Source organism: Callorhinus ursinus, unplaced genomic scaffold (assembly GCF_003265705.2).
Source record: "Callorhinus ursinus isolate GAN/ISIS: 27379988/994484 unplaced genomic scaffold, GSC_fseal_2.0 scaffold48, whole genome shotgun sequence".
NCBI lineage: Eukaryota > Metazoa > Chordata > Mammalia > Carnivora > Otariidae > Callorhinus > Callorhinus ursinus.
In genome coordinates this window covers 9,316,613-9,446,738 of record NW_027397110.1, presented here as the reverse complement: position 1 = coordinate 9,446,738, position 130,126 = coordinate 9,316,613, and the positions used below count along the sequence as shown (strand labels likewise).

Here is a 130,126-nt window from a genome sequence, read left to right as displayed (position 1 = left end):
CACACACACACACACACACACACACACACACACACACACACACACACTCACCAGTCATTTGGGGGCTTTCTCATTTATTTAGATTTCCAAATTTGAAAAACTTCTGACTTCAGCACGTAGCTGCCCAGAGAGGCATGCCCCTGACAGGTTGTTTAACCAACATTTACTAAATAACAGCTTGATGGGGCAACTGGGTGGTTCAGGTCATAATCCCAGGGTCCTGGGATCAAGCCCCACATCAGGTTCCCTGCTTAGTGGGGAGTCTGCTTCTCTCCCACTCCTCCTGCTTGTGCTCTCTCTCTCAAATAAATAAAATAAAACCTTTAAAAACAAATAAACACAGCTTGATCCCAGCTCTCTGCTGGATAATGACATGAAGACAGGTCTCTGCCCTTCAGGAGCCATGAGTCTAGTAGGGGAGATAGACACTGAAACATAATCACAGAGGCTTATTTAGGGAACTGCAAGTGGTTCTGCTGGGGTGGAAGATGCTAAGGAGAAAGCAGCTCTCAGAAGTGCAGGAGAGAAGCTAAAGGTAACATCTGATGACAGCCAACAATTATAGCACTTCCTCCTTTCCACAGATTAATGCAACCACTCATCACAAAGACACCATGAGATAGGAACTCTTATTACCACTATTTACAGATGGGGGAACTGAGGGACCACAGGTGAAGTAACTTGCTTGAGGCTCATAGTCTGGCTCCAGCATCCATGCTCTTAACCAATATACTAAACCAGCATATGGCAGACCCTGTATATTCATATGTGATTTTATTTTCCATTTATAGAAGTATGGTTTCAGCACACATAGTGGCAACTAAACCAGGCTTCATAGTACAGTTCAGCCAGTTACTAGCTGTGTTGTCTTGGAGAAATTATTTAACCTCTGTGCCTCAATTTCCTCATCTGGAAACCAATAATAATAGTACTGAGTTGTTGTGAGAATTAAACGGGTTAATACACATGAAGTATTTGGGCTGCTGTGTGAATAATGGGCTGAAGGGGGCAAGAGAGAGACCAAAGAGAATACCTAGGAGAAAATTGTGTTAGTCAAAGCCAGGGGTGGCTTCAGCCAAGAAAGGCCTCTTGAAAGTGGGGAAAATTGTACCTCACTCACAGAGCTATAGTGAGAAGACAATAAAATAATGTGGAAATATGCTTAAACATGTTTAGTTCAGGGGCACCTGGCTGGCTCAGTCGGTGGAGCGAGTGACTCTTGATCTTGGGGGTGTGAGTTCAAGCCCTACCTTGGATGTAGAGATTACTTAAAAATAAAATCTTAAAAAAAGTGTTTAGTTCGTAGTAAAAACCTTGAATTAGTTTATTATGGATAACTTCTAATATATACAAAAGTAATATAATATTTTCAGAACCCAGCTTCAACAACTTTCAACACATGGACAACCTTATTTCACTTATATCTCCATCCACTTACTCCCTCTCCTATTATTTTGAAGCAAATTCCATACATCATATAATTTCTTTTTTTTTTTTTAAAGATTTTATTTATTTATTTGACAGAGAGAGAGAGCACGCACAAGTAGGCAGAACAGCAGGCAGAGGGAGAGGAAGAAGCAGGCTCTCCGCTAAGCAGGGAGCCCGATGCGGGGCTCGATCCCAGGACCCTGGGATCATGACCTGAGCCGAAGGCAGGCGCTTAACCGCCTGAGCCACCCAGGCGCCCCCATCATATAATTTCTTATGTGAATATTTCAGTATGTATCTCTAAAAGATAAGGACTATTTTTAAAAACATAACCACAATGCCATTAGCACACTTAAAAATTAATAACTTTTAAAATCAAATACACAGGCAGCATTCAAATATTCAATTGTCTCATCAATGCCATCTATTTTTTTTTTAAGATTTTATTTATTTGACAGAGAGAGAACACAAGCAGGGGGAGTGGGAGAGAGAGAAGCAGGCTCCCCACTGAGCAGGGAGCCTGACGTGGGGCTCTATCCTAGGACCCTGGGATCATGACCTGAGCCAAAGGCAGACGCTTAACTGACTGACCCACCCAAGGTGCCCCAATGCCATCTGTTTGTTTTTTTTTTTAAGATTTTATTTATTTATTTGACAGAGAGACACAGCGAGAGAGGGAACAGAAGCAGCGGGAGTAGGAGAGAGAGAAGCAGGCTTCCCGCTGAGCAGGGAGCCCGATGCGGGGCTCGATCCCGGACGCTGGGATCATGACCTGAGCCAAAGGCAGACACTTAACGACTGAGCCACCCAGGCGCCCCGCCATCTGTTTTTTTAGTTTGCTTCAACTGGGATCAAAAAATGTCTACATGTAGCAACTGATTGATGCTTTTTGACTCTCTTTTGAAAAACCTATAGATTTCCTTCTTTTTTCCTTGTGACTTATTTGTTTAAAAAAATGGAGTCAGGGGCGCCTGGGTGGCTCAGTCGTTAAGCGTCTGCCTTCGGCTCAGGTCATGATCCCAGGGTCCTGGGATCGAGCCCCGCATAGGGCTCCCTGCTCCGCGGGAAGCTGCTTCTCCCTCTCCCACTCCCCTTGCTTGTGTTCCCTCTCTCGCTGTGTCTCTCTCTGTCAAATAAATAAAATCTTTAAAAAAAAAAAAAGGAGTCATTTTTTAAAATATTTTATTTGTTTATTTGAGAGAGAGAGAGAAAACACGGGGGGGAGGGGAGAGGGGCAGAGGGAGAAGCAGACTCCCCGCTGAGCAGGGAGCCTGACTCCACTCAGGGCTCATCCCAGGACTCTGGGATCATGACCTGAGCCAAAGGCAGATGCTTAACCAACTGAGCCACGCAGGCATCCCAAAAATGAAGTCATTTTTCAAAATGCAGTTCTCCAGAGCCTCGATTTTGCTGACTCCATCCTGGTGTGATATGCTCCTCTGTCCTCTATATTTCCTATTACTGTAGTTGGATGTAAAGTCTAGATCAGATCCAAGTTTGGTTATTTGGTAATGATTATTTTATAGGTGGTCTACCATTAGGAGGCATTTAATGACTTTTTATCTTTTGGGGATGTTAGCAGCTGCTGCTGATCAACCTAGATTAATTCATTAAGGGTCACAAAATAGTAATATTTTAATTCTATTGTTCCTTTTTAATTTATTAAGTGGAATACTTCTAAAAGAGAAACTTCCCCTCATCTACTGTTTGGTTACCTGGTAATAAGGTTTGTATGGAAACGACATGATAAATGCTGACTTTTTTCCCTTTATTTACCAGGTTTCATAATAGTGAATTGGTTCCCTAGTATCTTTCAATGGTGATGAATTAATCTTTTTAAAGCAATAATATGGGCAATCCTCTGGGGTCCCCTCCCTTTTCGGGAGCCTTGTACTATCACTTTACCATCGTTCAATAAACCTTGCTTTGCTGCCCACCAAATAAATAAATAAATAAATGAACAAATAAAGCGATAATATGAATGTATAAGTGAAAATGTATTTGACATGCTTCAATCCATGGCAATTATTATTATTACAATGTTTAAATCATCCCAACCTTTTTTTTTTTTAAGTAAGCTCCACGCCCAATGTGGGGCTTGAACTCATGACCCTGAGATCAAGAGTTGCATACTCTACTGCCTGAGCCAGCCAGGTACCCCTAAAAAAGATGGGAATCTTTAGCCAATGAGATCCCAAGTTGGCTCCTGACTTTTTCTGGCCGGACCCTATCTTGAGCAGCTTCTTTGTTGTCTAGTGTAGCAAGAGCTTGTGTGTTCATCTCATGATTTCCCTGCCCTAGACCAGTAATCAGACATTTCTTCAAGGATCCCTGAATCCTTTTAGTGCAAATAGTATTTCAAGACCACAGTCTGGGGCATTGCTACTGCAGTCTTTATTTCTAGGTCATTTCAATGGATAGAGTTAGGAAATAGGTTTTTTGTTTCTGTTTTAAATAGCTTGAGGTGTAACATACAAGAGAGTTCACGTGCTTAAAATGTGTCTACACCTGAGAACCTTTCAACACAATGAAGACAGTGAACATATCCATCACCCCAAAAGTTTCTTCAGGCTTCTTTGTAACTCCTTCCAGTCTCTCCTCCCCTCCCCTCTCTAGATATCCCTCCTCTCGGTTACTCAGGCAACTGTTTTTTTTTAAACATAAAATACATCCTTAATTCATCATCAGTTCAAAATCAGGACAGTAGGATTTTAACTTCATCTCTTCTAGTTTAATGTCTGAATTTCCTTTCTCCAATGGTGAGGATGCTGGTTCTCAGCAACACGGAGAATGACAGAATTGGAGTGTTACACAATTACTCATTTGTTTTATCCATTACAGTAAATGCTTCTTAAATATTAGTTCCCTGCAATGCTCTACCCCCTTCCCCTTATAAAGGGCAAAATATTCTTCACCATAATTTTCCCTTCTAATATTTACAAAGCACAGAGACAGGTCTTTTCATCTTGAACTCCTGAGAGGCCTATGGTTAGGAGTCCTCAGTAATTTCTAGAAGGGGTCTGTGCAGAGATCTTGGCCCCAAGCTGTGCAAAGGATTGTCCTGAAAGACAGCAATGCAGTTTGTCCTGGGTTCAGAAAACCAGGAGACCTTCTTCTGGGTGGGGGCTAGTAGAAACAGATAGGTTGACAGGCGATTACATCCACTATGATAACTGCTACCATGATGGAGGGGCATGAAAGGCTGTGGGAGTGTATAGAAGGGGTCCATGTGCCAGCTTTGCTGGTGGTGTATCAGGGAAGGCTTCCTGAAGGAGAGGATGTCTATGTGGGGTCCTGAAGGAGGAGCAGGAATGAGTGATGTTGGGATTTTCAGGTACAGAAGCAGCCACAGGTGAAAGGCCCAGAAATAGGAGAGAGTATGGCTCCTTAGAGAAAATAAATAAAGAGCTAACTATAATTTGAATAGTGGGAAGGGAAGGCGTGAGAAAGCTCTGGTTATCTTATATGGCGCCTTGTACATGGCAAGTGCTCCGTATGTCCTGGTTTCAGGAATATATTTATTAACAGCAATGACAACAACAATAGCTGGTAGCAATGACCAAGTGAAATACCCTGTGCCAGGAACTTCACATAAATTACCTCATTTAATGATCACACTACTGCTAGGCAGGCATTCCCTTTCTGCATTCAAGAAAACAAGTTCAGAAAAAGTTCAGCTACTAGGCCTAAAGTCATACATCTATTTTGAGGAAGGGTAGAGACTCAAGCCCTGAATTTTCTGGGGCCAAAGCTTGAACTTTTTCCTTATCACCCTTCCCCCATCCCTTTCCTGGGACTATTCAAGTGAATATACATATCTGTGGGAGACACTGGAGATCCCAAGAATGCACTTATTTTCTTTTTTTGTTTTTTTTTTAAGATTTTATTTATTTGAGAGAGTGAGAAAGAGAGAGAGCACGAGAGGAAAGAGGGTCAGAGGGAGAAGCAGACTCCCTGCTGAGCAGGGAGCCTGATGCGGCACTCGATCCGGGGACTCCAGGATCATGACCTGAGCCGAAGGCAGTCGAAGAATGCACTTATTTTCTTCTTGGTTCAGGCAAATAGCCATCTGCTTATTCTCTTCCCACTTGGCATTGCCAGGCAGACAGCTCTAACACAGACCAGGTCACTCCCTAGTGCCCTGAGGTCCGAGGGATGAAAGCCACACCCATCAGCCCAGCTTCTTCCACTTACTGGCCCCTATACCTCTGAGTCTCAGGGAAGCCGCTTTCCATTTGTTTTTTCTTGGATTCCACACAGATTTCTAGCAAAGCATTAATGTATTTATTGGCATCTACATCCTTTCCCCTCTTCCAGACTGTGAGCCTTAAGGCCAGGGACTGCGGCTTTATTCATCTCTGTATCCTCAGGGACTGCTGCAGGCATGGTAGAAAACAGACTCTATCTAGAAGGCTTGCTCAACCCCTCCAAGCCCCAGTGTCCTCCCAGGAGAAATGGAGGGGACAATACTTACCTTGTGGGGAGACATTAGGAGGGTGAACCAAGATAATGTCTAAGCAGGACTTACCAGAGTACTCAGCACATCTGAAGTACTCAATAAACGTCTCAGAAGTACTCAATAAACATCTCCTATGATTACGATTACTGTGTTATATAATAATATGAAATATTCCATAGTATTACTACTAATAAGCCTATTTAAGGAAGAGAACAGAGTAATGAATCTTATTAAAGTGAAATGAATTAGTTGTTTTCTTCTTCCATTCTGAAATATTAGAATGTCAGAAACAATAGTATTTATAAGCCCCTCTTAACCTGAGAGAGGCCATAGCCCAAACCAGTGGGGTGAAAACCATGCCGCTATATTCCAGTTTCAGTGGCTGTTTCTCTAATCAAAGGAAAAAATAAATTGATAAAGCTTTTCTTCATAATAAGTTTACTTCTTAACACTTCCCTTAAAAGTAGGCTGTAGGGCAGGCCGTAGAGTCTGGCTGCTGGTTTCAAATCCTGGCTTTTCTGTCTGCCAAAGGTGAGAGCTTGGGCAGTGGTCACTAAACCTCTCTGAGCCTCAGCTGCCTCAGTTATAAAATGAGGACAACACCCCATATCTTACAGGAGTGCTATGGGGATTAAAGCATACAAAGACCACGCTTAGAACAGAGTAAGGACCTGGCCAGCACGACTCTGTTGGGTGCCCTTGCTCAAAGTGATAAAATGAATGATAAGTAAAAGTTGTAATGAAGAAAAAAAATTAATCTGTAAAAAGTTGTAATTTCTTAACATATTATATGTTACTTTATAAGATACCAAAGTTTGCAGATATACTGAAGATCCATACTCTACGCTACTCAATAGTCCTTTATTTGGGTTCCAGAATTTAAAGCAGTGATATTTTTATGGGCTTCTGCAAAGAGCACCACAACTTCTGGCTGTCCTGTCCCCAACACATGGGAGAATCAGGGCTCTGAGCTCAGGAAAACGCCTTGCCAGCCTCTTCCTCCACCCCAGAGCAGTAATCCTGTAAAACAATGGCTAGATGGTTTCTCCAAATTGGGTCTGCCCCAAACCTCCCCGTCCAGACTGGTCCAATGTACAGTTGACCCATAAGGAACCTGGGCCTCGACTCAAGTGAGCCTCAGCTGCCTCCTTTTAAAAACAGGAAAAATAAAATTTACCTAGACTTGAATGGGACAATGGAATATTCCTAGCATAGGGCCAAGACAACTTCCCCCAATTCCCCTTCCAGCATTTGTAATAGGAGGAACAGGTCTGCTCTTCTTCAGGCTCTGAAGAGTCTGGGGTCACCAGTCCTTAGTGATGTCTGAAAGAAGTGTCTGGGGAGACATTTTTGGATCCTGGTTGTGCCCTCTCTTAATGTGAAACTCACAGGGACGCCTGGGTGGCTCAGTCGGTTAATCGTCTGCCTTTGGCTCAGGTTATGATCCTGGGGTCCTGGGACGGAGTCCCACATCAGGCTCCCTGTGCAGCGGGGAGTCTGCTTCTCCCTCTGCCCCTCCCCCTGTTTGTGCTCTCTCTCTCTCCCTCTCAATAAATAAAATATTTTTAAAAAAATGTGAAACTCTTGGAGCTTGGAGGCTCTTTCCTGCAGGTAAGAATTTGTGTGTTTTCTGGAGCTTCACCATTTCAGTGCCCGGTGGTGGCTATGTAGGGTAAGGACTGCCCTAAGAGGTAAGAACTCAGCTGGTCCAGGGCCCAGAAAACCCAGGAGTCCTTCTGGGCTGGCCTGGGCTAGGCCAGTGGTCTCAAACAGGCATGCTCAGAGATGTCCTGGTTGAAGGAATGTAAGAAGCTTTATGAAACAATGATACAGTGACTATTATAACTACCAAGTTCTATGCCAGGCTCTTTATATGGGTTAGCTCTTCACACATAACAACCATCCACATTTCTTAGGGATAAGGAAACAGGCTCAGACAACGAAGGTACTTGAGCCGGGGTCACAGAAGGAGCAGAACAAAGATTCAAAACCCCAGATCTTTTTAGAATAAAGTCTACTGTACTTTTAGAGTTGCTGCTTCATCTGCCATCAGGACTTTTAAAATCCACAACTCCCCAAGACTTAGAAAATAAAGTGCTTCATGGATGTCCCTTCCTGATTTGTTCAGGGATCTTCTCTGTGTTCACCTCTCCTGGGACCCCCCTCACACACTTTCTTGATCCCCGCCATGCTAATTCCTGCCTCTGAGCCTTTGCCTTTGCTGCTCCATCCGCCAAGAATGCCAGTGTCTTTCCTCCTCCTCCTCCTTTGTCCTGGCAAACACCTTCTTATCTCTTCCAGATTCAGGTCAAGGAACACCACTTCTGTAAAGTGTTTCTGGGGGCACTGGCTGGCTCAGTCAGAAGAGCGTACAACTCTTGAGCCCGGGGGTTGTGAGTTTGAGCCCCATGTTGGGTGTAGAGATTACTCAAAAAAATCTTAAAAAAAAAAAGTTTCTGCATGGCTCCTGGGGCCCCCTCTGTCTAAAAGCACCTCCAGAGCTTAGGGTGTTTATTTGTTGATACATTTGCCTTCTCTCTACCAGACTTATGAGCTCCTTGAAAATAGGGACTGTGTGTTAACTACAGTATTTTACCCAGTGTCTATTGCAGGGAACTTCTGAAACCTCTTCTTTTCTTCTTCTTTTATTTATTTATTGAGAGAGAGCAGGGGAGGGGCAGAGGGAGAGGGAGAGAGAGAATCTCAAGCAGACTCCGCACTGAGCGCAGAGCGGGACACGTGGCTCCATCTCACAACCCTAAGATCATGACCTGAGCTGAAATCAAGAGTTGGACGCTTAACTGACTGAGCTGCCCAGGCGCCCCTGAAACCTCTTCTAACCTGGGCTTGTTGCTGTGTAAGATGCAGTGGGTAATGTCTACCTCATATGGCTGTTATAAAGGTCAAAATGAGGTGATGTTTCTCATGCGTTCAGCTTACTTGTTTAGTTAACGACTAAAGCCGTTATTATATTATCATTTAATATTGTTAGTTGTAATATTTTAAATAAAATAATGGGTAAAAGAGTAAATTCAGGGTGCCTGGGTGACTCAGTTGGTTAAGCGACTGCCTTCAGCTCAGGTCATGATCCTGGAGTCCTGGGATCGAGTTCCGCATCGGGCTCCCTGCTCAGCGGGGAGTCTGCTTCTCCTTCTGACCCTCTTCCCTCTCGTGCTCTCTATCTCTCATTCTCTCTCTCTCAAATAAATAAATAAAATCTTAAAAAAAAGAGTAAATCCATGAATAAAGGTAGTGACCCAAGCAAAAACTCCCCACTCCTGCTTTTCGCTCAGCCTAGGAAAAACTATGATGGAATATTTCCCCTATCCTGGGAATAGCTATTTCTGTTTCTCAGTCTTTGGCCACAGTTTCCTTTTTCTCCTATTGTTTTACCCTACCTGGTAGAAATATCAGGGCTCCTGCCAGAGCTTCCCAGTCCCAGGGGAGAGAATTAGTCAAGGTCTGAGAGTGACAAGGGAGAGCAGTCCAACTTCATTCTTGCTTCTCTTTCCCTCTCCTTTTCCTTCCTGTGGGGGAAATAAAAAACACTTAACAAAAATTGGCTCAAAAATTCAGTGTGATTTCTTCAAAGGTGTCACTGGAATCTTGACAGATATTGAAAGGAAAAGTTTACAAAGGAACCAATAACAGCGACAGCAAATAACCAGAACAGAATGCTGAACACACTGCATGATCCCCTCATCTGTCTTCTAGGTACTGTTGGATGCCAGGCACTGGACTTGGCCCCGGGAAAACAAGATCACCCAGGGCAAGATTCCTTACGGCCAAATCTTCAATCTAGGGAGATGGACAAACAACTCTATGATTGAGTAGGCTAAGATCTGTGGAGCACGATCAGGAAAGCACAGGGCACATAATGGGTACCCTGAGTAAGCAAGTCAGATGCTTGATGCCTGAGCTGGTTTTTTTTTTTTTTAAAGATTTTATTTATTTATTTGACAGAGAGAGAGATAGCAAGAGCAGGAACACAAGCAGGGGGAGTGGGAGAGGGAGAAGCAGGCTCCCAGGGAGCCCGACGCAGGACTCGATCCCAGGACCCTGGGATCATGACCTGGGCTGAAGGCAGACGCTTAACGACTGAGCCACCCAGGTGCCCCTGAGCTGGGTTTTAAAGGTCAGCAAGGAGTTAGTAAGATTAAAGAGGTATTTGGAAGATAGTAAAGTCTGAGGGAACAACAATAACATTGGTAAATTAAACTGCGTTGGCTTAGATTTCTGAGAATCTCAGGTGGATGTCAGAAAGATTGTTTCTGGGCGCCTGGGTGGCTCAGTTGGTTAAGCAACTGCCTTCGGCTCAGGTCATGATCCTGGAGTCCCGGGATCGAGTCCCACATCGGGCTCCCTGCTCAGCAGGGAGTCTGCTTCTCCCTCTGACCCTCTTCCTTCTCGTGCTTTCTATCTCTCATTCTCTCTCTCAAATAAATAAATAAAATCTTTAAAAAAAAAAAAAAAAGATTGTTTCTGATAGATAATTGAGTCACCACTGATCCTGTAAGACTCCATGGCTCAAACAGGTGGGTCTTAAGCTAAACTGCGATTATCAAAAAATTGTGGTCTTCTCGATCAAAGGAAAATTAAAAGTGGAAGACTTAAGATTGGAAGGTTTCCTTGGGTAAATTTCTCACTCATTAAGTTGGTTTCTTCTTCTCTAAATGGAGACTATAACACCATCTATCTGTGATGAGATGGTTAGTTACCAACCCATCATCCACTCTCCCTTTTTCTTTAGCAATGGAACCAGTTTTTGTTTAAGATGGCAATGTGCCCAGAGTTTTTTTAAATTACATTTCCCAGACTCCTTTGAAACTAACATCACCATGTGACTAATATCTGACCCTTGAAATAAAGTGGCAATATTAAATGGTATTTCCAGGGAGGTTATTAAAAAGGGAGAGGGTAACAGGGATTGACTACAACTGAGCATGAGGGATCTTTCTGGGGTGATGAAAAAGTTCTAAACTGGATTGCAGCAATTCTTGCCAAACTCTGTAAATTTGCTAAAATTAATTGAAATGTATACTTAAAATGAGCAAATTTTATGGTAAATTACACCTCAATAATATTATAAAGTAGTAATAATTATTACAAAACATCATTTAAAATGGGTTTTTTGGGTTTTTTTAAAGGAATGTGTTTATTTTTACTTTTTTAAAAGATTTTATTTATTTATTTGACACAGAGAGAGCATGAGCAGCAGGGAGGACCAAGGGGAGAGGGAGAAGCAGGCTCCCCGCTGAGCAGGGAGCCCGATGTGGGGCTTGATCCCAGGACCCTGGGATTCTGACCTGAGCCAAAGGCAGACACTTAACTGATTGAGCCACCCAGGCACCCCAATAAATATAATCTTTAAAAAAAAAGAGGGTGGCTGGGTGATGGACATTGGGGAGGTATGTGTTGTGGTGAGTGCTGGGTGTTGTATAAGACTGATGATGACAGGGTGCATTGGGCTCCCTGCTCAGTGGGAAGCCTGCTTCTCCCTCTCGCATTCCCCCTGCTTGTGTTCCCACTGTTGCTGTCTCTCTCTCTGTCAAATAAATAAAAATCTTAAAAAAAAAAAAAAGGTTGATGAATCACAGACCTGTGCCCCTGAAACAAATAATACATTATATGTTAATAAAATATAAATTAAGAATTCTGATAGGGGCACCTGCGTGGCTCAGTCAGTTAAGCATCTGACTCTTGATGTCAGCTCAGGTCTTGATCCCAGGGTTGTGAGTTCAAGCCCTATGTTGTGCTCCACACCCAATGTGGAGCCTACTTAAAAAAAAAAAAAAATTCTGACAGTGTTCATATTTCCAGTTTTCCATGGTCTTTGTCAGAACAAACCTTAAAAGAAACACAGTCTCTCTCTCAAGACTTCCTCCAGATTTCTTGTTGGGAGATACCTCAATGAAGGTTGAAGGTGGGATGAACATGTGGTTTGCCTTCTTTTTATCTAATGCTTTTTGATCGATATTCTTGACCTCCCTGTGGAGAAATCACAAAGGCACCTATGGAAAAATACTGAAGAGTCAGCATGATCTTTTCACTCCTATTTTCATATGTAAAGAGAGACAAATATTTACAAACTTATTCATTCAAGAGCAACTGACTGAAGTAGAGAGCTGACTACATAGCAGCAACTCAGTCCCGAGCCCCTGCTGTGTGCTAGGGGGCATATCAGTCCTTGGGGACATAGAGAGGAATAAGATGTGGTCCCTGAATTCAAGGAACATGTACTCAGATTAGGAGGACAGGAGAAGAACTCAACAATCTGAAAGAGGGGCACCTGGGTGGCTCAGTCAGTTCAGCGTCTACCATGACCTAAGCCGAAGGCAGACGCCCCTAGCATTTGATTTCTATCCTGCGTAAAGCCAAGGACCCTCTTGGCTGGTCCTGGGGGAGCCTCCTCTGGATCCTCAGACTCAACCTGCCTGTATCAAAACCAATGGTTATTCCAACAATGGGCAACTTCTCCCAAGTCAAAGGAAGAAATTCTGTTGATACAACGTTCTTACTTTGGGATCTTCTGCCACAACTTTTTCTTAACCCTGGGGAGCCTGCTTCTGCTTGCAACAAAGAGGCAAAGAACAGCAGTAGATTGCATTTGTCCTTGTTATGATCACATTCTCTTTTCTTTTTTTAAAGATTTTATTTATTTGGGGCGCCTGGGTGGCTCGGTCGTTAAGCGTCTGCCTTCGGCTCAGGTCATGATCCCGGGGTTCTGGGATCGAGCCCAGGGCTCGATCGGGCTCTCTGCTCAGCGGGAAGCCTGCTTCTCCCTCTCACACTCCACCGCTTATGTTCCCTCTCTCGCTGTGTCTCCCTCTGTCAAATAAATAAAATCTCTTAAGATTTTATTTATTTATTTATTTGAGAGAGAGGAAGAGTGAGCAAGAGAGAACACAAGCAGGGGGAGGGGCAGAGGGAGAGGGAGAAGTGGGCTCCCCGCCAAGCAGGGAGCCCGATGCAGAGCTCGATCCCAGGACCCTGGGATCACAACCCGAGCTGAAGGCAGATGCCTAACCGACTGAGCCACCCAGGTGCCCCTGGACTGCTTTTTCTAAGGGGGACTGCTCCAGGTCTCCCCAGCTGCAGACTTTCAACTCCGAGTCCTATGCTGCTTTGGACCCTCCAGTTTCCATGGCATGGAGTCACAGGTATCATCTCTGACAGTCAGCATTTACTGAGTACTTCCTTTGAGCCCGGCATGGAGGCTAGACATCTCCATTCATCCACAACTACTCTGTGAGTACTATTAGTGTTCCTGTTTACAGACGGTATCCAAGCCTCGCACAGGCTAAGTGATGGACATAATTCAGATAGAGAGTGAGACAGAGCTTCGGTCTGGCCAACTGCAAAGCCAGTGCTCTTAACTGATATACTCTATTTAGGAAATAAGTTAGTACCTGAGGTCCCAAAGGAGTCCTAGCCCACCTGCAATTAATATTCCATATGGGCATTTGTCACCTTTTGTTCTTTTTTTTTTTTAAAGATTTTGTTTATTTATTTGACAGAGAGAGACACAGCGGGAGAGGGAACACAAGCAGGGGAGTGGGAGAGGGAGAAGCAGGCTTCCCGCCGAGCAGGGAGCCCGATGTGGGGCTCGATCCCAGGACCCTGAGACCATGACCTGAGCTGAAGGCAGACGCTTAATGACTGAGCCACCCAGGCGCCCCTGTCACCTTTTGTTCTTGTTATGGACACCATTAAAAAAAAAAAAGCTTCAAAAATATATAAAAGTAAAGAAAATTACATAATCAACACCATTTAGCCATTATCTAGCTTCAATAGTTACCAACACAGGATTAATCTTGAATCATCCATTACTCCCTTGCGCACACCCCCATCCCCACCCCAAATGGGTGATTTTCAAGCAAATCCTAGATACCATGTCATTTAATCCATAAACATTTCATTAGGTATCTCTTTTAGACATGACTCTTTCATTATTTACTTATTTATTTTTAAAGATTTTATTTATTCATTTGACAGAGAGAGAGAGAGCACAAGCAGGGGGAGCAGCAGGAGAGGGAGAGGGAGAAGCAGGCTCCCCGCTGAGCAGGGAGCCCGATGTGGGACTCGATCCCAGGATCCTGGGATCATGACCTGAGCCAAAGGTAGACGTTCAACGAATTGAGCCACCCAGGCGCTCCAGACATGACTCTTAAAAATACGGTAACTACAAAACCATTATAATCTACAAAGAAAAGGAATACACCAATATAAGGAGTTCCTTAATATGTTCCTTTGGAACATAGATACCAAAGAGTTCATAGACTCTAAATGTGCAGCTCAAGTTTTTGTGGACTGAGCACACCCATGTAACCAGCACCCAGATCAAGAAACGGAACATTGCCAGCTCCCCAGAAGCCCCCTTATCCGTACCCTACTCAAACCCTACTTCCCTGCGGGTAGCCCTGCCCTGATGTCTAACAGCACAGATGTGGGTTTGGGTTTTTTTCGATTATTTATTTGAGAGAGAGAGAGTGAGAGTGCAGGGGGTCGGGGGAGGGGCAGGGGAGAGGGAGAGAGAGAGAATCTCAAGCAGACTTCCCACTGAGCTTGGAGCCCGATGCAGGGCCCCATCCCAGGACGCTGAGATCATGCCCTGAGCCAAAATCAAGAGTCAGATGCTTTACCCACCGAGCTACCCAGGTGCCCCTATCAGCACAGATGTGTTCCAAGGACACCATTTTCTTTTGTAGACAAAATTTTGAGAATCACTCTGTTAACAGAAGGCAGGCTGAGCTTCTTGATAATGCCTTATCCAACAAAAAGTGGATATATTTATTTTTTTATTTTTTTTAAAGATTTTATTCATTTATTTGAGAGAGAGAGAATGAGAGAGAGAGCACATGAGAGGGGGGGAGGGTCAGAGGGAGAAGCAGACTCCCTGCCCAGCAGGGAGCCCGATGCAGGACTCCATCCAGTGACTCCAGGATCATGACCTGAGCCGAAGGCAGTCGCTTAACCAACTGAGCCACCCAGGCGCCCTAAAGTGGATATATTTAGCAATGAGATTGCTAACACATAATTATAGTTTGTACTGACTTAAAATACCTATACTATAATTCACCTGATAAGGATGCCTTTATTAAACACGGATGTCCTTATATATTTCTGAAATATATACGCTGTAGACTTAATCTTGATTAAATTTAATATTAGTTCTAAATTATTTTTGCCTTGCTCATGCCATAGCTAGGTATAACTATGGAGGCTAAGTTCTGGCCAATGGAATGAAAATGGAAGTTTCACTTGTGACTCACAAGAGGTATGCATTTCTTTTTTTTTTTTTTTAAGATTTTATTTTTTTTTTTTGGGGAGGGGGAGAGAATTAAAGATAGAGAGCACGAGAGGGAAAAGGGTCAGAGGGAGAAGCAGACTCCCTGCTGAGTAGGGAGCCCGATGTGGGACTCGATCCCGGGACTCCAGGATCATAACCTGAGCCGAAGGCAGTCACTTAACCAACTGAGCCACCCAGGCGCCCAAGAGGTATGCATTTCTTTGGACTTCATCTTCCTTTCTTTTTTCTTTTTTAAGATTTTTATTTATTTGACAGAAACACAGCAAGAGAGGGAACACAAGCAGAGGGAGAGGGAGAAGCAGGCTTCCTGCCGAGCAGGGAGCCCGATGTGGGGCTTGATCTCAGGACCCTGGGATCATGACCTGAGCTGAAGGTAGACGCTTAACGAGTAAGCCACCCAGGCCCCTTCATCTTCCTTTCTATTGGCTGGAATAGGGACCTGATGGCTGGAGCTTGACCAGCTATCTTAGACCATGAGGCTGAATCATGGGTGAAGGATTATGGAGAAATAAGACAAAAGGGGCTTGGGTCCCTGACACTGTGACCTGCCATATCTGTTGGACTCCTTTTTAAATAATAAAAATAGATTTGTATCTTGTTTTAGCCACTATTTTGAGTTCTTCTGTCACTCGAAGCTAAACCTAATTCTAAGTGATAGAATTACCTACTATGGGCTTGGTCCTATAAACAGGCTTTATGTGCCTTATTTTACTTGATTGATACAACTCTCCAAAGTAGGAAATATTATCTTCATTTAACCAACAAAGAAATGGAAGCTCAGCGATATATGTGACTGGTCCAATGTCACAGAGCCAGTAAGTAAAAAAACCCTAAGCCTCTGCCATTCCAAGGATCCCACCTTCCAAGAATTGCTACAACTTTTGGGAGAGACAGACATTACAAAACATCTATGTTATAAACAGAATATAATACCTGGTGCATAGAAGTTGCTGAAAATATTTGTTGGAACAATGAGTGAAATAGAGAAGAAACAAAGCATAATGAACCACAGTAACAGAGGCAGAAACAAAGAGCCCTAAAGAACAATTCCTGCAAGGGCGCCTGGGTGGCTCAGTCGGGTAAGGGTAAGCATCCACGGTTCGCTCAGGTCATGATCTCAGGGTCCTGGGATTAGGCTCCCCGCGTCAGGCTCCCCGCGTCAGGCTCCCCGCTCAGTGGAGCCCGCTTCTCCCTCTCCCTCTGCCCTTCCCCCTGCTTATGCTCTTTCTCTCTCCCAAATAAATAAATTAAAAAAAGAAAAAGAAAAAGAACGGTTCCTGGGTCCTCTCCCTTCCCCAGTCCTGACCCTCTCCTCCCTCCCCTGCATCTCTCTGACCTCTCCCGCTTCACACAGGCTTGGGTCTTCCACTTTACATTGAAATGGCCCTGTTACTCACCATCCAATCTTGCCTTTTTTAGTGCAGGATTTTGCTCCTTCTGCTTTCTAGTAGTCTCATTCACCCATGGGGAGCCACAGCTTCCCCCCAGTGTTCCAGGCTCTGGTGTCTGGCCTCAGCCCTGTTAAGACCATTCTCTACCAACTCACCAAACCTGTCTCAGCCCCAGGCTTCTGCATCTGGCACCCCTGCTGCTGACCCTTACTTCCCTTTGCCCTTTCTTCCCTCAGCTTCATGGTTGGTGTGCCTTTACGTGCAGGCTCTCCTTTCCTTCTGGCCACTCTTTCTCCTTGGCCCCATGTGTCCTCCCCACATATGTGGTGGCCCTCTAAGTTTCTGTCCTTGACCTTCACTTCGGTAAATGGCATTAAATAACTGTGCTTCTTACACACACTATTTTATACCCTGATTTTTTTTGTTTTGGTCCAATAATATGTTGTGACCACCCCTCCTTATAAAATAAGAATACTAGATCAACATGGCCATTTTTCTTGGCTGCAGAGCATGCACGTACAAGAGCTTATTAAACCAATCATCTTTTTTTTAACATTTAAAAAAAATATTTTATTTATTTATTTGAGAGAGAGAGAATGAGAGATAGAGAGCACGAGAGGGAAGAGGGTCAGAGGGAGAAGCAGACTCCCTGCTGAGCAGGGAGCCCGATGAGGGACTTGATCCCAGGACTCCGGGATCATGACCTGAGCCAGAGGCAGTCGCTTAACCAACTGAGCCACCCAGGTGCTCCTCACTTTTTGATGAACTTTTAGGCTACACTGCATTTTTGTGGGGCTTGTTTTTGTGTGTGTGTATATCATCGTTTGAAAATAACTCAACTGTATCACTTTGCAAAACAAAGCAGCTACCTATGTATTTATTGTTTCCTTTCTCTCTCCTGTGATGGCAGATGCCAATGGCTGTCTAGCCAACAGCAATTCCCCTTTCCTCCCCTGCTAACCGAATCCAGTGCTAGTTTGGGTAATGAAGTGCCCAGCCAGTTCTGCTCTGGTCCAGGCACGGAAATCTCATTTCTCTTTGCCAGATATTTCCCAAGCTCCTTTTGCAGCCCGGATGTCCATGTGAGAGAGTTACGGGAGCAGGCAGAGAAGACATGAGAGAGATGAGGAGCAAAGGAAGAAGGTGAGCTCTTCTCTAGAGAAAAAAAGTGCCAGCTAATAAAGGGAGAAGGGATGATGGAAGTAGAAAATCACGATTTTGCAACCCCAACTATAATCATTGGTTCAGGCAAAGACCATCAGAGGGATGCTAAAACCGCTGGGCAAAGGTTTGGGGACAGCAGATGCATTCAGTCTCAGAGAATCACACCACTTATTACAGACTAACTACATAAAACAGGGGTCTTACAGTAGAGAGGTCTGGCAGAGACCACCTGTCTGGCTGACCTGACACTGAGTGTCTCCTGACGCAGCGCAGTTGTGTACACACAACGTCATCTGTGAGGTGTCCTTGGCAAAGGGATCTTCCCTGAAACTTATCAAGCATCTAGTAGCACCCCAATGTCCAGTTTATGAGAAATATAGGGTATTTTGAAATAAGTTAAATGATACCCTGAAGAAATAATCAGAAAAATCCAGAATGTGGCTTAAGCGTTTCAAAAAAGTCTATGTGATTAAAAAAAAATTAATAATGTGATCATTGCTTCAGGGCATAATAACAAAGGTGGGGGCAGGGCACTGTTATCGATGAAAAGACACCAAAGAGATATAACAACAAAATCTAATTCCCAATCCTTGATTGGATCCTGGGGCAGCAAGTAAAACCAAAAAGGATATTTTGGGCACCACGGGGAAGTATGAATTTGACCTAATTACTAGGGAGAGAAAGAAAATGTGGCAAAATGTGGATAATTGGTAAACGCAGTGCAGGCATATGGTGTTCACTGCACCATCCTTTCAACATTTCTGGAAGGTCTGAAAATTTTCTAAATAAAATAAAAATATTGAAAAAGTCAGAAGGCACAGGAAAATATCCATAATATGCTAAGTAGGAAAACAAAGTCTAAAAACCAGATTGACGTTATGTCTCTACTACTTTTGTTTAAAGATACACCTCCATGGGCCCAGGAGTAAAGACTGGAAGGATTTATAGAAAAATGTTGGCAATGTATGCCTCCAGGTGCTCTTCCAGGTTGGTTTGTTTGTTTTCATTGAACATAAATGTTTTTGTAGTTAGAAAAGAATAACTTTAAAAGAAAGATCTGGTCTCTGTTATTGTGGAGTTTACATTCCGACCACAAGAAAAGTGCTTAAGATAGTCCCAGGGCCAGGCCCCCAATTAAAAATTGTCATGTGCAGGGGCGCCAGGGTGGTGCAGTCCATTAAGTGTCCAACTCTTGGTTTCGGCTCAGGTCCTGATCTCAGGGTCGTGAGACCCGCCCAAATCATCCGGCTCCACACAGCAGGGAGTCTGTTCAAGATTCTCTCTCCCCCTCTCCCTCTGCACCTCCTGCTCCTGCTCTCTCTCTCAAAATAAATACAACTTTAAAATGCATGTAAAGGGGGGCACCTGGGTGGCTCAGTCGTTAAGCATCTGCCTTCGGCTCAGGTCATGATCCCAGGGTCCTGTGATCGAGCCCCTCATCCGGCTCCCTGCTCCGTGGGAAACCTGCTTCTCCCTCTCCCACTCCCCCTGCTTGTGTTCCCTCTCTCGCTCTCTCTCTCTGTCAAATAAATAAAAATCTTTAAATAAATAAATAAATAAAATGCATGTAAAGGGGCGCCTGGGAGGCTCAGTCGTTAAGCGTCTGCCTTCGGCTCAGGTCATGATCCCAGGGTGCTGGGATCGAGCTCCGCATCGGGCTCCCCGCTCAGCGGGAAGCCTGCTTCTCCCTCTCCCACTCCCCCTGCTTGTGTTCCCTCTCTCACTGTGTCTCTCTCTGTCAAATAAATAAATAAAATCTTTAAATAAATAAATAAATAATAAAATGCATGTAAAAATGAAACTATCATGTGCAGGGGCGCCAGGTCAGCCTGGTCAGTGGAGCGTGCAACTTTTTTTTTTAAAGATTTTATTTATTTATTTATTCATAAGAGACAGAGAGAGAGAGAGAGAAGCAGAGGGAGAAGCAGGGTCCCAAGGAGCAGGGAGCCCGATGCGGGACTCGATCCCAGGACCCTAGGATCATGACCTGAGCCGAAGGCAGACGCCCAACCATCTGAACCACCCAGGCGCCCCAAGAAGCATGCAACTCTTGATCTTGAGATTGTGAGTTCGAGCCCCACACTAGGTTTAGAGATTACGTAAAAATCTTTTTAAAAAAATTTTTTTTAATTGTCATGTGCAACAATAGACAGACTCAGCTCAGACAACTCAAACAATGCCCCTTCCCTAATGCCCCTTAAATACCTGAGGAAGTTTTCTTGCAGTCCCTTTAGGTACTCATCGAAATAATTCCGTTCATTCCAGTGGAGCCAGCTCAGTTGGCGGAGGTTATCCCTCCGCTTCTTCATGTTGCTCAGGGTCAGGTTGATGACCTCAGCATACGTCAGGACGGACTCAGTGGCATCAGCCGTCAAGGAAAAGCCCACACTCTCAGTTGGTATTGACTCTGAGCATTACCAGCAGAACAGCCTACTGCATGGGGCGGTGGGGGAGGGAGATGGCAGAGTGGGGGAAATGACCTCTTTCTGGACCAGATCACTGAAATCTGGGCAGGAAAGGACTCCTGCTCTCTGGCCATGGCCTACTGGGGAAGGCAAGGGGCTATCCTCCCCAATGGCCAGGCCATTCCCGGTCTTTTAACAAAGCCCTTTTCTCCTCCTGCTGATGGAAGGGCTAGGAAATGCTCTTTTCAGACTGCTGTCTAAAATTCTCACTCCGGGGTGCCTGGGTGGCTCAGTTGGTTAAGCGACTGCCTTCGGCTCAGGTCGTGATCCTGGAGTCCCGTGATCGAGTCCCGCATCGGGCTCCCTGCTCAGCGGGGAGCCTGCTTCTCCCTCTGACCCTCTTCCCTCTTGTGCTATCCTTCATTCTCTCTCTCTCAAATAAATAAATAAAATCTTTAAAAAAAAATAAAAAAATAAATAAAATTCTCACTCCACTTACCATGGGAAGCACTTCGTAATGTATAGAATTGTCATATCACTGTGTCGTACACCTGAAACTAATAAGTTGTGAGTATATACTTCAATAAAAAAAAACTATACTTCAATAAAAAAAATAAGCAAATAAATACAATTCTTACTCCATTATTACAGTGGTGAAGAGGAATGGATTTCTTTTTTTTTTTTTAAGATTTTATTTATTTATTTGAGAGAGAGAGAATGAGAGAGAGAGAGCACAAGAGGGAAGAGGGTCAGAGGGAGAAGCAGACTCCTCGCTGAGCAGGGAGCCCGATGTGGGACTCGATCCCGGGACTCCAGGATCATGACCTGAGCCAAAGGCAGTTGCTTGACCAACTGAGCCACCCAGGCGCCCAGAGGAATGGATTTCAACTGTCAGTCTCAAGCCTCATTCCCAATATCATGGAAGTTGATAAAAGATATTGAGCTCCGAGGTTAAGCTATGCACATGAGATCTTAAGGTCAGTCGGTTGCTGAGCTGGACTCAAATCTGGAGCTGTGTATTCCCAACCCAGGCTCCTTCCACTACACTACACAGTCTACAGAGCAGTGAGGTGTATACGGGAAAGTGCTTTATATACCGATAAAGTGCTATGAAATGTGAGCTGTTAGGCATATAAATAAGTTTGGGGATATGAGCTCTATAGACAAGTGCTACCTAGTTCATTTGGGAAGCTCCTCCAGGTGGGGAGCTATGTGCAGACAGGTAACGTTTCAAGCACTTGTTACTTGTCAGGCTCTACGCCAAGCCTCTATTGTTACTGTGCCTGAACTCAGTGTAAACAGCCCTAGAAGGCAGCTGTTGCTATCCCATTTTGCAGATGAAAAAAATGAAGCTCAGAGAGAAGCTGAAATTTGTCTAAGATCACTCAGCTGGTCAACAGTTGAGTTGGTTCCTGAGTCCAGGAGGACGTGATTCCATGTTCTGACCCCCTACAGTAAAGTGCTAGGACTTAGGACACCAACATGTCCCATTTGTTTTCTTAAGATCTGAGTTGGTTGCCAAATCTTTAAAATAAATGGCAACAGGGCCAGAGATCTGCTGATGGATCTGGAGGAGGGCTGTGTGTGTGTGAGGAGGATGGTAGAAGAAACACATGTCTGGACCCCAAATCCTGATCAATACATACTCTGGGGTCAGTGAGCATCTGGGAGTCATTACTGAGCTGCAAAATATGTTCGAGTACCTAGTTAGCATTCTCTCTGGTAGACAGGAAGAGATTTTGCACCCAGGGGAATTTGACTTGCCCAAGATCCCACGCAGCCAGTTCATGAGGCCGACTTGGAACTAAAACGCACAAGATTCTGAGCCTTAGGCTCATATCAATGGCTACCCTTGATGGGCACGCACTATGTGCCAGGCACTGGGTTAAGGGCTGGGTACCTTTCCACACCCTTGCTTCTGGGAGGAGGAAGCAGAGGCCTGGAATAATATGTGCCCTGCCCATGGTGGAAAGGATATGGGATGCTCTTGGTTCTTTCCCTCCTGACTATCAACACGTCTTTGCCACACCGCTGCAGACAGGCATAATTCTGGAGGAAGTACACAATCAGAGGGCTCTTCCCATAAAGGTTGAAGAAGTTTGGAATCAGCTCAGGGCTTTTGCAGGCTGGGTGAGACTGAGTAGGAAAGAGAGTGGAAAAAATTACATATTGTCATTGTTACAGCATGGATTAAGAAATGTAAAGGTAATAATGTTCTTTGTCCAGTAACTCCAACTTTAGGATACTACCCTAAAGAAATTACCCAAATTAAAGAAAAAAGATTTAAGTACTAAGATGCTTGCTGCAGAGATACTGACTATAGCAAAAGATTAGAATAACCTGAATGTTCAAGAAGATACAGATATTTCTATACCAAGGAATAGTTATGCTGCTATTAAAATGTTTATGAAGAGGGCGCCTGGGTGGCTCAGTTGGTTAAGCGACTGCCTTCAGCTCAGGTCATGATCCTGGAGTCCTGGGATCGAGTCCCACATCGGACTCCCTGCTCAGCAGGGAGTCTGCTTCTCCCTCTGACCCTCTTCCCTCTTGTGCTCTCTATATCTCATTCTCTCTCTCTCAGATAAATAAATAAAATCTTTAAAAAAAATAAATAAAATGTTTATGAAGAGTTGGTCCTAAGAGATAGCTTCAGATCTAATAGATTTAAAAATTGAGATGCAGGGGCACCTGGGTGGCTCAGTCAGTTAGGCATCTGCCTTCGGCTCTGATCATGATCTCAGGGGCCCAGGATTGAGCCCCATGTCTGCCTCCCCGCTGAGCAATGAGTCTGCTTCTCTCTCTGACCCTCCTCCCCCTCATGCTCTCTCTCTCAAATAAATAAATAAAATCTTAAAAAAAAAAAATAGGGCACCTGAGTGGCTCCGTCAGTTAAGTGTCTTTCTTCTGCTCAGGTCATGATCCCGGAGTCCTGGGATAGAGGCCCGCATCGGGCTCCCCGCTCAGCAGAGAGCCTGCTTCTCCCTCTGCCCCTCCCCCCACTCCTCTCTCACTCTCTCTCTCAAATAAATAAATAAAATCTTAAAAAAAAAGAAAAAATTGAGATGCAAAGTCGGGTAGATAGCATTATATATTCTTTATGAAAGAAATCAGTTAAAAAGAAAGTTAGGAGGGGCGCCTGGGTGGCTCAGTCATTAAGCGTCTGCCTTCTGCTCGGGTCATGATCCCAGGGTCCTGGGATCAAGCCCCGCATCGGGCTCCCTGCTGGGCGGGAGGCCTGCTTCTCCCTCTCCCACTCCCCCTGCTTGTGTTTCCTCTCTCACTGTGTCTCTTTTGTCAAATAAATAAAGAAAATCTTTAAAAAAAGAAAAGAAAAGAAAGAAAGGAGACTGGAAACATAGTTACCAAAATGTTAATGATTCATTCAGCAAATATTTGTTGGGTCACTATCATGTATAAACACCGTTCTAGGTGCTAGAGATTTAACCGAGAAGAGGACAAATTCCAGCCCTCATGGAGCATGCATTACACTGAGACAAAGATAATAAACAATTCAACAAATAAAGGAATAGTGTGACATTATGGAATAATAGGTGCTTAAATAAGAATCAAGCAGGGTGGGGCGCCTGGGTGGCTCAGTTGGTTAAGCGACTGCCTTCGGCTCAGGTCATGATCCCAGGGTCCTGGGATCGAGCCCCCGCATCGGGCTCCCTGCTCGGTGGGAAGCCTGCTTCTCCCTTTCCCACTCCCCCTGCTTGTGTTCCTTCTCTTGCTATCTCTCTCTCTGTCAAATAAATAAATAAAATCTTCAAAAAAAAAAAAAAATCACGCAGGGCAAGGGGTGGGGAGTTGTGGGAAGGGAGACCGGGGAGGAGAGGAACACTTTCCATGGGGTGGTCAGGGAGGGCCATGAGAAGGTAAGGAATGAGGATCTTTTCTAAGTGTGATGGAAGCTACTGGAAGGTTTGAACTGGGGTTCAACAGAATTGGATTAATTTCTCTCCCACTTCCTTTGACTGGTGTGTAGAGAAAGCGGCCGTGAAGAGTGGTCAAGAGGTCTCTGCAGGGGTGGCGGCTGCTGGGCTGGGACTGAGCTGAGCAGTTGCAGAGAGGGTTAGAAGTGATGGAATTGGCAATCTGCTGTGAAAGCAGAATCGGCAGGATTTGCTGGAGGACTTGACGTTGAGTGTGAGGAAAGAAGTCAAGGATGACTCTAAAGATGTAGGTGCCAGTTGTTCGGGTGGGAGGGTCCAGGAAGGAACAGGTTAGTGGGGCAGGAAAATCAAAAAGTCCGCTTCGGTCATGGTATAGTTGAGGGAAGTATCGCAGGAAAGAGAAGGGGCTGGGGCCAAGAGTGACTTGTTTTCCTTGCTTATTATTCCTCTGCCTTTTTCCAACAGTGTCAATAATGAGTATGTACTACTTTTGTATTTAAAGAAACAATACATTTTAAAGAAGCAGATATAATTTAACTAAAAAAGTCTGCCCTGTGAATAAGGGCTGTGGCAACACCTGAGTGCACTCTTCTCTAGTACTTTCCATTTTAATTGCTTCATGAGATTTTTTTTTTCTATCTATAGCACAGTCTCTTAAACCTCATCACTTTGACATGTTGGGCCAGATAATTCTTTGTGGCAGGAGCTGTCCTGCGCATAGTAGGATGTTGATCAGCATCCCTGGTCTCTAGATGCTAGTAGGACTCTCTCCTCCTTCACCCCCAGTTGTGATGACCTGAATTGTCTCTAGGTGTGGCCAAGTCTCCTAGTGGGCAAACTCACCTGCAGTGGAGAACTACTATTTAACAGCAAGATCCCACTGGGTTCACAAAAACTTGAGGCTAGTAAGGAACCTACAGACCACTTAGCCTAATGATTCCTGAAACTCTACCGCCAAACTGGGGGCCAATCTGTGTTCACCGGTCTCCAGTGAAATGCGGGCAACAAGGAAAAAAAATATTGCAATAAATCTGACATAGAGTATGATTATTCACTTTAAGGCCTTTCTTTTATTCTGAGATTACCTTTTCTCCTTTTTTGTGTTAAGTACTTCTTCTTCTTGAAAGATTGAAACAATGGTGATGGTAGATAGCAGTCATTTTGCTTTAATGAATTTTAGTTAAAAATTTTTTTTCAAAGTCTAGAAAATTCCAAAGTGAATCCAGGATCCACTAATTTAGTTCTACATTTATCCTAGAGTTGTTCTTTTGGCTGCCCAGAATCCATCCTCCTTTCCTGACAGGCCCTGATTCTTGTGCTTGGGGGAGTTTACCTGCCCTCTACTGCATTTGGGTTTGAGGGGACTGTGAAGTCAAAAGTCCTGCTCCCCCATGAGGGCACTGGAGGGGTCCTCAGAGGCCTTCACAGGCTCTGCCAGGGCCTGCCTCCACCTACCCAGCTAGAGCCAGGGCTCATGGAATCAGCTTTAGTCAGTCAAAACTCCTGCTCCTGGGATTTTGAATCTTGAGTGGGGTAAAATATAGACTGAAAACACATGGGGGTTCACCCATCCCAGCATGTCACCTTGAAGAGATGGTTCGAGGGTTGAAACTGCCATGATTCTTCTCCTCGTGCCTGGACTCAATTTCAGACTTTCTAGCTACTCAGTGTTCTTCCAGTTTTTGTTCAAGTTGGCCGAGGACAGAGTGGGAAACGTTCAGAGGAGAATCTCTCTTTAGTGCTTTGGAAGAAGGTGGGGGAAAAAAGATACTTCTTTGACAATTCCTTAAACAGGCCTGGTTTAGTGAAAATGAAGAGCAGGAACACATTAAAACTGTGAAGGGATCCAAAGGCGGTCCTGGGTCAGCAGTGAGCCCCTATCTAGCTTCAGTCCATCCTCGGATGTTGCTGCTTTGCATAATGTGGTAACAGTTAAAGGTGTGGATGAAGCAACCATCATTGACATTCTGAGGAACAATGCACAGTCCTTGACAGATCAAAGTAGCATATCTCCAAGAAAAAGGAAAGCCCCTGGTTGAAGCTCTGAAGAAAGCCCTTTCTGGTCACCTCGAGGAAGTTGTTTTGGCTCTATTAAAAACTCCAGCCCAGTTCGATGCTGATGAACTTCATGATGCCACAAAGGGCCTTGGAACTGATGCAGACACTCTGGATGAAATGTGGGGCTCGATCCCAGGACCCTGGGATCATGACCTGAGCCGAAGGCAGACGCTTAACAACTGAGCCACCCAGGTGCCCCTGTTTTCCCCATTTTATAGAATAAGGTCAGAAAAGTTAAACAACCCGCTTAAGTAACACAGCTGATGAGATGCAGCACAGAGATTTGAACCCATGTCTGTCTGTCTTTTTTATCATGTCCTGCTACTTCTCAAAATTTCATTCCTAAATACTGAGGGGAAATAGGCAGCGGTAAAATATGGAGAAATGAGAAGGTTCAAGAACTCTGAAGGTGCCATTGATGTAAACGACCATCTGCAGAGTTGTTTTTTTTTTAAGATTTTATTTATTTATGTATTTATTTATTTATTTGAGAGAAAGAATGAGATAAAGAGAGAGAGGCACATGAGGGTCACAGGGAGAAGCAGACTCCCCGCTGAGCAGGAAGCCTGACGCGGAACTCGATCCTGGGACTCCAGGATCATGACCTGAGGTGAAGGCAGTTGCTTAGCCGACTGAGCCACCCAGGCGCCCTGACCATCTGCAGAGTTTTGTGGGGAAGTGTTAGGGGAGGGGAGGAGGGGAGGAGAAGAGGAGAGAACACACATCAATCCAGGGCCTTTCAAGTCCTGGGGACTTTGCTAATGGCAAAGCTCAGAGATGAAAAGCTCAGGCTCAGAGTCAGACAGATCTGCATGCAAGTCTTGGCTTTATCTATTTATTTGCTTTGTGAATTTGGACAATGCTCTGAGCATCACTTCCCTCACTAATAAACTAAAGAAGAGCGGGAGTAATTATCTCAGAGAACTGTGAAAGTAAAAAAATATACTGCACATACAGATTTGGTTTAATATCTGACATATAGTAAGTGTTCATTCCATGAACACTATCATTACCTCAGGTAAGCCTCATAAGAACACCATGACCTAGGAACTGTCATCCCCATTTTCTAGAGTAGAAAACTGAGGCTCAGTGCTCTCTTTCCATTATGCCAAGGCTCCTGACTTCCAAGCAGGTAACTTAAATCCCTGGAGAAATCCAGATGAAACGCTCACTCAACTAACTGGTACCTACCTCACCCAGGAATTACCCTTGGGAGATTTCCTGACTGTATCACCCTAGTCTATAATCAGAAATACCCCAGTTCTTACCCTGACATCTTCACAGTGCTGGCTTTTCTCACCAGATCTCCTAGCCCCTCTTAAATCATCTCTACTATTAAATTTCCAATCATGTGCTCACCTGCTTGGGAAGCATATTCTCAAGTTCTCTTGCTTCTGATTTCCTCTTGACTAGTTTTGTAGCTTTCCTCAAGACCAGAGTCTGATCATGATGCTCTGTCAATGCAATGTTAACAAGAAGAGGATCATTAGAGCTTTTCAGCTGTGATGAGAAAGCGTGTATTGCAGAAGACGTGGTATATATGTACAATGGAATACTACTCAGCCATCAAAAAAGTGAAATCTTGCCATTTACAACGACATGAATGGAACTAGAGGGTATTGTGCTAAGCGAAATAAGTCAATCAGAGAAAGACAATTATCATATGATCTCACTGATATGTGGGATTTAAGAAACAGAGGGAGGATCATAGGGGAAGAGAGGAAAAAAATAAAACAAGAAGAAATCAGAGAGGGAGACAAACCATAAGAGACTCTTAATATAGGAAACAAACTGAGGGTTGCTGGAGGAGAAAGGGGTGGGGGGATGTGGTAATTGGGTGATGGACGTTAAGGAGGGCACATGATGTAATGACCACTGGGTATTATATAAGACTGATGAATCACTGACCTCTACCTCTGAAACTAATATCATATGTTAATTAATTGAATTGTAACTTAAAAAATTAAAAAAAAAGAAATTATCCAATTTGTGTGGTATTTTCTGATACCACATGTGTGGTTCTTCTATACCAATTCTCCAATTCTCTGATATAAACTGGGTCTCCAACAATTCAGCTGAGTTCCAAATCTACCTAGAGTTAGCCTCAGATCTGACAAGTTAAAGAACTCAGTCTGACAAAACTGTCTCCACTTCAGGCACCAGTCTCAAATGGGATGCCCAGTTACCCACATTTCTATCCAGTCTATTACAAATTTCAGGGTTCATATGACGCACTCTCAAGTTTGATAATTCACTAGGATGACTCACAGAACGCAGGAAAGTGCTATATTTACTATTACAGATTTATTATAAAAAATGCAGCTCAGAGGGATGCCTGGGTGGCTCAGTTGGTTAAGTATCTGCCTTTGGCTCAGGTCATGATCCCGGTGGGGTCCTGGGATCGAGCCCCACGTCAGGCTCCCTGCTCCATAGGGAGCCTGCTTCTCCCTCACCCTCTGCCACTCCCCCTGCTTGTGCTCTCTCTCTCTCTCTCTCTCTCTCTCAAATAAATAAATAAAATCTTTTTTAAAAAAGGCAGCTCAGAAAGATGGAAGAGATACATAGGACAAGGTATGGGTGTGGAAGCTCTATACCTTCTTCAGCATACCACATTCCCAGGACACTGATGTGCCCAGCAACCTGGAAGTTCACCAAACAACACTGTTCAAGAGTTTTTATAACTCAATCTCCAGTCCTTCTCTTTTCCCTGGAGGCTGGAGAGGGTGGGGCTGAAAGTTCCCATCCTCTACTCATGTTTGGTCTTTCTGGTAATGAGAGCCCATCCTGAAGCCCACTGGAGCCCCAACCTGAGTCATTTTATTAGCATAAACTCAGGTGTGGTTGAAAAGACGTTCATTATGAATAACAAAAGACACTCCCATCACTTGGGAAACTCTAAGGGTTTTAGGAACTCTGTGTCAGGAACTGGGGATAAAGACCAGACCTGTTTTTTATTATACCACACGTTCTGAACAATGTGGAGACAAAAGACTGGAAAAAATGAACAGGGCCTCAGGGACCTATGGGACAATATCAACAGGTGTAACATCTGTGTCATCAAAGTCCATAAAGGAAGGACGAAGAGTATGGTACAAAAAAAATTATTCCAAGAAATAATGTCTGAAAACTTTTCCAAATTTGGCAAAAGACAGAAATGTACAGGTTCAAGAAGCTCTACAAACCCCAAACAAGTTAAATCGAAAGAAACCCACGCCCATACACATTGTAATCAACCAGCTGAAAGACCAAGACAAAGAAAGTATCTTGAGGGCAGCCAGAGAAAAATGCATTACACAAAAGGGAGACTGTGTAAATGCCTGGATCTTCCCATCAGACCATTAAGGCCAGATGGCTGTGGAACAATTTAAAGGGCTGAAAGAAAAGAACTGGCGACCCAGAATATCCAGAAAAAACATCCTTCAAGAATGAAGGTGAAGGGAAGCCTGGGTGGCTCAGTCGGTTAAGCGTCTGCCTTCGGCTCAGGTCATGATCCCAGGGCCCTGGGATGGAGATACCCTTGGGGCAGGGAGCTTGCTTCTCCCTCTGCTTGTGCTCACTCTCTCTCTCTGACAAATAAATAAATTTTAAAAAATAATAAAACCTGGGTGCCTGGGTGGCTCAGTTGGTTGGGCGACTGCCTTCGGCTCAGGTCGTGATCCTGGAGTTCCGGGATCGAGTCCCGCATCGGGCTCCCTGCTCAGCAGGGAGTCTGCTCCTCCCTCTGACCCTCTTCCCTCTCGTTCTCTCTCTCTCTCTCAAATAAATAAATAAAATCTTTAAAAATAATAATAATAATAAAACCTTTAAAAAAAAGAATTATGGTGAAATAAAGACATTCTCAGATGAAAGAAAACAAAGGGGATTCACTGCCAACAGGCCTATTGTAAGCGCTTTTGTTTTTTGGGTTTTTTTTTCACATAGAAGGAAAATGGTACCAAAGGAAAACTTGGAACTTCAAGAATAATGAAAAAAATGGGTGCCTGGCTGGCTCAATTGGTAGAGCATGTGACTCCTGATCTCAGGGTTTTGAGTTTGAGCCCCACATTGGGGGTAGAGATTACTTAAAAATAAAAATCTTAAGGAAAAAAAAAGACGAATGGGAAAAAAACAAATTATAAATATCTGGTTACATACAATAAATATATAATATACATAGTAAATATATAACACATATTATATATATATATATGGTTATATACAGTATATATAATAGACTATTTCTCTCCTCTCCTCTGTGTATGATGATCACTCTGGAGGATAGTTTGGCAGTTCCTCAAAATGTCATCATATGACCTGGCAACTGCACCCCTTGGTTCACATATACTCAAGAGAAATGAAAACATATGGCACACAAAATCTTGTACATGGATGCCCACAGCAACATTCTTCGTAATAGCTACAAAGTAGAAACAATCTGAACTGAATAAAAATTAAAAGACCATATCCAAACCGTTTGTGAAATGCCTCAGTGTGCAGAGGGAAAGCTATAGCATTAAATGCTTATGTTAGAAAAAGGGTCTCGTTTTCATTCAGTTCAAAATATTTTCTAAGTCTCTTTGATACTTCCTCTTTGACTCATGGGTCTTCATGAATTGAATATACAATTGGCCTTTGTCGGGGTTTTTTTGTGTTTTTTTAAGTAGGCTCCACATCCAGCATGGAGGCCAATGTGGGGCTTGTACTCACAGCCCTGAGATCAAGACCTGAGCTAAGATTGAGAGTTGGATGCTTAACTGACTGAGCCACACAGGTGCCCCTCCTCATAATCCCCTTAATAGCATTTTCTTTTTTTCTAGCTTACATTATTATGAGAACACAGAATATAATACATGTAACATACAAAATATGTGTTAATCAACTATGTATGTGGTTGGTGAGGCTTCTAGTCAACAGTAAGCTATTAGTGGTTAAGTTTTGCAGGGAATCAAATGTTATACTTGGATTTTTGACTGAGTGGTGGGATCAGCAACCCTAACGCCTGTGTTGTTCAAGAGTCAACTGCATGTTTATGTTTTGCAGAGTCTCCTACGAATATACCTCTGTTTGGAATCTGGCTATATCTCTCCAGGGGTTCCCAAGTTGTTGTTGTTGTTGTTTTAATAACAGTTTGATTGAAATATAACTCACATACTCTGAGCCTTCATTTCTCCATCAAGAAAATGGATTGTTTAATTTTTTGGAATAATGATGACATGTATGCAATTGTCTAGAATGATTTAAGAGTTCCTGTTCTTTGTTTTCTTAGGTTCTGTATTTGCCTATTTGGCATCCAGTAGTTACCGGGCAAAATTAATGACCAGAGTTGTTCACGTTTCCCCTATGACCTAGAGCCCATGCTCTGAGCCACCCACTTCTCTAACTCTCCCACACCAAGGCAGTTTTCCCCCCTGCCCTAAATCACCCCGAGGCCAGGTGCCAGACAACTAGGGACAGCCCCTATGCCCCAGAGCCCACCAGAATCATTCAAACTAGCTAACCCTAACCTCTTTACCCTTACATGCCTAATCTTTTGTAAAGAAATCCCGGTAAAGGCCGAGGCCCATGCCTTCCCCTTGCTCCTTCGTTCTGCCTCCTGACAGACCCTGGTGCTTCCTCCCATGGCCCTGCATGACGCACTGGGCCTCTGTTTCTAGGAGAACTGTGATTAGCAAACCTTTATTTCAAAGGCATTGGCCTCTCTGTGTAGTCATTCAGTCTCCTTCATAAATTAACACCTAGACAGAAATCAATTCCTACCTCAATAAATGCTGGTTTCTGATGGGGCCGCAGGGGGTGGGGTGGAGCAGGCCATAATCATGTCTTAGTTTTTTCTTCCATTGCTAACAATCTCTCTTCCCCACAGATATTAGCACTGTGCTGAACTCATCATCATCAAAGTGGAACTTAATCAGGGCTTGTTGAGCTGAAAAATAATTCTTTTTTTTTTTTTTTAAGATTTTATTTATTGGGCGCCTGGGTGGCTCAGTCGGTTAAGCGACTGCCTTCGGCTAGGGTCATGATCCTGGAGTCCCGGGATTGAGTCCCGCATCGGGCTCCCTGCTCAGCAGGGAGTCTGCTTCTCCCTCAGACCCTCCCCCCTCTCATGCTCTCTCTATCTCATTCTCTCTCTCAAATAAATAAATAAAATCTTTAAAAAATAAGAGATTTTATTTATTTACCTATTCGTGAGAGACAGAGCGGCAGGCAGAGGCAGAGGGAGAAGGCTCCCCGCAGAGCACAGAGCCCCGACGTGGGACTCGATCCCAGGACTCTGGGATCAGGACCTGAGCCAAAGGCAGATGCTCAACTGACTGAGCCACGCAGATGCCTCCTGAAAAACAATTCTGTCCTCTCTTCAGATATTACTTGTTGCCAAGGCCCAGGCTAGAACTACAGGTGTAAACTAGGGTGGCAAATTATGTTTGAACAAACCCAATCACCTAGAGCTTGGGAGATCATAATGAAGTCAAACACCCACATTTCCCTTTTAGGTAGTTAATGTACCTTTTGTGGCATTCTGTGTTTGTGATCTATCTGCTGAATTCTTCTTGGCCGAAGAGTCTCTCTCAGTGGTTGAATTTATACCAGGAGACTCCAGGGGAGGAAAAAAAAAAAAAGAATAAATTTAGTAAAACTGGTTGTGAGAGGAATACAGACAGCGTACATGACATCCCCTAGACATTTCTCATTGTTCTTAGAGACAGAACATGTGGAGGGAGACCGTTCAGTACGGCCTGAGCATGCAGCCCTCCAACCCGGGAGCATGGCCGAGAGGTGGCAGAAGTGGAAAATGCAGGTGCCGGGGATGGAGCAGGCCAGGGTGCCAGTCCCAGTCCAGTCCCTCAAAATAGCCGCTAATCTTGGACAAGTCCCTGAACCTCTCGGTGGTCTTGGTTTCCTCCTAGGTCCTTAGGAGGATTAAGTCAGCGCATGCGTGCAAAACGCAGGAGTGGCAACTCATGGAAAGTGTTCTGTGAGCATCACTGCCATTGTTCACACACTCACTCACCACACCCCTCTTAGGGGACATCCTACTGAACAGCTACCTCCGTGTCTGCCAGTGGGCACACCCTGGAACCTATAGGCCCTAACCAGAGGAGCTCCCATTCAAGCTCCGGGAGAGAGCAGGAAATAGACAGTTACGCTAAGGGGTGGAAAGTCTCACCTATTTCTTAGAGGGGTAATGTAAGTTGGGGTGAGTGACAGAGACTCAGAATGACAGTGGTTCCAATTAGGTAGAAATTTCCCTCCCACATAACAGTCTGAAGTTGGGCACTCCAGGGCTAATATGGTATTTCTGCTGTGAGAAATCCTTAGGGACTCTGACTTCTTCCATCTCGTGATTACAACATTCCTAAGATAGGAGCCTTGTTCTTAGGGTCCAAGATGGCAGCTAGAGTTCTCAGATATTGGGGGACAACTACTAGTCTGCCGCAAGCCATGCGAGCAGAGTAGCATCGGAAGCCAGGGTGGGGAACGCCTGATTCTGTCTGGGGGAGAGCTGGAGAGCTTCCAAGGAGAGAAGACACTTCTGTTCTCTCTTTAAGGATGAGGAGGAGTTGGGCAATGTTGAACAGATGGCCCACCACACGGCAGACAAGCAGTCCACCAGCCGCAACAACCACTTCGCTTTTATATAAATACGATACTGGAATGGGAAGCGCACTGAAAGGACTTCTCGTGTCCTGTGCAGCTGGCTGTCCAACAGCTACTGATTTTTATAGCATTGAAATGGGTCCTGGGATGTGTCAGAGAGAAAACGCTCCCGGCTCGATGAAGCATCACAGCTCCTTGTTAACAGGCCTCAGAGAGATCTGTAGTCCAGCAGAGAATAAATGCACTTCACTAGACTCCAATCCTGGGTGTAAGTCCTGGGCGGTGTAGAAGGAGCTCAGACTGACCATGTCCGGATGTCAGCTGAGGTCAGCTGTGTGGCCTGGGTTACGTTGTTCGCCTCTTAGTCTATTGCTTCCTTTGTCAAATAAAGATAGTAATTACCTGCCTTGCAAGGGTGTTGGAAGGCCTAGAGAGGACACGTCCCCATCTAGTCTCTTGGGTTGTGACCAGTGACCACGTCTGAGCTGAGAGGCAAGGCAACCGTCGTGCAGGTGGGAGGTAAGCTAAGACGGGTCTGGGATCCCCTCCCCACCATGGCCCAGAGGAGATGGAACCCTTCTGCCCCACGTGCTCACCCTGCTGCTCAGATTCCCCATGCTGAGGGTTCAGCTGTGATGGGACAGGGCAGCCAGGGAGGCCAGGGAGCCTTTTTTGAGCCAATGTAGGATGCAATCTGGGGCTGCCCAGAAGTGTCTGGGAGGGCACTGGGCTTTACAGACCTGGTATTAGCAGGTATGGGCATTAGCTAGAGGAGTTGGGGTCATTACTGTTAATGACCCTTACTGTACCCATGCTCTGGAACTTGGGAAATCTCTGGTTAAAATCAGTAGATATTCCAATAGGACCTGACTGAACAATCTCGGGCATTTCCTGTCCTTGGACTGAATCTGCAAGAATGAGTAACAGTTGTGAAGTTCGTTTTGCAGGTAAGAACAGAGAGGCTCAGTTTTTTTTTTTTTAAGATTTTATTTATTTATTTGAGAGAGAGAAAGAGTACATGAGAGGGGGAAGGTCAGAGGGAGAAGCAGACTCCCCGCTGAGCAGAGAGCCCGATGCAGGACTCGATCCCGGGACTCCAGGATCATGACCTGAGCCGAAGGCAGTCGCTCAACCAACTGAGCCACCCAGGCGCCCCTGGAGAGGCTCAGTTTTGATGAAAGCTGTGCAATTGAGAGGTGGCATCACCTGGAGGGAACTTTAGATCTTCCTGCACCAAGCTAGTGTGTTTTCCTGCCTTTACCTAGGGCTCCATGGTGGTCTTTCACTCCTAGATCCCATATTGTGTCACAAATATGGACACCTTGGGTAGGACTTGTCCTTACTTTAACCCAGACCTCTTCTCCAAAGCCTAGTCCTGTAGATGGAACTACCTAGGTGACATCTGCATCCATACTTCTCACAGGTGTGTTTAAGGTAACAAGTTCAAAGCTGAACTCTTGGTGTCTTTCCCCTACCTCAAAAGGCTCCACTCTTCCTCTGAATAAACGGTACCATTCAGATGCTTAAGCCACACAGCTGGCAAGCCTCCTTGGCCCCTTCCTTTACTTTCCCTACCCCCTTCCCCACTCCCAAAGCCAATCGGTTAGCACCTGTTGAAAGATCTGGCTCCAGGGCGCCTGGGTGGCTCAGTTGGTTAAGCGACTGCCTTCGGCTCAGGTCATGATCCTGGAGTCCTGGGATCGAGTCCCGCATCGGGCTCCCTGCTCAGCAGGGAGAGGGAGCCCGCTTCTCCCTCTGACCCTCTTCCCTCTCGTGCTTTCTATCTCTCATTCTCTCTCTCTCTCTCAAACAAATAAATAAAATCTTAAAAAAAAAAAAAAAGAAAGAAAGATCTGGCTCCAAAACACACCTCAGGTCTCCACCTCTCACCACCTGCTGTCACTTTCTCTTCCTGAGACAACCACAAAAGCCTCCTAACTGGTCGTCTGTCCCCTGGTCGTCTGTCCCCTTCTATTACATTCTCCATATTCAGAAGACAGTGGGATCTTGTAAAATATAAATCAGAGGGTGTCATCTCCCTGTTTTAATGGATTCCCGCAGCACTTAAATTATATCCATATTCCTTACTGTGACCCTCCCAACTGTACAGGAACTGGTGGCCCCTGCTACTTCCTCAGCCTTGACTCTTGCCACTCTTTCCACATGGGCTGGGTGACAGTATCATTGGCCTTCTCCCTGTTCCTTGAATATCTCAAGGTTTTTTTGTTTTTGTTTTTGCCTCAGGGCCTTTGCACACACTGTTCCCTTTTTCTGGAAGGTTCTTCCGTTCACTCTTTTAATGGCTGATTCCTCAGCCTTTGGTTCTCAGCCCAAATGGCTCTTTCTGGTGGTGTTATCTGTCACACGTGTACCCTTCCTTCTCCGTATACACAAGACCCATGCCCCAACGTGAAAGACTTAAGCTGTTCCCCCCAGCTTCTTCTGTGGCTGGGATGCAGACATTTCACCTACAGTCTACCCTTTAGATGCGCTGCACCTGCCCAACACTTCGAAGTATAAATGACCAACATGATGAGGCAGCGCCACGCAGACTCCAGTTTCAGGAAGACTGCTGACAGGAAAAGCAAAGCGGTGCTTTGAACTCCCAGTCCCCAGGAACGCTGGTCGGGGCACAGCTGTGTCCCTTTGCAGAGGAGGGATGGCCTGGGCGTCGTTCTTGGTGGCATGGCCTCTGAAACTAACACGCCGACCCTCCCTGGGGAGCGGTGCACCACTGTTTTCCCTGAATACGTTTCTTCCTGGAGCAGATTCCATTGTTTGCAGGTAAGAATTCTGATGATGATTCATATATATGTATATATTCTTTTTTAAAGATTTTATTTATGTGAGAGAGAGCACAAGAAGTGGGAGGGGCAGAGGGAGAGGGAGACACAGACTCCTCACTGAGCAGGGAGCCCGAAGCGGGGCTCGATCCCAGGACCCTGAGGTGGGGACCTGAGCCAAAGGCGGACGCTCAACTGACTGAGCCACCCAGGTGCCCCAACGATTCCTCCTTATAAAGACGTTCTTGGATAATCTTCTCTACTATTTGTTAAATGAATGAAGGACCCCGCCTTTAAAAGGTAGGAGCCCTTATTTATAGCTGAACCTCAAAGCAGAAGCAGATATACCGTTAGATGCTTTTTCATTCCCACTGGGGCAAACCCCTAACACTAGGGAAGAGAAGGGCAGACCACAGGTCAGACTTAAAGCCACTTAACTGCCGACTCTTAAGACAGATTGTTGCCATTGAAAAACATATTTTGAACACAGACAGCTATTTTTGTGAGCAGATGGGAAAGTGCGTCTGCTAAAGACAAGGGAGAGGCTCTGTCCGCACCGTGGAATTCCACCAGTGCATCCTGGTTCACCCAGTAGACTTCAGCTCCTTTCACTGTTGGAAAGCATTTGATTTTTTCTATTTCTGGGGCAGAAAATGGAATCTTTAGCTGCGTTTCGGAAATAACTGTCAGAAGATTTTATGTATTTCGGTACAAAGAAAATACATTTTGTTTTACACAGTGGTGACAGGCAGTGCAGAAACATTAAATAACGTGATCTTGGCCTCCCAGGGACCGCTAGCCGTCTACAGGGCCCGCTTGTCTCCGCTTCTTGGGGACGGACACTTGCAGAGAGAGCACCGTTATTTGCTAAGCGCGGGACCAAGACTTCACACAGATGGCCCCGTTCCTAGGAGCTGGAGAGAGAAGAGTGAGAAAATGGGCCCTGGCCTCCTGGAGTTGACATTCTAATAGAGGGAGCCAGACAGTGAACAATCCTAAGTCCCCAGGGCAGAGAGCAGCCTGTGACAAGCGCCATGCAGAGCGTTAAAGCAGCCCCGTGATGACAGAGTAGCTGGGCGGTCAGGACCCGCCTCACCGGGCTGAGGTCTGGCGCCGACGGAGTGAAAGGATGCGAGGCGTCTGGGCAGAGAGGGGGCGGCCGGACTCTGCAGGGCAGTCCGCGGCAGGCTAAGGGGGCGGGAGCGCCTGCCAAGGGCACTGGAGAGGCTGCCGGAGGCTTTAAGCGGAGAAGCATCTCATCCGCGGCACGTGTGTGACAAGGTCGCTCTGGGCTGGGGCCAAGGGTAAAAGGAAGGAGCCCGGGCGGAGGCCGCAGCCCTCACGCTGGTTGCTGGGAATCGGCAAACTCCTCCTCCCCACCCCCCACCCCCCAGCCATGCTGAGGATAAGGGAGAAGGCTAGCTGAGGACAAAGCACAAGCTGACACCCTGTAAACCAACGCCCCCAACTCCTGGGTGGGACATGTGTGACATTCCTCCAGGAAACTTCCGACTACCTTAAGGTTAATGCCTTGCTAGAGGGGAAAACAACCTTAACTTGACAATGGCAAAGCCTCCAGGATCTGGTAGGTCCTTGTTAGCATATGAAAGTTCTTTTGAAAACCTCCCTTAACCCTTACCTCCCCCAACCCCATAGTATATAACCAATTGCTCCTCACAACCCCGGAGCAGCTCTTTCTGCCCCCCGGGGCCTGTCCCCTGCTTTAACAAAACCACCTTTTTGCACCAAAGACATCTCAAGAATTCTTTCTTGGCCGGAGGCTCCGCACCCCACCCCACCCCACCGAGCCTCACCAACATTCCAAAACTTCATCATTGAGATAGCCCTCCGGTGAGGCCCAGGGGGCAGTTGGATACACGAGGGTGGGGAGGGCGATCTGGGTGTTACTGGCATATGGGTGGCATTTAAAGTCAGAGTGATGAGGGAGCAGAAGGCTCGCTGAAGGCAAAGCACAAGCTGACACCCTGCAACCTCCCCCCACCCCCACTCCTGGGTGGGACATGTGTAACATTTTTCCAGGAAGCTCCCACCTATCTTAATGTTAATGCCTTGCTAGGAGGTGTAAACATCCTTGACTTGACAATGGCAAGGCCTCCATTATCCCGTAGGTCCTCTTTAGCATATGAAAGTAATTTTGAGACCCCCCTTTTCCTCACTTCCCCACTTCCCCCAACTCCCCAGTACATAATCAGCCCCTCCTCAAGACCCCGGGCAGCAGTCTTTCTGCCCACGGGTCCTGTCCTGTGCTTTGCACCAAAGACGTCTCAATTGGTCATTGGCACCAAACCTCACCTATGTTCCTGAACCACAAAAGAGGACCAGATGAGACCACTTGGGAAGAATATGTAGGTAGAGGGGAAGGGGCCAGGATGGAAGGAAGGCACTCGCAAAACTCTGGCAACATAGACAAGAGAAGCCAAGAGAAAAAAGCGTCTCAAGAAGGTGGGAGCAGCCAACCACGTGACGTGGACTAGAGTGTGAGCCGATGAGGGTTGGGGCCCCGGAGGCAGGAGCCGCTGCTAGGCCACACTGAAGGCAGGATCCGTGGGTGCGGATGAGGCTTTGGGAAGGGTGGCAGGAAATGGTGCAGAGGCAAAGGTTTGAGGTGCCGGAGCAGGACTGTTCCACGATGGCAGCGACCCAACAGAGCAGGAGAAGACTGATGATGCAAGACACGGGGGCGGGGGGGGGGGGGGGCCGCCGCAGGGGGCGAGGTCCAGACCCAAGTGCGGCAGGGCCCTTCCTCCATAGGCACAGGGGGCTGGCGGACAGTGAGGGTACAGATGGGGGCAGTCGCCTCGGGGTAGGAAGGTGAGGGCTTTCCAGCTGGCTGCTCCTAGCAGAGGGCCAGGGGAAAAGCCTGCTCGCGGTGCAAGACTTCTGGAAAGGGAGACCAAGTGAAATAAGGGTTGGGGGGAGGGGAGCCTGGACGTGCCGAGGGCCCAGCTGGGACGTGTGGCCACGGAGTGACAGGGAGCCCGGCCACACCGTCTCGAGGGCTGCAGTCTTCAGCAGCTCAGGGAGAAGGCCCTACTGCAGCCATACTCACTTCACACCTGTAGAAAGCAAGTCTTCTCCTTTACTGCTTACTATTGTCCTCACCTATGCATGGATTTCCCTTTTCTTTCTGTTTCTATTAGATTTTTATAATATCAGTAAAGTGTTTTTTTCCCCCTTTGAAACTGAAGAGGACGGGGTATGCCATGAATCTTTTCTTCAGAACAGAGAGCAGGGTTTTAACCAGAGACCTTCAACCCCTCTGGGGCCACAAGAGACTTTCCAAGGAATACTGGGATGGCCAGTTGGAAGAACATCCATTTCCAGATCCCCAAGTGTCCTCACATCCTGTTTTCTTCAAAGTGGTCATCCTGCAGCCTTTTTCCCACAAAGCACAACTTTCACCCATTCCAAACACTGGGTGAACATTTCAGGGTGGAAACACCCCCAACTCTGCACCAAACAGAGGGGAAAGGCTGGTCTGACAATGAATCAAACCTCATAGGTACTTAGTAAGGACGAAACAGGGTATTAGAAATGAGGACGGCGGTCTACAGCTTAGTTAGGGGGAGAGACAACCATGATCAGTGAATGACCCAGTAATTCCCTAGCTCGGAAGGAGAGGACTGAGTGGGTAGAACAAGAATGCTGACCTGGGTGGAGACTGCGGACCCTGAGGGCCTCAGCGGAGATAGAAGGATGAAGCCCGCTCCCTGAGGGCCTCAGCGGAGATAGAAGGATGAACCCCGCTCCCTGAGGGCCTCAGCGGAGATAGAAGGATGAACCCCGCTCCTTCTACAAAGAGCCAGAGGGTAAATGTTTTCAGCTTTGCAGGCCTTAAAGTCTGCATCACAACTACTCAACTCTACAAAGATAGTCAAAGGCAGTAGTCAACGAGTGACCTCGGCTGGGTGCCAGTGATGTATTACTTATAAAAACGGGCAGCAGAAGTCCTCATTCATGGTTTTCCCAGGCATTTTTTTTTTTTCCAGCTCTCCGGAAAAAGTACGCCTTGCTGGTGAGTGTTTGGCAGGTTTCATGTTACCAGTGGGAGGAGATGCTGACCATGTGGGTGGCAGTGGGGGGAGGGAGCTTACTTGGGACCAGAGGGGTGGTAGGTACAGAGGCCAAGGTGAAGTTTGGGAGGTATTTTTCATTTGGGCTGGGGGAGGGTGTTTGGGATGGGGGAGTAGGCTGGGGCCCGGGGGTGACCTTATAACTAGATCTGCATTTTGAAAAGATAGCAGGGGTTCTGGGGAGCCCGAGGGAGCCAGGAGCCTACTGCATTGGTGAAGGGGCTCAAACTGGACTGTAGGGAGGGGAGGGAAGGGGAGGGGGGGGAGAGGTGAGTGGGGTGGTGTTGGAGCTACCTAGGAGGAACATCACAGGGCAAGGCAGAGAGGGGCAAGCTGGTGTGAGAGTGATGTGGGAAACAAAGGCAGAAAAAATTAAATTTCCTGACTACCTACAGCCCACTGACTTGAAACAGGCAGTTGGCCTTCCTCCATGTTAATACTTTGCGAAGGGCAAAAGGCAATCTTAGCCCGACCCCCAGGATCCTATGAGTCTACTTTAACATATAAAAATTTATTTGGAAACTTCCTTTATCTCTACTCCTCCAAGATACATGTCGGCAATCATCCCCCAAGCATAACACCCACTGATACACCTCTGAAGGGCCTTGTGACTTAAGGTTTTACTAGACTGTAAAATGACCTTTTCCCAACAATAGCCAGCCCTCTCAAGGTCCTGGAAACCTTGCTTCCAAAATTCCTCAGAGACTTATGCTATCCCTAACCCTCCCAACTTGGAAGTATATCATGGGCCACTCCTCACGACCCCTCCTCTTTCTGCCCACGGGTCCTGGCCCTGTGTCTTTTTGCACCAAAACGTCTCAAGAATTCTTTCACAAGAAAGCCGGCGGCTTTGAACCCTAACATCATTCCTGCTTCAGACATGCCAGCCAGGTGTGGGTTTATGATGAGTGATAGGAAAAGCTACGAAAACACTTTGGAGCTGAGCCTCCACTTAGAAACTGCTTCCATCCCCTCTACCCCCCAATCACTGCATTTCTGTTGTGACCCTTTGGTGCTCTGCTCATGCATGCAGATCTAGAGGACCACCAGGACCCCTCCCAAGATGATGGACAGGGAGTGCAGCGATGTGGAACCAACTAGAAGTCATTGAAGCTTCTGGGGATGCAAGGGGGTCTGGGTCTGTGCCCCTCTACTCACCTTAGGGCAGGGAACTTTCTTGTTCTGGAGACGCCCCTGGGAGATACATCTCTTAGACGTGAACAAAGAAAACTCTCTTTCTAGGGAAAAGAAAAAATGTGTTTCAGTCCCTCAGTCCCTTTTTGTCCGGAGGTGACGCTGCAGACCAGGAGTTCTGACACAGCCCCCTCCCTGGAGGCAACAGCAACAGTAGAACAATGGACCTCAGGCAAACCAGAGCCCCTCTGTCATTACCTCTGCTGAGTGACCTTGGGCAAGTTACCTAACCTCTCTGATCCCGTTAAAGGTTTGAATATTAAACTACCTCGTGGGGCTGGTGAACCAATTAAAGTAAATAATGTATGCAGAGGCCAGTATCCAGGGCAAGCACTCAACCCATATAAAAAAAAAAGTACTGGCTTCAAAAGAAAAACAAAAAACTGAAAACCCTGAAACATCAAAATGAATAAATGTTGGATTAAACACTTAAAGTAACAATCTCTCAGCCTCAGGGAGTGTCATTAAAGTTGAAGGTTTACAGTTTACAGGTTATATTTTTTTTCACTTTGAAACTTCTGTGTGTCCATGGTGATTTCTAGGAAAGCAAACGTATTGAGTGCGTCAGTGAACGTAAATGCTTAGAAAAGCAGCAATGAAAGTGCCTGGCTCTGAGGAAGTATGGCCATGAGCATTTCCACCCAGTAAGTACAGCCATGCTCTTCTCTGAGGACTGCCTTCCCTATGCCGTGGACCAGTGCTTTGCAAACTGGACGGCGCTCATAGATCATGGCGTGGTCAGCCCATCCAGAGATGCTGACACTGCTTGTCCTAGGCCAGCATGTGGGAGGCTCTGCCAGCGCCCCTCCAGGGTCAGGAAGCTCTCACCATGGTGTGGACTGTACCGCCTCTCGGGAGGCCCCCCACCTGCTGAGTGGCCTCACTTTCCCTAAGGGAGGTAGACTGAGGGGGGAGACCACGGTCACTGGCCAGAGAGACCACCAGCTAACAAGAGCAGGAGGTTGATTAGCCCGTCTGGGCAAAATCCTGGCCCCCAACTGTGCCGGGAAACCCTGGGCACAGGAACCTCTCTGCACCTTAAATCCTGCTATAAGATCAGGGTAACAGCCTCGCTCATAAGGTTCGGGTGGGAGGACACAAAAGAACCCAAACTGTGGCTGGTGCAAAGAATGGAGTCAGTGTGCAATAGCTTTATTTTTATTGCTAACCAGGGTAGAGCTTTGTGCTCAGACTCATTCTTCGCAGCCCGGGCTGTTTTCAGGATATTTAAGAGAAAAATTATTTTCTCACTCCTGTCTTCCACTTCCAAAGGGTCCTGGGTTGTTAAAGGACTTCATTAGTGGATGTTGTTTGCCCCCTGGGTCCTATTGACCTATTAAAGATAGGGCTTCGCTGCATCCCTGGGGGGCCCCATGAAAAGGGTAGACATCACCCCCTGGAGCAAACATCCACCTAACCCAGCATTGTGTCTGTCTGGCTTTGCAGTCCTGAGTTTGATCCTGGCTTGGTCACCCACAGGCTGGTTACCCTTTAGAGTCCTCTCACGGCTGCCATGAGGAATGCCTCTGGGTCTTACCACATTCTGTTCCCTCCACCTGGAACAGTAATTCTTCCCTTCACTTGCCTAAAATACACATCCTTCCAATCTCAGCTTACGTGCCACTTATTGACCCTCTCAGGGCTGGGCTGAGTACCTCCCGCCGCGCCGCCTCAGCCTGTACGCCCCACCGCCGGGCCTAATCCACGGGAGCGTGGCTGCCTGGCGCACAGAGCCCTTTACGCGTCTGTTGCGGCAATAAGAAAGTAGGCCTTGGGCAACTTGCTTCTCTGAACTCTACTGTCCTTGACTGTGAAATGGATTTAGTGTGTCTTTGAGCTGGTTGTTGTAAGGATTAACTAAAAGGTTAAAGAGGCCAGCATGGCGCCTGGCCCAGAGCAGAAGATACCTAGTCTCTGACATCCATGGGTATAATACCGGGTTCCACCCCTACATCCCAGCAATTAGGTTGTGCTGACTATAATTTCTTTTTTTTTTTTTTAAGGTTTTATTTATTCATTTGCGAGAGAGACAGAGAGAGAACAAGCAGGGGGAGAGGCAGAGGGAGAGGGAGAAGGAGACTTCCCGCTGAGCAAGGAGCCCGAGGCGAGACTCCATCTCAGGACCCTGGGATCATGACCTGAGCCGAAGGCAGACGCTTAACCATCTGAGCCACCCAGGCGCCCCTGACTATAATTTCTAAGCAATAGCATTTCAGTCATTTTGGTGGCTAGTGTGGGGGAGTGTGAGAGGGAAACTGGCCTGAGTACTTCAATACCAAGGCTCTGCCCTGTCCCAACTGGATGGCAGCTGGGTGGGGCAGGGGCACAGGGGGCCAAGTGCACAAGGGGTAGCTTACTCTTTAACATTCTTCTCTGCAAAATTAATTTTTCTCTCCAGTATCTCTCTGGATCCAGTTCTGAATAGTCCCAGCTGTTATAGCTCTGTAGGCAAGGGTAGATACCTAACAGAGAATGAAGAGTGATCATGAAAACTTCCATAAAAGAGAAAGGAGGCAGAAAACAGAAGACAGAGCCCCCCCCCCCCCCGCCGCTGGTCCTGGGGAGGGGAGAGCTTCTAGCATTAGCCTCACCCTACAGTGGCCCTGTGGCCTTGAGGGAGCCACTTCCCCTGTGGGAGGCTTTGGTGCCTTCCTCTGGAGAATAGATGGTGAGGTTCGCCCTGCCCCCCAACAGCGTGGGTCTGACGACTGGATCACACCAGGGCACCTGACCCTGTGCTGTACAGATAGGAAGGCATTGTAATCATTCCTTTCCTGCTTATCTCCTCTGTTCTTGCTGAACTATGAGCTCCCTGAGCGCAGGACCTGGATCATACTCACTTTTGCACCTCGGGGGCTTTACACCGCACCCAGCATGTGATAAATAGGAGCTTAGTAAGTATTTGCTCAACATATTATCACACTTGGCTAACCAGAAACTGGCTCTCCCTAAATATTTGATGGTGATGTTAATGGCGCTAATGTTTTTCTTATAAAGCAAACCATGTGTTTCAGAGTCCTGGCTTCTTGGAACCTGGACCCTCAGATGTTAGAAGGACTCCACTGTCTCCCTCAGTTCTTTGGTTTAGAAAGGAAAAGACCAAGGATTACTTGAGAAATTAACTCTTATGCAAAGATGCTGTCTCCATTGGACAAAGTAAGGTAAGTGGACAGGAAGTTTAGGGAAGGAGGTACAGCCCTGGACAAAAAGGGGAATAGGAAGGAGAAACAGAAATAAAAGTGTCAGAGAATGAGAGGCAGGATGGCATAGTGGTCAAAGACCTAGTTTTGCAGTGGGACAGCCTGGATCTGAATGCCTGCTCCCCCATTTGTTTGCTGCTAGACCTCTTTGATTCTGCATATGTTAAGAGGATTAAATGGGTGTGCCAAAAAGACTTAGCAGGCCCAGGCTGCTTATCCTTGGAAAATCTCGCTTGCAAGATTGGCCTTTGGCCAGCATCTGCAAGTTGGCTGGTAAACATTTCCTTACACTGATACCACTTTCCCTAATACCTAGAAGAAGTGGATACATTCCTAGAAGTATACAAACTACCAAGACCGAATCATGAAGACATATAAAATCTCAACAGACCAATAATGAGTTAGGAGGTTGAATCAGTGATCAAAAACCTCCCAAAGGACAGCTCAGGACCAGATGGCTTCACAGGCAAATTTTACCAAATATTTAAAGAATGAACTCCAATCTTTCTCAAACTCTTTCAGAACATTGAAGAGGAGGGAACACTTCCAAACTCATGAGGCCAGGTTTACCCTGATACCAAAGCCAGATAAGGACACTACAAGAAAAGAGAACTACAGGCCAATATCCTGGCCTGTAGACATAAAAATTCTCAGGAAAATACTAGCGAACTGATTTCAAGAGCACATTAGGAGGATCAGACACCATGATCAAGTGGGATGGATCCCTGGGATGCAAAGATGGTTGAACATCCACAAATCAATGTGATACACCATATTAATAAAAGGAAAGATAAAAATCACATGATCATCTCAGTAGACGTAGGAAAAGCATTTGACACAATTCAACATCCTTTCATGGTAAAAACTCTCAACAAAGTGAGCACAAAGGGAACACACTTCAATGTAATAAGGGCCACATATAACAAGCCCACAGCTAATAACATACTCAGTGATGAAAAAAGTTTTTCTTCTAAGACCAAGAATGAGACAAGAATATCCACTCTAACCACTCTCACCACCCAGAATAATTAGACGGAAAAAAAAAATAAGAGAGAGAGGGAGAGAAAGGAAAAGAAAAAAAGAGAGAGAGAGAGAAAGAAAAGAAAAAAGAAAGAAAAAAAATGGCATCCAAATCAGAATGGAGGAAGTAAATTTGTCTCCGTTTGCCGATGACATGATCTTGTATATAGAAAAACCTAGAGTCCACCAAAAAAACTGTTAGAATTAATAAACAAATTCAGGAAATTGTCAGGATACAAAATCAACATATGAAAGTCAGTTGGGTTTCTATACACTGACAAAGAGCTATATGAAAAAAAAATAAAACAACCGACTCACAATAACATCGAAAACAATAAAATACTTGGGAATAAATTTAACCAAGGAAGTGGAAAACCTATACATTGAAAACTATAAGACACTGATGAAAGAAATCGAGGAAGGCACAAATCAATGGAAAGATATGCTGTGTAATGGATCAAAAGAATTAACATTGTGAAAATATCCATATTACCCAAAGCCACCTATAGATTCAATGCAATCTCTATCAAAATTCAAAAAAAAAAAAAAAAGGAAAAATTCCAGTGGTATTTTTCACAGAAGTAGAGAAAACCATCTCAAAATTTGTGTGGATCCACAAAAGACCCTGAAAGCCAAAGCAATCTTGAAAATAAGCAAAGCTTATTGAGAGTAGACCTTAAGTCTTTTTTTTTTTTTTTAAGATTTTATTTATTCATCTGAGACAAAGAGATACAGAGAGAAAGAGAGAGCATTAGCAGGGGGAGAGGCAGAAGGAAAGGGAGAAGCAGGCTCCCTGCTTCCAGCCACGAGCCCGATGTGGGGCCTGATCCCAGGACCCTGGGATCATGACCTGAGCTGAAGGCAGACGCTTAACCATCTGAGCCACGCAGGTGCCCCGACCTTAAGTCTTCTCACCATAACAACAAAATGGTAATTATGTGTGAAGGATGTGCTAACTAACCTTATTATGGTTAACATTCCCCAATACGTACATGCATCGAATCCTCACTTTGTGCATCTTAGACTTACACAATGTTATATGTCAATTATAACAATACAGCTGGGAGGAAATTCTTCCCTAACTGATTAGAATGGCTCACTGGGCCTAGACTATCTGTAAAACGGTGTGGCTTCGGCTGAACACCTGCTTTCCTGGAATTTTGGTATATGATAGACAGAGGTGTCTACGTGACTGGCCCCCAATATAAACCTTGGGTGCTGTGTCTCTAGTAGGCTTCCCTGGGCAGAAATATCACACGTGTTCCTACATCTTTGCTGCAGAGGGATGAGAGTGCTCTGCCCAAGTCCTCATAGAAGGGAGAGAGCAGAAGGAAGCCTGCGCACGAGTTCCTCCAGACTCTGTCTTTTCCCCTAAGAGTATTCCCTGGCTGCGTATCCTCACTACACTGCTATAATCTTAGCCGTGAATATAACTACACGCTGAGACTCTGAGTTCTCCCAGCAAATATCCTAATGTGGGACTGAACTTGGAGACCCCCAAGACAGTAGGAAATGTAAAGAAGTGCTTACTTAGCACAATACTTAGTACACAGGAACCTCTCAATAGGTAGTAGATGTTAAGAACCTTAGAAAAAAGCTAGGTCGAGAGGAGGGGAGTAGGGAACGGGAGTGAAAAGTAGTTAAAAGCAAACATCAGCCTGGCATGGTGTGTGGCAGGGACAAGGGGACCTCGGTTAGGCCACATGGGGTCACTGGGGAGTGGAAGGGGGGAATCGTCCAACCAGCATCTGCTTTGGGGCTCCTGAGCCTCCAATCCATCAGTCCACAGCACATGGCCAACTAACCTCTGCTGAAACCTGCTGCCTGCAGATCACTGGGCACTAGGAATGTCTCATAACTGTTTTGGGGTGTGTGTGTGTGTGTGTGTGTGTGTGTGTGTGTGTGTGTGTGTAAGCAGGGAAATCAGTACTCCTGGAGGCTCTAACCACACCCCTTCCCTCCTTTGATGTCAGCAAGAAAAAAGGACAAATGCCTCAGTGAAGGATGTGATGGCAAACCACACACCTAGGCTCAGGCAGAAAAGTGTTTCCAGAATCGCTTTCCCCAGAACGAAGCAGCCCCCTCTTACCTGAAATCCACAGGCTCATCGTGTTACAGATGCTCGATTTGAAGTCGTGCGTGTTGAACCAGGATTGCGGGAAGCAGCAACAGAAGCTGGTGTACACGGCTTTACTCAGCAGCGATGGCAACTTCTGGGGGCGGGGGAGCGGGGGAGCAGAGCTCAGGCAACATCCTGGCCATCTCCACACCCAGAAAAGAGCTCCTGACTGCAGAAAGGATCTGTGATAAAACTCTCTTACCTGATGTCGCACTGCCTTCCATTCATGGGGGCACGCAATTTCCATCTGCTGCTGGCCCACATCTTGGAGGACTCCTTACCCTACCTGAGGACCACACCTCAAACCTCATGAGATGCTTGACCAGCAACCTCCCCCCCACCCCCAGCTCCTCTGCTCGTGGTCGGTGGCTCGGCCCCTTCTGCCACCTGGCCAAAGAGTAGCCCAGAGGACAAGATACATTTGACCTGCCCATCTTGCTTCCTCCCAGAGATAACAGGTGGTACTACTGCTGTTATTTTTTTCCCTGTGCATAGGTGGTACTGTTGGTCCTTCTTAACCATGGTTGATCGCAAATTATACATTTATAATCCGGCCTTATTCATTTAACAATATATAGTATAAGCATTTCCTCGGGTTGTTATCAACTCTTGGGAATTTTTTTTCCCCAAGAATGACCTTCATAATATTGGGCTGAGTAAGCATACCAAAATTTACTTCTACATCCCCCATCAGTGGATGTTGTCTCGTTTCTAAGACTTTACATTACAAATTATGTGGAATAATTTTTATTTGTTAACCTACCTCTGTGGCACATAGCAGGCAGTCAAAAATTTGTGTAAAGCCTAAGGGAAAGCAGCTTTTCCTGAGTATTCAATTATGACCTCCAGAAGATGGCATCATGATAGTAATTACAGTGGCTATGATGCACTGGGGGCTTCTCAGGTGCTGGGGATATGTCAGGTGCCTTACAAACATCATCTCATTTAATCCTTAGGACAACCCAGTGAGCGAGGCAGTATTATCCCCATTTTATGGATGATGAAACTGAGGCACAGAAAATCTAATTGACTTGGTAGGCGGGCACTTAATTAGTGTAAGCACCTGGTAGCAAAAATGTATCAAGTCACTTCTCAGACTGTCAGAGTGCCATTTCCCTAGATCCTTCACAACCCTGGGAATCACTTTTTAATCCATGCAATCTAGCAGGTAAAAAGGGGTAGCAAATGATTATTGTTTTAATTGGTACGTTTGACTATTGTTAAGGGTGAACTTTTTCCCCCCATCTGTATTTCTTCCCTGGTGAATTTCTGGTTTATGTACTTTGTCAATTGGTCTATGGGGTGTTGCATTTTTTTCTAATTGATTTGTATAAGTTCTTTTTTTTTTTCTTAAGTTTTTATTTACTTAAGTAATCTCCACACCCAACATGGGGCTCGAACTCACATCCCCGAGATCAAGAGTCGAATGCACCGCTGACTGAGCCAGCCAGGCGCACCAATTTGTAAGAGTTCTTTACATTGTGTGATGTATGTGCCACGTGGTTTCTGCGGTTTCTCCTTGGCCTTTTAAGTCTGACTGTGGTAATTTAAATAATTTATGTAGTTAAATCGGTCTTTGTGAATATATATATATTCATACTTTTAAAATTACATGCTTATTTAAATACCAAAGAAATACATAAAATAGAAAAGGAAGTCTCTTACAACCTCATTCCCCAGAGATAACCATCGCTAAGAGTTTGGTACGTATTTTTCCAGATTTTTTTTTCTATTCATAGGCACACATATATACATACACATACACATTTTTAAACACAGAGTTCTATAAATTGCTCTGCTTTTCACTTAAAATATACCATATATAGATCCACTTTATTTATTGTAACTGCTGCATTACAAGTCAGGGTATGGATATAGCACAACCTACTACTTACTGCCTCACAGAAAGAACGTTAAGGGCATTCTATTGGCATTAGAAACGAAGAGATAGCTAGTGTGATTTTTTTTTCCTCCAAATGGTGCCTGATGCTCACTTTTAAGAGCGCCTCTTCGTAGTGGGACTTGGATTCATACAACAAGAGAAAGGCGTAGTTTTGGGCTATCCGGTCAAACAGCTCATTCTGGATCTCCTTGTTGGGCTACCAGGAATACAAGTGAAGAAGGAGTTACTAGAGCCCCTGGTTTTTTGTTTTTTGTTTTTTTTAAGATTTTATTTATTTATTTGAGAGAGAGAGAATGAGAGATAGAGAGCACGAGAGGGGGGAGGGTCAGAGGGAGAAGCAGACTCCCTGCTGAGCAGGGAGCCCAATGTGGGACTCGATCCCGGGACTCCAGGATCATGACCCGAGCCGAAGGCAGTCGCTTAACCAACTGAGCCACCCAGGCGCCCCTAGAGCCCCTGGTTTTAACGGGCAACGGCTGAGATGCTGAAATAGCTACTTCTCTCGTGTTTAGGAATATTATTCTTGAGATGTTTAACCTCATGTTATTTATGAAATAGTACACTCATTTTTAGAAGATTTATGAAATAGATTTATGCGTAGAGCAGACTGTTGAAGCAAGCGCCCAAACTCTGGGCAGGGAGGTCCTGACTCTGCTCCCCGCCTTGTGGTAGACCAGCCACGTGACTGGGACCAGTTCCTAATGCTCTGGGGCTACAAAACGTTGTGCAGTGGCTGAAGCACAGGATGTACGGGCCAGGCGGGGGAGGGGGGGCAGATGGGGCTCCAGTGGCGGGGGGGTGGTCCACAGAACCAGAGAGGCTTCCAGCCCACGTTAAAGAGGTTAGGGTTTGTTCCACAGAAAAATAACTTGAGCAAGGGAGAGAAGCGATCAGATTTGCATTTACCTGGTACCTCTCATGAAAGATCCACCAGAAGCTATCCAGCCATATGGTTCTTGGAGAAGGAGAAGACAGAAACTTCTCTAATTCTCTATCTGAACAGAAAGACTTGAAGAAAAACAACTCACATTATCATTGCTGTTGTTTTTGAAAACAAAACAAAACAAAACCAACATTTTTCACCTGGAGCCCCAGGCCGATTCATAATCCTTTCCGTCCAAGACCCTCCTTTCCTCCTACGTTCCACAGCTTACTATTACTAATCACACCATCTTCCCTCCAGTCACCTCTGGAATTAACAGACTTTGGCGTCAACTTAAAAACAACACTTACCCTTTAAAGAGAGTGCAGACTATTTGCCTTTCCAGCTCTTTTTACATGCTCTCATTTAACCACTATGATAATCTCCATTTTACAGATGAGGATACTGAGGACCAAAGAGCTGAAGTCACTTGCCCAAAGTAATACAGGCAGCAAGTGGCAGAGCGAGGACTGAAATCTCTAACTCCAGGTCCCTGCCCCAAGCTCTCATCTACTTCAATCAGCAGTGATCAGCAAACACAGATACTATACAAATGCAAATCACTGGACCAAGAGATTCTGCTGGGTTCCTAGTAAGCCTAAAATCAGAATAGAATTATCGGTGAACTCAGAGGGGCAGAAAATTCAGACTTTATTGTGATGCAACATGGTCTTGAACCTTACTCTGATTCCAAAGCTACTACCTTAATAACATAATAATATGTCAGGGCGCCTGAGTGGCTCAGTCGGTTAAGCGGCTGCTTTCGGCTCAGGTGATGATCCCAGGGTCCTGGGATGGAGCCCCACATCGGGCTGCCTGCTCAGCAGGGAGTCTGCTTCTCCCTCTGACCCTCTTCCCTCTCGTGCTCTCTATCTCATTCTCTCTCTCTCAAATAAATAAATGAAATCTTTAAAATATATATATATATATGATGAGGGAACAGAAGGCAAGCTGAGGACAAAGCAGAAGCTGACACCTCACTCCCCCCATGGGGTATCTGTGACATTCCTCAGGCACTCCTGGCTGCCCTAAAGCTAAGGAAAGGAAAAACAACTTACAGAGATCAGAATCCTGCAAGACTTGAGCCTCCCTCAGTTTACAAATGGCTTAGCGATCTACAAGAACAAAGCATTTCTATCAATAACCTAGCTTCCAGAAGGAAATGTAGATACAATTAAATGCCGTTATAACGTGCAACCCACTGATGGCAAAATGTAATGTTCCTCCGGGAAGTTCCCAACTATCTTAATGTTAATGCCTTAACTTGACAATAGCAAGGCCTCCAGTATCTTGTAGGTCCTCCTTAACATATGAAAATCCTTTTGAAAACCTCCCTTTTCCTTACCTCCCCCAACTCCTGAGTATATATAATCAGCTACCCCTCACAGCCCTGTGCAGCAGCTCTTTCCGCCCACGGGCCCTGTCTCCGTGCTTTAATAAACCACCAAGGAACTGGTAAAGAAACCATCAAGAATTCCTTCTTGGTCTTCGGCTCCAGACCTTACCTCACTGCTATCCCAAAACCACATCATTCATATATATATGAATATATATATATATGAATTATATATGAATGAACATATATATATTCATATATTTGTTGAATGCTTACCGTGTGTTTGGCACTGGGCTATGCACATTCCCTCCTTATCTCACTTCATTTTCCACAATCTTTGTGGTAGATACCACAGGTATCCCCGGTTTACAGAAGAGGGATTTTAGATCGAAAGGTTAGGATTCTTGCCTAAGCTCACATGGCCCGGGAGGCTCTGAGGCAGGCAGCCTGACCCCAGCCAGAAACACCACACAGGCTGCCCTTAGCATTATGAAGAGCAAAGAGATCCCACTCCTGCCCCCCTCCTGGATGCAAAGGGAGACCCCTGGTCTCCCTTCGGGCCCACGGAAACGGAGGGCATGGTGCATTGATAAGCAAGCCTCCCTCACGAGCAGGGAGCTCTCTGAGCCCTGCTCTTTGCTTTGTCTTTTTCACCATTCCTCCCGTTTCCTCAGAGAAAAAGTAGAGTTGGAGCAGTTAAGAGGACCGACTCTGGTACCAGACTGCCTGGGTTCAAATCCAGCTCTTACACTTATAAGCTGTGTGACCTTGAGCAACGTTCTTGAACCTGTATGTGCTCAGTTTCCCCATCCAGATGAGATAGGGAAACTGAAAGACTCCATAGAAAATCTGCTTTTTGCTCCTTTTCCTGTTTCTATTCTTGCTAGGACCTGCACTGCCCACTTCACACAAGCCTCATAACGCAAATAGTGTCCTCCCTGCAAAGGACAAGGAGTTGATGATTTCTCTAGAACAGATGACATCTAAGGAAGGACCAGGTAAGAATGACTGGACATGCCATTATATGCGTGTTCCAGACCACTGGAATTTCTGGCTCCAAGGAATAACATCTGCGCCTTTGTCATTGTTCAAACCAGTTCCTGGCTGCCTGCGAGGACACATACACCAGACCGCCACCCTCAACAAAAACCCCAGACCCTGAACATAGACAACACTCATACCCTCTTTCCTTTCTGAGTCTCCCAGGCACTCTGTCTCCACCTGCCCTCTCTCAATACCTTCAACAAACTCTCCTTTCACTTCCTGCTGGCTTGGGTTTGATTTCTAGCCTGTGAGCAGCCAGGGCCCCTCTTGGCTGGACCCATGGGACCCCCTCCGGGTCCTGGGAGGCAGCCTGCCGACATCACAGGGAATGGAGAGTGACAGTCCCCACCTCAAGGACTGGTAAGATGATTCAATGAGCAAGTGACACATACAAAGTGCTTGGAACAGGGCCAGGCACGGAAACACTCATTAAGGGCATGCTAGTTCTTATTTATTTATTTACTCATACTCCTGTTTCCTTTTTTTTTTTTTAAAGATTTTATTTATTTATTTGACAGAGAGAGACACAGCGAGAGAGGGAACACAAGCAGGGGGAGTGGGAGAGGGAGAAGCAGGCTTCCCGCTGAGCAGGGAGCCCGATGTGGGGCTCGATCCCAGGACCCTGGGATCATGACCTGAGCCGAAGGCGGATGCTTAATGACTGAGCCAGTCAGGCGCCCCTCCTGTTTCCTTTCCAAAAAGGATTTCATTTCAGCCCTTCAGCAGTTATTTACTGAACACCTACTAGGTGCTTGGATGGTGATGGAGAGTCCCTGCCTTGGGGATGTTCCCAGATGAGCAGACATTTATAATTTAGTGTGATGAGTGCCCTGAGAGAAGGAATCCAGGGGGATATGGAGCCCAGAGGGGCAGCTAATCTGTGCTTGGGGTATCGGCAGAGGCTCGGAGAGTAAAAATGACTGCTGAAGAAGGGAGAGCTGAGAGCTGCACAGACAGGAGGAAGCATGTGCTGAGTTGGGAAATAGCAGGACACATTTGGGGAACTTCAAGGGGTTTCTGTGCCGTGGAAGGCACCGGGTGTGGGAGCTGGGAGGCCAGGCAGGAGTCAGGCTATGAGGCACCTGGGGGCTGGGACCAAGGGTTTGTTCTGCCACTGGACAGGGGGCAGGGGGACAGCCAGCACTGAAGAATTTTCAACAGGGCATGACACCATGAAATTGTTGTTCTAGAAAGATCCCTGGAGGCAGCACAGAAGGTGCATCAGAGGGGATTGAGATGGTAGGGCTGACGGCATGCTGGGTGCCTGGGTGGCTCAGATGGTTAAGCGTCTGCCTTCAGCTCAGGTCATGATCCCAGAGTCCTGGGATCAAGTCCCACATGGGGCTCCCTGCTCCTTGGGAGCCTGCTTCTCCCTCTGCCTCTCTCTCTCTCTGTCTCTCATGAATAAGTAAATAAAAATCTTAAAAAAAAATTAAAAAAAGGAAATGACATTTAAAAAAAAAAAAAAAAAAGGCTGACGGCATGCTGTGCAGCAGGTGCAGTGATCCAGACAGGAAAGTGTGGGGCCTGAACTTGGCAGTGGCAGTGGGAAGGAGGAGGAGGTACAGTAAAGATAGTAACTGAGTCTCAGTGACGGATCGGATGCAGGGGTGAGGGCCAGGGAGGAGACTGGCTGATGCTTGGGCGGAAGGCTGTGGTTTTCAACAAGACAGGAGGAGAAGCAGGTCTGATGAGTCTGAGAAGTCAGAGCCAGCGGGGCCGGTGGTGGAGGAATATGAGAGTCGGGAGCACAGCTCAGAATATGGGAGTTGGGAGCACGGTGGGGAGCCTTGTGTGGGGAGAAGATGATTCCTGTCCACCCTCTGCCATCCCCAGGAGTCTGTGCGGAGGGAGAAGACAGAGCAGAGCCAGGGGTCCTAAAGAACGTGGGCTTGGAAGACCCAAGTGTGCTGCTTGAGTAGATGGAGAAGCTACCACAGAAACCAAGGAAGGACAGAACTTCTGAGTGCAGGGAGTCATCCTCTGGGTCAGTCAGTTCCACAGAGAGGTCGTCTAAGGTAATGACAGAACACACCCTTTGGACTTGGCGCCGTGAGAACGAAGGGTGGATGGACTCGGGCCACGTTCAGGGACAGGAACGGGGCAAGCTACAGCAGCACTGAAAGAGGGCGGCCGTGAGAAGCGGGGGCAGCAAGCGTGGGCAGCTCTTCGCGTCCCAGGCGAGGCTCGGTGCCAGGGTGGCGCCCACCACTGAACGAGGGAGACAGGCCTTTGATCCTCATGGAGCTCATGATCTAGTGATGGCCTCCAGATTCTCTAAAGCAGAGGCAACTTGGGCTGCCAAGAGACGGGGAGAAGTGACGGAGGAGAGGGTGTGAAGAGGCAGGGAAGGGCTTGTGATGGCCCTGAGCAGGACGGAAGAGGGTCCTTTTAAAGGTACGACACAGGGGCGCCCGGCCGGCTCATTCGGTGGAGCGTAAGACTCTTGGTCTCGGGGTTGTGAGTTGGAGCCCCCATGTTGGGCGTAGAGATTCCTTCAATAAATAAAACTTTAAAGAACCAATAAAATAAAATCTTTAAAAAAAATAAAATAAAAATAACTGTAAGACACAAATTGCCTTGAGTTTCCTGGGAGCTGAAGAAAAGCATTAGTTAAAAGCATTAGTTATAAGATGAAAAGCATGCCAGGAGATGCACAAGTTTTCTGGGGATTAAGGTCTAAGGAGAACATTCCCCATGGGCCCTCCAAAATGGGACATTAAATAACAGTGGTCACTGTCCTTGGGGCTAGCCACCTTGCAGATGGAACAGGAGTGCGTGTGGTTGTGCCAGGGGGCAGGAAGGTCATGCAGGGACAGCAGATCCATGAAACATACAATCTATTTGTTCTCAAGTTTTTCTTCTATTTATTTCTTTATTTTAAAAGTTTGTTATTTATTTAAGTAATCTCTACGCCCCTTGTGGGAATTGAACTCATGACCCCAAGATCAAGACTCACATGCTCTTCTGACTGAGCCAGCCGGGCACCCCTTTCTTCTTTTTAAAGTACAGAAAAAGGAGGAAGACAAAGCTATAGCCTTATCACTCAGCGAACATTGGCAATATCTATGTATGGTTTCATCCCTAGATTTTCCTGTGTGTGTACATATGGAACATCATATTGTAGAGTTTTATATACTGATATTTTTCATTTAGCATCACAGCATAGCAAAATGCACTCTTTATAAACACTTGTTTCAATGGCTAAGTAGTCCACGATATATGTACCCAAAATGACTGAGCTGGCCTTCTACTAATCATCCTTAAACTATTTCTAAAAATGCTGATAATAGACACTAGCATTTTTTGAGAACTCATGACTTACTAAGCACTGTGCCAAGTGCTTTTCATTTTTTAAAAGATTTATTTATTTATTTTAGAGAGAGAGAGTGTGTGTGCTTGTGAGCAGGGTGGGGGGTGAGGCACGCAGAGGGACAAGCAGACTCCCGCTGAGCGTGGAGCCCGACAAGGGGCTCCATCCCAGGACCCGGAGATCAAGACCTGAGCCAAAACCAAGAGTTGGACGATTAATCGACTGAGCCAGCCTGGCGCCCACCAAGTGCTTTTTATACACTTAAATAAGATCCTTATCGTATTTAATTTTACAATAACACCTCTAGGTAGAGATTGCTCATATCCGTATTTTATAGAAGAAACTAGAGCCCAGGTCCTTGCTATCATACATGACCATGCAGGGAACATCTTTTTACATTGTCCGGGGCAAATGTGACACTCTGAGTGCCAGCCACTCCTCCACCTCCACGCTGAGGGCAGCAGGGGATCAGGTACCCGACCCCAGAGCCACCGCTGCCTGGTCAAAGGTAGCTGTCCACTTGCTGACTGCAGCCCATGCTGGAACCGGGCACTGGAACTCCAGCAAACTCCATCACCATGCTCCGCAGTGACTGGCCTGAACAGATCATCAGTCTTAGGAAGCCTGAATGCCAGACGCCAAGGAAGGAGACAGATGGGGCTGACTTAGAAGCAGCGCTGGAGAGAAGGCAGCAGGGAGAACGGGTGAAGAAGAAAGGAGGGGGTGAAGGAAGGCGGGGGTGGGGGGAGGGGAGAGAGAAGGAGAGAGGGAGAGAGACAGAGGGACAAAGGGAGGGAGAGAAGGAGAGAGGGAGAGAGATGGGGGAGTGAGGGGTTTGAAGCAGCAGTGGGAAGCGCAGGTAGTTAAGACTAAGAAGCTGGGTCCCGGGAACAGTGGCCTGACTAGTTAGGAGCCAAGGGGACACGCCAGTTAGTGAACAATTGTGAAGGGCACTGAGGCACAGCTGTAGGGCGACAGATACCGTTTCCTGGGCTTCCTCCCCTCCCCACACCTCCCTACACTTGTCTCCCCAGTGGCCAGTGCTGTCTCACACCTGTTCTGGGCCTTGGAATGCCTCCATCCTGCTTCCTAAGGAACCCAGTGCACCGTGCTCCCAGTGGTAATTCACCCCAAGGGGTACCAAGGGGTGTGGGAGGAAAATATTCTAATTAATGTCTATTTTTTCTTTTTTTAAAAAAAGATTTTATTTATTTATTTGACACACAGAGAGATAGAGAACACAAGCAGAGGGGAGCGGCAAGCAGAGGGAGAGGGAGAAGCAGGCTCCCTGCTGATCAGGGAGCCTGATGCGGGGCTTGATCCCAGGACCCTGGAATCATCACCTGAGCCGAAGGCAGATGCTTAACGACTGAGCCACCCAGGTGCCCCTAATTAATGTCTAATTTAAAAAAACCAAGAAATTAAGATTACTAACATACAACATAGCTATTGACAACAGAGCGTGTATATCATATATAAAGAAACATACATCCTCAGGGCGCATGCTCAAAATTTCTTGCTGATAGGATACCTGATCTAGACAGTCTGGAAACCAGTCCTCTGGGAGGAAGAATCTAGGTTTCGGAGGGAACATGTGGGCTTGGGTTCTGATCTCGGTTCAGTCACGTGCAAACTGTGTGGCGTTGGGTGACGTACTTAGTGACGCTGACTCCGTTTCTTGGGGTATAAAACAGGGACAGTGCGTGTGCCTGCCACATGGGTTGCTGTAAGGCTGGGCCCACAGCGGGCCTCACGGAGCTGGGCGTACCAGTGAACTGCCCACTGTCTTTCCTTACCTTGCCACTAAGGGAGTTTCTCTCAGCCCGGACCACATTGCCCACCATGTCACAGAAGTTCACCCCATTTGGAAGCCTGTTTGGTGCAGTGCTGTTAAACGGCGGGTACTGGAACAGCTCTACCAGCAGATTTTTATGGGCTATTTTCTGAAACAAAAAGCAGAGTATGGAAGTGAGGTCCGTCATTTGACAGTTTAAAACTAATACTAGGATATTTTCCCTTTTCCATCATGAAGACGATATAACCATCTTCGAAAACACCAAAGAAAAAAAATGGGGGCGCATTCATGACCACAGCACCTCTTCCCAAATTCCTGTTTGTGTTATTTCTGTCTTCCCTTTTAGGCTTTGAGCACCTGTATACAAATATGTATGTGTAACTTCACTCACTTTACAAAACATAAACACACACACACACACACACACTCTTGATGTCCTGCCTTCTCCACTTTAGATTTTCCACATTGCTACACTGTCTTCAAATTTATCACTTCAGATAATAGAGCCTATTAAGGAGATGTGCTATCATTTAATTAACTACTCACTGATGACCTCCAAATAATATTACCATTATTAATGATTTGGAGCATATAGTTTCTTCCCTTTTGGGCTTATTTATTTAGAAATAATTTCAGAAAGAGGCAATATAATAACTATCAAAAATGTGAAAATACAGAAAATTGGAAAGAGGAAACCAATCACCATCACCCAAAGCACCTACTGGAAAGGTTCTGAGGGACTGAGTGACTTTCTAACAGGGCTATGGCCTTGGCATCGGCAGAACTCCTTGATGAACTGCTCTGACCCTGACTCAGACAACCTGGGCCAGAGGTCAGTGCCACCACTGACTAGCTGTGCCACCTTGGGCAGGGCATTCACATCTGTTCGGCCCCCATCAGAGGTAGTCTGGCAATTTTGACCCACTCTTGAGCATCGGGCTTTCTGCCGCGTGGATATTTCCTAGGCTGAGAAGTGAAAACGTAACAATAACAGATGGTTTTGTGTGCTCTGGCATTTAAAGTTTTGAATATATATGACCTGGGTAGTTGAAAGAGCCAGCTTGGGAGAATCTTCACTGGGGTGGCTTCGAGGTGGGGCCAGATTGCTGCTGCAGAGGCAGAGGCCAGCCTGGCCATGGGCGGGTTGGCAGGGGCTCTGCCCATCAGCCAGGTGCATGATGCTGGACAGGCCACTGACCTACTCCTGACTGTCAGCTTCCTGCGGCATCCAAGTGACAGACCGCAGTGTGAACGGGTCTCTTGGAGCGGGGCAGCACCAGGGCTCACATGAACCCACACTAAACTTACTGTTTCTAAGAGGAACCATCTTTGAAGCTCTACAAATAAACAGACAAATGCCTCTGGAACACCCCTCATTCTACCCCTTCGAGGGTGGTATGAGAAATTCCTGCGTTATTAAGATACCTTAAGATGCTCTAAAAAGGGGCACCCTGCTGTTTTCCTGCACCATCACCAGGCAGGTGCCAAACGTGCCCTCCCCAAGACTAAAATATAATTTCGTGCCCAGCAGAAACCAGTCAGAAAGAGATCCAGCAATAAATCCCTTACCCTTTTAAAAAGGAAAGATCTGACATTCCTGGATTCTGAGCCTCTGCAAGTATACTGTGATTTGCTTTGACTCTTGTCTGCAGAAGAATGGAAGAGAAACAGGATGTGAGTAACCATGGGGTCTGTCCCCTGCTGTGCGGTAATCATAGCTGTGATTTTTCACTGGGCCTGAGCTGCCAGATGCCCGGCCACACTGGTAGGCTCACTGGACCCCACCTGCGCTGCTGACTCACTAAGATTCCCCTCCTGATGGGTTAGACTCCCTGCCCCAGGAGGAGCAGACAGAGCATGGGCTGTGAAGGCAGGCTGGGACCCGAATCCAGGACCCACTGCAGACAAGCTGTTCCCTCGCCCCCGAGCCTGTTCCCTCATCTGTAAACTGGGTTCAGTGGCACCTACCCCACAGGTGGGGACATTAGGAAGATTTAACAAGGGAGTCCGAGTAAGAGCTGTGGAGCAGTGCACCACATGGCAGGCCATCTCTAAGTGCGCTGGCCTTTCCTCCTAATTTGCCCAATGCTAGCAACTCAGACGTGAGGCTCCTTCAGAGGAGGACAAAAACATCCCCAGCTGAAACGCTGGATTCCTGCTTAACTGCATTTGAGATACTAACGAAAGCCGAACCCCACAAAACACCAGCAAGGCTATGAGAAAGGATTTTTGCCTCTGTCTCCCGGGCCGTCGTGACTTTTCTCTCTCAAAGCCTTCTTCTCCAACTCGAATCTCTCAATTGCCTTCAAAAACCAAAAAGAAAAGGGGCATTAAGGATTCATTAGATCTTGGAGGGGGATGGGGGTCAGAGACCAGGCCATTTCTCCTGTTGGTGTGCAAAAGGCCTGGAGAAAAGTGGGTGGCACATCCTGCTGTCTTTCCCCCAGGTGCTAGGACCTCAGTGATCGTTGGTGTCACTGACCTCACCCCCCCCAAGTGTCACCACCAATACATCCCCCCACTCCTGCCCTCTCACGCTGCCCCCCCTCCTGGCTCTGCCCCCTCTTGTCTACACCTCTGAGGGGTACAGGATTTGGAATGGGGTTCCAATCAAGCTCCACAGGTTAAAAGCTATTGTTTAAACTCTCTGTAGGGGGGCAATGATACCTACCTTCTTGGGTCCTTGTAAGGATCAGATATAAAGTGCTGAATGCATCTTAAAACACTAGCAAGAGGCTACTGTGTCAGATAGGAGCTGCTCAATAAAGGGTAATTATTATTATTATTAATCACCATACCCTTGACTTCTCAAGAGATTTCTCGTGATCTCTGACTCCCCCCACCCCTAATCCCTTCTTGAGGAAAGACAAGGAAAGAAAAAATGAATGTCAGTAACCCAACAAGTTATACTGATTGTCAACCATGAGCCCAGCACTGTTCTTGGATAATAAAGTTAATGAAGAATTAGGACTCTGTGCTCTTGCCCTTAGGAATTTACAATCTATCTGGACAGTCACATCAGCATACGTGGGCCAATTAAGTCCTAAACTGCCGCGTTTGGGATTCGAACAAATGAGAGTAGTGTAAGTTGGAGCAGTCACAGAGGACTGCCCAGAAGAGATGGGACATGAGTGTTGGGGGACATGATGAGACATCTGTCTGTTGCACTTGATACACTGTGAAATGCCCCTCCAGCTTCCCATCACCTTATCCGAAATCGGCATGTGTGCTGGTGTATGTAGATGGGGAAAGGGGTCACTTTGGTAAGGCTGTCAACGCTGTTACTCCAAAAAAAATAGTCCAAGAGAAAGCATGATGAATGAATTGGATGGATATACGCCAATGTAGCAAAACAGCAATGTCTCTGAGCCTTATCAGGATGCCACTGTAGCCAATATTGTGCGGGCCTTGGAAGGATGGACAAGATTTGCACACAGAGCAGGCAGGATAGATGAACACCAAAAGAAAAGCAAGTTTTAGGGGGAAATGAGGGGACCAGCACGGGGCTGTTTGCGTTTGCGATGACAGCAGGACCTACAAGTGGGAAGTCAACTCCCAAACCTGGCTGATGACCAGCATGGCTGGGGAATTATTCAGATAGACCAGTTCATTAGAGAAGCCCATTCCTGACATCTGCCCTGGGTCATGAACTGTTTATTTACGGAGGCTCCTGCATAGTTCTCTCTTTAAATTTTAAAAACAAGTAAATATTTTACAAGGTACAAAATCAAATAGTGGAGTCAAAAGTCTCCCGCCTAACCCCCGCGGCCCCCCAACACCCTTAGTTCTTGCATAGCCTTCCAGAGAAATCCTGTTCAAATGAGAGCACACAAAACACATAGTCCTGTGTGATGCTCTTTTCACTTTTAGTTTTTTTTTTAAGATTTTATTTATTTGAGAGAGTGAGAGAGAAAGAGAGGGAGCATGAGTAGGGGGGAGGGGCAGAGGAAGAGGGAGAAGCAGACTCCCTGCTGAGCAGGGAGTCCAACGCAGGACTCGATCCCAGGACCCCCAGATCATGACCCGAGCTAAAGGCAGATGCTTAACCGACTGAGCCACCCAGGCGCCCCTCACTTTTAGTTTTTTTTAAGAACCTCCCAGGGGAGTCTGAGGATCAGTTAGGTCTCGGTGTCATTGCTCCAGGGAGCTGGGAATATGAGGCTGAAGTACAGGAGAGAAGCTAGAATTTGCAACCATTATCATTTATTCCACAGATATTTCCGGAGCACCTGCTAAAGGCCAATGCCATGCCCACGTCAAGGATGCAGCGGTGAGCAGGGAATGCCATCCCTGCCTTCCAAGGGCTCGAGGATTAGTGGGGAGAAGCCAGTGATTATGAGGTGATGGGTGCTGCCATGGGGGGGCAGGATGCCAGACGTGTGCCCAGGAGGAGCACCTACGCTAGTCCTGGGGTGGAGGAGGCAGGGAAGGCCTTTCCAGAGTAATGAGCTACAGGCAGAGAGCGGAAGGGAGGAAGGCTGGAAAGGAGAGCTAAGCAAGGTTCGTGGCCAGAGACGAGGGAAACCCACACTTAGGGCATGGAAGAGGGAACAGAAACAGGACCTGGTCATTGGGATGTGGGGAGGAGGATCTGGGGCTTACTCATGTATTAGTATGCATCTATAAAGCACTTCTTCTTCTTCTTCTTCTTTGAGATTTTATCCATTCATTTGAAACGCAGAGATAGAGAGAGCGAGAGCATGAGCAGGGGAGAGGCAAAGGGCGGGGGAGAAGCAGGCTCCCTGCCGAGTCAGGAGCCAGACGTGGGGCTCCATCCCAGGACCTGGGCTCACGACCTGAGCGGAAGGCAGACGCTTAACCATCTGAGCCACCCGGGCGCCCCTCTATAAAGCACTTCTTACGCACCAGGCTCCGTGCTAGATGCCAGCCGGCAGGGTAGCATGGAGGCTGGAGAAACCAGTCTGGCCAAGGTGCTGACTCAGGGGAAGTGGTCACGCCTGGGGAATAGAGGGCAGGGTGAACCACAGCCAACAGAGGTTGGGCAGGGTAGCCTGGGATGGGCTCCGGGGGCAGAAGGCAGACCTGACAGAGCTGACCAGTTGCTTGGGCAGAGGACAGGAAGGACAGGCAAGGGGTCCCTTCCTCCAGGTCATAGCAGGGCCCGAGGCTGCTCGGGCCGGCCCCTTCCTGGTTCTGATTGGCAACGGAGAGCACCTGAGGAGATACGCCAAGGCTGGACAATCTTGAAAAGCCACCGGATCCTGCTTCTGGGAGGAAAACATTCTTTTTCCTGCTTTTTAAAATTACCATTAAGGGGCACCTGGGTGGCTCAGTCGGTTAAGCATCTGCCTTTAGCTCAGGTCGTGATCCCAGGCCTGGGATGGAGCCCTGCAACGTGCTCCCTGCTCGGCAGGAAGCCTGCTCCTCCCTCTGCCCCTCACCCTGCTTGTGTTCCCTCTCTCGCTGTCTCTCTCTGTCAATTAAATAAATGAATAAAATCTTTAAATAAATAAAAAATAAATAAAATTATCATTAAAAAAACACAAAAAATACAGAACTGACCTACAAATACATTTCTGTTGTAAAATACCCAAACACTACAGAAGTATTTAGAGTAAAAAACAGTTTTACTTGCCTTCCATCCCACTCCCCTTTCCAGAACTGACCCCATTGACTGTGTGTATCCTTCCAGACTTTTCTCCTACACATTTGTACATATAGAATGTCCCTCCTGTGAGCCAGGCACTCTTCTCTGCCCTGATTTAAGGGTCTTTGTGAGTTTGAACTCCTCTAATTCTTGCAACAGCCCCGTGAGGGAGATACTTTATGACTGTTATCCTCATTTTCTAGAAAACAGAGATTCACAAAGGTTAAATAATTTGCCTAATGTCACAAGGTGAGAAAACAACCGAGCAGGAATTTAAAGTTGGACAGTCTCACTCTGGAGCCTGTGCCTCTAGGGCTCTGCCCTCTCCCACAGATACGTGCACACGCACACACAAGGTTGCTTAACGTCCAAGCAATCACTCCAAATAGCGTGTGTGTGTGTGTGTGTGTGTGTGTGTGTGTGTGTGTGTGTGTGTGTTTTGCCTTTACTCACAATTCAATTGCTGGGGGAGGGGCGACTGAAACTAGTGGTCTCATTGCTGCATGAGTAAACAACAGCTTAACCTCTGTGAAAGACAATTTGACTATTTACCAAAATCTGAAATTTCAATTCTAGGACTCTACCTGCAGAAATACTTGCAAATGAACCCCAAGATACATATACAGAAATATTCACATGTTCACTCTGATGAAAATACCACTCAAATATTTACCAAGATCAATAGTTGAATTAATTATGCCACATCTAACCTATAGAATATTATGCAGCCATAAAAAGAATGGGGCAGGTCAACAGTACTGACTTTGAAGAATCTCCAAGAGATATTTATGCTAAAAATAAATGAATAAGAAAAAAAAACCAAAGCAGGTTAAAAAACAGTATTTATGGTATGACCTTACTCACATTAAAAAAAGAAAACAATAACTCTAAATATATGTGTTCTACATTTCTAAATGTATAAAAAAAGTTCTGGAAGGATACACACCAAACAATTAATGATGGTCACTTCTAAGGAAGAAAATAGGGCTGGGAGTGAAGTGACTTTCACAGTTTACTTATATACTCGTAGATGGTTTGAGTTATTTATTTATCTATTTATTTATTTAAAAAGTATCTATTTTTTGGGGGGGGGTGCCTGGATGGCTCAGTCGTTAAGCGTCTGCCTTCGGCTCGGGTCATGATCCCAGGATCCTGGGATCGAGCCCCGCATCGGGCTCAATGCTCAGTGGGAAGCGTGCTTCTCCTCTCACACTCTCCCTGCTTGTGTTCCCTCTCTCGCTGTATCTCTCTCTGTCAAATAAATAAATAAAAATCTTTAAAAATAAATAAATAAAAATAAAAAGTATTTATTTTTTAGAGAAAGAGAGTGTGTGAGCAGGGGGTAGGGGTGCAGGAGGAGGGAGAGAGAGAGAGAATCCTAAACAGACTCCACGCTGAGCGCCAAGCTCAATGTGGGGCTCAATCGCACAACCCTGAGATCATGACCTGGACCTTGGACATTCAACCGACTGAGCCATCCAGGTGCTCCAGTTTGAGTATTTTAGAATAAACATGCATCCCTTGCCATTTAAATTAAAACAAAACAAAAAGATGGACTCAAGAGATGAACTGACCCCTAAAGTCAGCACTAGAAAAGTTGGGGGAGAGGGTGAAGCTGAAACCTGTGGAGACAATGATCAGCTCAGGGCCCTGGGGACAGAGGAACTTGGTGGAAAGCAAGCTGCCAAGGGGGATGGGGTTAGGAAATTTAATTGGAGTGAACTGGCAGAAAATATTTGCAAAAGACACATCTGGTAAAGGGCTGTTCCCCCAAATATGCAAAGAATCCTTAAAACCCAACCATAAGAAAACAAACAACTCAATCAAAAAATGGGGCAAAGACTTGAACAGACACCCCACCTAAGAAGATTGACAGATGGCAAGCAGGCATATGAAAAGATGTTCAATAGCCTATGTCATTAGAGAATTGCAAATTCAAACGACAAGGAGATATCGCTATATACTGATTAGAATGGCCAAGATCCAGCATGCTGACAACACCAAATGCTGGTGAGGATGGGGAGCAACAGGAGCTCTTATTCGTGGCTGCTGGGAATGCAAAATGGTGCAGCCACTTTGGGAGACAGTTTGGTGGTTTCTTACAAAACTCAACATACTCTTACCAGATGGTCCGGGAATCGTGCTCCTCATTATTTACCCAAATGAACTGAAAATATATGTCCACACAAAACCCTGAACATAGATGTTCACAGCAGCCTTGTGTATAACTGCCAAAACTTGGAAGCAAACAAAAGGTGAACAGGTAAATAAACTGTGGTGCATCCAGAGAAAGGAATATTATTCAGTGCCAAAAAGAAAGGAGCTATCAAGCCATGAAAAGACATGGCGGAACCTTAAATGCCTATTACTAAGTGAAAGAAGCCAGCGTACTGTAGGGTTCTGACTCTAGGTCATTCTGAAGAGGTAAAACTATGGAGACAGCAGAAAGTTCAGGTGTGGTGAGGAGTCAGCGGGGGTGAAGAGGAGCAGCACAGAGGATTTTTAGGGCAGTGAGACTCTTCTGTACGATACTACAAAGGTGAATATATGTCATTACACATTTCTTCACACAGAATGTACAGCATCAAGAGAGAACCCTAATGTAAACGACGACTTTGGGGTGATAATGATGTGTCCATGCAGGTTCATCAATTGTAACAAATGTACCACTGTGGTGATGGGGACCTTGCCCATATGTTGGGACAGGGGTATGTGGGAACTCTGTACTTTCAGCTCAGTTTTGCTGTGGACCTAAAACTGCTCCAAAAAAATTAAGTTTACTACGTAATAAAATATTATCTTTGAGATCTCTATTGTGCAAATGTGCTTTCAAATAAATGCGGGAGCCCCCAGAGCCCTTCCTGCCGGGAAGCCTCGTCTCAGCACCCATAACTCACCAGGCTGTTGGCCAACAGGCTGGGACTCAGATCGAGCTCAGCAATCCTTTGGTTCACCCGGTGTATGGAGCCAATAAGGCAGGCTGGGAGGGGGGTCTGCTAAGGAAACACTCTGGGTACTGATCACACAGGCACGGGGCAGGCTAGCCTAGCTCACTCTCTTTCTGAGCTGTCTCTCTACTTAACTATTTTCTTTACAAACATTCACACTTCTTTTATTGTTTTAAATGAGTTGCTTTATGAATTCTAAATGAAAATTTGCCATATCCTAGACACCTTAGAAAATATAAAAGGAATCATCCGTTATGCTATCACACTAACAACTTCTGTTAGGATTTGGGTAGATTTCCTTCCAGCATTTTTTATATACATACCTTTTTACATAATTATCATCTCAGTGAATATCTATTTTAGGACTCTGACTTCTCTTCCACTCGTTATTATGATCATTTTCCATAAAGATAAATAATCCTCATAATATTTTATATATATATATATTTTTAAGATTTTATTTATTTATTTGACAGAGAGAGACACACGAGAGAGGGAACATAAGCAGGGGGAGTGGAAGAGGGAGAAGCAGATCTCCTGCCCAGCAGGGAGCCCGATGCAGGGCTCGATCCCAGGACCCTGGGATCATGACCTGAGCCAAAGGCAGACGCTTAACAACTGAGCCACCCAGGCGCCCCAATCCTCATAATATTTTAAATGGCATTATGAATCCATTTAGAGAATGCACCTTAACGCACTCAACTGTTCATGGCTATTGAATATTTAAGTTGTTCGTAATTTCTTGCAATTAAAAATAATGCCATGATGCACATAGTCAGAATACAGAAACAGCTGTTTCCGTATCGTGGATTATTCCTTCAAGGGAGATTTTCAGGTGAGGGATGGCTGGGTCAGAGGGTATCTCGACCTTGTTTATCACTGTTGAAATCTCTGCTCAGCTCAAGGGCCCCTCTTGTTACCCTCTCTGCGCTGGCGTTTCTTTCTGTCTTGGCCTCAGTTGGTCTAGGATGTATCTTCTGTAGAAGCCCCAGCATCCTATCACTCCTCACTGCCTCCACTAAAGCAGGGTTCACTCTTATTTCCATTACCCTCAAGGGTTCTTACAGATGGAGGACACTTGACAAATGAAGATGCCAAGGAGGGACATGACAAATCACAGGAAGTGAAATGGGTTAGTTAGGTTGAGATGAGTGCAGGATTAAGGAGAAAGGGGGGACATTAGAAAAAGGCCCGGGAAAGTGAGTCCCTGAAGCAGACCCTGATGGGATCGCTTGTGCTCATCTCGAGAAGGGTCCCTGAGACGTGCAGAAGGGGAGGGGATGTAGAGGGAAACATGCAGCAGCTGGACTCGAAGGTCAATGAGCTCTTGATGAGACGAGAGGACCTGGGGTTATTTATAACCCGAGAGGGTTATTTGCCGGATAAGCTCTAAGGTCCTCCAGAAATGGGCTTCTAAGGGTCCCTGGCAGAGCGTTCGGAGTCAGAAGTGAGATGTGGATCAATGAAGGCAGGGCTAGAGAAGTCAGATGCTGGAAGAGCCCCGGGGAGGGGGGATGCCAGAAAGGGCAAAGTCGGAGCCCAAGCAGAAGGTGGGACAGGTGATGAGAAGAGGCGATGTCAACTGCAGTGAGAACACCAACAGAGTTGGGTCTTCAGCTCACTTATCTGGGGGCAGAGGGCTACCCCGGGACTTCTTAGTTGCTATCTATAATTCTTTGGAAGACAGAAGAGGAAGAATGAGACAATGGAAAAAAAAATGAGCTTTTTTTTCCCATCTTCTTCCCCATTCTTTCAACAAATATTTCCAGTACTTCTTCCTCTGGGGCCCTGATTATCCTAGAAAAATAAACTCAAATCAAACAATCCGTCACAGTCTCACAGGTTCTTTTAGAGGACAGGTAGGGCTTAACTAACTGAAAAAAATTAACGAGCACAGAAGGAAAGGAGCTGATTGTGCGTGTCACAGACACAGGCACTGGTTACCCCTCTGTGGCAGGTGCATTTGGCCTGGGTTGTAGATGGCACCATTGAAGGATACAGGGTGGGTTGTCCTCCGGGCTCTTCTTCAGGTCATTTTTCACCGCATCCCGTGTCACAAGGGAGACAGTCAGGTGCTCATCCACGGGCACAATTGGCAAGGCAGTGACATTGACGACATCCATGTTCCTGAAATAAGCCATTGTCCAGTTTCTTGTAAAAGGATAAAACAGTAAGTTTCCACTTAAGAGCCTCCCATTTCCTACTCCATTCTTGTTCTCTGTTCCACCAGCCTCCTGGAAATCACAGATAAGATAGAACCATCTTAGAAAACACAACCACGTTCATCTGGTAAAGCGGGGCTGATGGCAAGGCATGTGCTCCGTGCCCCGTGGGGAACGGAGGCCATTGTCTGACAAGCCCTTCTGAGGGATTTCAGACATATACACTTTTCCTTTCCTTTCGATGCTCCCCCTGCTCCGCGCTGTTTCCCATGAAAATTGTTCTAGTTTTATTTATTTATTTATTTATTTATTTATTTATTTATTTATTTATGTTCTAGTTTTTATTTTTTATTTTTTAAGATTTTATTTATTTATTCGACAGAGAGAGACACAGAGAGAGAGGGAACACAAGCAGGGGGAGTGGGAGAGGGAGAGGCAAGCTTCCCGCCAAGCAGGGAGCCTGATGCAGGGCTCGATCCCAGGACCCTGGGATCATGACCTGAGCCGAAGGCAGACGCTTAACGACTGAGCCAGCCAGGTGCCCCTCTAGTTTTTGAAATAAGGAGACGAGAGCGATGAAAAGGCCAGGGCTCCAGGCCGCCCAGCAAACCAGTTTCCAAGTTAGAAAGGAAACCAAATCCCCATCTCTCTGAGACTCATCTGCCAAGTCAGAGATCTGGATTAGATTCCTAACACCCTTTTCAGCTCTCAGACACTAGGACTCTGTGACTCTGGGTCTATCTCCTCAGCATGAGGCTCCTGATCTACCTGAAGCTTCCTGCTGCCTCCCAGAAAACTGGCCCCATCACTACTCTTCCTCCTGGCTTTGGAACACTCTGGCTGGACTGCTCTCCTGGGTCCTTGCTTATTGGCCAGGAGTTCATACTACCATCTGTGGCTCTTCCAAAGCTGGAGCCCGGGGGCATAGGCCTGGTTCTAATGAAGTAAGACTCAGATCGGCCCTCAATAAGCTCATATGTAATGGAAGGAGAGGGAAAAGGTAGTTCAGTGGGAAAATTACCCCAGGGGCTCACCACATTGTCTTTTCCTCTCCTTGTGCTCGTGGCCTTCTGCTCTGGCTCTTCTCCGCAGCCATACATCCTATAGGCCTGCCCGACTGAACTTCCTCCTGGTCCTTGCTCTGCTATGCTCTTGGTGCCTCTATGCCTTTTCACATGCTGTTCCCTCTATTCCACGCTCATCCCACATGATATATCTTTTGGGGAAAACCTTCTCTTATAAACAGTTTTTTTGTTTTTAAGTAGGTACCACACCTAGCATGGAACCCAATCCAGGGCTTGAACTCATGACCCTGAGATCAAGACCTAAGCTGAGATCAAGAGTGAGACGCTTAACCAACTGAGCCACCCAAATGCCCCTCTTTTGGAAAACCTTCTTTTTTTAAAAAATTATTTTATGTATTTATTTGACAGAGAAGAGACAGAGAGAGAGGGAACACAAGCAGGGGGAGTGGGAGAGGGAGAAGCAGGCTTCCCGCAGAGCAGGGAGCCCAATGCGGGGCTCATACACAGGACTCCGGGATCATGACCTGAGCCGAAGGCAGACGCTTAACCGACTGAGCCACCCAGGCGCCCCTGGAAAACCTTCTTGAATTACTCCAGGCCATTAGTTACTGCCCCTCCTCCGGGAAGCTCGGGATTCTGCTTTCACCTCTCCATTACTGCACTTACAATTCTGAACTGGAATTATTTGCTTCCACATCTTTCTCCATTAGGCAAGTTAATTCGCAGGGATTAGGTACACTCACTAATATTTGACTCCCTCTTAGACTCACTCACCGTACTTCTTTCTAGTCCGAAGAAGCTTGGGGCTGTCCCAAGTCAGCTGGATTGCAGGAAAGGCTGTCCCAGGCCCAGGTCAGTACTATTTCCTCCTTCTAGCTCCTAGCCTTTCGCTATGTAGGCAAGAGGGAGACGGTAAGGAGGAGGCAGGTGCATTGCAGGGCTTCTCACTTTCCTCCCACCAACTCCCCAGCATGACTACGGCATGTTCTCTGAGAAGCAGGCTTAGGGCGACTCTGTCAAGAAGCCTCTTTTTTATTTTTATTTTTTTTAAAGATTTTTATTTATTTATTTATTTATTTGACAGAGAGAGACACAGAGAGAGAGGGAACACAAGCAGAGGGAATGAGAGAAGGAGAAGCAGGCTTCCCGCCGAGCAGGGAGCCCGAGGAACCCGGGACCATGACCTGAGCCGAAGGCAGACGCTTAACGACTGAGCCACCCAGGTGCCCCTGTCAAGAAGCCTCTCGCTTTAGCTTTACATTCTTACTCATGCCGAATGGAAGAATTGGCTATTATTATGGTTCTTAAAAGAAATGTTTAAAATACACACTCTGTTCTCTTCGGAATTTTTCATCATACCCTTTTAGGTATTCTCTGAAATATGATAAGCCTTTACTGTCACTCCTTGGGAAGGAAAAAAGGATCGGGGACAAAACGAACTTCACTGACTATCTACCCTGTGGGCCTCACTGTGCTGTGTTGGGGGCAGACAAACATTCCGCCCTCGTGTTGCGCATATCCTGACACCTGGGATTTAAACGTCCTCTGTTTAAAGTTAACACGTTAAACAATTTTAATGTTTAAATAAGTTAAAATGATGCTGATTTTGGAATCAGACTTTTGTTCAGTTTAAACTTCAGCTACTCAATGACGATTTACTGAGTGCCCAACACAAGCCAGCAGTGTGCTCTTACTGGGGACAGGGTGGTGAGCAAGCTAGACTTGATCCCTTCCTTAATGAAGCTTATGTCTACCAGGGGAGACATGCAATAGTCAAATGATTACATAAATAATTGTGAATTATAACTGCAACCAGTGCTTTGAAGGGAAGCATGCAGTACTGTGAGATAAGCTGATATTAGGTACGGATCTAGTCAAGGTTTGAAGGAAGATCAGGAGTTAATTAAAGGGGGACGGGGGAAATACCATCCAAGAAGAGGGGAGAAAGTGTAGACAAGTAGGAAAAGGCTAGATCTGTGTGTCACAGTAGCCACTAACCACATGTGAAATTGAGCCCTTGGAATCTGGTTAGTGTGCTTGAAGAACTGAAATTTTAATTTTAATTAATTTAAACTTAAAAACTGAAGCAGTTGATTATATGTTGAAATGATTATATGTTAACATTGATTATATGTTGAAATGATAATATTTGGGACATAGGAGTTAAATAAAAGGCTCAAATTAATATAACCTGATTTATTTTTTATTTTATTTTATATTTTTTAAAGATTTTATTTATTTATTTGACAGAGAGAGACACAGCGAGAGAGGGAACACAAGCAGGGGGAGTGGGAGAGGGAGAAGCAGGCTTCCTACCGAGCAGGGAGCCCGATGCGGGGCTCGATCCCAGGACCCTGGGATGGTGACCTGAGCCGAAGGCGGCCGCTCAACGACTGAGCCACCCAGGCGCCCCTAACCTGATTTTTTTTTTTAATCTTTAAAATATGGCTACTAGAAAATTCTAAACGACACATGTGGCCCCCGTATGTTTCCATTGGATAGTTCTGGGTTAGACCGTGCAGTTTGGTTCTAGGACATAGAACTCTCCCCTTTTCAACGCACTGGGGTGTAGTTGGAAGAAAATTGCACTTGGGGCCAGAGACCCATGGGATCTGGCTCTCATTGGATGGATGACCTGGTGCACTCACTAGGCACCCAATAAACATCCCTTCAACGGCTCTGGGTTTATTTCTTCAAATGGAACCAATAATACACAGGACTTCAGGAGATCTGGCGTTGATCCTCGAGTAGTTCCCTGCCCTTGCTCACTGTGCCACCTTGAAGTGGTCCCTGGGCCTCAGTTTCTCCTGCTCGTAAAAGCCGATCAGTGTCGGGACGTGGGGAGGTGGCAGCGTGCGGAAGAGGGCAGGGCGGGTCATCGTCTGTCTGTACGTCTTACCTGAAGACATAGGCGGAATGTGACGAACTTGGGGCCGTTTCCGCCACGGGTCCTTCAGCGGACCCCGCAAAGTTCTGGATGGGACATCCGACACCTGTTGCCCCCACATGCACCAGGAAGGGGTGCCCTTTGCTTTGCGGTCGGGGAGGAGGAAGAAGAGGAGGAGGGGCGTCGGGGAGAGGCCCATTTTGCTACTGTGAGTCCTGGCGTTCTCAAGGCAACGCCAGGCGCTGTCACCACTTCCACCTTTCCCACAACAATGGAACCGTGGTGAGCCACCGCGGCGCCCGCGACACGCCGTTACCACGGTGACGGCCCCAGGTGGCTGGGGAGACCAGACCAATGGGTTTGTGGTTCCTCTTCCCAGTCTCTAGCACGGGGAATGTAAGTGACTCCAGGAGACATCCCCTCCGGAGTCTCTTTAATATACCGAGGGCAGTCCTCAAGCGTTTCTGGTGCCTCGCGTAGGCTCCCGTTGTGCCCCGCACCGCGCCGGGCACCCCCACCTCCCGCGATGGTAGAGTCCGGGGGCGGGGATGCGCATGCGCACACAGGTGGCGGGGGGCGGAACAGCGCCGGAGCCGTGGTCTAGGCGGGTGACGCGAACCCTGCAGGCGGTTGCCGGCAAGTATCGGAATGCATTTGGACCCGGGCTTCTGGGATGCGCTAGGTCTAAGCACAGCGTCGCCCCTGGGCCCGAGGACGGGGGGGACGCCCGGGTGTTTCCCAGGGGACCCAGGGCTTCCCAGCCGCTGGAGTGGCCCGAGGGCGCGGGACAGGGGGCGGAGGCTGGGTTCACCCTAGGCCCGTCACCGCCCTTCTCGCCTCGATTATAAACTGGGTTGGTAATTCCTCCGGGTAAATCGGCTGCGAAGAGGATTAAAGGACGTGCGTGTGAACGTTTGTTCTCTACCGTTAGTTGAGTCCAGCGCCCGGGGTGGCAGAGTATCTGCGCGGCACGTACTGGGCTAGCTCTGAACTCTTTTGAGAATCCAGTGAAAGCCAAAAACTACTCCCTCACCTTCTTGTTAGATTAAAATAGGATAATGTATTTTATGGCCCATTGCAAACTAAAGCATTGCGCAGTGATGAAGTGATTATTACTAGCCCAAGGGAGTAGAAGCCCAATCGCACTACTTTCCCACCGTGTGACTGGGGACAAGTTGCCTGGGACATACTTACCTCGATCTATTTTTCAGGGTTGTTGTGAGCATCAAATGCCACCGTTTTTTGTTTTTTTTTTTAAGATTTTGTTTATTTGACAGGGACACAGCGAGAGAGGGAACACAAGCTGGTAGAGCAAGAGGGCGAAGCAGGCTTCCCCCTAGGCAGGGAGCCCGATGTGGGGCTCGAACCCAGGACCCTGGGATCATGACCTCAACCGAAGGCAGACGCTTAACGACTGAGCCACCCAGGCGCCCCCAAATGCCACTGATTTTTATTAACACTATAACAACCTGTAAGTGGGTACTGTTGTTATCCTTGTTTATAAATAAGCCTGAGGCCCAGAGAAGATTAAGTTCTGGGGTACCAGTGGGGCTGCGCGGCAGAGCCATGATTGGAACCCAGACGCTCTCCCTTTTCTTTCTTAGAGCTGAGCCCTCTCACTCCAGGGAGTTTAACTAGACAGACAGCTGCCTTGGATCAAGGGGCTCAGCTGGGACCTCAGGGTCCACACTAATGTTCCAGGATCTTAGGATCTCAGTCAAAGTTGTTTGTGCATTATTGGGTATGACTTAAAAGGCATCTCGTCCAGACACTTCCTTTTCCTCGCCTGTAATATACTGGTGATAGTTCTCTGCTTAAGGGTTAGGAGAATTAATGAGGTCACAAGGGAAGTGCCCCTGTTAAAACCCTGAGAAAGAAAGTAATTTAGCCAGGGTTTAGCATGCAGTTGAGGGGCAGAGCCAGACCTGGTACTTGGTCTGTTGTGTCCAAGTGATAGGCTTAGGCGTAGTACTCTTTGCACAATTGCAGGCTTTGCAAGAACACCTTGGCCAAGTATTTTTCCTTCTTCAGATGTCTCCAGGTTTTTGGAAGGAGAGAGGCTGCTTTTTAGTTGTTTTTTGTTCATTTGTTTTGTTTTTTCATAATTATACTATCATTGTAGTAATTTATTAAATCCAAAAGTGTATTTCTTTTTGTTAATTTTTTAAATGCCTTTATTTATTTGAGAGAGAGAGCACAAACCGGGGGTGGGGTGGGGGGAGGGCAACAGGCAGAGGGAGAAGCGGGCTCCCTGCTGAGGAAGGAGCCCAATGTGGGGCTTGATCTCAGGACCCTCCCAGGACCTGGAGATCATGACCAGAATGGAAGGCAACCGCTTAACCGACTGAGCCATCCAGGCGTCCCAGTATATTTAAAAAAAATTTTTTTTTTAATTTTATTTATTTGAGAGAGAAAGAGAGCGCGCGCGCGCGCGCGCACACACACACACACACACACACACACACACACACACTCTCTCTCTCTGCACGAGTAGGGGGAGGGGCAGAGGGAGAAGCCGGCTCCCTGCTGAGCAGGGAGCCTGACGTGGGGCTTGATCCCAGCACCCAGAGATCATGACCAAAGCCAAAGGCAACGGTTTAATCGACTGAGCCACCCAGGCGCCCCCAGAAGTATATTTATTTAATATAATTCGATATTATTATAACATATGAAATTGCTACCTCTTGACCACTTTTTACCTATAAAAGGATTTCACTAAAGCCACCATCCTACTCCCCTTCCCACATTTAACCACAGTAAGCAGTTTGGTGTATCTTTCCAGATTTTTTTTTTCTATTTTTTAATTTACACACCTATATTCTTACCTTTTTTTTCTTTCTGTCTTGTGGCGTTATAGTATACACATTGTTCTGCATCTTGCTTTCTTAGTGCTTAAAGTGTGTTGGAGGTCTTTCCAGGGCAGTCCATACACAGCTGCCTCATTGTTTTTACTTGTCCTGTTGCATTCCATTATAATAATGTGCTACAATGTATTTGGCTATACCAACCATTGGTAGACATTTTGGATTGTTTTTTATTTTTCACTTTTACCAACAGTAGGGAACATATGTCTGTACATGTCCAGTTCTTTCTGGAGGATAAATTTTTAGAAGATGTGGTGGTCAAAAAGAATGCACATTTATTTTATTTTTTTAAAGATTTTATTTATTTATCTGAGAGAGAGAGAATGAGAGATAGAGAGCACGAGAGGGAAGAGGGTCAGAGGGAGAAGCAGACTCCCTGCTGAGCAGGGAGCCCCATGTGGGACTCGATCCCAGGACTCCAGGATCATGACCTGAGCTGAAGGCAGTCACTTAACCAACTGAGCCACCCAGGCGCCCTATTTTATTTTATTTTTTTTAAGATTTTATTTATTTTTTTTGACAGACAGAGAGAGAGAGACAGCGAGAGAGGGAACACAAGCAGGGGGAGCTGGTGGGGGAGAAGCAGGCTTCCCACCGAGCAGGGAGCCCGATGCAGGGCTCAGTCCCAGGACCCCGGGATCATGACCTGAGCGGAAGGCAGACGCTTAATGACTGAGCCACCCAGGTGCCCCAAGTATGCACGTTTAAAATTTTGCTAGGTTTTGCCTAACTGGGAAAATCACAGCATCTTATGTTTCCACCTAAAGAAAACTAAAGTGTCTTTTTATCCACACCCTCACGAGCATTGGATATTTTTCATCTTTTAAGTTTTGCCAATATGGTGGATGAAAATGCTTCTTTTTATGATGTACCCCACTAGTTATTAATATGAGAGTAATTTGATATATACCTTTAGCCAGCTGACCATGACTGTGGACCCTGGGAAAATTTGGCTAACTTCTCCACGCCCTAGTCTTCTCACCTCTGATATGGATAGGAAAACACCTACCTAATGGGGTTGCTGCAAGGAATAAAAGAAATCTATGAAGTGTGCTCAGCATTGGGCCCAACCGATGGTGGCTAGGCAGAAAGTGATACTAGTTTGTGTTTACTGTGCTCTTTTCTTTTTGGGGTTAAACAATTTCTTCCCAGATATTCTCCTTTCATTCTTGTTCTGCCCTCTACAGACATCAGATTACTTGTCTTCCCTCTTCCACCCTTTTACTTTTCTCCAGAGAAACAATACCAGAGCCTTCCACTGTTTTGGATGACACGGTAGCGCAGCTTCAATCTCTCTCAGCATCTTGGTCCCCACTGCTGTCCCATCCACTACCAAGCTGGAAGCATTCTGCTTTGTCCAAGTACTCATATTGTGCCCAGGCTCAAATGCCATCCCCTAGGTTGTGGATCTACTGCTGTTTTTAATTACAAATACACACCTACCAATGAAACTCTCATGAGTACACCTGCTCCAAATATCTTTATTTTTATTTATTTATAGATCATACAGACATGAACTTCTGTATTATATATTGTAATACCTCCAAAGAACCTTCTAGACTTTTATCATTAATCTTAGTGACATTAATTTCTACATCACTGAAAATAGCACAGTTTTTCATCACGTTCTCATTGAGGGCATGTCTTCGTAATTGTGATGGGTTCAAACAATGAGTTATCTTTTAATGATAGTTGATATAAACCTTGTTTCACATGGTCTTGAGAAATTCTCTCTTTTTATGGCCTGCTTTTTGTCAGATGTGATTAATTCATTACTGTTTTGGTTTTTTTTTTTTTTAGGGTTTTATTTATTTGAGAGAGAAAGAGAGAGTGTGCGCACGCACGCGTAAGTAGGGGGAGGGGCAGAGGCAGAGGGAGAAGCAGACTCCCCCCTGAGCAGGGAGCCTGATGCCAGGCTTGATCCCCGGACCCTGAGTCATGACCTGAGCTGAAGGCAGATGCTTAACTGACTGGGCCACCCAGGCACTCAATTCATTACTGTTTTTATCTCATAATGTGGCAGAGGAAGATTTTATACATAGGAGTAGGAAAATCAAGAGCTCTGTTTCCTTCTGTTCATTTGTCCTTTTTTTTTAGATTTTTTTATTTATCTATTTGACAGAGAGAGACACAGAGAGAGAGGGAACGCAAGCAGGGTGAGTGGGAGAGGGAGAAGCAGGCTTCCCGCCGAGCAGGGAGCCCGATGTGGGGCTCGATCCCAGGACCCTGGGATCATGACCTGAGCTGAAGGCAGACGCTGAACAACTGAGCCACTCAGGCGCCCCCATTTGTGCTTTTGTTATGGTTATTTTCAGTCTACAGTTTCTTAGAAGGAATCTTTTTAAACTACTTGTGTATTATAAGTTAAAATTGGGTAATGTCTGGGAAGAAATGAACCTTGACCTCTGTCTCACACCTTGTACAAAAATTAATTCCAGATGAATCATAGTCCTAAATGTGAAAGCTAAAACAATAAAATTTGCAGAAGGTTATATATATGAAAATATGACCTTGGAATGGTAAAATAAAAATAAAAAAAATATGACCTTGGAGTAGGCAAAAATTTCTTAAATAGGATACAAAACACTAATCATTAAATAAAATTGATAGAGGGGCGCCTGGGTGGCTCAGTTGTTAAGCGTCTGCCTTCAGCTCAGGTCATGATCCTCGGGTCCTGGGATCCAGCCCCGCATCAGGCTCCTTGCTCGACGGGAAGAAGCCTGCTTCTCCCTCTCCCACTCCCCCTGCTTGTGTTCCCTCTCTCACTGTGTCTCTCTCTGTCAAATAAATAAATAAAATCTTTAAAAAATATAAATAAATAACAAAATAAAATTGATAGATTCCATTAAAATTAAGAACTTCTTTAATCAAGAAGAAGCCAATAAGCAGGAAGACAAGTCCCAGATTGGGAGAAGATATTTTCAGTATTCTCTGTACAATAAAGGACTTATAGTCAGCATATATATAGAGCCCTTACAAATCAATAAGAAAATGGTAGAAAGGCCAGAAGAAAAGTGGCAAAAGATGGGCGCCTGGGTGGCTCAGTCGTTAAGCGTCTTCCTTTGGCTCAGGTCATGATCCCAGGGTCCTGGGGTCGAGTCCCACATCGGGCTCCCTGCTCAGCGGGAAGCCTGCTTCTCCCTCTCCCACTCCCCCTGCTTGTGTTCCTGCTCTCACTGTCTCTCTCTGTCAAATAAATAAATAAAATCTTTAAAAAAAAAAAAGAAAGAAAAGTGGCAAAAGACTTGAACAAGCATGTCACAAAAGAGGGTATCTAAATGTCCGATGAGTATATGAAAAGGTGCTCCATTTAATTACTTATTGGGGAAAAGCAATTTAAGCACTCAATGTGGTACTACCAAAATAGATAAAATGAAAAAGATAGGAAATGCCCAAAGTTCAAAAGTTCATACACTGTTGGTAGGACATATAAATTGGCTCAACCACTTTGGAAAACCATTTAGCAGTATCTACTACAGCTGAATATATGAACACCCTACAACTCCACAGTTCCACCTCCGGGTATAGAATCAGAGAAGTGTACTTAGGTGTACAGAAGTACATGTCCACATATGTTCTTAGCATTACTGTTTCTAATTGACAAAAACTGAAAACAGTCCAAATGTCCACTTACTCAGAATATTTTACTGCAATGTGAATAAACAAACTCTTAACTACACAGAACACAGACAAGTCTCACAAACGATATCGAGTGAAAAAAAACCAAATACAGAAGAAGACATAGTGCATGAATCCATGGATATAAGGCTGCTCGGCGAGGTAGGCAGGGTGATGAAATGTTCTGTATCCTGATCTGGAGGGTGGCTACATAGGAGTCGGGGTGGTGTGTGTGTGCAGTAAAAATTCATGAAGCCATACACTTACAATCTGTATACTTTTCTGTGTTATACATAAATATACAAAAATATTTACCCCACCTCCCCACCCCCAAAAGGGCAGTGTCAGTAAATCTACTTCACTGCGCCTGTGTGAATTGCAGTAGGTTGTAATGTGCTGAAAGCAAATGTGTGGTGTTGTCAGCCCTGCCATGTGGTGGGCCTCCTCCTTCCACTGGACACCTCACCTGCCACACAGGACAGGTGGCCTTCTGACATAGGACTGACTGAGGGGCACCATTGTCATGGAGTCTTTGGGGCGCCTGGATGGCTCAGTTGTTAAGCGTCTGCCTTCGGCTCAGGTCATGATCCCAGGGTCCTGGGATCGAGCCCCACGTTGGGCTCCCTGCTCCGCGGGAAGCCTGCTTCTCCCTCTCCTGCTCCCCCTGCTTGTGTTCCCTCTCTCGCTGTGTCTCTCTCTGTCAAATAAATAAAATCTTTAGGGCGCCTGGGTGGCTCAGTTGGTTGGACAACTGCCTTCGGCTCGGGTCATGATCCTGGAGTCCCTTGGATCGAGTCCCGCATCGGGCTTCCTGCTCAGCGGGGAGTCTGCTTCTCCCTCTGACCCTCTTCCCTCCCATGCTTTCTATCTCTCATTCTCTCTCTCTCTCAAATAAATAAATAAAATCTTTAAAAAAATAAATAAATAAAATCTTAAAAAAAAATAAAATAAAAAATAAGATGGAGTCTGTGCAGGGGCTCTTGCCCTACATGTGATTCTCACCAGCGTCCAGGAACGAGCAGGATTGCATTCTTTGTGCTAGACTGTAAATCTGGTGATGTCACCTCATGACAAAACTTGAAACGGGCAAGTTAGGCATTTGCCCGTGGTGACTAAACTGTAGAGCCCTACGGTCCTGCACTGAAATTCTAGTGACCACTTAGGACCTTAGTCTTTCTAAACTTCATCTGTTCAATGGGGATAACAAGGGGAATAAACAAAGCATGGTTGTGAGAGTTGAGGTGTTTCATGCAAGGGGTTCATTGAGCATTCTTCCTAGTGAGCTCTCAACACATGTGCGCCATCACCAGGATTGTTAAGAGCCACGTGGTAAGATGTATGTTTTCATGATTTGAGGATGGTGGCGTAAGGTCATTAACCCATCTGTTTGTATCTGTGACTTTTTCTGACGGTAGGAGAAGGGAGCATCGACCTCTCCTTCATCAGGCCCAAGATGCCTCTCTTTGGGAATACGTTCAGTCCCAAGAAGACACCCCCTCGGAAGTCCGCTTCTCTCTCCAACCTGCATAATGTGAGTATTACTGCTGGGGCCCATCCCAGTGCGCAGGGACTGGAGCATCAAGCCTGGTCTCTGATGGAAAGTGTGGTTCTCTAGAGGCATCCTTGTAAGGAGGACATCCTTCTAATTCATATTATTGCTATTGCTAAAAACATTTTTTTTTTTTAAAGATTTTATTTATTTATTTGAGAGAGAGAATGAGAGATAGAAAGCACGAGAAGGAAGAGGGTCAGAGGGAGAAGCAGACTCCCCGCCGAGCAGGAAGCCCGATGTGGGACTCGATCCTGGGACTCCAGGATCATGACCTGAGCCGAAGGCAGTCGCTTAACCAACTGAGCCACCCAGGCGCCCGCTAAAAACATTTTTAACTCCTGGGGCACCTGGCTGGCTCAGTCAGAAAAGCACGCAACTCTTGATTTTGCGGTCATGAGTTTGAGCCCCATGTTGGGTATAGAGATTACTTAAATAAGTAAACTTAAAAAAAATTTGTTTTTAAAGATTTTATTTATTTGAGAGAGTGAGCAAGAGAGAGAGAGAGAGAGTACACGAGCAGGGGCAGAGGCAGAGGGAGAAGCAGACTGCCCCGCTGAGCAGGGAGCCTGACGTGGGACTCGATCCCAGGACCCTGGGATCATGACCTGAGCTGAAGGCAGACACTTAACCCACTGAGCCACCCAGGCACCCCCCCAAAAAAAAAACCATTTTTAACTCCTGTTTGGAAATCATCATCAGAGCATGTTCAGGAACCTGGTAAGATGGTCAGTGGCAGGATGGTTTTTGGCTCCAAATGGTATCATCCAGCTAGCTTTCACTTTATTCCCAAGACCTGGCCAGGGATTGATTTTAATTGTGTCTGAGAATCAAATTCATTCTCAAAGGATGATGTTTTGCCACCGTTAATGGCATTCAAGGGTGTGTTGAAGCTCCAGATGCGGCTCCTGGAGCACAGGGCTGGTTGCACTCATCCCAGAATGCCCAGTCCTAGTCCCGGTGCCTCATGGCTGCGGAGTGAGTTGTAGAAGCTCTGAAAACCACATTACAGCCCAGCTACAACTACAGACCGGGAGTTAGCGTTTCACGAAGCCTTTTCCATGACCTGTAGAGCTCCATGGTAAGCAACGGATAACATAGGAGCTTATTACCTCTAGAAAGGATTTTCTACTTTATTAAAAATTTATAGTAAGATTTCTTAAACTGGGGGCGCCTGGGTGGCTCAGTCGTTAAGCGTCTACCTTCGGCTCAGGTCATGATCCCGGGGTCCTGGGCTCGAGCCCCGCATCGGGCTCCCTGCTCCGCGGGAGGCCTGCTTCTCCCTCTCCCGCTCCCCCTGCTTGTGTTCCCTCTCTCGCTGTGTCTCTCTCTGTCAAATAAATAAAATCTTAAAAAAAAAAAAAGATTTCTTAAACTGTGAAGTGCCCAGCAGATGTCATATAATTCAAATTTCAGCATATATAGTTTTTCTGGAAAACATGTATCGTATAATAAAGTGGGAGGTTTCTTCTTACAGTGTAAAAGTTTTTGTTGTACCTTATTTGATTTTCTGACTTTGAACAAAAGCGAGAAAATGTGCCCGGTGATGATTAGAGGAAAGAAATGATTTGCCGGGGTCACACAGTTAGTGGGACTGTCTCGTCCACAGCTGGATCGGTCAACCCGGGAGGTGGAGCTGGGCCTCGACTACGGAACCCCCACCATGAACCTGGCGGGGCAAAGCCTGAAGTTTGAAAATGGCCAGTGGATAGCAGGTGGGCTGATCTCCTGCCGTGGTGTCCACGGAGAGCGTGGAAGCAAAAGCCCCCATGTAACTGCCCATTCTGTCCTTCCCCCAGAGACGGGGATTAGTGGCGGTGTGGACAGGAGGGAGGCCCAGCGCCTCCGCAGGCGGAACCAGCAGTTGGAGGAAGAGAACAATCTCTTGCGGCTAAAGGTGGACATCCTACTGGACATGGTGAGGAGGGCGATGGGAAGGGACGTCTAGGCTTTTTTTTTTTTTTTAAACATTTTATTTATTTATTTGACAGAGAGACAGCAAGAGAGAACACAAGCAGGGGGAGCGGGAGAGGGAGAAGCAGGCCTCCCGCTGAGCAGGGAGCCCGATGCGGGGCTCGATCCCAGGACCCCGGGATCATGACCCGAGCTGAAGGCAGACGCTTAACCGACTGAGCCACCCAGGTGCCCCTGCCTAGGCTTTTCTGGTGGGAGGCTCCACCACGAGTCATTCCATCCAAGCCCGGGTACAGTGCTTTGAATCTAAAGATCCAGATCATACAGCGCCCCTGCTCTCAAGGGCTCACAGTCTAGCAGGGAGGTGGGCAGTAGGCACACACAGTGACAGGGCCTCATGGTGAGGGCAACGGTTGGAGTCTGCGTTGGGCCGGGTGTCAGCACAGGACGGGGAACAAGTCATTCTGTCGAGTCCGGAGGGTGTTGGAGGAAGGGATATTTGAGCTGAATGTGGAAGGATAAAGGGAGGAATGAAGGCTTTCCAGGAAGAAGGACCGTCTGCCCATGGCTTGGAGGTGTCCCATATCAAGCGGGCCCAGACCTGCCGAGGAGCACGCTCTCTCAGTTCCTTGTGGCTGCAAAAGACCCAGTGGGCCGCTGGGCCTGGGGCTGCAGGTGAGAGGTGACTAGGACACAGGAGAGCCCTTGCTGTCATGCGTTCTGGACCAACCCGCCTGGTTCCTTGTGCAGCGCCGCCACTGGCTTTGTGACTTGAGCAAATTACTTCACGGCTGCAGGTGTCGAAACTTAGTGTCTTCATCAGCGAAACAGGCACCATGAGAGGATCTGCCTCATACTGAGTTAATAATCCAAGTAAAGCACTTGGAAAAGAGAATTGCTCAGAAGTGTAGCTTTTCTCCCCCCGCAGTAAGCTGACCTCTACTTTGGAGAGTAAAGTTTCTGTCCCTGTCCTGAATATCTTCCACTTTCTACTCTAAAGTCCATTGAAAGATCCTAATGAGGAAAGTGGCATTCTTTTTCAAGCATTTTTTTCCCCTAATCACCATTATGTGAGCTACGGCTCAGAAACAACTCAGACCCTAATTCTTTAGCCTTAGGAAGGCCCATTGTCTGCCTTTTTCATCCTGAGGCCTGCTCTCTTTAAGGCAGTGCATGCTGAGCAATCCTAGGTGACCAGAATGTTGCGAGGGTGGATTGTGGCTGTTCTTTATGTACTGGAGGCCCTGGGGTTCCCCAAGGAGTTCCCACGGTGGACGGCATCGGCGGTGTGAGAGAGAGGCCGGCGGCGGGGGGGGGGGCCCTTTCCCTAGTGCACACAGCTGCCCTTGCGAACGTGACTCAGCGCAGAAGGGTCCTGCTTTCTTACAGTCTCCTGCCTTCATTTCAGCTGTCCGAGACCACCGCCGAGTCCCACTTAATGGAGAAAGAATTGAAGGAGCTGAAGAGCGTCAGCCGCAGGAGGAAATGAGCCCCTGAAGATACTCGTTAGGAGAAAAGGACATTTGTTAGGAGAAAGTCCACCGACCAGAGGAGTGGGGATGTGGCTGAGGGTTTTTTTGTAGCCGAACTAGGGGATTAGGTACTGGGAGAGAGGTATAATGGGGTGAAAGGCCCCCCTCAGGTTGGCAGCAGGAAGGTACAACATTGCTGGCAGAAACCAGGACCCCAGGCCAGGGCGGTGAGCAGGAATGAGCCCTGGCGTACTGCCGGTAGTCACTTCACGTACGAATGTGCCTCCCCAGGTTCTCCTCGCCGGACTGATGCAGCTGGCTGAAGCAGCTGGACTTCATTGCCTCACCGCTCATTGCTGGTATTTGGGGTGTGGCACGAGCACTTCTAAACGGCTTGTGTTGGGGGCCTCCGATGAGCAGCCCTCCTGGTTCTCTGCACCGTCCCTTCCCCGCCCCGGGGCTGCTTTCTCTGTCCTTTAAAGAATACTTGTTCGTGGACTCCATCCCCCTCTTCTGGCTTCAGCTTCTCGGTGGCGAGCCCCAGCGTTCCACGGCAACACTATTTTTGTGCTACTTTCCTGTTTACTTTCTCAAAATTAAATGATGGTATATAATCTGTCTGTGGCCAAAGTGACTGAGAAATGAAAGTAGCAGTTCTTAAAGAAGTCAGTGGACCCTGGAGTCTAAGCTTCTGTTTGGCTGTCCAGAGACAGAGTTTTTAAGTTGTGGGGAAATGTCACCCCTGCAGGAGAAGCATTCCAGCTTCCCGGGCATCCGCCGAGGCTGACTGGAAACAGAACAGTCTCTCTGCCCAGATTCCTCTGCTGTCCTTCAGAGATCTGGGACTAGCCTGGACCTGACAGGGACCGAGTCGTCGAGCGGTCTGGTCGAGTGGTCGGGGTGGGGGCCTGCTTTCCTGGAGAGGGAATTTGCACCTCAGTCTGTGTGAGCTGAGCTGCTGTGGCTGGAGGAGGGAGTCAGTGAGGGAACCCAGCTCCCAAAGTTAAGGGGGAGGGCACTGAGATGGGGACAGGGGACAGAGCCCAGAGCTGTAGCCTGGCAATGGCTATGATGGTCAGCAGTTTCTGAAAGCCTGTGACTTGTGTGGAACCGACCTCAGCACCTTCTCCTCCTACTCTTGTCTCCCTCAGCTCAGCCCTGTGAATGGGGGACTGGCAGCAGTTGTCCTCAGAGGTAAGGAACCAGGTTCCAGGAGGTTCAGAAGCTGGTCCAGGATCATACAGAAGTGTGAGAGTCTGCTGACTCCCAGCTCCTGGTGAAAGGGAGGAGCTGGTAGGGGACGGCCTCCAGTGGACCAGCTCTAGGGGAGATGGATAGAGGCTCCACCCCATAAGCTCACCTTCTGATATAGGAGAGAATAACTCAGAAGAAATCGGAGGATACAAAAGTAAACAGGATGTAAATGCTCCAGCTCATGGCAGCCGTTGAGAGTTGGCTTGTTCCTGGCCCTGCATCAGGAGCAACCATTTATTGAGTGCCTTCCAATGCCAGACACCTATTGCTGAATCTCATAGAATTCAGGTTTGTTATCGTCCCCTGCTTTTAGATGAAGAAACGAGCTCCCTCAAGGTGACACAGCTGGAAGGGGTGGAGCCTGGACCGAAACCCTGGGAATCATGAGGGGCAGGTTTGGTTGTCACAGTGATGTGGGTCCCCGCGTCGCCCTGCCACCAGAGAGCCCTGGAGCCATTACGTGGGACAGTTCTGCAGTAAAGAAGGACTTCTATTTTGAGTGATAAGGGAAATAAGCTGTCGGTGAGTTTGAGCAGAGGAGTGCTATGATCAATTTTTTTAAAAGACTTATTTATTTTAGAGAGTGTACGGCAGGGAGGGGCAGAGGGAGAGGCGAGAGAACCTCTAACAGACTCCCAACGCGGGACTTGATGTCATGACCCTGAGATCATTACTTGAGCTGAAATCAAGAAATCAGAGGCTCAACTGACAACCACCCAAGTGTCCCAGTCAATTTGTGTTTCCTGATGGATATGAGGAAAAGAGGAAGGTGGCTACCTCCCACCACCACAGCCTTTGTATTTTTCCCAGGAAGATGCTATCTACTTTCAAGTTCTTTTTTTTTTTTTTTAAGATTTTATTTATTTGACAGAGAGAGACATAGCAAGAGAGAGAACACAAGCAGGGGGAGTGGGGGAGGGAGAAGCAGGCTTCCCATGGAGCAGGGAGCCCGACGTGGGGCTCGATCCCAGGACCCTGGGACCCTGGGATCATGATCTGAGCCGAAGGCAGATGCTTAACAACTGAGCCACCCAGGCGCCCCTACTTTCAAGTTCTTAACCTTTCTAGTCAGATACATCCTTCAGGTTCTGGTTAAAATTCTTCCTCCTTCAAAGACTTTATGAGCCAAATCTGCTACGGATGGGCCACCCAAGTAAATAGTGCTGTCTACTTGACATTATCTCTTGTGATACTACAACAATTTTGGGAATTTCTGAGCCGCGCATCAAGTTACGGGGCGCTGTTATGGGGGAGCTGCATGGAAACTCTGGGGGTGTCAGGGAGTGAGTGAAATTAGAGGCAGTTGGAGGGAGTCCTACAGGCCTTGCAAGGGGATCCACCTGCACAATTGTGCAGATACAGGCTAATGTGTGTTTTTTTATGGGAGGGGCTTACAGCTTTTCTAAGATTCTCAAAGGGATCTGTGCCTGCCCACTGACCCACATCAAGAACTGCTGTATCACCAATTTCAAATTCTGACAGGACAGAAACAGGAGAGGTGAAATCATGGACTCACAGGATAGGGTAGGAGAGGAGCCAGAGGCTGGGGTTCCAGAACGCCCCATCTCCATCCAAATGGCAAAGTTAGCCGTGCACCTGCCTGGGGCATTCACATTCACTTGTTAGCACCTTTATTTGTCTCCTTAGCCTTCCATAGTGCCCCCTGGCCGAACATCATTCTTGCCTTGCGCCTTCTTTGCTTGGCATTTCTCCCTGAAACCTTCAGTGAAGCCACTCTTCTCCCGATTTCCCTTCTTCCTCTCCAGCAGCTCCTCCTTGAACCTCTTGAGGCTCCTCTTCCCCCCCTTTTCCCCCAAGAGTTTTGATTTTCTGTTTTTTTTTTTTTAATTTTTTTTAAAGATTTTTTATTTATTTATTAGAATGAGAGAGAGAGAGAGCACGAGAGGGAAGAGGGTCAGAGGGAGAAGCAGACTCCCCGCCGAGCAGGGAGCCCGATGTGGGACTCGATCCCGGGACTCCAGGACCATGACCTGAGCCGAAGGCAGTGGCTTAACCAACTGAGCCACCCAGGCGCCCTTCTGTTTGTTTTTAATTTAAATTTTTTTCTATGTGGCAGATTACATACAACATAAAATTTACCATCTTCACCATTTATAATTAGTTCAGTGGTACCAAATACATTCATAATGATTGCACCCATCACCACCATCCATCTCCAGATGCTTCATCTTGTAAAGCTGAAACTCTGTACCCATCAAACAGTAACTCCCCATTTTGTAACCAAATCCAAGTTCAAGTGCCTGACGTGCAGTAAAGCTGATCACTGAAACAGACTTCAAGTGTGCAGCAAGGCAAAAGTTTATTCTTGCAGCCAAATGAGGAGCCGGGAAGACAAGCTTCAAGTCGGCCTCCCTGAAGCAGGAGAGCCAGGGATTTTTAACAAGTGGAAAAGGGTCTGAGTAAAGGGGAGAGGAGTTACGTGACTCAAAATCAGATAAAGGAAGTTATGAAGTAAGGGAGGGTTCACTGCATTTTGTTGGGCCCTAAGGGGCGCAGTGTCCGGAGTGGTTCCAGTTGGCTTCAGGAGGAAACCTTAAGTTCCTGCAAAACAATTAAATTAACACTTAGCATCTCTCCCAGGGCTTTTAATACTCTGTACTGCATGATGTCCCCCCTCTTTTTTTTATCCCTTCTCAGTGATAGAATTATTGAAAGTTCTTTTATTTTTTTTAAGATTTTATTTATGTATGTATGTATGTATGTATGTATTTATTTATTTATTTGACAGAGAGAGAGAGAGAGATGGTGAGAGAGGGAACACAAGCAGGGGGAGTGGGAGAGGGAGAAGGAGGCTTCCCGCTGAGCAGGGATCCCAATGCGGGTCTCGATCCCAGGACATGACCCGAGCCGAAGGTAGACGCTTAACGACTGAGCCACCCAGGCGCCCCAAAAGTTCTTTTATTCAGGGTTTTTGTTTTGTTTTAGATCATGTATTGCTCTTGTGACTATAAACAAAATTAGTTGGTTAAAGTTTTCCTAAAACTTCCCCACATTAGTATTGTGACTTTCCACTTGGAGGCATTAAAGCCTGTACCTTCCACATAAGATTGCCTTTCTAGGCACACCTGGCTGGCTCACTTGGTAGAGCATTCAACTCTTGATCTCAGGATCGTGAATTCAAGCCCCAGGTTGGGTGTGGAGCCTACTTAAAAAAAGAGGGGAAAAAAAAGATTGCCTTCTCTCCCTCAAACACTTCCAGCATTTCCTAAAAGCCCACAAAAGAATTGAAAGCCACTGGTACTGGGCTCTTAAGCTGCCCACTTTATATAGTGCTAGCCAACATAAATAATTTTTTTTTTTTTAAAGATTTTTATTTATTTGACAGAGAGAGACACAGCGAGAGAGGGAACACAAGCAGGGGGAGTGGGAGAGGGAGAAGCAGGCTCCCCGCCGAGTAGGGAGCCCGATGTGGGGCTCGATCCCAGGACCCTGGGATCACGACCTGAGCCGAAGGCAGCTGCTTAACCAACTGAGCCACCCAGGCGCCCCATAAATAATTTTAACAAATGCAAAAAGGCATAATAAGTGTGCAGCCTGATAGATTATCCAAAATGAACATACCCAGGTAAACACTACCCAGGTCAAGAAATAGAACTTTACCAGCACCCCAGAAGCCAGTCTCCTGCCCCTTACCAAATATTATCCCCTCCGAGGTATTCAAAGGGAATCACTAATCCACACAATAGATTGGTTTTACCGGTTTTTGAACTTTATGTAATGGAATAAAACAGTAAGCACCCTTTTGAGACATAAAAACTTTTTTTTTTTTAAGATTTTATTTATTTGTCAGAGAGAGAGCACAAGTGTGTACAAGCAAGGGGAGCAGCAGGCAGAGGGAGAAGCGGATTCCCTGCTGAGCAAGAAGCCCGATGCGGGCCTTGATCCCAGGACCCTGGGATCGTGACCTGAGCCAAAGGCAGCCGCCCAACCAACTGAGCCATCCAGTTGTCCCGACATAAAAACTGTCTATGGTCAGTGCTGCCCTGTTTGGAGCTGAAAAGAACCAAGGACTGTTACAGGAGGAAGTGCAAACATACCTGCCCCTCCATATGTAAGCACAGGATGAAGGACATGGTCCTGCATCAGATAGAGACGTGGACTGTTCAGTCCTGAAATTCTCTGATTCCATGGTCAGCTGGCCAAAGTGTTTATCAAATCACCCTTGTATTAAGAATTTGTGTGAGGGGTGCCTGGGTGGCTCAGTCGGTTGGGCGTCTGCCTTCCGCTCAGGTCACCATCTCAGGGTCCTGGGGCGCCTGGGTGGCTCAGTCGTTAGGTGTCTGCCTTTGGCTCAGGTCATGATCGCAGGTCCTGGGATCGAGTCCCGCACAGGGCTCCCTGCTCCACGGAAGCCTGCTTCTCCCTCTCCAGCTCCCCCTGCTTGTGTTCCCTCTCTCGCTGTGTCTCTGTCAAATAAATAAATAAAATCTTTAGAAAAATGATCTCAGGGTCCTGGGGTAGAGCCCTGTGACATGCTCCCTGCTCAGTGAGGAGCCTGCTTCTCCCTCTCCCTCTGCCCCCACCCCAGCTTGTGCGCTCTCTCTCTCTCAAATAAAATAAAAAAAGAACTTGTGTGGCACATTATAAAAAGCATTTGATCCATCAAGGCAAAAAATTAAAATATGGATAATACCTAATGCTGGGGACAGTGTGGGGAAAAGGACACTTCCATTTACAATCATTAAAGTATATGATATATTGTGGGAAGCCTGCTTCTCCCACTCCCCCTGTGTTCCCTCTCTTGCTGTCTCTCTGTCAAATAAATAAATAAAACCTTTAAAAAAAAAGTATATAATTTCGAGGGCAATTATCTAATATCGAGCAAAGTACTAAATGTTCATACTTTCTGGCCGGCAAACTTGCTTCTAGAAATATATCCTCCATGAGAGACTCTGGACTCCGGGAGCCAAACTGAGGGTTATAGGAGGGAGGGGGTGGGGGATAGGGTAACCAACTGGGTGATGGGTATTAAGGAGGGCACATGATGGCATGAGCACTGGGTGTTATACGCAACTAATGAGTCGTTGAACACTACATCAAAAACTAATGATGTACTGCATGTTGGCTAACTGAACATAATAAAAAAATTACAAAATAAAATAAAAAATAAATAAATTTAAAAAAAAAGAACTATATCCTCCAGAAGGATTTGCCACGCACCCCTGTACTGTGCCTCAACTTCCTTATTTCTAAACCAGGGATAATAGTACATACCTCAGTGGGTTGCTGTGACGATTAAATGAGTACACACACACACACAATGCCTGGTACTCAAGTATGTAAGTGCTAATTCTTGCCTTTGTCTTAGTATATTGGCACTGTTCACCGGACCTTTTCCCAAAAGACCAATAAACCTCCAAATATCTAACTCTTACCAAATAACACACCCCGCCGGGAAATGAGACTGGATTACTGTTTGTCTCAGTGTGGCCCCTGGGAGCTAATTAAAATGCAGATTTCTGGGCCCACCCTAAACCGGAGAGAATTACTACGGCGGAAGCACCGCGGCTCTGTACCTGGATCAAATTTCCCAGGTGTTTCTTACTTGGCCGAAAGCCGAAGTCCGCCGGCCAGAAGGCGTCGTTCTTCCGCAGCACTTCAGCCTCCGGCTCCCGGAAGAGCACCTCTGTCCGCCGGGGGGGGGCGGGGTGTGCTGCACTTGCCTCCTCTTTTCCGCTTCCGGTGTCTCCCTGCAGCCATGGCCGCCGCCGCCGCCGCTGGCGGTCCTGCGGCGCCTCTGTCCCCGGACGAATTGCTTCCGAAAGGCGATTCCGAGAAGACTGAAGAGGAGCTGGAGGAGGAAGACGACGAGGAGGTACTGGGGCCCTGCGATGTGGGGCGGGGTGCGAAGTTACGGGCGGGGAGCGACCGGCTCGGGGGTGTGAGCTCCGCGTGCTGCGGGATTCGGACGAAGGCGCGTCGCGGAGCCCGGAGAGGTCGGGGGGAGGTGTCTTCTCCGGGAGGCGGGGTTAGGGCCCCCCACTGGGCCGGGGCAGGGTGCCCTAGCCCCAGGGGATGGTAGCCGTTGCTTCGGTCAAGACCCGCGCCGCATCCACCACAGCTAGATGAGACCCTGTCGGAGAGACTGTGGGGTCTGACGGAGATGTTCCCAGAGAGGGTCCGGTCCGCGGCTGGAGCGACTTTTGATCTCTCCCTCTTTGTGGCTCAGAAAATGTACAGGTAAGGGACGAGGGCAGAGACATTGGGGCGTGCCTGGGGTGACTGAAGTGCCGCGAATGAGCGTGGGATTTGGAAGTAGCAGACGGGGGTTGGAGACCAGCCCGCCACCTAGACCACTTGAGTGACCTTGGGCTGGTGGGTACCTTAACCTTTCTTGGTCTCCATTTCCTTTCCCTAAAGTGGCAGTTCTTACGGGTCGGGGTTGTTGGGAGGATCGTTTCACATTATGTGAGGTAATTAATGTGCTGTATAAGTAGCTTTGTAAGAACTCAGGAGAACGTTGGAACTGCTGGCAGGAGATAAACGGCCGGCAGAAGTGCTTGTCCTGTTTCTGGTAGGAGGATGGTGCAAGGGTTGGGTAGAAACACGCCTGTCAAAAACATGGGAGCGTGAGAGGTTTGGTTACTGGTTCCTTGGTGAAGCGGGCCCGTTTTTGTGTCTCACTTTCATGCTCACACTCCCTCTGCAGGTTTTCCAGGGCAGCCTTGTGGATTGGGACCACTTCCTTCATGATCCTGGTTCTTCCTGTCGTCTTTGAGACTGAGAAGTTGCAAATGGAGCAGCAACAGCAACTGCAGCAGCGGCAGGTGAGCCCAGCCCCTGGGCCTGTTGCCAGTGGTGGAGAGGCAAGTTGTTGATTTCCCAGCACCTGCGGAGACCAGCAGTTACTTGTGGGTAGAGATTGGGCTCCAGCCCATGCTTTTTTGGGTACCTGTGCTCAGCAGTTTGTGTAGACCTTGTCTGCCCTGTCAGTTAAGTGGAAATGCGATCCCTAGGCTTGTGTGATGCCTTATACCCCTCCTTTTCTTTTCCAGATACTTCTAGGGCCTAACACAGGGCTCTCAGGAGGAATGCCAGGGGCTCTACCTTCACTTCCTGGAAAGATCTAGATTGCTACTGCTATATGACTTGTCTCAGTGGGACAAGTTTGAAAATTCAATAGTGTTTGAACTGCTGATTATTTGGATTTTTTTTTCTTTTTTTTAACTTTGGCACATTGATCTATCTAAACCTGGTGGGGAGAATTCTCCCCAGTGTCTCACGGAGACTCCCAACTTGCAACTGTGCCCTCCACGCTGTCCCATTTCTTCTGTTCTCACTCTGATACGAGTTCAGGAATGCAGACGGTTACTCCAGCTCTGGCCATCCCACCCCTTTCACTAAGTCACTCATGACCGGAAGATCTCACTATCCCATTGTGGCAGAGGAACTGATGCCACTGGGAAGGATGTACCCCTGACCATTTTTGTTTTTAAGCATGAGATGTTGGGAAGGGACATGCACACGACATGAAATACACAATGCATTACAGCCGTAGTGTAACACAGCCACTGTGAATTCCTATGTTGGAAAGGAGGGAGGGCCGGGCAGCAGTTTCAACCATAGGATGGACAGAGTAGGAGCTCATTTCCTCTGCCCATTTTGGCTATCAAGAGACCTGTATGTCTGTCTAAAAAAGAAAAAAAAGTAAGTGCTCACTTTTTGTATTTAAATATTAAAAATGATTCCAATGGAAAGTGTCATCTATGTACTTGTGATACACATCTCGAAATCACTTCAGACTGCCCCTCACATTTCCTCTCAGCTCAGCTAGCCATCACCATTTAACAGTTTGACCCCTCAGGTGCAAGTTAGTTAAACTTCCAAAAGTGAAAAAGATGTTTATTTCTGGCCAAGAACCTCTTAATAGTAATCTCTGCCCTGAATTCAGACAATCATTTTCAGATCCACCAACAAAGGACTAGGTCCATGTACTTGTACAATCTACAGTGACATAAAGGATTTGTAGGTGATGACACAGTACTGATTTCTGGTCTAGGGAGGGAAGGGTGGCAAATAGAACTTTTTTGGTTCTTTTAAAAATAATTGCTGAGATGAGCTGATTATGAATCCAAGTACCCTTGTCTTTGAACTTTGCAGTTTTTCATGTAACAAATTTTTATTAGCACTGTGCTGTTAACAGTACTGAGCCTTTTATGTGTATCATATTTATCAGAATACAACTATACAATTTAGGGTGTAGTACTATTCCTATTTTACAGAGGAAACGGTCACAGAAAGGTTAAGTAATCTACCAGACTGCATAGGAAATGCTGGATCTGAATTCAAATCCAGTACGCCCTCTGCTATGTGATCTTGACCTTGTTAACCAGAGAAAAACACTGGTCACCTGTCAGTGCTGGTAAAGAAAACTTGTACTTAAGATTCAGATTCCTCAGATTGTTGAGCCTAGTTTTTGTGAACTGAAAAATGTCTCAGGCTTTTGAACCAAATCCTACTTAGTGAATATCTTGTCTGGATTTTTGAGGCTTGAGAGGTTTGACCAAAACACAAAATAGGTCTAAAAGATGGTTTATGATGGTAGTGAGTTTTTCTTCTAAAGCACTGTTACACTAAAGTTTACTTTTTTCCCCCTCCACATACGTAATTACAGAATTCAGGCAGACAGGTGAGATTTATGTATGGAGTTTTCCATTTTTAATATTTGGTTAAACAAAATACATCTTTTGTAAACAAACCCAGCACAAGGCCAACAAAAAAAAAAAGGAATAAAAGCAAGAAAAACAAAAAGCCTAGGGTTGCCCCTTATTGGGCATCAGGGTCAGGCCTGCCCCCTTCCTTAAAGGAAGTGGGGCTTTTTGCCCTTGGGCATCAGCATGGGTCCCTGTTCCTAAGCACCAAAATTGGATATGAACAGAGAAACCAGCCCTGAAATGTTTAAGCGTCTTTGCATATCCCATTGGCTCATGGACTCCAAGTGCACGGGGACTCCTCTAAAGTGCCATTTGCACAGGCCCAAGCAGATTGGAGAAGAGTGCCCCGTCCTCCCAGAAGATGGCTTACTATCACTGACAGTGCCCATGGACCCAAGGTCCTGCTTGTGACAATCAGGTTGGCTGTAACTTCTGGCTGGTGGTGGTTGGAATGTCATTGTGCAGGGGTAAAGAGCTCCCTGTGGTGCCAAGCAGGTCTGGTGTGGAAAATGGTGCAGAAGAGACTGCAGCCAGTTGCCAAGAGGGTGTGATGCAGTAGCCGCTTGGTGGCCTCTGTTACTCAGCATAAAAAACGGCCTTGTTGGATTGAAGATACATGTGCAGAAAAAGTGCTGGTGTAAACATGCACTCCAGTCACAGTGGGGAGAAAGCCTCAGCTTAATCCTGTTAAGCTTGCTCAGGCTTGACATGCAAGCCCCAGGCTGGCTTTGCTGCTGGAGAGACGTCTGGCCAGTGGGGCAGCTCTCAGACCCGCCAAGACCACCGAACTGTAAGGGGTAGACAGGCCATCCCTGTCTGCCCACCTGTCTTGAGGCAACCACGACCACTTGGGTGACACACAGTGTGGTAGGATACTTCCCCTCCTTCTCTTTTGTTTTCCAAAGTTACAGGAGAAAAGTGGCCTACAACTATTTAAAGAGGTAGGGGATCGATCAATTCTCGTTGATTTGTAAAGGAAACTAAAGAAAGATGACAAATCCAGGTCCTATAACATAATGCACGTAAACACCCAACTTGAGGGTTCTGATTCTTGTCACTATAGTGACTCCGAGCCTAGGACTTCTACCAATTCTAGCTGCTCTTACTCTCTGAGTAGCTTATCTTCACAATTCTTTTCCTCACTCAACTGTTTCTCAAACTAGTGGAATTTGATATCGAAAGCAGACTTAATTGTTTCCTGATTTCTGCTGGAGTGTGTCAACCGGAAAAACTGCCCTCTGGCCTATCTTGTGCCCCAGAACCTCCGAAATCAACGTAGTGAAGTGGCAGGGACAATGCTGGAGTGAGGCCGACAGGCCATCTGTGCCGGCCCCAGTCTGCCTTCTGCCATGTCTTCTTAGGTATCTAGCTCACCCTGTCACACTAGAATATTGCAGGAGTCAACCACCCGGCATGGAATACTAAATGTTTCATTAGAAAACTCCCAAGGATGGCCATAAACCACCCTCAAAACGGGGGTAATGGGTGGCATTAAGGGTTGGAGATGGCATGCTGTACCACTGCTGGGGTTTTGGAGATGGTTTCCTGAGAGGCCCTTATGCTCTGGGTCCGTCAAGCCAGTCACATGGACTGTGCATGTACTATGTCTTCAGACCCACTGGTTGCCAGGAAAGGGGAAGTGGAGGCAGCATCTCCAGGTGAGTCACAGCAGCAGTGTCCTCCAGCAGAGCCTCTGTCAAGTCCTCGTAGGGATGGGGAAAGTAAGATTGGACCCACCTTTCTTCCTCCTCAAAGAAAACAAGGGTCTTCCACAGCTCCGCCCTAAGCACAAAGAGCTCCTACCTTCCTGTCCCAGGAATGAGTAACGCTGGGTGGTGGTTCTTGTAACCGTCCACACATCCGTCTGTCCTATTGCACTGTCAAATCGGAGGGGAAACCCAATGAGATGTTTGGGGGAGTGGCAAGGGCAGACCCACTGGATAGGCCACAACACATGACAGAGGACTTGGGGGGCCGAGGGGAGGGAAGGCTGGGTAGAACTGCATTACACGTCAGCCCTCCAACTCTGACGGGCCTCCACCTCTTCTGGCACCACCAGCAGGAGTTCACAGTTCTTTCCTCGCAAGTGATGTTTGAGAAATTTCCTATGGGAACAAAGGGTAGATGAGAGAAAATGAAATGCTGGTAAAACTGCAAACTCCAGCCTCGGGGCCGCATGCTCCCCAGTGACCTCATTATCTACGCCCTTGGCAGTCCTAAAGACACTCTTGGAGGGATCTGTTCTTGCAGGGTTCCACATCTGGCTACCCCTTCAACCTGTCCAGCTCATTGCCAACCTGAATTTTCATTCATCCTCAGTTATGTGAGGAACAGAGCCAGCCCGAAGCCCTATTCATTGTTTAAAAAAAAAAAAGTTTCTTCTTTGGTCTCAGGGAAATTTAGCTCTTTCTGGTCTAAATGTCTGTCTGCCTTCTGAACTGGCAGCTGTACCATCCCATTTTTCTAAGCATAGAGAATGTTACGATGCCGGTCCTACCAGACCAGAAGGCCAGCATTCTGGCTGTGGGAACTTCTCTACCAAAGGGACTTCACATCCTCAGGGGCCATCAAAGATACAGGTCTTTCAAGTCTGAGACCATGATTCTAAGGGCAGGGAGAGGATCCAAGTCGCTAGGGATTTCGTCTCCTTCGTCAAATAACCAAAGATGGGCTCAACTTCCCCAACGCACCAAAGGAAGGAGCCCGGCCCATTCACAACAGGTACCTGAGCTCGCTCTCGCCTCCAATCCACTCGGGCATCTTCAGTTTGGAGTCGAGGTTGTAATAGGCACCTCCCACCTCTCGAACACAGATCCAGTGCTGCCTTTTGAGAGGCAACTTCAGTGGACCCCAGCACAGGCTGGAGGGCAGATTCATGATGAAGCCCATGACATTCGTGAGAGCAATGGCACTGACATCCCTGCAGAAGAGAAAAGGCATCAACTCCCCAAGGTTCCCAGCAGGAACACCTCCCCACTCGGGCCCGAGTGCCTGTTCTCATCAAGTCAAGCCTGGTTCAGATTACCTGCGCTTGTCCCACCAGACAGCTTCATAGCCTTTGGTTTGAAGTGCCGCCATAATGACGTTCACATCGTAGTTCCCATTTCCTAGCATGCTCTTCTTGTGGGGGGTCACCATGGTGTTTGGAGACAACCTACAAATGTGAAAGGAGGAGGGCTGAGATGTGTGGGCTGTCCAACTCCTCCTGCCCGGCACCCCACAGACACCTTCCACCACTGCCCCCGGAAGCTTCTTTCCCCCATCCAGTACAAGGTAACCACTTTTTACCCAAGTATTTTATAGTTTGGACTCCTACTGCCCTAGGGATTACCACCTCTCTTTTTATGCAAAACATTAATTCCGTAGTGGTGGGGCCTACTTGGCTGTCATTCAGAAAGTCAATGGACCCAAACCATGTTCCACAAGAGGGCTCATTTGTGAAACCCTCAGCCTACCTATTTCTGCAGTCTTCTTCCTTGCTGATCTTCCTGCCTTAATATAGCCATTTTTCTTAAACATTACCATTGGTAGTATTTGTTGCTACTCTTGTTTTCTTTTATAGTTTTTAAATTTTTATTTAAATTCAACTAATTAACACATAACATTATTACTGTCAGAGGTAGAGTTCAGTGATTCATTGGTCTTATATAATACCCAGTGTTCATTAAAATCATGTGCCCTCCTTAATGCCCATCACCCAGGTACCCCATCCCCCAACCCCCTCCCCTCCAGCAACCCTCAGTCCACTTCCCATGATCAAGAGTCTCTTATGGTTTGTCTCCCTCTCTGATTTCATCGTTTCATTTTTCCCTCTCTTCCCCTATGATCCTCCCTTTTGTTTCTTAAATCCCACATGAGGGAGATCATATAACTGTCTTTCTCTGATTGACTTATTTTGCTTAGCATAATACCCTCTAGTTCCAACCATGTCATTGCAAATGGCAAGACTTCTTTTTTTTTGATGGCTGAGTAGTATTCCATGATACACAGAAACCACATCTTCTTTATCCATTCATCTGTTGATAAGACACCTGGGCTCTTTCCATAGTTTGGCTATTGTGGACATTGCTGCTATAAACATTGGGGTGCAGGTACCCCTTCAGATCACTACATTTGTATCTTTGTGGTAAAAACCCAAGCAGTGCAATTGCTGAGTTGTAGGGTAGCTCTACTTTCAACTTTTTGAGGAATGTCCATACTGTTTTCCAGAGTGGCGGCACCAGCTTGCATTCCCACCAACAGTGTAGGAGGGTTCACCTTTCTCCGCATCCTTGCCAACATCTCTCATTTCCTGACTTGTTAATTTTAGCCATTCTGACTGGTGTGAGGTGGTATCTCATTGAGGTTTTCATTGTATTTCCCTGGTGCCGAATGATGTTGAGCATTTTTTCATGTGTCTGTTGGCCACTTGTATGTCTTCTTTGGAGAAATGTCTGTTCATGTCTTCTGCCCATTTCTTGGATTATCTGTTCTTTGGGTGTTGAGTTTGTAAGTTCTTTATAGATTTTGGATACTAGCCCTTTATCTGATAAGACATTTTCTTTTCCCATTCTGTCGGTTGCCTTTTGGTTTTGTCAACTGTTTCCCTTGCTGTGCAAAAAGCTTTTTACCTTGAAGAAGTCCCAATAGTCATTTCTGCCTTTGTTTTCCTTGCCTTTGGAGACGTATCTAGCAAGAAGTTGCTGTGGCCAAGGTCACAGGGTTTGCTGCCTGTGTTCTCCTCTAGGATTTTGAGGGACTCCTGTCTCACATTTAGGTCTTTCATCCATTCTGAGTCTATTTTTGTGTGTGGTGTAAGGAGATGGTCCAGTTTCATTCTTCTGCATGTGGCTGTCCAATTTTCCCAACACCATTTGTTGAAGAGACTTTTTTCCATTGGATATTCTTTCCTGCTTTGTCGAAGATTAGTTGACCATAGAGTTGAGGGTCCATTTCTGGGTTCTCTATTCTGTTCCATTGATCTATGTGTGTTTTTCTGTGCCAGTACCATACTGTCTTGATGATTACAGCTTTGTTATAGAGTTTGAAGTCTGGCGTTGTGAAGCCACCAGCTTTGGTTTTCTTTTTCAACATTCCTTTGGCTATGCGGGGTCTTTTCTGGTTCCATACAAATTTTAGGATTATTTGTTCCAGCTCTGTGAAAAAAGTTGATGGTATTTTGATAGGGATTGCATTGAATGTATAGATGGCTCTAGGTAGCATAGCCATTTTAATATTTGTTCTCCCAACCCATGAGCATGGAACGTTTTTCCATTTCTTTGTGTCTTCCTCAATTTCTTTCATGAGTGTTTATAGTTTTCTGAGTACAGCTCCTTTGCCTATTTGGTTAGGTTTATTCCTAGGTATCTTATGGTTTTGGATGCAGTTGTAAATGGGATCAACTCCTTAATTTCTCTCTTCTGTCTCATTGTTGGTGTATAGAAATGCAACTGATTTCTGTGCACTGATTTTATATCCTGCCACTTTGCTTCATTCCTGTATGAGTTCTAGCAATTTTGGGGTTGAGTCTTTCGGGTTTTCCACACATCATGTCATCTGCAAAGAGTGAGAGTTTGACTTCTTCCCTGTCGATTCAGATGCCTTTTCTTTCTTTTTGTTGTCTGATTGCCGAGGCTAGGATTCTACCACTATGTTGAACAGCAGTGGTGATGGTGGACATCCCTGCTGTGTTCCTGACCTTAGGCGAAAAGCTCTGTTTTTCCCCACTGAGAATGATATTTGTTGTGGGTTTTTCATAGATGGCTTTTATGATATTGAGGTATGTACCCTCTATCCCTATACTGTGAAGAGTTTGAATCAAGAAAGGTTGCTGTGCTTTGTCAAATGCTTTTTCTGCATCTATTCAGAGTATCATATGGTTCTTGTTCTTTCTTTTATTTATGTAGTGTATCACATTGATTTGTGGATGTTGAACCAAACTTGTAGCCCAGGAATAAATCCCACCTGGTCATGGTGACTAATCCTTTTAATTTACTGTTGGATCCTATTGGCTAGTATTTTGGTGAGAATTTTTTGCATCCATGTTCATCAGGGATATTGGTCTGTAATTCTTTTTGGTGGGGTCCTCATCTGGTTTTGGGATCAAGGTAATGCTGGCCTCACAGAAAGAGTTTGGAAGTTTTCCTTCCATTTTGATTTTTTGAAACAGCTTCAGAAGAATAGGTATTTTTTTTTTAAGATTTTATTTATTTATTTGACAGAGAGAGACACAGCGAGAGAGGGAACATAAGCAGGGGGAGTGGGAAGGGGAGAAGCAGGCTTCCTGCCTAGCAGGGAGCCTGATGTGGGGCTTGATCCCAGGACCCTGAGATCATGACCTGAGCTGAAGGCAGTTGCTCAACCAACTGAGCCACCCAGGCGCCCCCAGAAGAATAGGTATTAATGCTTCTTTAAATGTTTGGTAGAATTCCCCTGGGAAGCCATCTGACCCTGGGCTCTTGTTTGTTGGGAGATTTTGACTACTGCTTCAACTTCCTTGCTGGTTATGGGTCTGTTCAGGTTTTCTACTTCATCCTGGTTCAGTTTTGATACTTTATACATCTCTAGGAATGCATCCATTTCTTCCAGATTGCCTAATTTGTTGGTATATAGTTGCTCATAATATGTTCTTATAATTGTTTGTATTCCTTCAGTGTTAGTTGTGATCTCTCCTTTTTCATTCATGGTTTTATTTGGGTCCTTTCTCTTTTTGATAAGTCTGGCCAGGGGGTTATCAATCTTATTATTTCAGAAAACAAGCTCCTAGTTTTGCTGATCTGTTCCACTGTTCTTTTGGTTTCTATTTCATCGATTTCTGCTCTAATCTTTATTCACTTATCCTGCTGGGTTTAGGCTTTATTTACTGTTCTTTCTCCAATTACTTTAGGTGTAAGGTTAGGTTGTGTCTTTGAGACCTTTCTTGTTTCTTGAGAAAGGCTTGTGTTGCTGTATACCTCCCTCCTAGGACTGCCTTTGCTGCATCCCAAAGGTTTTGAACAGCTGTGTTTTCATTTTCATTTATTTCCGTGAATTTTTAAAATTCTTTAATTTCCTGGTTGACCCATTTATTCTTTAGTACGATGCTCTTTAGCCTTCATGTATTTGAGTTCTTTCCAAATTTCCTCTTGTGTTTGAGTTTGAGTTTCAAAGCATTGGGGTCCAAAAATATGCAGGGAATGATCCCAATCTTTTGGTACCAGTTGAGACCTGATTTGTGACCCAGTATGTGATCTGCTCTGGAGAATGTTCCACGTACACTCTTGAAGAATGTGTATTCTGTTGTTTTAGGATGGAATGCTCTGAATATACCTGTGAAGTTCATCTGGTCCAGTGTGTCATTCAAAGCCCTTGTTTCCTTGTTGATCTTCTGCTTAGATGATCTCTCTCTTGCAGTGAGTGGAGTGTTAATTATTGTATTATTATCAATGTGTTTCTTTAATTTTGTTATTAATTGGTTTATATAATTGGCTGCTCCCATGTTAGGGGCATAAATATTTACAATTGTTAGATCTTCTTGTTGGATAGACCCTTTAAGTAGGATACAGTGTTCTTTCTCATCTCTTATTACAGTCTCTGGTTTAAATCTAATTTGTCTGATATAAGGATTGCCACCCCAGCTTTCTTTTGATGTCCATTAGCATGATAAATGGATTTCTACCCCCTCACTTTCAATCTGGAGTTGTGTGGGTCTAAAATGAGTCTCTTTAAGACAGCATATTGATGAGTCTTGCTTTTTTATCCAATGTGATATCCTTTGTCTTTTGATTGGAGCATTTAGCCCATTTATATTCAGAGTAACTACTGAAAGATGAATTTTGTGTGGTTGTATTACCTGTAAAGTCACTGTTTCTGTATTATTGCCTCTGTTCCTTTCTGGTCTATGTTACCTTTGGGCTCTCCCTTCACTTAAGGGATCCCCTTTAATATTTCCTGCAGGGCTGGTTTAGTGATCACAAATTCTTTTAGTTTCTGTTTGTCCTGAAAGCTTTTTATCTCTCCTTCTATTTGAATGATAGCCATTCTATTTTGAATGAATGGAGTAAGTATTCTTGGCTGCATATTTAGCACCCTGAATATATCATGCCAGTCCTTTCAGGCCTGCCAGGTCTCTGAAGATAGGTCTGCTGCCAGGCTATGTTTCTACTCTTTTAGGTTACAGACCTCTTGTCCCGAGCTTTCAGGATTTTCTCTTTGTCTCTGAGATTTGCAAGTTTCACTATTATATGTCAGGGTGTTGACCTATTTTTATTGATTTTGAGAGGGGTTCTCTGTGCCTCCTGGACTTGAATGCCCGTTTCCTTCCCCAGATTAGGGAAGTTCTCCAGTATAATTTGCTCCGATATACTTTCTGCTCCCCCCTTTCCTCTTCTTCTGGGATCCCAATTATTCTAATATTGTTTCACTTTATGGTATCACTTATCTCTCGAATTCTACCCTCGTGATCCAGTAGTTATGGTTTTTTTTTAGCTTCTTTATTCTCCATCATTTTGTCTTCTATATCACTAATTCTCTCTTCTGCCTCATTTATCCTAGCAGTTAGAGCCTCCATATTTGATTGCATCTCATTAATAGCATTTTGATTTTGACTTGATTAGAGTTCTTTTATTTCTCCAGAAAGGGGTTCTGTAATATCTTCTATGCTTTTTTCAAGCCCAGCTAGTATCTTTATAATCGTTGTTCTAACTCTAGTTCCCACATCTTACTTATATCCACACTGATTAGGTCCCTGGCAGACGGTACTGCCTCTTGTTCTCTTTTTTGAGATGAGTTTTTCTGTCTTTGTCATTCTGTCTAGAGAAGAAAAGATGAATGAGAGAACAAAATACTAAAACGGCAACAATGACAGCAGAGAAATATACACTAAACAAATCAGAAGAGACTAGAAACCAAAAAAATAAAATAAAATAAAATAAAAAAGAGATAGAATATAATCATACAGGTGAACTGAACAGAGCAATACACAGGATCCTGTGTGTATTTTGGTCTGTTAGAAAACTAGATCCCAAAATTATAAAAAAAAAAACAACTTATATATGTACAATATGTATAAAAATAAAGTTAAATATAATGAAAGAATAAAATATAACCATAAAAATGAAAATTAAAGAACAAAAGAAAAAAAAGGAATATAAACAGACAGGTGAACAGAACAGAGCAATATATTATGTCCTGAGTATATTTTGGTCAGTTTGTTGGAAAAACTACATCTCAAAATTGTAAAGAAAAAAAATATATATATATAATTAAATACATTGAAAAGATGGAATGCAACTGTAAAGATCAAAATTTAAAAAGCCTAAGCAAAAGAAGAAAAAAAAGAACATGATCAGATAGGTTAAGAGAACAGAGCCATACACTAGATTCTGGGTGCAATTTGGTCTGTTTGTTAGAAGAAACTGTATCCCAAAATTGTAAAGAACGAAAAACATATATATACAAAAATAAATACAATAAAAGGACAGAATGTAACTCTAAAAATGATAGTGAAAAAAGATTAAAAAAGATTTTATAAAAGAGTTGATAAAATAAGAAACTGGTTGAAAAAGGAAAGGGAAAAAATATTAAAATTGAAAGACTAAAGAATCATGAGAAAAACCCATGAATTCTATATACTATTTTCCCCTAGCACTGGAGTTTTGCAGTTCAGTGTGATCAGTAAACTTGGTCTTAGCCAGATGTTCTTGCTGATTTTCTCGGGGAGGGACCAGTTGCACTGATTCTCAGGTGTCTACCCCCGGCAGAACTGCACCACCCTTGCCTGGGGCCAGGCTAAGTAAGCGGCTCTGAATTGCTCTTTTATTCCCTGAAGGCTTTCCACATGGCTTTAGATGATGAGAATGAAATTGGTGGCCTCCCAATCTTCAGCCCCAGCTGAGAGCTCGGGGCCTCACTCCTCAGTGAGCCCTCAGAGAAAAGCAGTCAATCACTCCTGTCTCCCTGGTCTCTGCACTGCATGCTCACCCAGTCTGTGACCAGACATTTCTGTCTCAGGTACACAACCCGTTTTGAGTCTCTAAACCCTGCAGACTCCTGCAGTGCGCACCTGCACCGCTCCTCCCCCAGGGGAGGGAGGAGGGTCTCGCTGAGGTTCTGTTGCTTGCTGGGCCCCTGCTCAAAGAGCGGTCAGCCAACTGTACTGTGGTTCATGGTATATGGCAACCCCATGCTGAGAGTCCACTCCGAGCTTGCTGACTGCAGCCACGGTGCATGGTTTATGGCATCCCTGAGCTAAGAGTCCCTGGGCTCGCTGATTGCAGCCAGCTTCCCCGCTCCAATGTCTGGGAGCTCTGCCATACTCAGACACTCCCGGTCTTCCTGTGACCCCTCAGATCCTGAGACCACACTGTCCCACCTAGGATTCTACCTCGCCTTGCCACCTGAGCACCCTTCAGGCAGGGACATCCCTCATCGGAGCAGACTTCTCAAAGTTCTGATTCTGTGCTCTGCTGCTCACTTTCCCGGGCCGGCTTACAGAGGCTCCCACCCCTTGCAGTTTATCTTCTGATATATCACCTCGGATTCACTTCTCCGCACCTCCTAACTTGCAGAACATGGTCGCTTTTCTATTTGTAGAGTTGCAGCTACTCTTTTCTTAGATCTTCAGTTAAGTTTGCAGGTGTTCAGGATCATTTGATAGCTATCTAACTGAATTCCTGGGACCAGACGAAACTCAGGTCTCCTACTCCTCCACCACCTTGGACTCTACTCTCTCCTTTTTTCTTTTCCTTTTACAGTTGAAACGCTTTCTATTTAACGCTTGCACACTTGGTAATCATTAATCATTAAATACTCCAAGGCATACAGACGCTCAGACGGGTAACATAAATGTATGAACCTGGGGCCAAATGTAAAGCAATAAGAAGTAGTAAGGCCTACGTTGAACTGGAATGCATGAGCCACCTAAAGTATTTCAAATATACGTGTGTGTGTAAAATAATTGAATAAAAAATAAAAAAATTAAAACACAATGAATCAACTGAAAAAAATGAATGTGCCAGACAAACTTGCCCACCGAGCTTTAAGTCATTTTTGGCCAGGCCTTATTAGCTACTCCTTCATCCAAGGCAAGGACAGCAGCTCTAAAGGCGTTTCCAGTCCTACGATTTTGCTTTCACAGGCTTGTCAGGCCAGGACCTGAGGAAAGGCCGTCTTGAGGGAAGGGATAGATTACTTCCACCTTGTTGTGAAGGGGAAGAAGGGAAATGGGGTGAGTTTCTCAGGAATAAAATCAGAGGGCAGATGTCCAGGAGGCTGCTAAGGGCCACCTCTAGAAGAGAATCATGACTTTAGGTCAACTCCAAACACTCAAGAAATCTTACAAAAAGTTGTTTTGTTTTTTTTTTAAACTTCTCTGTACACAGCAACTATACTAATATTTTTTGAACACAAAACATTCCTTCCACTACTTAAACCCTCCAATGGCTTCCAAAGCACTTAAATACAGTCTAAATTACTTCCTCTCCCTGCAAAGCCCTCAGAACACTGCTGACCTCATCCCTACTTCTTTTAACACACACACCTGCTCCCTACTACTTAAACACACAAAACTCCTTCTCACCCGAAGGCCTTTGCACACACTGTTTCAGCCATCTGTAAAGTTGGCTGAAACTTGGTTTGCTCCTTATTATTTGGGTCTCAAGTGTTAGTGCCTTAGAGGCCTTTTCTGAGCACCCAATCTTCAGTTTCTTCCAGGCACCAGCTCTTACTCCACCTGCTTTAATTACAGCCCTTGTTACAACCAGCCATGTCTGTTTTCCACACTAGAATGACAGCAGGGGCCTTCTCTATCCTGTTAGGACTACATCACCAGGACCCAAAGAGTGCCTGGCACATGACAGGTGCTCCAGAAATATTTACTGACATGTTCGCCATGTTTATTTTGCTACCCTATCTCTTTCTTTGTAAACATTGGTGGCAGACCCTTAAAAAGAGGTTGTGTGCTTGTCCCCAGAGCTGGCAAAGAAGGGGATCAGAGGACACAAAACTTCACTCTGCCACCAAATTGCATTTTACTGTAACAATAACTACCATTTATTGAAAAATTCCATGCCACACTCAATGCAAGATGCTTTTATGTGTATCTCATTTAATTTCCACAATAAACCTATGAAGCTATAAACTGTTTCCATTTTATAGGCTTAAAAAACTGAAGTTTGGTGATTTAAAATGGTGACTTGCCTGTGATCACTTATCTCACAAATGACAGAACTAGGATTCATACTCAGGTTTGTCTGACTCCAATGTTGTGCTTACTGTCTTATGGTGAGGACCCAAGAACCAGAATGGGTGATGGTAGTTGGGTGAGAAGAGGAAAGGCCAGTGGAATCCCTGGGGCCTGGACCTAAAATACAGCTTCAAAGGACAAAGGCTCTCAGTGGGCTCTTGTATTAAATAAGAAAGTATATGAAAGCAAGCCTAGCTCAAGGTGTATCAAGTTCCTTCCCCTTCACCAACTTTTCAATAGCTTCTCCGTACTTTCAGGGAAGTCTCTAGGAGATGCATGAGGGCTGCAACAAAGAAACTTCTGGGTCTTCTACCTTGTTCACTATTTAACTCCTTACCAAGCTCAAAACTTGGAGCCGCGCAGGGCACCTGGGTGGCTCAGTCAGTTAAGCATCTGCCTTCAGCTCAGGTCATGATCCCGGGGTCCTGGGATCGAGCCCCACATCAGGCTCCCTGCTCGGTGGGAAGCCTGCTTCTCCCTCTCCCACTCCCCCTGCTTGTGTTCCCTCTCTCACTGTGTCGCTGTCTGTCAAATAAATAAATAAAATCTTAAAAAAAAAACAACAAAAAACTTGGAGCCTCACTTTCCTGAGTGTGTTCCCAGATGATCACAGAAGGTGTTCAACACATTAATGGCTGAATAAATCGAATAAAAGGGTTTCCTGCGGGAATTTGTGGAGCCCCTAATATGCTAATATTCACCTCGAGTCTTGAGGAGACAGGGTAGACTTCAGATCCCAAACATATACAACCAAACCTTTTTTTGAGGTGCACCTTACAGGAGTGTTCCCAGGGTCTCCTCTCCATGTCCCACAGCTTCTATCTCAGGCTCCAACCCTCTTCCGTCTGTTCCCATTTGCTCTCCCCTAGCTGGAGCTTCCTTGCCCCATATCTGGGCTTTTGAAACAGGTTGCTAAAGTGATCTCCTTGGGGCGCCTGGGTGGCTCAGTCATTCAGCGTCTGCCTTCAGCTCAGGTCATGATCTCAGGGTCCTGGGATCGAGCCCCGCATCGGGCTCCCTGCTTGGCGGGAAGCCTGCTTCTCCCTCTCCCACTCTCCCTGCTTGTTCCCTCTCTCGCTCTGTCAAATAAATAAAATCTTTAAAAAATAAATAAAATAAAGTGATCTTGTTCCCAAACTCTCCTTCCACCAAGTCACCTAAATGTTCCTGCCACATTCACCAAGTTATCATTTCACTCTCTCACGTGAGAACTGCCACTGGAGCCAACTGCCCACTGGCTAACTTCAACCCTCCTGGCCCTACTGAGCCTGCCGTTCCCCTCTCCTTGGGCTTTTAGTGCACTTCATTTTTTTTTTTTTTAAGATTTTATTTATTTATTTGACAGAGAGAGACACAGCGAGAGAGGGAACACAAGCAGGGGGAATGGGAGAGGGAGAAGCAGGCTTCCCGTGGAGCAGGGAGCCTGATGTGGGGCTCGATCCCAGGACCCTGGGACCATGACCTGAGCCGAAGGCAGACGCTTAACGACTGAGCCACCCAGGCGCCCCTTTTAGTGCACTTCAGACACCACGACCATGTGGCCTCTATTCTTTCATCCTGTTTCCTGTTCCAAGCCAAATCCTAAAGCTTCTTCAAGGTCAATGTCACATCCTACTTCTTCCATGGAATCTTTCCTGGCTTCTGCGTAGAAAATACAGGGAGATGGGGAGGACCACACAGTATCCTAGCAAGCAGCACCAATACTAACTGTGTGATTTAATCTCCGTGCCTGTTGGCTTATCTGCAACAATGGGAATAATCCCCATCTTACAAGACCATTGAAGAATCCATTATCTTTTTTTTAAAAGATTTTTTTATTTATTTGAGAGAGAGAATGAAAGAGAGAGAGAGCGCGTGTGCATGGCGGGGGGAGGGTCAGAGGGCGAAGAAGACCCCCCCGCCAAGCAGGGAGCCCGACGTGGGACTCGATCCCGGGACTCCAGGATCATGACCTGAGCCGAAGGCAGTCACTTAACCAACTGAACCACCCAGGCGCCCAAGAATTCCATTATCTTATACGTGTCCAACCAAATAGCAAATTCCCGAAGCACAGGGGATGGCTCTTCTACTCTGCAGCCCTCACGGCAAAGCAGTGGCAACTGAGTAAACACGGGCTGGCCTAGATGATATCACTACAGGGAATGCAGAGAATGGCCTCCATCTCATTCCTAGAGTGGTCATTTGAATAAGTGGGGTCTGCCCAGTGGGCCATTATACCAGTACTTGTTTCTATTTAACCATAACCAGGTGCCCACTGTGTTAGCTACTCTTACGAGCTTTATCTTTTAATCCTTCCAACAGTCTTAAGACAGAACTTAATCCCACAGTGTTAATAAGGAAGCTGAGATGCAGCGTGGCTACAGTGACTTGCACAGCCCTATGCAGCTGGTGAGGGCTACGGAGCTAGGATCCAACCCCTACACCTAATACACTCAATGGTCTCCCGGATAGTTTGACACACGCGTCCCAGTGAACTCCGTGGCATCCTGTTCTGTGATTCTTTTCTTGAGACTCCTTGGCAAACTCCTGTTCAGGATGGTCTTCATGATTTGGGTAGAAGGTCTGGACTAGAAAGCAAGCCTCTCACTTCTGTTGTCACAGCCACAGGTTAGAGCCATGGGATTTGAAGCGATGATCTCCAAGTGAGAAAATGGGCTCTAGCCAGGTCTCACTAATGCCTATGCCCTCAGGTGAGTTCCTGGTCCTCCCTTGTGGTTATTCCTGTGTCCGGCTACGATGAGGATTTCAGATTTTAACAAAAAGGAGATGTGGAGACATTCACCAAGATTCCTTTTCTCAGGGCGCCTGGGTGGCTCAGTTGTTAAGCATCTGCCTTTGGCTCAGGTCATGATCCCGGGGTCCTGAGATTGAGCCCCACGTCGGGCTCCCTGCTCAGTGGAAAGCCTGTTTCTCCCTCTCCCACTCCCCCTACTTGTGTTCCTTCTCTCGCTATATCTCTCTGTCAAATAAATAAATAAAATCTTAAAAAAAAAAGATTCCTTTTCTCTCCTAATTATTATTTCCCTTTTTATCAGATCTGAAGAAATGTGACCTTAGAAAATATGTCTCAGAACTTGATGATGGATCTTTAAATTATTAAATATATAAAGCACAGATCACAGGGCCAGGCACATCGATGTACTCTTTAAGTACTGGCAATGATGATGATGTGTTTGCCTGGCCCTTGGACAAAATGATTTCAATCTCTAGAGGTTAACACTCTATACTTAGCAATTTACCAACACCACACCTTTAAATGTGGCTCCTTTCACTTGCTCAGGGACCTTTTAATGGGGAGGGTTAGACTTCTCTTGGTAAAAGAATGCTGGTTGTTCACCAATATCTAAAATTCTTTGTCCCGTCCAGCTTGCATTAGAGTTTTTGAATGGTACCAACCTAGTTTTCATCTATTTAGATTTTAACAGCTACTTTTTTTTTTGCAGGGGGTGAGGTGCATACCCAGCTGCAAGAACATTTAATCACTGAACAATTGAGATGAGTCTGGTGAAAATGGTTTGAAACTGAGAATTTTCCAAACAACTCAGCAAAGCTGCTACTACATCATTTGACTTCTAAATTCTTCCTTTTTCAAAGCACAGGCTCATATATGATGAGATGTACAAGATCAGATATCCACATCTGTATATGTGCACGATGACAGCTGCCAAGTTTCCGAGCTTTTCTCTAATTTCACACACATGTTGAAAACAGATCCTTTTCAAACCAGTGACCTCTTCTGCCATCACTGTGGTTCTCAGCACTATGTTCAAATCCTGGACTGAGACTCTGCCACCTTGACTCCTCTATTCCCTATCCCCATGCTGCTGGGCCACTGGCTTTAGTTTTTTCTTAGTTCCTACTCATTTCTGTTCCAAACATGAGTCATCTCATATCCACAACTACTGAAACTCCACCCTGCTTTTGTATTTCTCCTTTTTTATCTGGCTAAAATTCAACTGCTAGGATGAACTTCCTCTCAACAAAGAGCATTCATCAAAATTTTTCTCCCATTTCTCCCATTCATCAGCCCCATCTTCAAAAGAGCATAAAACTTTGTATCTGGGAATTTAAAATTATCTAGTTTAACCTGCCAACATTACTATTCTTTCCATTAAGATCCAAACAGATCATCTTTTCCCTTTCAAATGGTTCTAAATTCCAGGGTTCTAACTTCACCTAAGTTTATTCTCAAGGTCTGGTCAATGTAGAGCCTGGGATGTACTTAGCAGCTGAGTCCTGTTCAACTTTTCTCTACAGTGCCTAGCAGTGCTTGGCACACAGCAGGCCGCTAGTAAATGTTTGTTTATAAAATTCCCTCTTCTCCTCACCTCTTCTCCCTTTTCTCTGATCCCTTTCATGCTTCTTTGTTTCTATCCACATTGAATCTTTCCATACAATATGCCCTACATAGAATTCTGCCTCTGGAGTGGAAGCTGAGTATACTTGCTATTGCTATTACTTTGAGATGGATCTTTACCTTGTGCTGGTAGGAAACTGGGGAGCGTAGTACAAATTTTCTAGAGCTTTAGTAGCCAGGAATAGAACTCTGGTTCCATGTTGAGTGTTTAGCAAATATTTAGCATTCTTTCATTCAGGGAAAACACAACTAACTGAAAGAGTTATCCGCAAACAGCAATTATCCACAAACAGCTTATAATCACAGTCCGTATCTTTAGACCCAGGCCCAACTTACTAGCAGGGTGAACGGGTACGGATCATACCATTGCTCTGACATGCCTTTTCCAATACTCAGGAAGTAGCAGAGCAGAGGAGTTGCTGTGTCCATCCAGACACTAGAGAACCAACTCTCAAACCCTCTGATAAAAAGAATTTTAGAACATCAAAGTAGAGAGAGAAAAGGCTGAACTTCTATCAACCTGTCAGGCAGCACTTAGCAAAGTGGGTATAAAAGGCCATAGAGAATGAAGCAGAACGGGGAAGAGAGCTAGAGTCAGCTTCAAATCACAGCTTTGCTATTCAGAAGCTATTTGGGCAAACTACCTGACCTTTCCGCCTGTTGCTCTATCAGTAAAAGAGAGACAGTAAAATAACTGCTGGGGAGGGCTATACAAAGCAACTTATGAAAAGCACCACGGCCAGCACATGGCTGCATAGACAAACTGAGCACTGTGTATAGCTGAGCACCTTCCTTATAAAACCCACAGCATTCCACCTCTGAGGAGAGGTGACTTAGTGTGTACAGCTCCCGTCCCCCTTCGGGACTGTAACCGCTCGGGGGCAGGACTTGAGAGGCATTACAACATAGCGATCAACCGCACAGATACAAACCTGAATTCAAACTCGGCTCCATCTCTTGTCATGTTACCTCAGGCAAATTACTGAACTTCTCTGAGCCCTGTCTATGTCCATAAAATGGAAATAACACATAGTCCATGGGATTGTTGAGGGGATCACACAACTGAGGCTTTTAGCACTGTGCCTTGTCGATATAGTAAGTGCTCAATCAACGAGGGTGATTATTTTTCCCATCTGTGTCCCTTATAACTGCTAACATCTAGCTAATAATACCTGTTGGTTTGAAGGTTTATGTAGCTGAGACACTGCCCCACCCACAGAAATTCATAAATAGCAAACAGTGTAAAAATGCCAAGGAGAAGGTCCCCTACCTCTGGAAAATCTCTTGCAGCGTTTCCCGGGTGAAAGCATTGCTGTCCTGGAAGACGTTATTGAGGGCATGCAGGGCACAAAGCTCCCTGCGCTGTTTCTCATGGTAGATTTGTGGGGGTGCTGCCTGAGGCAGCTCCAAAGATTCAGATTTGGCCTTGTCTCCTTTCCATGGCACGCAACTCATGTTTTCGTTTTAGGTTCCAGAGAGGGCTAAAAACACCCCACCCTTCCCTCCAGAGGAAGAATGTAAGCTTCTCAGTCTTTTCAGGATTCCTGAGGTCCACCTTATTTTCTGGTCTCCATGATTTATGCTTTGTCACGGGGAGAAAGGTTGGAATCAAAAGGAAAAAAAAAATCCACCTCCATCAACAGAAATATCACTTTTGGATTAGTGTATTTCGCCACTACTGTCAAAGTGCAGATTTTTTTAAAAAAATCATAGACGATCTAAGACCTTGTTTCCCTTCTCCCACCCTCCCCTCCAAAAAAAAAAAAAACCCAACAAAAAACAAAAAACCCACGATTTTCTTGCCGTATTTTCCTGTCTGCAAATGCCAACCAGACCTCAACGCAGGAGGACCGAACGGAATTGGTCACATCGCTCCTTTTCTTCCATTTCTTTCAAACCGCAACGCCACTGACTCAGGAGACAAGGCCTAGGTGGTGGGTAAAATGCAAAATTCGAGCCGCTAGCGAGGGCCGGCCACCGTGGGATCGCGGGCCGAGCCGGGGCCTCGGGGGCGGCTCTCCATCCCCTCTGGTGCGGTGGGGCCCCGCAGGGCACGGGCCGAGGCGGGGGCGGCTCCCTCGGAACGCGCGGACTTTCACCCTCTCGCCGCGGCCCTGCAGAGGAAACAACCCCGGTCAGCTCCCGCGGTCAAGCGGACCGCCGCGGAGAACCAGGCTGGCGGGGGAGGGGGGGCGGGGGGGGGGGGGCGGGCCCGGCCCCAGCCCGAGGGAAGGTCCTGCGCAGCGACTGGCAGGCCCGCGAGGGGTGGGGTCGAGCCCACCCGGCTCGCCTCACCGCCCACACCCCAACCTCCCCGCCCATCACGTGAGTGCAAGCCGACACGCCCTCCCGCCGCTGCCCCCACCCACGCCGCGGGTCAACCCCCTCACCGCTGCAGGCCACCACCTGGCGCTGCGGGCCGCCACCTGGGCCGCGCTCGGGCGGGCGGGCAAGCGCGCGCACCTGAGCCCGACGTCAGCCGCCCTCGCCGGGCGCGTGCTCCGGAAACGCCCTCTTGCGCCGTCCCCGCTCCCGCCCGCCGCGGCGTCACGTATGACGTCAGCCTGTCGTCAGGCGGCGCCGGCTTTAAGGCCCGGGCTGCCAGCCGTCGGTTGAGTGGGTGTGGGTGGCCTTGAGGTGAGGCGGCTGGGGGTTGTGGGCCGTGAGCCGTAGAGCGTGGCGGCGGCAGCCGGAGCTCATGCCCGACTCCTGGGTTCGGTTCTTTGCGGGCTGGGTAGGGCGGGGCGGCCGGCGGGAGTCTCGCCTCGACGCCCGCCGCTCCCCACCCCTCCCCGGGCATCGGCGCCGTTCCGGGGCGGCGACCCGGCCTGCAGCTGCACTTCGCCTTCTTCCCCTCCCTTTTCCCTCTGTGGGCGGGCTTCTCGAGCGGAGTGCTTTCGAGAACCTGGACTAGCTACTCCTTCGTTGACCGTTTTCTGTCTGTCTGGCGCGCTGTTCACCAGGTGACCTGATGCGGCCGGGAGTGAATTGTCTTGGTTAGTGGGCCCGGCCGCTTCGCACTTCCCTGGGAGCGCTGAGGGTAAGTGCCTCAGATTTCAGGCGGAATGGAGAGTCCCGTTTCAGGGCTGTCGAATTCTGTGCACTACACACTGACCACTGGCCTCTTGCGCTCGGGCTCCCACCTGGTCGCACGGTGGCTGACACAGAACTACTCCCTGGATATTTTCAAGGTGTTTCGAGTGTCAGGAAGGTAAACACCCAGTTCCGTGTAGACGTTTTTCCCTTTACCTCTAGGTCGTGTGGAAAGCATTATCTACCCTAGCTGCCCTTCTTTGGGATTTCTGTGCAGAGAATTGAAAAAACAGGTTACACAATTCAGGCATTTCTTTAACCTTGCTATACAACACGACTCTCCTAACACCAGGACACTCACCACAGTTACCACTTTAACACACGCCTGAGTGCTTACCGTATGGTTGGGAGTCCTGCCCTAATCCAGACAACTTTTGACTTACCTTAAATTTTTGTAATTTGTAAGCCACCTAAGGGTTGCAGGTATATTTTCATAACATTAGGCTTGCAAGCACTGTTCATTTATTTATAGCTAACTATGCAGCTGCTTTTTTTTTTTTTTTTAAGAGGCGACAACTGAATCTCAGAGTTAATTGTTTCAGGTCACACAGTTAGTAAGCAGTGGACCCGGAATTGGAACCTGAACTCTAGAACGTCTTCAGAAAGAGGATGTAAAAATGGGTAGGCAGTTCCCTTCCCAAAATGTACTTTTAAAATTCTCTGTTCAAGAAGCATCTACTCTTGAGAGTGTTTTTTTATGGGCAAGCCCTATAGTGAGAAGGACATGTTTTTTTTTTTAGTCTACCAATAGATGTCAGCACATTCTGAACTTAAGCTCTTTTTGGAAGAGCCAGTCGGTAAGATGGTAAATACCAATTACTACTCTAGAGTACTAAGGCTTGATATTTGGCTTTTCTGCCAAATCAAGATTTTAATGTTTTTAACTACCTCATAGAGGCATATATAGGATAATGGTGAGCAGATTAGGCAGAAAAAGAAAAAAAAAAGCATTTGAAGAGCTATTATCAAGACCTTTGGAGTTGAATGACTTGTCCCAGATTCCCAGCTGTGTTTGTGCACATAAAACTTGATTGTTAAAAAAAAAAAAATTTGTTGAAAACAGGAGCAAGCAGAGGTTGCCTTTTTTTTTTTTTTTTCAGGTGTATCCCTGAAACAATGTCATTTTGAACCCTGACTCTTACTAAATCCTGTGTTCCAAACCCTAAATCTTGGCTATGTTACCATCTCAATGGCTGCTCTTTCTTGATTGCTGCCTGAGAGGAGTGGCCAAGGCCAGCCTTATGCGAATGTTGGCTAATCCCTCATTTTATCAAGCTTTTCACTTTATTTTTTTAAGATTATTTATTTATTTGACACAGAGAGAGAGCACAAGTAGGCAGAGTGAGAAGGAGAAGCAGGCTCCTCACTAAGCAAGGAGCCTAGCGTGGGACTCAATCCCCAGGACCCTGGAGTCATGACCTGAGCCAAAGGCAGACGCTCAACCGACTGAGCCACCCAGGCGTCCCGCTTTTCAGACTTTTGAAACAGGGAAAGACACCTAAAACTTGTGCTGATGGTATTGCGGATTGGGACTTTCCACAACTGATGATACTCTGGAAAAATCATCCATGGGAAACTACCCTAACAGACCCTAGATCTCAGCTTCACAGTTCACAAATGTGGCGAGGTACTTTGGGCTTGTGTTTTAGCTGGTTGCCTCTTTTTGGCCCTGTAATTGCTCTCTCCGCAGAGGCAGTGAATGGAGAATTCTCCCTAAGGTCAGCGTTTAATTAATTGCCTCGCTTTGGCTGCTATAGTATTCCAAGCATCGATCCTTCTATTAAAATTGGAGGTTGCCAACACGTCCGACCTCGATCTTCCAGGGACTGCCCGGAGTCACTGAGAGGAGGGAGGTGCCTTGTGCAGTTTACTATCTCGGTGGGCGGTGGCCCGAGGCGCGGAACCCATCGGGTGACTAGATTGGGCCTTGCCCCTGTCCATCATCGGAAGGCTGTCCCGCGGCGACTGTTTTACAGTAAGATTTGGAAACTGAACACCGCCTATGGAAAAGAGGGAGGTGAGGGTAAACTTGTGCGTATTTCCCCATTCATTGGGTGGCTGCTGTGTCAGTCATACTCTGCCCAGTCTCGTTGGCTGGAAGGCTCCAGGCAGGTAGCCTGGACGCGGTGCTGCCCCCTCCTGAGCTGCGAACTAGGCGCGTGACGTCTCAGACATTTGTTGTTGGGGTTTGGACCTCATTAATTATTCATTAGGTACTTGAAAGGGCTGCAGTGATTGGTGGCTGAGAGGCCTGGTCGATTGTTTCTTAGCTAGAGATACGTGTCACCCTCTACTCGGCCGGAGAAGTTTCGCATAAATTATCCGATGAGGGGCGGGGCGGGGCCCACGCATACATTAGGCAAATACGCCGAGGAGGGAGGGGAGGCCGGCTACGAATTAGCCTAAGTTATTAAAGATGGCGGCGGAGCGGAGTCGCTCCCCCATGGACTCGCCGGTCCCGGCCTCTATGTTCGCCCCCGAGCCCAGCTCCCCGGGGGCGGCCAGGGCCGCGGCGGTTGCCGCCCGACTCCACGGCGGCTTCGACTCGGACTGCAGCGAAGACGGCGAGGCGCTCAACGGCGAGCCGGAGCTGGACCTCACCAGCAAGGTAGGCCCGGGCGCCGGCGGCGGCGCTGAGGGGACCGGGCGGGCGCTGAGGGGACCGGGCGGCGCGCCGAGCCGTCTCCGGGGCGACGGCGATGGCGCCGGTGGGGGCGGGAGGGGCCGCGCCGAGCCCGCCCACCTCCCGGTGCGGGAAGCGTCTGGGGCTCCCGGGCGAGGGGCGGCCCCCGAGGGCCGCGCACCGCCGTCCTCTCCCGGCGGCGCCTATCCGGCCTCCCGCCGTCCGGCTCCCGCCGAGATCACAACCCCTCGGCTCCGCCACGTGGAACGGGGGCGCCCGACGCTCGGAGCGCCCCGCGCGGTCGCCGTCCCCGAGCAGTGCCGACTCCCCCGAGACCGAGGGGGTGGTCCTCTCCCTGCACCGGCCACGCCGAGAGTCGGAGGTGGCTGAGGCAGGGAGAGCGGAGGCGCGGGAGGATCAGGCAACCCCGCGGGGAGCACGAAGGCCGCCGGGGCTCTTCCTGGCCTCGGAATAGGAGACGGAAAGTAGTTGCTCAGTCGCGGAGAGGGTTGTCTGAGGAATTCCTTCCCAAACCAAAACTGAAAGATGGGCAGGACCCATACTCTCGCCATACTGGGAGTGGAACCTCATCTTGTATGAATGGAATAATGAAGGACCTTTTAAATCGGGGCTTCTGAGCTTGTGAGAAGGTAGGCAGGAATTAAGGGCTCAGCTTCTGCTTGGCATTGTGAGGATGAAAAAGTAAGTATAAGATGTGACTGGTGTTTTGAAGGTGCTTAAACATCGCTAAAGGAAAGAACGCCAACTTGGGAGTCAGACTGGGCTGGGTTCCCTTTCCTGCCCTGCCACTTAAAAAGGCTCTGTGACCTTGGGAAAGTTTCTTAACCTCTCGGTTTTCCAGCTCCATTTTTTTTTAAGTACAGATGTGTTGTAAAAATTGAGAAATGTATATGACATTTAAAAAAACCAAAACAAAAAACAACAGGCCCAAGATGGGGTCATTTGCCCTCTGGACTACAGACCAGTACTTAGTTGCAGCATCACCCTCTCCCAGGAGTGAAATTTCCTGGTCAGCACTAGTGAGGTAATCTGCCGGATAAAACCCCCTGCCTTTCCTAGAGGGAATATAACCGTGCCTGAAATGACCCCTTCTTTTCTTTCCCTAATAACCTTGTCTCACCCCCTTTCTGCCTATAAAATCTTTGGTTTTGGTACAGCTACTTGGAACTCTTTTCTCCTTGCTCAGTAGGGTGCTGCCTGATTCATGAATTTAGAACAAAGCCAATTAGATCTCGAAATGTACTGGATTGAATTTTGTTTTCTGATGGACACCTAGTGCAGTGCCTGATACATACTACTGAGTAAATGTTTAAAGTGAACCAAATAACTGGTAATTCCCTGTGCAATTTAAATAGGAGCCGAGGAAGGGAGAACACCAACGCCGCCTCCTACCTGTTGTTGGAGAGTTACAATAAAAAGACGTTTATAGAGCACTGAAAACATTTGCGAGTGTTCAAAGTCTGTTGTGGCAAAACTGCATGAAACTTGACCCAAACTGGAGAGAACTTCCCTTGCAACCTAGGCAGCCAAATTTCAACTCTTCTCTCTCCCTCTAGTCTCAGTTGCCTACTAAGAAACCAGCTATCTGCCTTATTACAATTTTCCTGTCTGATGTCTCTACTGCCACAATGAGAATGGGCAAGCTCAGAGAGGGGGATGATCAGAGGAAGTGTGTGAGGTGATGTGACATGATGCAAAAGACCCAGACAGCACCCAGGTTACAAGTACAGGCCCTAATGAGTCAGCTCAGGAAACTGTAAGAAATGCACTTGATTCAAAAGCGGATGAGTTGGATGTCAATTCATGGTCAAGGTGCTGAAGAATTCTGAAAACACAGTGGGAAATTGCAAGGCAGAGTTGCAAAGAGAGTAGTACCTTCATCTCCGGACCAACTTATTTCGCGTTCTGGGATAGGGAAGTGTTACTTCATCACAGGGCTGGGGGAGTCCTCCTCACTGTTTTAAAGTTGAGAAGCTATATGCATATAAATTTTGATGATATTGAAAAGAAAAACTGAGAATGTGGAGGGGGAGAAGTGATGTGTTGAATAGATTGATTCCTGAGGAAAAGACTAGAAGCTATAAGTTTATACACTTGCTACAATTAGCTGTGGAGACCGAAAGTTCTGAGAGCTTTCAAAGGGAAAAACAATTAGAGGACTGTAGCGGCTAGTTTCATCCAGGAAGGTTTTTCTAGGAAAGATTGGGCGAAGGAAACTAATTACCACTTATTGAGGTGTGGACTAGATGCTTTGCATGTTAATCTTACTTGGTCTGTATAGTGTGTTTAGGATGTAGGTAGTATAATCTCTATTTGTAGATTGAAAAACTGAGACTCAGAGAGGTTAAGTTCTTTGTCCAAGGTCACACACAAGTAGTCAGAAGATGGAATTGGCCTCCCCAAATAAGTAGTTCATATTTTAATGTTATTGGCAGAAATTTGCAAAATGATGGTACTAATACCCATCTTAGTGGTAATGGTGTTTTGTTGATGAAGATGAGTCTTGCAGCAGTTTTAACTGTTGATTCCTAAATAATCAAGTTAGCCAAGGCAAGATGGAACAGAATTCTTTCGTTACTGTAAGAACCATTGGCCTTGAGGGGAGAGCATGGCAGTGTATGAGATCTCTGTCCTGTGAACTGCAAGCTGCAGGTGGAAGACTTTGACATGTAGGTAATAAAGCACTGCTCATCAGTTTCTGCCCACAGTCCAGATTCTCAGTCATTGTGGGTCCTGCCCCTCCTGTTAAGCAGCAGGAAGCCGGCTCCTCTCACCCTCTTTTCTGCGGGTTGTGGTTCAGACATACTCATTTTAGTATATCATGTAACTTAACTCAGAGAGTGCTTAGTCTCAAAGTCTATTTCAAGAGAGACAGAGAGGGCATGAGGGAGCTGCGTAGCTATTAGATCAGGGTGCTGTGGGGGTTCAGTCAGGGTCTTTGGTCAGGCTATTGATCTGCTTTGGCTGTGGTGCTCTTCTAGTAAGTGTGGTCTTAAGGCTGTTGGTTTCTCTTCTAGCTGGTTCTAGTGAGCCCTACATCAGAGCAGTATGACAGCCTACTTCGGCAGATGTGGGAGAGGATGGACGAGGGATGCGGAGAGACCATATATGTCATTGGGCAGGGATCAGGTGAGCATAGTTTTCCTTTCGCTTTATTTTTAAAAAATTATTTAGAGCACATTTTCCCTCTTTTATTGACTTCCTGTTCGTGTGTCTCAGTTGCAGTGATTCTTTAGTATCTGCAGAACTGTTTGGGAGGACATTAAAGTACAAAATTATAATGCTAATTCCCACGTTAGTGGTCATAATATGCTTGACTTCAAAGATTCACTTTCCAGGCGGTTTTACAGATGCTTCTTTTCTACCTCCAGTATTCTCAATTTGCATAAAGGGAAAGCACAAAGCAAGGAAACTTCTTATCTCAGGTAATAGAGCAAATCACAGTTAGGTCTACAAAGAAGCCTTCCTTGGGAAGCTCTAGGTCTTCCCTCTGCAGGCCCGGTTTACAGATCCCATTGCTACTTATTGCCTGCTTCACAAGAGAACCTTTGTTATTCTTCTTGATGTCCGCAAGAAAGGCACATCCAGAATTCCTCTCTTCAGCAAGGCTACCTTGCCTCAGACCCCAGTGACCATTCAGTGTGGATAGTTGTGATAACAGAAGTCCTCTTTTCCTCTCTATGAGATCCTGTCAGACATGCAGCCTTGTTACATGTTCTGGAAGGGGCCGATTAATGTCCTCCAGCCTACTTATTCCATTGTAATGAGGTCCACTGTTTTAGAGGAAGGCAGTCCTCATTGCAGATTGTATCTTGGGCTTTTGTTTTTTTGGGCTTGGGGTTTTTTTTTGGTTGGTCCTAGTTTATAACCTTGATACAAGCCCTACTTACCCTTACTTCATTACGACATTATCTTTGCTGAAATGGCAGCTGGGCTTGTTAACAAATGAATTTAGCTTGTACCAGAACTTGTCTCTGTCATCTTTGCAGGATGCAGGAAGCCTTGGTGGGCCTTGATGCATCAGTAAAGGAACAGTTCTTTGCTGAATGTAGGCTTTGTGAAGGCAGGTAATAATTCCTTTTAGTCTAAGATGGAGAAAAATCTCAAAATCATTCTTCAACTATTTGACAGGTATCTATTAAGTATCTTCCAAGGGCTTGATACTGTTGCAAAGTATTTTTGGATACTTATAATCTGGTCTCTGTCCCAGAAAGATGGCATATACATAGATAACTTCAGTAGAAAATAATATTTGGAAATGCTGCAAGATTGACACATGGAAGAAGGGTTTGATCTCCAAATACTGCTGTGCCTTCCTTTGAAATGTCTCTCCTATCTATCCCTTTCATTCCATCCTTGCTGCCACCTTCCTGTTTGGGTCTTATCACTTTAAAGAAAGCATGGTCAGAGAGATAGGCAAACTGAGAGGTTGCCTGTCAAGAAAGGGAGGAAATTGGTCAGCATTGTCAAGTGCTAGAGACAGCAAGGAGAGTCAGGTTCAGAAAAAGCCATTCTGTTTGGTGGCTAGGGCATTGTTGGTAGCCTTTTGAAAGCTTTTGTTCAGGTGTACATCTGGCCCGCTGGTAATAGGATGAACCACTCCAAGTCCACTTCATGTTTGTAGAATTGAAGAAACCACATCTAGATCAATTTTGACAAGTGTTGGGACTGTTCTTTGATGATTTAAATTCTTAAGGCCCCACCTATTCCCACTTATTCTTTAATGTGGACTCTTAGTGAATTTTATCATGCCTTGGCAACTCACAACTAATTAACCGTCCAACGGCAAAGCATAAGAAAATGTCAGATATTCATTATCACATCTCCTGTATACCTAAGCATTATCTTTGCATCTACCAATTGGATGCTATTACATTCACAGTGACTCCTTCCTGCTGGAATTCTTTAGAGGGAGAAAGAGATCATAACTAGTTAAACAAGTTGAACATCAGAGGACTAAACCAGGTGCAAGGCCCCCAGGGGTCAGCTTCATTACTGACTTCCTGTGCTTGGTGCTTCACCTCTGTTTGTCTCTTCCTTCATCTGTAAAATGGGGATAATGACATACCCACCCTACCTCAGAGAGATTTTGTATGGATAAGTTAGGTGTTAAAAAATTCTAAGCAGAGTAATGTGCTCTTTAAGTATACATTCCTAATTTTAAAAAGAGGCAGTCTGGCCTGATAGTTCAGGGTCTGGAGCCTGGTAGGTCTGCATTTGCCTATTGGCTCTTTCCCTTGTCTTAAAATGGGGTTAATAATAGAATCTATCCCATGGTGTCATGGTGAAGATTAATACTTGACATACAGTAAGCATTATATAAATGTTACTTAATAATTGCAGTAATAATTTTTTTTAAGATTTTTTTTTTTTTTTGACAGACAGCAAGAGAGGGAACACAGGCAGGGGGAGTGGGAGAGGGAGAAGCAGTCTTCCCGCTAAGTAGGAGCCCGATGCAGGGCTTGATCCCAGGACCCTGGGATCATGACCTGAGCCAAAGGCAGACGCTTAACGACTGAGCCACCCAGGCACCCTGCGGTACTAATTTTTTAAGGATTCTGGGTTATAGTTGATTTACCATGAGAGTTTTTTCAAGAACCACTTTGTTCATTTTTCATTTTAAGACATGGCTTACAAGAGCCAGCTACTGTATTAAAAGTTCAGGGAACATAGGAGGAGTGTTAGGTCTTTGTGGGGGAGTCAGGAAGGGCTTCAAAAGAGGAGGTGCCCCTTGAATTGATACTAAAGGGTGAATAGGAGTTTTCCAGGTAAATAGAGGCAGTAGTGAGTGAGCAGAGAAAGCCACATGCACAAAGGCACAGAGACATTGGTGATTGTGGAATATTTGGTGGACCAAAGGTGATTCTGTTAAAAATTTATCTTAGAGTGTGTGCTTGCATGGGAGTGGGTTGGGGCAGAGGCAGAGGGAGAGGGAGAAAGAGAATCTCAAGCAGACTCCCTGTGCTGAGTGCAGAGCCCAGTGCAGGGTTCGATCTCATGACCCTGAGATCATGACCTGAGCCGAAATCAAGAGTTGGACACTTAACCGACTGAGCCACCCAAGTGCCCCCAAAAGTGATTCTGTAAAGTGGGAGTATAGAATGTGAGGTTTGGAGTGTCAGGAGAGTAGGCTGGACAGGTCGCAGGGCCCAGATCTTGATGGTTTCTGAATACATATTAAAGAGTTAAGACTTTTATCCTAAAAGCATGTTGAGCAGGAGAGTACGTACAGAAAAGGTAAGTCAGATGGCAGGACAGAAATCTGATTAGGTTTGGACATGGCTGAATATGTGACCTTGGGTAATTGGACCTCTGCAGCTTTTCTCCTTGACCTTTGTCTCCACTCATACAGAGTGAGGAATGCAGTGCATGCTGGAGAAGGGTAATGTGACTGGGAGCATTTTCTGGGAGCTCTAGATAGACAAGGTAACACTCATGATTGCCCCCTGGCAAGGAACAGGACCTGAAAGCATTTTGTTGTACCAAAAACAGGGAAGTTGGATAGAATTTGGGGATCTGGCAAGAATGGCAAGATTAGTAGACTTCCTCTTAGGAACACTTTTTTTTTTTTTTTTAAGATTTTATTTATTTATTTGACAGAGAGAGACACAGCAAGAGCAGGAACACAAGCAGGGGGAGTGGGAGAGGGAGAAGCAGGCTTCCCGCGGAGCAAGGAGCCCAGTGTGGGGCTCGATCCCAGGATCCTGGGACCATGTCCTGGGCCGAAGGCAGATGCTTAATAACTGATCCACCCAGGCGCCCCTTAGGAACACTTTCAACAAGCCCTTCTCTAATCTAGAAGATTTCCAGAGCTCAGTTGGCCATGTATTCCTCAGCCCAACTGCTCCCACTTTGTTCATTTGTTTTGCATTTTGCAAACATTAGAGGACTTGATGGAGGACAAGCACCCTCATGGGGCATCCAGGGGATGTTTGAGATATACCCTATCCTCAAGATGCCTATGTATAGTGGGGGAGTACATGCATCTAAAACACTGTTCCACAAGGGGTAGTCTGTGGTGCACTGATGGGCTTTCTAGGATAGGAAATACCTAAGCAAAGGTATAGAGCTGAAGAAGTGCAGGGAACATGGGGGCTGGCGACTGGGCCACTTGCATTGGGACAAAACTGAGGAGGGGCTGTGGGATAAATGGGGGAGGGCTTTAAGGAATTGGAACTGGCTGCTGCTGGGCTGGGGGAGCCATTCCAAGGCTTTGAGTTAGAAGTGAAAACGTCAGAGCTGTGCCTGGATTAGGAGCTTAAGCTTGTGTGTATGTAGGATGGACTGCAGGGAATAGAGCCCGGGTATGCTAAGACCAGCTAGGGGTGTTGCAGTGATTGAGGTAGAACAGGGCCTGAATCAGGCTGGTGGCGCTGGATTGGCAACAAGAGAGCAGGGACAAGGACAGAAGGGCAAGGTCTAAAGCTAGAATCAGCAGGACTGGAGGGATGAGTGTTGAGCTTGGGTGACTGGGAGGGTGGTGGTGTCATTAGAAGTAAGGAAGGCAAGGGAGGAACTAGTTGGGCACAAAGAGGAACCCTTGCCAGAGGAAAAGGCTCTAGGTTTGGAATCAGAAGACTCAAGCTCACACAGCCCCTTGGCTCTTTACCAACTCTGAGACCTCTCTGGGTTCTCTTTATCCCACTGCTAAATGGGAACAGTAATGCTTACTCCTTAGGATTGCAGGGAGGTCTAAAATGCTTTGTTAGTGGTGTTAGTTTTTGTGTTGTTGTTTAAAAGGCGGGTGGAGTGGTTGAGTGTAGATGCTTCTAAGAGTTATCAAACGGGCAATTGGAAATTCAGTCTGGAGCTCTGCAAAGAGGACAGTGCTAGAAATGAATGTTTCTGTAATTTACAAAACTACAGTTTGAACCATAGAATGAGATGGCCAAGGGAAATGTTTAGAGGCTAGAGAAAAGGGCCACTGACTGATTACTGGAAAAGACTGGCATATAGGGGACAGGAGCAGGAAGAGCCAGCAGAGGGAACAGAGAAGAAGGAACCAGAGGGTAGAGAGATGAATCAGGAGAGTTCAGGCAATAGGCAAGCAGAGTGGGAGGGGGAGGTACTTCAAGAAGCAAAGGTAGGATAGCCAGCAGTGTCATATGCTGTAGGGGGCAAGAAAAGGGCATTAGATGAGTGGTTGAAGTCCATTAATGCCTTGAAAACTAGTTTCTTCTGCAGTCATCAGAAATGTAGTCAGCAGGTACAATCACTTTTTTGAGATGCTTGGTGGTGAAAGGAGGAACAGGGGAGATGGTAGCTTAGTAAGTAAGCAGGGGCAAAGGAAGACGGGGTGGGTTTCCTTTTTGTGGTTTAAGAATGAGCTCCTTTGTAAGGGGAAGCATGGAAGGAGGGAAGAGAAGGTGAGAAAAGGTACTGCAAGGTCTTTGGGAGGCAGTAAAAGAGAAGAAAAGTTGGGCGCATACTGGGGGATCAGCCTAGGGAGGGAGCGGAGCTGTTCTGTGAGACCCAGAGGCTGGAGGGAAAGCTGAGGGAGCTGTTGTGGGCATTGAATGACACCATGTGGAAGGCACCTTGCAGGGATTGCCTTACATTAAGCACTCAAGTGATTGGTTGACTGGTCCGTTGTCTTTCCTTTGGACACCCTTCCTCATCCTGAGTTCAGACTCATTTTTTTTCAGCTACTTGCTGGATATTTCACCTGAGCCACCTCAGTTGAAAAATCTATCCCTGAAATCATTCTGGAATTCTCTCCCCATTTTCCTTTGACTCCCGTCCTCATTATCTCTTGCCTGGATTATTAGAATTGTTTCCTAACTGGGCTCCCCCTTTCTGGTCTCTCGCTTGCCAGTGCACACTTTATATTGCTGCTCAAGACATCTTTCTAACCTGCAGCGATCTGATCATGTTACTCCCCTGCCTAAACCCCCAAGGCTTCCCACCGCCTGGTACATAATTGTGTTTTGCTGCTCTCTGACGTCTCTGCTTAACAGCTCCCACCTCTTGTGTGGTCTCTCACCACTTGACATCCTGCTCCCCAGCATACCGAGCTGCTTACTGGTCCCTGAATTGCCATGATCTGCCATGCTCCATGCTTTGTTCCTCCGCCTAGGATGTTTTTACTCCTTTCTCTGTAGGTCCATTTTCCATACTTGGAGACCCAGCTTGGAGTCAACACCCTGCAAAGCTGTCCTCAGCTTCCCCAGGCAATGCCAGTTGCTCACGCTTAACATTCTTTTTGTACAGTAATATAGTAAAGCACTCAAGCTGTATTACAATTAATTAATTTTCTGTCTCTCCCGCTGGGCTGTGACCTCACCAAGGACACCTGTATTCCCAGTACCCAGCATGAGGCTTGGCATAAAAGCTCGGAGAGTCTTAGTGATTACTGTTGAATGAATTAATGAATACCCTGCTTAAAGGGGAAGCCCGTGGCACTATTATTTATTAACTCCGTGTGTGCTCAAGTTTTTGAAAAGTGTCAGGTGGAGAGAGTGGTGTTCTTCTCCAGTGCCTAGGGTGGGGCCTTCGGTAGGGGTGGTTGACCGGCTGGCTTGTTGGCTGGCTGATGTCTGGGCTCTTGTCACCAGATGGGACTGAGTATGGGCTGAGTGAAGCTGACATGGAGGCCTCCTACGCTACAGTGAAGAGCATGGCGGAACAGATAGAGGCTGATGTCATCCTCCTGCGGGAACGTCAAGAAGCTGGGGGCCGTGTGCGTGATTACCTGGTCCGGAAACGAGTAGGAGACAATGACTTCCTGGAGGTCAGGTGAGGAGGCCTCAGAACAGTTCAAGGGTTCTCTGCAGCATGACCTTGTGGTCTAGGGCTTCACAGAGAATGGTGATTGAGCCTTTGGCACCTGGCATGTCAACTTCACTCCTTCCCTTTCTGAGGCATGGGAAGAGTGTCCAGAGATATGATAGCTTCATTTTCTATTTCTGTACTTCCCTATCCCTAAATATTTCCATTTGGTAAGAGGGGGAGGCTAGCCATACATTTGTGGCCATTGTGTGGGCCGTGTTTTCTTACCTGTCAGCCTGTGAGGCTAAAAACCAGGGTCTTAGAGGAGAGCATTTTGTGCCTCTCGGTTTTCGGGCTCCTATCTGGCAGCTTTGAGGAGGCTTATGGAAGTTAAGAGAGAAAGCCATCATGACAGGAGCCTAGCTCCTCCTGAATAATTCTTTCTATTCTTGGGTGTACCTCCAGGGTCATTTCCAATGTGCTCAGCCATGAATGGGAGGAGCGGTAAGCTAGAGAGGCTCAGGGGCAAGTCTGTCCTTACAGTTCGTTACTTGCACTTTGCTTCCCTGCTGTCTCTCACAAGGATGTTTGGGTTCATGTACACGCAGGGTAGCAGTAGTAGGCAACGTGGATGCTGGCAAAAGCACGCTCCTGGGGGTCCTGACACATGGGGAGCTGGACAATGGCCGAGGCTTTGCCCGTCAGAAGCTCTTCCGCCACAAACACGAGATTGAATCTGGTCGCACCAGCAGCGTGGGCAACGACATTCTGGGGTTTGACAGTGAAGGCAATGTGGTAAACAAGCCGGACAGCCATGGTGGCAGCCTGGAATGGACAAAGATTTGTGAGAAATCCACTAAGGTGATTACCTTCATTGACTTGGCTGGCCATGAAAAATACCTGAAGACCACTGTCTTTGGCATGACAGGTCATTTGCCTGACTTCTGCATGCTCATGGTAAGTGTGAGGCACTCCTGAGGAGGGGAGGCTTCAGCTGGGCTGTTTCGGGGGGGGGGGGTTGCTTATGTGCAAGTGTTAGAAATTGTTCTGCAACAGAGGCTTGTTGGTTTGGGGCTTTGAGGGTTTCAGAGGGTAAGGATGACACATTTTACAGGGATACCTAGTCCTCTGAGTGCTATCACCTTCTCGAGGGCTGTACCTTGATCTCTCTCCCTGGTACCATTTGTGGACCTCTTTTATTTTTCAGAGAGGCACAGAGGAGGGTTTCTCCTGGGGCTTACTTACTGCCTTCAGAAATGTTTCTCCTGGGGTTAGGCTACTCTGCAGAGGTGGCACCAGGTGGCACCCCCAGAGATGGGGAGGCCTGGGAAGAAATGGTGGAGAGCACAGACAGCAATCAAGAGGGGCCTGGGAGGTGGCCTCTCTCAAAGCCTGGGAGGAGTGTCAGCCAGTCCAAGGTACTTGTGGAGCGGCTGCTGTGTGCCTAGCACCATGCTGGACCTGAAGATACAGCAGTTGAGTCTAGTGAGAGGAGACTTTTCAGCAGCTAATCCTGTAGATCACCTGAGAACGGAAGGGAGCAGGGGCTTCTGTGTTGGTCATGTTGCAAAGCTTCCATTTGGGTCCCACTGATCTTCTCTGGACAGAGAATGGGAGTCTGTGGGATCCACAGCCTCGCACACAGCTTCACAGCTTTCACAGCACAAGTGAGCAAGTTTTCCTTTGGCAGGTTCTTCTCTAAGCCCTTCCCCATTTCCCAGTTCCTCCAGCTGTCTGTATTAATAAGTGTAGTAAACACAGGCATCTGTTGAGAGCATAATTGATTAAGTTGCCCCACAAACACAGGTTCTCAGGCAAATTCTCCCCAAACTGGAGAGTAAAGAGGCAGAGCATATGTGTGAACACTGTTGTCGGCTCTCTGCCCAAGGTTCTTGGGATCTCAGCATGATTTCATCTCCCATATCCTTGAGCATTTCAAGGGGCCATCACCAACTCAACTGGGCTAAGAAAAGCTGTTCTACAAGAAGGGATTTCAGAGGAGGAGCCATAGGGCATATCTGGGGGCAGTTGTTGGGTTTATATTAAGAAAGGTATAGAAACCAGTCTAAAATGAGCATTTTTTTCAGCTAAGCTATAGTGAACAAGGCCAATTAAAGGAAATACCTTCACCCTAGATGAAATGTTATATATTATCTGATTTTTAGGTTATAAATATTATTTTAATATTTTATTAAATACTCAAATTTTTCTGTAGAAAACACTGAAATCATTATTGCCCCATGACAATAAATTTCCAGGAGAAAAAAACTTTAAAATATATAGACAGCAGAGTGATAGAGCATTCTCTTATCCCAGTTGGGAAGAACAAAAGCAAGTCTGGGTTGGATAGGAAAGGTGGTTGGAAGAAATGGGAAGAATCAGAAGGCAGAAAGAGGAGGTTTCTTGGTGTGGGCAGAAGGGAATATGCAGGGGACGTCGGTATTGGGGGGATGGCAGCTCACCTGTGACCTGGGATCAAATGAGAACATCGTTTGAAAACCTTCTGGAATGTATTAAACACTATATAAATGTGTCGTGGCAACTTTAATTTTGTTTTTGTAAGTAATGCATTCATGTGGTACAAAAACAAAAAGATAACCAAAGGGCTTATAGTGAAAAGTTTTCTTCCTCCTCTGTCCAGTTTCCTCTCAGGGGCAACCAGTATTTCCAGTTTCTTAGTTATTCTCAGAGAGATTTTGTAATCATACCAGCAAATGGGGATATATTCTCTCCCTCCAGTTTCACAACAGTCAGAAAAGTTGAAAGAATAATACGATGGATCCCATAGACCCACCACTCAGATTCAACAATCATTAACGTTTGCTCTGTTCATCTTTATGTGTCATGGATGAGTATGTGTATTTTTGTTGTTGTTGTCTTGGCTGAATCATTTTTTTTTTTAAGATTTTATTTGTTTATTTGACAGAGAGAGACACAGCGAGAGAGGGAACACAAGCAGGGGGAGTGGGAGAGGGAGAAGCAGGCTTCCCGCTGAGCAGGGAGCCCGATGTGGGGCTCGATCCCAGGACCCTGGGATCATGACCCGAGCCGAAGGCAGACGCTTAACCATCTGAGCCACCCAGGCGCCCCTTGGCTGAATCATTTGAAAGTAGATTATAGGCATTGTGACTCTTGACACCCAAATCCTTCAGCACACAGCTCCTAAAAGTGAGAACTGTCTCCTGCTATTACAGCAGCCAGGAATATGAACAAGAGTTCCCTAATATCTCGGCTGTAAGTGTTTATCTGATCTCAGATGTTCCCCCGATGTCTTCCAGCTCTTACAGCTGCTTTTTTCAAACAGTGACCCATTCTACATGCTGTATACACCATGTAGCATGCTGTACACACCTTGCTTTTTTTCCTCTCTCAAAAACATATCTTAGGGATTATCCCATGTCAGTAGATAAGAGTTTCCTTTTTCTTGTCTATAGAACATTTGGTACATTTTGTATGGCACACTTGTACACGTGCCTTCATTTACCCAGCCTTTATGGTGATAATTTAAAACCTTTATTGTTACGGGAAGGAATAGTAACAGTAATAAGAGCTGCCATTCCTTGAACACCTAATTCATGCTAGTTGTGTATGGGATCTCTGACATACTTTATGACACAAACCTCAAGAGACCCTCTAAAGGGGATGTTACTATCTCTCCATTTTACAGACAGGGAAACTGGAGGCCAGTGATGTTAGACTGAATCTACCTTGACAACACTAGACAGTTGTTTCCCTGGACT

General features: G+C 46.3%; 5 protein-coding genes across 14 annotated transcripts in view; 3 read left to right on the top strand and 2 right to left on the bottom strand.

Annotated features, from left to right (window-relative positions):
* Nucleotides 1-9,302: 9,302 nt before the first annotated feature.
* FAM227A (family with sequence similarity 227 member A) lies at nucleotides 9,303-69,103 on the bottom strand. Its single transcript, XM_025881556.2, has 16 exons — nucleotides 68,962-69,103; nucleotides 66,912-66,994; nucleotides 60,640-60,709; nucleotides 59,976-60,052; nucleotides 58,408-58,554; nucleotides 50,903-51,004; nucleotides 50,088-50,192; nucleotides 48,064-48,187; nucleotides 44,112-44,216; nucleotides 41,719-41,798; nucleotides 32,592-32,679; nucleotides 27,468-27,562; nucleotides 22,136-22,293; nucleotides 19,958-20,110; nucleotides 11,735-11,875; nucleotides 9,303-9,414 (listed from the first exon to the last, which is right to left on the bottom strand). Exons 1-16 carry the CDS (start codon nucleotides 69,101-69,103, stop codon nucleotides 9,339-9,341), a joined length of 1,746 nt encoding a protein of 581 aa, XP_025737341.2. The 3' UTR covers nucleotides 9,303-9,338.
* A 4,511-nt stretch (nucleotides 69,104-73,614) lies between these two features.
* CBY1 (chibby 1, beta catenin antagonist) lies at nucleotides 73,615-85,067 on the top strand. The gene is made up of 5 exons (XM_025881713.2): nucleotides 73,615-73,672; nucleotides 80,937-81,049; nucleotides 82,677-82,782; nucleotides 82,867-82,985; nucleotides 84,390-85,067. The coding sequence occupies exons 2-5, from the start codon at nucleotides 80,972-80,974 to the stop codon at nucleotides 84,468-84,470; spliced, it is 384 nt and encodes a 127-aa protein (XP_025737498.1). The 5' UTR covers nucleotides 73,615-73,672; nucleotides 80,937-80,971; the 3' UTR covers nucleotides 84,471-85,067.
* A 6,321-nt stretch (nucleotides 85,068-91,388) lies between these two features.
* TOMM22 (translocase of outer mitochondrial membrane 22) lies at nucleotides 91,389-93,425 on the top strand. The gene is made up of 4 exons (XM_025882038.2): nucleotides 91,389-91,543; nucleotides 91,790-91,908; nucleotides 92,378-92,495; nucleotides 92,724-93,425. The coding sequence occupies exons 1-4, from the start codon at nucleotides 91,427-91,429 to the stop codon at nucleotides 92,796-92,798; spliced, it is 429 nt and encodes a 142-aa protein (XP_025737823.1). The 5' UTR covers nucleotides 91,389-91,426; the 3' UTR covers nucleotides 92,799-93,425.
* A 933-nt stretch (nucleotides 93,426-94,358) lies between these two features.
* On the bottom strand, nucleotides 94,359-113,735 carry JOSD1 (Josephin domain containing 1). 4 transcript variants are annotated; one of them, XM_025881617.2, is made up of 6 exons: nucleotides 113,332-113,735; nucleotides 112,734-113,055; nucleotides 97,408-97,536; nucleotides 97,108-97,302; nucleotides 96,392-96,487; nucleotides 94,359-96,259 (listed from the first exon to the last, which is right to left on the bottom strand). In XM_025881617.2, the coding sequence occupies exons 3-6, from the start codon at nucleotides 97,518-97,520 to the stop codon at nucleotides 96,079-96,081; spliced, it is 585 nt and encodes a 194-aa protein (XP_025737402.1). In that variant the 5' UTR covers nucleotides 97,521-97,536; nucleotides 112,734-113,055; nucleotides 113,332-113,735; the 3' UTR covers nucleotides 94,359-96,078. The 4 variants fall into 4 exon arrangements, with proteins under 4 accessions (XP_025737402.1, XP_025737399.1, XP_073738859.1 ...); XM_025881614.2 differs by having other exon boundaries at nucleotides 112,212-113,055; nucleotides 113,332-113,733; XM_073882758.1 differs by having other exon boundaries at nucleotides 112,212-113,055; nucleotides 113,405-113,420.
* A 2,150-nt stretch (nucleotides 113,736-115,885) lies between these two features.
* GTPBP1 (GTP binding protein 1) overlaps nucleotides 115,886-130,126 on the top strand; it is a 24,902-nt gene continuing 10,661 nt past the window's right edge. Inside the window, exons 1-4 of one of the 7 annotated variants that reach the window (XM_073882753.1) lie at nucleotides 115,886-116,642; nucleotides 119,696-119,807; nucleotides 126,233-126,413; nucleotides 126,995-127,343. In XM_073882753.1, coding sequence (XP_073738854.1) covers nucleotides 116,451-116,642; nucleotides 119,696-119,807; nucleotides 126,233-126,413; nucleotides 126,995-127,343 — 834 coding nt within the window. In that variant the 5' untranslated portion in view covers nucleotides 115,886-116,450. Of the gene's footprint in view, nucleotides 116,643-116,907; nucleotides 117,360-119,695; nucleotides 119,808-126,232; nucleotides 126,414-126,994; nucleotides 127,344-130,126 lie in introns of those variants that run through there. The other 6 variants (XM_073882754.1, XM_073882757.1, XM_025882101.2 and 3 more) reach the window with 6 other exon arrangements.

What these genes read in the sequence shown, in the direction of transcription:
- TOMM22 (XM_025882038.2), top strand. Translation starts at nt 91,427, where the DNA reads ATGGCCGCCGCCGCCGCCGCTGGCGGTCCTGCGGCGCCTCTGTCCCCG. An exon ending in GTGGCTCAGAAAATGTACAG is followed by an intron (nt 91,909 to 92,377) that starts GTAAGGGACGAG and finishes CTCCCTCTGCAG; the next exon opens with GTTTTCCAGGGCAGCCTTGT. An exon ending in AGCAACTGCAGCAGCGGCAG is followed by an intron (nt 92,496 to 92,723) that starts GTGAGCCCAGCC and finishes TTTCTTTTCCAG; the next exon opens with ATACTTCTAGGGCCTAACAC.
- JOSD1 (XM_025881614.2), bottom strand. Translation starts at nt 112,396, where the DNA reads ATGAGTTGCGTGCCATGGAAAGGAGACAAGGCCAAATCTGAATCTTTG. An exon ending in GGAGGCGAGAGCGAGCTCAG is followed by an intron (nt 96,488 to 97,107) that starts GTACCTGTTGTG and finishes TTGTTCCCATAG; the next exon opens with GAAATTTCTCAAACATCACT. An exon ending in CAGAGTTGGAGGGCTGACGT is followed by an intron (nt 96,260 to 96,391) that starts GTAATGCAGTTC and finishes CCGATTTGACAG; the next exon opens with TGCAATAGGACAGACGGATG.
- FAM227A (XM_025881556.2), bottom strand. Translation starts at nt 69,103, where the DNA reads ATGGCTTATTTCAGGAACATGGATGTCGTCAATGTCACTGCCTTGCCA. An exon ending in ACGAAGAGGCGCTCTTAAAA is followed by an intron (nt 48,188 to 50,087) that starts GTGAGCATCAGG and finishes CCCCGCCCCCAG; the next exon opens with AAGTTGCCATCGCTGCTGAG. An exon ending in GAGACTGTGTTTCTTTTAAG is followed by an intron (nt 9,415 to 11,734) that starts GTTTGTTCTGAC and finishes TTTCCCCCACAG; the next exon opens with GAAGGAAAAGGAGAGGGAAA.
- CBY1 (XM_025881713.2), top strand. Translation starts at nt 80,972, where the DNA reads ATGCCTCTCTTTGGGAATACGTTCAGTCCCAAGAAGACACCCCCTCGG. An exon ending in AAATGGCCAGTGGATAGCAG is followed by an intron (nt 82,783 to 82,866) that starts GTGGGCTGATCT and finishes TCCTTCCCCCAG; the next exon opens with AGACGGGGATTAGTGGCGGT. An exon ending in TGGACATCCTACTGGACATG is followed by an intron (nt 82,986 to 84,389) that starts GTGAGGAGGGCG and finishes CCTTCATTTCAG; the next exon opens with CTGTCCGAGACCACCGCCGA.